Here is a 144,179-nt window from a genome sequence, read left to right as displayed (position 1 = left end):
CGCGTAGAGAGGGTGCAGGGCGCTGATATGCCGATATGTGGCGATGATGAACGGCTCAACGCAAGCATGAGTTCTCAGCCTGCAAAAATTATTGCAATCATTGAATATTGGAGTGAGATACAACAGGAAAGCCACGTAATAGTTGGAACGTGCATGATGTATCTCCCCACGAAACATTACCAATGGCTGACGAGCTCGTGGTATCCCGAATCATTGATGATGGCGTGAGTCTTGGCGAACTCCCATTCTAGAGTGCCAGGAGTGAACACTCTCCGAATGGTATGATCTCCTTCGGTCGGAGGTGGCAAGCTCAGTTCGATGGCAACTGCTTTTAGAGTGTCGTCTTTGGTGAGGAAGAACAAAGAGCGGGAAGCATATCCCTTGCCTTTTAGAGCGTTGATTCTGTCTAAGTAAGGAAGATAAACGTCGTGATAATCCACAATGAAGAGCCGATTCTGGTCGACGGCCTGAATGATGGAGCAAATAAATCAGGAGAACGTCAAACATTGCAGGTTCAACACCCTTACCAAAGGTCAGCGTTTCTGGAGTCGATTGGGAACTTTGAAAGAAGGATGGGGTGTTTCACCTGCTCAACGGACAAGCCCTCGAGAGAAGCCTCGACGTGCTTATGGGTGAATGCAGATGCTTGAGGCCCGTAGATTTTCTCATCGAGACATCCCACCGGGGGGAAAACCTGCCAAGGCATTGCAAAAAAAATCTAGGAGGCCGCGCTAGCATACAGACGCGATTACGTTTTGAGCAAGTTTAAAGTCCCTCTTGAGTCTTTCCAATAGCTCCAACCATTGTGAACCGAGAATTTGTTTAGTATTTGTCGATTCTCGTAGAAATAAGTGGACAATCTCACAAATTCTGATGAATGGCAGCACACCTTAAGCCTCTCGATGACCATTGGATTTATGCCGGACAGCATTTGCCGAGCGAACTCTTCGTCCGAGGTCCATGCCTGCTTATTCTCTGCAAAATAGCGTATCAGTCATGATCCGCTCGCATGGCAGAATTGGGCAGGGTATGAGATTTGCACCTCGAATCACCGCAGGCATCGGGTACTTGAGCAGGTTCGAGTCAGTGCCGTCCGTGAGCTCGCGGATGAGTTCAAACGGATCGCTGAGCTTCGCTTTTTTTTCTTCATGTGTCCTCTTCTGGCAGTTACTCATATCCAGTCCCTGGGCGTACAGATCGCTGATCTGTTGGAAGGAGGTGAAATTGGGATCGTCGATGAACAAGTTCTCAATTACTGGGACGATGTAGTGAGCCAAGGACTTGATGGCCGAGCCAAGAAAATCAGATCCCTTGAAGTGGTCGAATTGCTCGTCGCGAGGCACATAAACGGTTCCTAAAACAGAAACCGGACTTTCGGATGCGGGGTCTGAACGACGAAACCAGGAATTAGAAGTTTAGAACTTAGAACCTTTGACAATTATCAGTGAACCTTTGACAACAATGAGTGACTGCGGAAGCTTCCGTTACTTCGCTTTATTCCAAACTCTTCGGAGCATGATCAGGATTCAGATAGCATGGCTAGTGGCAAGTGCCTACCAGCTTTGGTCCGCTTGCGCCCTGTTCTACACCTCCTCGGATACGGATACTCCTCGGAGCCACCAAGCACGGGCCTCGCCAAATCGCGGCTTTGGTCAGGATTGCCGAGATCGTTGTAAATATCATAAGCATAGATTCTGTCAGCCTCCTTTCTCTCGCCAATCGGATCGTCCGCCTTGCCCTGCAGGTTCTCGAGCTCTTTAGATCGGAGGGCTAGCAGCCCAGGGGGTGTCTGGCTGGGAAGATAAACCTGATGAAGGGACAGGAACAAGACGGAAGAAGTTTGTCACGACCTGATGCAAAACTGGCAACTTGGCAAGGTATGCAAGCGAATGAGGTATTCTAGATTCTAGACCTACCTTGTTGGCGAAGAAGATTCGGGGACCCTCGTAGTTGCTCACATTGTAGACCCACGAATTGCAAACGAAATGGATTTCCGTCTTGTCTGGCATCGTCAAGGTGACGGACTTGAGGAAGAACTGGTTGGGATGGTGATTCTCCACCAAGAGGGCTCCGGGTGTGCCGAAATCTCTAGGTATACAAAACTCCACCGGGTAACTAGTTCCCACGTCTGAAGCGACAAGTCCCGGCAACTTGCGAATCCAGTTCTCCACTTTTGTGGCGTCGCTTTGCTTGCCTTCTCCCGATTCTGCACAACCGAAAACCAGAAACATCGGGATTCGGCCAGTTACAATCCAGATCGTGTACTGTTCACATGAGCCATTAAGATCCACCTTTGTGAAATTGTGAATCGTTACCAGAATCTTTGTTAACACTCACGAGCGTCATCTTCACGTTCTGGCTTATAATGTCGAAAAACGCATCCTCGACATCCGCCAGGACGTTGTTCAAGTCCAGGAGGTACTCTGTTTGCAAGAGAACATTTCCGCTAATCTTGATCTCCTTCTCAAACGATCCGAGTAAGCCCGATATGGCGCGAGGCAGGGGGAACCCCGCTAATTGCTTGCAGCGGCTCTCGACCTGCTGCAGAGCGATCCTTGCTGTATCCAACAAAGAGGCAGCTACGCGGGAGGCCGGCCGGGCATTGCGTTTCGACTTCAACATAAAGTTTCCGGTTTGCCAAGATCGAAGCGTGCCGCCCCCTACGATTATGGTTGTGGGTAAGGCTTCCATATCAGCCGAAACTGGAGTACAACAGAGATATTGGGGAAGTCGATACAACAATCGCTCTTTCAGAGTGTATGTCTCTCCGATCTATCTCGATTTCTACCGAGTTTCTACCCGCGTCAGGGTGTTGGCGATTATCAGCTCACTGATATATGCTCTACACTCGTGTGCTCTTCAACCGGTTACCTCAATCGATTACTGCGCCTTTACAGATCTAATCAGAGCTGCAATCTGCAGGGAGCATGCTGTTGAACAATGTTGGTGGCATTGAGACTTCGACAGGAAGCCGGACCGATAAGGTTTGATAGGAACGGAGGCTTGTCCGACTCAAAAGAATCTATGTACGTTTTGCAAAGATAAGCTTATTAAGCTCCCATCAACCGTATGAGATTCTCATTATACTTCTTGTTCTTCGTCATGGATGGTCCCGGTGAAACGGAAGCATGCAGCGTGAACATTTATCTGGACAGTGCTTTTTATTTCTTCAGACAGGCCACCTCGTATCAGCCACAGACTCGCCTGCTTCCGTCTCAAACTTTGCTTACTTGCTTTCTCGTGAGTCGACCTCCAGACTTGGACAGTACACTCGCAAGGTCCATCCCATGATGTTAAAGATACAAGCTCCTTGTCGCTCGTGATGTTCTAGAAATATTTAAGCATTTCGTGAGTTGATCGAAACTATTGATTTGGCTCTATCTTGTGGGTTTTACTGGTCTTTACACCTTGTAGATTGTTTAGTAAGATATAATAAAAAAGAAGCTTTGAGGACTCACAAGATCCATTAAGATTTGTCAAGGTTCTATAGTTATTTTCATGCTCTCACATTGACTTCAAAGCCACTGCCTTTATTTTAAAAAACTATAAATTAAAGCTGGAAGATAAATCGGTGTTACTTTTCCTTAAGGCTTTACGAATGATACTTGCAAAGTTTTGATGTCAACTTTCTTGGGCTTTTTTGGCTTTATTTACATAAATAGATTGAGTCGACGTCAATCTCTTGACCGATAAGCATAAAGCTCGTTTGGCTGGCATAAAGCCCTTTAAAAAGAAAAATGGATTTTTTTTAACAGACCAACCTATTTTTTTAGACCAACCTATTTTTTTGGCAAACGGCTTTTTGGATAGCAAATATTTTTTCCAAGCAATGGCTTTAGCAATTAACAGGCGAACCAGCTTTAGTGCCTTGACAAACGAACACCCAAGACCTGGATGAGTGATTGGAAAGCTCGAAGTGACTTAAAGACTTGTAGTTGGAAGAAGCCAAGGCAATCATTCTAGGGAGAGCTCAAGCATGGAGGGAGAGTGGAGCGCCCTAATTGATTTATAGCCATGTTGGAGGGGGTAAAAAGCCCACACAAGCTAATGAAAAGCCAACAGCCACACACAAGCTAAAAGTTGAAAAGCCAACAGCCATCTAAAAGTAAAGGATTAAGAGTTTTAAATTTTATTAATTAAAAATCCTAAAAACTAAGAATAATCACAAAACTCCCATTCAACTCATCCTAAAGCACTGTCTCTAGGAGAGCTAATGCTAATAAAGTAGTTATGTTTTGTCCTAGTAGGTTTTTTGAGCTCTCCTTAACCCAAGTGTAATAAGAGCCTTGATCCTAGCTAGGTTTCTAGAGTTGGATGATTTCTCTCTCTTGAGGTCCACCAAGCTTACATGAAGTACTCTAAGCTAGTGTGCCAAATAGCCACATTGATTTTTGGATGTAGAACTGTAAACAAACTCAAACATTGTTATGTGTCCTAGTGGCTAAATGAGTTGATAGAAACAAAAACATAAAAATTTATGTGAATGTAAATATTACTTACATAAATTTGTGTATGTTTCTCTTACATTCTTGACCACAAGGATGGCTCCAAAGAAATGAGAAAGAAACCCAACAAAGGCTCGGGATTATGTTACGTTTTGCCTAATAAGAAGTGGAAATGTAAATTTTATCATGAAAAGTACTCAGGCTCTGGGACAAGAATGCAAAAGCACTGCTTGGGTGATTCTTACAAATAAATTGTAAAATGCAAGGGTGAGTCTTTGATCTATGTGAAATAACTATATCCTCATAAAATAAGTTGTGTATATTAGAGCAAAGTCTAGTCTCCCAAAGTTTGATATCCATATATGATAGTCTACTTATGCATAGTGAGAAAGTTGGTCATAGCAACAAACCTCAGTTGAGGAATTGGAAAAGAAGTGCGGACATGTATAAGCATGAGACAGCCTATTAAGAACTACAAGGGATGAGATTGGGGTGCGTCAATGTGAAGATAGTGAGAGAGAAGGAAGGAGTCTCACTTGTGGCTTTCTCACATACACAATGGGGGAATACACACAAAGGTGGAGGATGAAAACAATTTTCCTCTTTTTTATTGTTAAAGCCAAAAGAACTCTAGTACAAAGAAATAGAAGAACCCTATATGTGGGTCTCAAACCAAACTCAGCTAACTAAGGCAGCATACTAACTGAGCCACGAACTAGAGTACATAAGGATAGCTGTTATCCAGCTATTATTCATGGGTGATGTACCAATTGTATCTGCAGCTAACAAGTCGGTGACATAAATGCACAACGGTCACCCTGGCATATCACGAGTGGAGCTCGATATCTCGAAACTCCCCCTCGAGATCAATCCCAATTCTTACAGACCAAGCAGGTCTCTGAACTTGCGCAGCTTCTCTATGCCCAATGCCTTCGTGAATATGTCAGCTACCTGATCCTCTGTGCTGACATAAACTAGATCAATATGACCTAGTAAAACCTTTTCCTGCACATAGTGATAATGCACCTCGATGTGCTTTGTTCTAGCATGATAGACTGGGTTATTTGCCAAGTACAATAAATGACAACTGGCCCATCTATAGACTGATGCATATCATAAAGTAGTTTATGCAACCAAGCTACCTCACATGCAGCCATTGCTGCACCCCTGTACTCAGCCTCTGTGCTCGACAAGGCAACTGTAGGCTGTTTCTTGCTACTCCAAGTGACTGCAACACTCCCAAAAGAAAACACATATCAACTGGTAGATCGTCTATCAGAAATACTAGCAGCCCAATCAGCATCAGTGTATCCATGCAACTGTATCTGAACCCCAGTCTCATAAAATAGTCCATACTGCAATGTGGACTTCATATACCTGAGTATGTGTCTAGCCGCATCCAAATGTGGTTTCCTTGGAGCCTACATAAACTGACTTACCAAACCAACAGCATAGCTCAAATCTGGCCTCGTAATAGTCATATAAATCAAACTTCCTACTATGCGTCTATACATAGTAGGGTCTTCTAGAAGCTCACCTACATCTGCGCTCAGCTTCACATTCTACTCCAAAGGAATTGAAATAGGCTTACAGCCTGTCATCCTATATTTGGACAGCATGTTCAATCCATACTGCCTTTGTAAGAGTCGTATCCCACTTGATGATCTAATCACCTTAATGCCCAAGAAATAACACAGCTCTCCCAAATCCTTCATCTCAAACTTTTGCTTCAATAGCATTTTCACATGAAGGATATCTTCATCACTATCACCTGTGATGATCAAATCATCAACATAAATGACAAGCAGCATAATACCTTTCTCTGTTTTTCTTACATAAAGTGAGAAATCTGTCTTGGAAATCTAAAAGCCAATACTGACAAGATACTATCCTATCTTGTCAGACCATGCTCTAGGTGCTTGCTTCAAGCCATACAAGGCTTTCATCAACCTGCAAACAAACTCAGGATGAACAGCATGAACATAACCTGGTGGCTGCTCCATAAACACCTTTTCTTGCAAATCACCATACAAGAAGGCATTCTTTACATCCATCTGATGTAAAGGCCATCCCTTTAATGCAGCCATAGCAATGACTACTCTTACGGTTGCCGTCCTTGCAACCAGACTGAATGTTTCTTCATAATCAATGCCATATGTCTGTGCATACCCCTTGACAACTAATCTTGCCTTGTATCTTATCACAGAACCATCTGCATTGTACTTCACCTTATAAACCCACTTACAGCCAATTGCATTCTTGTCTTTAGGCAAAAGCACCAATTCCCATGTAGCATTTGCTTCCAAGGCATCCATTTCTTCATCCATGGCTTTCTCCCATCTTTCTTTTCCCATGGCTTGCTCAAAAGAAGTGGGTTCTGGTTCCTGTATCACTTTGACCATATAGACATAGTGAATGGCTATAAATCCATCATATTTCAGCCTATCCACAGGATACCTAGCTCTAGTAGACCTGCGCAAAATAGGCTCACTTCTAGGTGCTCTCAAAATATCCCTGGTCTTCCTTACTCCAGGTGTAACAACAGAAGGAATACCCAACTCATCATCAATGCTCTGTTTTGAGCCACTGGATTCACCATCCACATAAGAGTGACCTGCATTCACATCAAACATGGGCTGATCTACCTTCTCTTTTTCTTCTTGTGATACCTGCATACCACTATTTGCATTACTTTGAGGAGATTCTCCTGATCTCAATCTGCCTGTCCATGGTAAAGTATGTGAACCACTACTAGAGGACACTCCAAGTCCACTAATATTTTGTGATTACTAGTGTAGATTCTGTGCAGCATTACCATTTTATGCATCTAGATCATCAATCACATTTACTGGTTTATACCAGCTGCTCATCTCATCAAAAACATCTCTGCTCATTGTAAACTTACGAGTAGAAGGATTATAGCATCTATATCCTTTCTGCTGTAGAGAATAACCAATAAAGATACACTTCTCAGCTTTTGGATCCAACTTGGACCTCAACTCACATCTGGCACATGAACATAGGTAATGCAACCAAAAATTTTCAAATGAGAAATATCTGGTTTCCTACCAGTATACATCTCCTCTGGCATCATGCCATGTATTGCTGCAGTGGGAGTCCTATTCGTTATGTAAACTGTTGTAGTAATTGCTTCAACCCAATAATAATCTGGTAGGTTTTTTTCATTTAGCATGGCCTGACATACCTCTCCAATATGCCTGTTTTTCCTTTCTGCAAGTCCATTTTGCTGTGGGATATGACTGCATGAATATTGTTGCTTTATGCCATGCTCCTACAGGAACCTTGTAAACTCATTTGAGAGGTACTCTCCCCCTCCATCTGGCCTCAGACATTTTATTTGCAGGCCTATTTCTTTTTTAACCATAGCTTTAAAAGCTTTAAAATGCCCAAACACTTCACTTTTCTTTTTCATAAAATACACCCAAACTTTTCTGTTGTAGTCATTAATAAAAGTGACAAAATAATGACAGCCTCCAATAGATGCAGCTTTAGTAGTCGACACATCAGAGTAGATTAATTCCAATGGCTTCTTACTCTCTTGAACATGTCTAAGAAATAGTTTCCTTGCCTGTTTTCCAAATTGATAGGCTTCACATACCTTATGCATTTCCGCAAGCTTGAATTTAGGCAATCCTATAACAATATTTTGGGCCTGCATTGATTTAAGTCGTCGTACATTAACATGACCAATGCATTTATGCTAGCTGTCAATATCTGCAACTACATCGGTCCCATGTGCAAACATTACTGCACTCAATTCAAGCATGTCCATATCCAACGTAAACATCATGCCCTTCTTCTTTCCTTTTACTATCAAGCGACTGTTATTTTTCATATTCTCAATAAAGCATCCATGAGGATTAAATCTAAATTGCAAGCCTTGCTCAACCATTTGACCAACAGAAACCAAGTTCTTGGTGATATTCGAGACATGAAATACATCAGACAGGTATTTCTTTTTCCCATCCTGCATAGACAAAGGAATTTTGTCAATCTGCACAATAGGATGTGCAGTATCATCACCAGTCTCCACAAATCCTGGTCTTTTCATTTTCCTTGCATCCTACATTCATTTTGCATGACTTGTCATGTGGTTTGATGCACCTAAGTCAACATACCACACATCATTGCTTTCTTCTACACATGTCATAGAATTGATCATGTGCTACACCATAAACACAACAACACAAAGCAACTATAGACGCACTTGGTAGACGCGCAAAATAGCGGGCATGTCTATAGGCGTTGCTTTAGTAGAGGAAATACGGGCGTGTCTAAATGCGCGTCTAAAAGCTCGTCTATTTGCACGTAAATTACCGTGTCTACGTGCGCGTCTAACCTGAGAAAATGCGGGCTAACATCCTGTTTATCAGCGCGTCTATTTGCACGTGTATTAGCACGTTTATTTGCGCGTTTACACTGAGAATCAGACGCGCATTTAGACGCGTAAATAGACACAAACCAGAGAATACAGAAAGTGAGATTTTGGTGTACATCATTGCTTTCCAAACATTGCCCATGATTACCAAAGCACATAATTTTTTGCAAGCCCACATATACAAGAATTAAGTGAGATGAGGAGAATGAGACAATATGTAAAATAGTTTTGCCAATATCAATTATGGGGCTACGGTTCAATCTCATCCTCAATGAGATCAACCCTTGCCAACCTATCTACTTCAAAATCCAAACAAGTGTTTAGATCTACAAATACATTCAACCCACTACTACTTGTGCCACTCATGTGCTCATCGAAATCAGCATCTCGAATGGTAGGCTCGTCCTCATGGGTAATGGCCTCAATATCTGTATCTCCTATCTCATGATCATCCTCCTCTCTTGTATCACGGTCATCATCACGTCCATGGCCATGATCATCCTCCATACTTTCCATATTAGTAAATGTACTATACATCACTTTGGAACGTGGCATAATAGGTATGACATGCCACCATCTATTATTATCCACCATTGGTTGATAGACAACCTAATTCAAACACAAATACAATCATGTTACTTTTCTTGCATCAAATATTTAAAAGCGAGTATTTTTATATGTGTGCACAGTACCTGTTCACATTGTTGCGGTAGTACTAGTGTGTCCTTCCTACTTTGCCAAAACTTTGTGGAGTCAATAGTTACAAAGCCACTTGCATGGTGTTTGATTGTTGCATTAGGGCCTCTTTCCACCATGTCCTTAAACCACTTTACATCCAAAACATACACAAAGAAGCATCGAAAGTCAAGCATAATAATATCTTGGATTATGCCACAATAATCATCCATGGCTCCATTGGCTCCCTCAAAGCTAGCAATGACGCCGCAATCTTGTGTGTTTCTCTTATCATCAATCCGTTGTATTCGAAAATGCTTGCCCTCACACCATATAGCATTGAACATAGTGCACTACACCAAGAAAAAATCAATTAAATAAGCAATCTAAATTATTGAAAGCTCCTGACTTATGCATAACATTCTATATACCGACCTTGCTCATGCATCCCCTAGCATACTCCCATTCTTCCATTGTGATATGCATCCCCTCGTCTTTCTCTGCTTTCTCCATTTCATCAAGTAGCTAATCCACATGAATATCCTTTGGAAGTGCTCTTAGATGCTGAGGGTATGGCACACGAGATCCGTGGTGTGTATGAAAGAGGCCCCCTTCTTCTTGTCTTCTTGCCTTTGCATCCTCGTATCTTGTCACCCATCTTTTCATCACATCACTATTAAGCACGCAAAAGAGGTTGATACTATTATGCAATATTACTTTGTTGTGTCCTTTCCCTTGAGGCACAATAGAGGTCATCCTTAGGTCTTCATCATCTCTCCATAGTTGTGGGAGAGAGCTATCCACATCAACAAGAAACTCAGAAATATATACAAGTGACTCTTGTACCAACCAACCCTCGGCCATGCTACCTTCGGGTCTTGCATTTTGTCTCACGAAGCCCTTTAAGGTCTTCATGAAGCGCTCCAGGAAGAACAACCATCGTGCATGTATAGTACTGCATATAGCAATCTCATCCACCAAATGCACTATGAGATGTAGTTGGCTTGTGAGAATAGAACGTGGAAATGTCTCCTCCACTAAACAAACCGCCTCCACTAACATAACTCGAGCATTCTCAAGCGTGGTGGGATCTATTTCCTTTAAGCTCACATACCTCACAAGGTCGCCCATCTTGTAAATACAATCTTTCACATCCTTCGATGCACTACGTGAAATGCTAGTAGGTAGTATGAACTGAACCCGCGAAAAGGTGGTTGATTAGTTGCTTATAGCTATTCACTCACAAATTTGAAAGGAAAAAGATATTATGCACATAAAACACTTACTTGGAGCATCGTGTGCCAATCATGAGATTTCAAGCCATATAATTGCTCTACACCTCTTTTCTTGCTCTTTGTAAAGGCTCCCTTCAAACACCTCATGCATCCCAGTGGGAGTACGAATTCTCTACGAATTGTAGTAATAGCGCGCTTCACCGTTGCCATCTCTAGCTTTTGATAACATCCACGGTGCACGAGGTAAAAAAACACGCCCATTTGGTCTCTCTTGAGGCCAAGCTTCACGCATCCTCCCTGTGGTACGTAGATCCTCCCTTATGCCTGACGAATCTCGTGTCCCATTCAAATGCTCCCAAATGGTAGATGCCACATTCTTAAAGATATGCATGGGATCAAGCAGGTGATTGATCTTGAGGTGGGACCAATATGGTAAACGATAAAAGATGGAGTATCTAAACAAAATAAAGTGTAAGCGTGCAATCTTTACTTTCAGCCAATATAGCCAATCTTTACTTCCAGCCAATAGTTACAAACCCTTACCAACTCATGCTAAGTGGTGGAGGAGTCGTGGAACCATCTCAAATTATCATCCAATCTCCCGCGGTGAGTGATTGTGGGAGGACTTCATTCCAAGGGGCAACATATCTAGGATGATCAGGTGGAAGAAATCGATGGTGATTCTCATAGATGACCTTATTCAATGCGTCTGCCCATGAGGCAACTAGCGAAGGACCACAAACAGGACATGCATGGTAACCCGATGTAGTGAGACCTGAACAATAGATGCAATTAAGAGTGGAAGGTGGGTTTAGGGTGCCACATCCTTTGCCTATTCATAATTAAAAATGCAATGCTTACCTGAACACTCGCCATAGCCTGGGAAGTCATGCATCATCCACATCAACAAGACTGCTTTGCAGTTGAAGTCTCGTGATGAGGGAGGTCTGCTCACATCATGCACCTCGATACCTCTCCAAAGTATCTCTAGCTCGTCAATCAAAGCCTCCAAATAAACATCAGGGTTTTTGAGTTTATGTTTCCCTGGAATTAGAAGGGACAGCATGACATGTCCTTTGTAATTCACCAATACCACTGGCCATACACTGTAAGACGTGCTTTTGAGACCAAATGGGTTCACACTGTCCATACCCAATCCAAGTCTCAAGCTCCTAGGTTCTTCCTTGAAGCTTGGCCATGTGTCTTCAATATTCTTCCACGCAGGAGAGTCTGCGGGAGTTCTCCACTTGCCATCGGTTGATCGATGGGAGGAATGCCATGACATGAGCTCTGCAATAGATTTGCACTTGAACATATGTTGGATGCGAGGGATTATGGAAAAATGTCGCAATACCTTACGAGGCACATCCATGGTTTTGAGATCTGCTCTATATCTTGCCTCTCCACAAGTAGGACACTCTCTTGCATCCTTATGTAGTCCACGAAACAAAACGCAATCGTTGACACATGCATGGATGTGCTTGTAATCTAATCCTCCAAGAGAGGTCACATGTTGCCTTGCCATATCTCTTGAGGTCGGTAGTTTATTCTCCCTTGGAAGCATTTTACACAATAGCCTACACGTGAAGACCATAAATGAGGAAAAGCATTCGAGTAATTGACCCACTAGCATAATTCACCATGTTTGTAAAATCGACTTTAAAGCTTACTTGAGTAATGCATTCAAACTTGCATTGCTCCATCCATAGATGGTTTGCAAGTTTAGTAACTCAAGGGAGGCACGTAGAACAGAGAATGTGCACCCCTCAAACAGTGGAGTTGATGCTGCAGTAAAAAGATCATCCTGCTCCATGCTATTATCCCTCCGTTCATGGACATATAAATCCCGCACCATATCATCAAACACCTCCTCCTCCACAGCTTCATGAGGTAATGGCGGAGGGCTACTATCACCATCACTCCATGCATCCTGGTCCCTCCTGAAGATCCCACCTCATATCGCCGATGCTTCGCCTCCTCATGACGAGCATAGGGTAACATATGCAGGTGTGGCACTACATCCTGTATCAAATCATAACTCAAACATATGAACACCCATAGGTATCTCAATCAACCTTAACTTACAAACCCTTACCTTGTTTACGGTCACATCCCATTCTCCATACTTTGAGATATGATTAAGTGTAATCCTGCATGCACAATACATGTTTCCTCGACATCGATCACACAGACATTTGATTTTTTGCTCCAACCACATTTTGCGATGGTGGATACGGAGGGATTCATTCTCACTGGAGCTACTTGTTGAAGATGAAGACATCCTACAAACAAACAACCCAGCAAATTTGCTCTTCTTCAAATGTTTAATTTAAACTCTGTGGCGCGTCTATAGTCGCGTCTAGAATCGCATCTAATGGCGCGTCTAAACGCGCATCTACTCTGTGTATTTAGACGCGCTTATAGACGCGCTATTAGACGCGACTATAGATGTGGCTTTTAAACCTGCTTTTTAGCGTGCCGCTCGCTTTGCTTTTCTTCACATTACTTATACTTCGCGCGGTTTGCTTCCTTCCTTATTAGCAGATCCATAGTTTCAACGCTTAAGAGGGAGGCTCCCATACTTACTTCCAAGCTTACACTCAAGAGAAAGGCACCCACACTTACTTCTAAGCTTAAAGGAGAGGAGGACGAACAAGGAGAAGCAACTTTGAAAAAGAAAGAAGAACCTTCCATACCTCTATCCAAGTAAGTCTTTTTGCAGTTGATCTTGTTTGGAAGTTTGCTCTCTCCAGATTTATACTTTCTCGTATCCAAGAAGCGCATGATCTAGGTATTAGTGTCATGTTTTTGTGTCGGGTGCAATGTCCTTTTCTACTTTTTAGAAATCCTGTCTGTCGGAGCGCATCTATAGGCGCGTCTCAGAGCGCGTCTAAAAGCATGTCTACAGGCACGTCTAAACGCACGTCTAGCCTATTAATGCAGACACAGACAGACGCATCGATAGACGCTCTGTTAGACGCTCTGTTAAATGCTCTGTTAGACGCTCTATTAAACGAGCTGTTAGACGCTCTGTTAGACGTGTCTATAGATGCGCAAATCAGACGCGTCTATAGACACGCTCTGACAGTAAGCCTCATCAGTAATAGATTTTTTTCCTTTTTTCCGGTTCAACATGTGGCCAGGAAGCGCTTCCAGCTCACTTGATCCTCGGGAATCTATTTGGAAGGACTTATATAACCTTTTAGGGCACCCTCCTACTCCTGCGGAGTTATACGGGTATATGACGGGTACTCTAAACACTCCCCAGGAGTCGGCACTATAGACTCCAAGCCACCCCACACCGCTTGAGATCACCCCAGTGGAGTCAGCACAGCCGTCTTATGCCCCTTCCCCCGTATCGTCTTATGCCCCTTCCCCTATGCCGTCTTATGTTCCTTCTGCCATCCCGTCTTATGCCCCTTCCACCATGCCATCAGGAGGTCCTTCTGTCTCGGTGAGCCGTCGACGTACTCCTGTGCCGTCGAGACTCGGTTCTCTAGCTACGAGTGGTCAGCGTAGTCCCCTGTAGTCCCCAGCTACGAGTGGCCAGCATACGAGCTCGACACGATAGGATAGCAGGCGTAGTAGCAGGGAGAGCGGTGGGGGATGCATGGCACAGTGCTTTGGGCCATGTGACAGTGGGGAGGATGATGATTCAGATGATTTAGACGTGCCTCTAGGTGATGGTATGCTTTATTATGACATCACTCAAACAGGAGAAATCTTGATGGATGCGCGAGGGAAGGACATCATGGCCTTCATGCGCTCTGTAATTGCTAACAATTACAGAGATTGCTTTATCCACTACAAAGACCACCCAAAGAGGTTGGCTGATGAGACCCTCGCTACTATTCGCTCTAGGTATCCTAACCCCCCCAATTGCCAGTTCACAGATAAATGGGGGAAGTCAAAGATTGTTACGATACTTAGCAATAAAAGATCTTCGCTTAAGAGGTAGGCACTAGCGGAGCTTGCCAGGCTTGAGGCACGTCAATCACCAAGGATAAATGAAATCCATTCTGTCCCAATTCCATTTGAATCCATCATCAAGCACAAAGACTTCCAAATGGCTAACTAGGTGAACAAAAGGTATATCTAGGTATATATAAGTTTTTCAAAAAGTTGTCTCCTATTGGCTTTTCCTATGGATTACTTAGTTACTCCACATATCTATGGGTCTGATCCATCTAACCCATATGAAGTCTTGTGTCAAAAAACCCAGTACCATCCATACGTTGACTACTAAACAACAACTGAAAATATAACAAAGGTGAATGCATTTCTCCAATCCGCGAGTAGTGATAAGCATGCCAGTGCAATATTCAACTTCATACTTCTGCAAATCTATTTGAGAAGCGTGTCAACTCACCTGCATCCATCCACATAAGAGGTAAGTTAGAACTAGGACCTTTTGGATGTGGGATTGCATGCATCCATGCTAACACACAGTTGTTATTCATGTCCCTCAAACCGATCTACAACAAATCCAATCTTGGCACATATATCTTCCAACAATATTAAACCATATGTAACTGCTGACTATTAGAATTCAAAAATAGTGATGGAAGTCAACATGATAACTCAATACTTCTCTTGCTTCTTAGAGGTTCCATAGTGAGGCTCTAGTCAATCTGTTTAACATACAGCCTTTATTCAAAACAATAACTTAAAAAATAATACTAGTGCCTCCATCACTGAGGGAACTTCAACCAAACCAACCCATTAGTGGTCGTTTATTCTCTTTGAGTTCTCAGTTTTGTACATCCTCTTCTATCTCTGCCTCTTATGTCTACGTCTTTTCTTAGCAATAGCCATCGGGTGGCTTGGCAGATCTACCCATTCCATGTAGTGTCGCTATACATCTTAGAATCTGTCTTTTTGGACCCAGCAGAGAATAAATCGTTTATGGTCCCTATTGCAAGCTAGCTAGAAACCTTTCTATATGCAACAAGCGTTAATGTATCGCCAGATATCGTTTCCCAACTATGATTATCATCGTTGTGCATAGAAGTATTTATGCAGAACCCAACTTCCTCTTGTAAACATCGTTCGTCTATAGAAATACATACATCTTTTTGTGTCTTCCAACTCAGCACATTATACAAACAAGCAACGATATATAACTCTAGATATCTCATGCACGGGTTTTTTTCCCCAAAGACATTCAATATTACGTGTCGCCACTTCCTAAAGTCTGAATGTTCATGCCAACAAGTCCATTACGATATCAACGTATCCTCCATCTGCATTGTGATGGGTTATCCTTCTTATCTACTCCCGAAGTTCCCTTCTGGTCGATCTAGGGGACGTCAACTTCAAACCTTGCCCATATTGATATTTCACGTGTTCAAGGATCATATCCTAATAGCTACATGGATAGAGGATCGTAATGTATCATGGTAAATGTGGATGCTATCCTACACCTTTTATGTATACTGTCTAATCATGGGGGCGCTTCATTTTCATGCCAGAGCTTATGAACCGGGTGGCAACACTACCAGTTGGTAGTCCAAGTATCCATGCCTCCCCTCCTATTCTTCACGGGGATCATAGCTCATGGAAAACCATAGTGATAAACAACATCATGTGCTTCTAACATATACACAATGCTAAACGTAGAGGTGCATCCATCATACTATCAAGTTCCACAAAATACTTAGTTGCATTATTAGTGGGAGAACCCACTATTTTTGTTTACTATCTCCAGCCCGTCGAGAGTGCTCTAGGTTATCTTGGAGCGGGTATTTCGCTCTCAACCTTCATAAAGACGAAATACGGTTGCCATCTTGGGATATCGTTCAAACAAAAGGTAATATTCACGTAAATAAACTATGCATTTAGTAAACGTTTTAAAGTCGCCATGACCACATACTACTTCGCCAATGACTACTCTCTCAAACACTGAACTGCGCCACCATCAATCCTTTCACTTCTATCAAAGCAGAAGGAAACTTTTGGTCATAGTGTTCGCTCAGACTCGCGACAAAGTCCTAAGGGATCGTCTCCCATCTCCTGCCACCAAGGCAAGTTACTAAGCTCTGAGGCGCTGGGAGTGGGTTCCATTTTATGGACACTGGCTTCCCTCTTCGATTTGAATCATGTAGTATTTCACCTGTGGGAGCTCCATATCTTGGATACTATGTCGCCTATGTTTCCTTCAAGTTTCTCAGTCTGCATGCTCAAGACTCCATTGCAGCATACTGGTTCAGGGGATCCTTGTTCTGAGACCTTCCCGTCTTTCACCTCTTCGTAGCTGTTTTGGGGGGTAGAGTCTTCGATAGTATGAGTATTGGATACCAAAGCCCTTGGGCTTAGTGGAAGTCTAATGTCCCTCTAGTGCGCATGTCAGTATTGTGTCAGTACTGCATCTCAGTAACTCTCTGCCAATCTAGGGCCACCCTACACTGAGGTCAGTAGCAAATCCTTGTAGTCTTTTCATCATTAACTTCTTTCTCAAAGGCTCATATATACGTTAGTTTGAACATTGGTTCTATCCAAGATGCCGATCTAACCCTTTTACCCATATGCAACTCTTGGATCCACGAGATAAACCCAGTCAACTGTAGTTAACCTCCGGGTATATTAATGCGATTACTCTGATTCATCACTCTACAGTAAATTCAAAATTTTTAAGAATGTGATAAATTTCAATGTTATCTCTTATTGATTTAAAATATCCACTATCCACGGTCCCATTGATCCATGATCCGTGTTAAGTAAATGAATATTCTATGTGAGGGTTATTTTATAAGAGAAGATTCATGTATCTTGCCTTAACGTCCATATATGATTATCTATTGGGGTCGACTTTTATGACTCTTGTCATGTATGGATTATCCTTTGCGTAGTACACTAGCAGCCCACTAGAAGATTGGCCAGATGGATTCTATTACTATAGGACTTTGACTACATTATTGTCCATATGCCAGGCTACTAGCACCTTGTGGTGGACTATTTAAGTCGCCGAGATTTTGGTGAAGAACCAATCGAAGGGATTCCCGATGGCCTACTAGATGCTAACTTGTTTGAGATAGAATCCATTCAGGGGACATATGGATGATGACCGAATGTTACCATTTCTACTTGATGGCAACTTTCCTGAAGAGATGTCTTTGGATCAACAAAAGCGGATGGCGTTGAAAAGATAGCATTTTATAGTGATCATATGGATGCTCCATAGGAGGGGGCTGACCAGGTCCTCACGCAGTGTGTTCCAGAATATGAGCAAAATGTTGTATTAGCGAAGGTGCATCATGGAGCTTCCGAGGGTCACTTTGTGGGGGAAATTATGGCTGAAAAGTTATTCTAGGTTGGTTTGTGGTGGCCCACCATAATCAAGGATGCCCATGAGTTTGCCAAGAGCTATGTTTTTTGTCAATGGGATGGTCATCCAGTGAATGCCGATCGTATGCCTCTCAACTCGATTTTGTCCTTGGAGCCATTCCAAAAGTGGGGTTAGATTTTATGGGTTCCTTCAAACTGTGGCTTAGTTCACAAGTAATAAGCATGTGGTGATGGCAATGGACTACTCAACTAAGTGGGTGGAAGCTCAAGCGTTACGAGATAATACGGCGGCTAGTATGGCAAAGTTCATTTACCATAACATCATTACACGGTTTGGCTGCCGATCGAGTTAGTCTCGGATTAGGGGGTTCACTTAACGATATGATAAAGCAACTGACGGAAGTGTACATGGTAATTGACAAGATGGCCACCATGTATCATCCGCAAGGGAATGGAGAGGAAGAGAGTAGCAATAAGACCATGAAAAGGATCCTCAAGATGATTGTTTTAGAATACTGACGAGACTGGGATACCAAACTGGACTAGACACTTTGGGCATACCATACTACTTTTAAGGTCACTACGGGCATGACACCTTTCCAGCTAGTTTATGGCATAGAAGCAGTGCTGCCTATGGAGTTTATCTCTTCTAGTTTGAGCATTATGGCAGAAAAGATGAGCCCGAAAGAGTCTGTTCAATTCCGATATAGAAGCAATTAATAAGGTTGAAGGAAGATTGGCTTCAGAGGCAGTATACGGTGTAGGTCATTCACGAGCAGCGTAGAGCCTGGGTTAACCATAACATTAAATTCAAAATTTTTTGGAAAGGTGATTTGGTGTTGGTGTATAATTCCCACTTGGAGAAATTTTCGGGCAAGCTGAAATTACAATAGGAGGGCCCATACCATATTGTGGAGGATTTGAAATAGGGCACATTCATTGCTGACTTGCATGGAAATGTTTTACTTATGTAGGTCAACGGATTTCAGATGAAGCCTTTCATCGGTTTTTGTCAGACCAAGACCCAGTCCTCTGAGGATCCACCAATGTTGGAGGTCCTAGTTGGGGCAGTATTTGCTATAATAAGGTAGGAGGTACCTAGTTCTGAGATGTGTGTTCCTTCGCATGAGCCAATTGCACCTGTCCAAGTAGAAGACATAAGGTGGGATGATTTGCCAGATGATTCATTTCTCATCAGTTTTTTGACTTCCCTTAGAGTTTTAGTGCGACTAGTTCTGTCTTTCTATCAAGTGCATGACATGCATGGTGCTCTTCAACCTTTCTTTCAAGATATGGCCAGTGAAGTTTTAGTAGTCCCAAGAGGTGCAACTATGCAAACTCTTTCAGATTCTAGCACCCAATCAGAGTTGATGGGAAAGAGAAAGGAGCTATCAGAAAAATATCATAATCTGAGGTCAAAAGTCCAACAAGTTTTGCACAGGTTCATAACCTAGAGGAGCTACTGTTGGAGTGAGCGAAAGGGATCGTATCATATGCGTAGGCTCCCAGTTCTCTCTTCATTGATTTTAAATTTCATATGGATGGAAATCTTCTTGAGAATGCATTATGGTTGTGGAAGCTCGATCAAGAGCAATATAATGATTTGCAGTGGTGGGCCTGGAGGATGAATCTGATGGCAGATGCACAGTTTGAATTGTTGCAATCTACAGGAGGTAAGATCACTCCCAATTTATAGTTTAGTCCCACTTTGGATTCGGAAGTGTTCAAGTTACCATTGTTACCTAAGGCTCTGGAGAATCTGGAGTATCGATGTTCTATTCAAGAAATGGTCAACAAATTTGGTATGCCACAAATAACCAGAGCATATTTCATGCTAAAAAAGTGCAAGGATTTGGTGCGACAACGTCACTTTTTGTGGTTCATGGAGCGCATCTTGTTTCTAATGAAACATGATTATATGTCAGAGTCTAATTATTTGATGATGCTTTCGGCTAAGAGAGGTACAAAGTTCAACTAGGCTCAAATTGTTTTTTATCACATCAATGGGGAAATCACTCAGACAGACAAATGTAGGGGCATCACGTAATCTGAATTGTGGCCAATGTTGGCAGCCCTATTTAAGTATGCCGACCAAATGTGGTAAATCACCCAAGAATTTGATTGGAGATGGATATGAATAGAACCTAGAAGTTTGCAACAAAATGCGAGGAGAGTGCTTTATCCATCTCTAGATAGCCCATATCGCATTTTGCTGCAAATTCCTATTGTTGACACATTCCTCATGAAAAGCTTCACTCAGCTCCAGCCTTTCTCTTGCATATCACCTCATATTGTCCAGGAATCAATGAGATGAACCTAGTGTTTGGTTTGACATGGATATCAACAGAACTGGAGAATTTGCAACAAAATGCGAGGAGAGTGCTTTATATTTTCCAAATGGTCCTACATCGCGTTTTCCTGCAAATTCCTGTGTCTCTTTTGGTTCTCACTTCTACCTCATTGTTTTGCTATCTTTGGCCCTGTGGAATTCCTCCTTGATGATGAGAAATGTTTTTGCTTTGGAATAGTTGACTCCCAAGCCCCTCCTTTCAAGAGGAAGCTGGACTTTTTTGCTGCTATTATTAGACCACAGCAATCACCAGGTGAGTCATGAAGGAATTATCTAGTGATATCCTATGCACTCCCTGATTGCATATGTTAGCATATAGAATTCAATGTATATAAATTTTGGAACAGGCAAAAGGAAGAGACTAGAGTAGAATGCTGATTCTTCCATCTCAAAACAAAAGGAACCAGAAGAGGACAAGTCTCCAGATTTGCTCCTATTTGAGTTTCTTCACAAATGCAAGGCTCAAAGGACCTTCCACATATACCACAGTATTTTCAACATGGAGTTCACAATGAGCTCTGTACTGGAGCATCACAAATATTTTCTTTTAGACCATTGGGATACCTTCAAACAACTGACAGAGGCAGGAGGAATTGTGGAAGATGAAAAGGTTTTTGTGCATATAAATCATATTGTCCTTCTTGACAGGCTGAGGTACCATGTGAATAGAAGATTTGATAGCTTGCCTGATCAATATAAATTCAACTGTAACTTGCACACCAGAAAGTGCAGAGTGCTTGAGGAAACCATGGCATTCCTTATGTACATTGTCTTCAGTCAGGACTCTCTAGATGAACAAGGGCAGGAGGCTGAAGAAGAAGACACATCTGAAGCAGAGGAAAAAGAGGATGTTCCTTTGGTAATAGAAATGGTAGAGCAAGAAGAAGATATCAACCTCCAGGATGAGGGGCTGCAAGTGGCTGCTCTTGACCTTGTTCAACTAAGGACAAAAACTCTTAGGGGAGCACAGCCAGTTGAAGATTTTGATGTTTAGAGCAGCAACTATGCAGTGCCCATGCTTCCAGGTGTCTTGATTGGTGGAAAATATTATGTTTTCCTCCATGATATAGAGTGTATGTTCAATTTGAGGGAGGACTATGCCATTTCCCTTATTGCCTAGGCTTCAAGGCTTGACAAGGAGGTTGACATAGAGGATGACCATTCACTACTGGCTTTGGAAACAAATTTTGATCCTGCAGAGGCTCTTACTTTTTGTTTCAAAGAGGCTGAAAAGTTCCAAGAGCCAAGTGAAGCTGCCTTCCAGCTCACACAAGAAGCTATGAATCTCTCAGCACTATACACGGAAAAGCTTAAAGAAGAGGCTGGATTGGAGGGGAGAGGAATAAATCTTTGGAAAGATGAACTGCTTGTTGCTGATGAAAATGAGAAGGTACGATCTTGTTACTTCAAATCAAATACTTTGTCTTCTGCATAAATGTTTTATAGGTTGTGTATTGTCTCACTCCAATCTTTTGATATGTGGCAGCTACAAATTGAGGATGACACATTCCTCCAAAGATCAAGTGGAAGCAGGCCGGTTGGGTTTCACAAACTGTCAAGCCTAGCTCATTATATTCATGATCTAGGCAGTGCTAAGATCTTGATTTACCATAGGCAGTTGAGCAACAATGGAGAAGCCATTGTTTACTTCTTAAAATATTTGTCTAGGGTTTTAGGTGGACATGATCTTTCATGGCAAAAGGAAAAGATCATTTTGATAGAGAGGTTGTCTGCCATAGATATATTTGGAGATTATGTGAATAAGCAAGCCTCTAGGGCCTCTTACTTTTTGTCTTACACTTCTTATGCATTAGCATGTGGTGTTAAGGAGCCCAAATGTCTGGAGGGCTATGGAAAACACAAGCTCATAAGGTTTCGAGAGCCACCCATGATTGGATCAGGCGACACAATCCAAGAAGAAGAACATGTGGAGACAGCTGAAGAAAAGGATACCTCTCCCAGACAAGCAACAGAGGCAAGCATTGATAAAAAGACAGTTGACATCAAGCCAATAAGGAAGAAAAAGACTCTAATCAAGATCAAAAAGAGAGTTCCGATTGGCAGGCCCTGGGAGAAATAGGATTTAGTCATCAAATATAGCACAAACATTATATTGAAGTTGAACTGATTTGTACAAAGTCTTTGATGTCTGGTATGATCTTGTATAAATGAACAATAAGTTGAAAATGAAATGATTTGTACATTTAGATAGAGTGGTGTCATTAAATATTAAACAAACAATATATTAAAATTGTGAACAAATTGTATTACGTTTAGATCACATGTTTCACAAAAGAAATACTGTTAATGGAGTCTCAAATCATATAGGCATAACACCAAGAGTCACTTGTTCCACACAAAAAAATTCTATTGATTGAGTTTGAAAACATGTGGATGACAAAGTGAGGATCCTACTCTCCTAGTCACTAAGACAACATCCTAATACAACACTAATCTACGGAGGATGCAACCTAAGTGCAAGCATGATGAAGAGAGTGCTCATGACATGTATCTCAAGTCAATTAGGTTCCAAGATAGATTAACTTGGACTCATAAAGAGAATCTTGAGACAGTGCAAAGTGCTTGATTGATATTACTTCAAATGAACCTCCCTTTTATAGGTGAGGGTACTTACATCCATTTGCTTGCTCACATGTGGGATATCTCTTCCATGCCATGTGGCAGCTTACCCTTTGCTCATACCTTTGCTCTACAAGTGCTCATGGCACCACAACTCTCAACACCTCCCCTTGGTGCCATGATCCTTTGGCTACTGCAAGGTGGTCAGATGTGAGTTACAAATCCATCACCTCCCCTTAGTGCATGCATTGCTACTTAAGGTGGTCAAGTGTGGCTTTTACATGTCAATACCTCCCCTGGGTGCTTTCATAGCTACTCTCAAGTGGTCAGGTTTGATTTACAAAACATAATAGGCAAGGTTGGCAAGGTTTTTGCTTTTCAATACATTCCATTGATGTCACCTTTTGGCTCATGGCTTGATGATGACTCCACGTAGTTGACTTGTTGATTCTTCAATCTGCAATCTTCTTCCTTGTGTCCGAGCTTCTTGCAATGGTGACACTTTGGTTTGTTCTTCAATCTGCAGTCACTTTGATAGTGACCCATCCTTCCGCAATGGTAGCATTTCACTGATGTTTTACTGAATAGTGCTTGTTCTTCATTATAGCTGTTGTGTGTTGATGTCGATGTTGATGTCGATGCCTTCAACTCTCTTTCTTTTTCGAGAAGAGAGGATACACATTCTTCAAACTTTGGATCTGGCAAATTCTTCAAAGTGGTTGTCAATGCACTATACTCTGCAGGCATGCTTTTAAGGAGAATTGCAAGTGCATCTTTCTCTCCTACTTTTGCATTTATGCCCTCTAGTTGAGTCATAATGCTTTTGATTTTGTTGACAAATTGTGCCATGGATTCATTGAAGCCCATGTGCATACCATAGAATTCTATCTTAAGATGGATTTCTTGGTTTTTGGCTTTTGCACCAAACACTGTGTTCAACTCATCCCATGCATCCTTGGCATGATCCTTAGAGTCTATATGATGAATTATGTTTGGACCCAAGTGCAATCCAATGAGTGATAATGCTGCTTCATCTTTTTCCTTCCAAGCATCATTTTGTGCAGTGGGTATATCTTCTTTTACAATCTTCCAAAGCTTTTGGTGCATCAGAAGATATCTCATTTGTGTAGACCATGTGTGAAATCCATCCCCGGTGAACTTCTCAACAGTTGGAGTGCGGATTGCCATTGCAAAGGTCTTACCAGTTTGATGATACTTTCAAATCTGGCAGTGTCTAATTGCATACAGAAAGTCTGAGTTGACAGGTGCGTAGAGCTTGAAAAGACGATCACTTTTTCTTTTTGGAGCGTGTGCAAATTCTTCCTGGATTGCAAGTTATGGCTTGTTGAAGCTTTTGTGAAGAAGAGGGCCTTTGATGATGTGGCACAGGGATTCACATGCTGAATTCCATACTGTGCTTAGCAAGAGGCTGTGTGCTTAGAAGGCACTGCTGACTGTGCATGCTGATGTGGCTTAACTAGCCCTAACTTTAACCATAGTTACCCATTTGACCAAGGGTGAGCTAACCCTAGTATGACTGGAAACTCAACCAAGGTTCACTGTAATTAGATTAACTTAACCAAGGTTAGTTATTATCCTGCCACGTGTCAATCAAGGGAACCTTGGAGAAAGAGAAGATTTGCAGCTTCTTTGCAGAGGCGCGACGACGATGGCTTCGCTGGAGTCGCTGTAGTTCGTGCAGGGTCCGGCGCTGATGCTGAGAGCTCTTGCAGGGCTCGATGGAGATCGCGGCTGGTGGGTTGAGGCGTAGCTTGGAGAGAACTCGTCCGTTGTTGCAGAGTCAAGAAGCTAGCGGGAAGCTCGTATGGCTGGTGAGCTTGGAGACGCCCGTGCTTGAGGAGGTTATTGAAGCTGCTAGTTGCTGGAGGCCCGTTTGGCCCTTTAAGCACGAACGAGGCAGAAGGAGAAGTCGGCTTTGGACATGGCGACGGGCTGGCAGGGGCTGGCAGCTGCTTTGCTTATAGCAGGAGGTTGTTGATGAAGATCCTCCGTTGGTGAGTCGTTCATGCACAGAAGGAGTCTGTGTTGTGGCTGCTGGAGCTTACTTTTGCTTTTGTTGTGTGGTCGGATGCTAAAGAGGCCGCCATTCGTGAGTTGTAGAGTCGCTAATCAAGGTCGTTGTTAAAGGCGGCATAGAGTTGAGGCTAGAGAGGCTTGTTTGGAGCATTGAAGGCATTTGCTGGCTATCCGCTCATCGTTTGAAGACTTGGGAGCAGAGGAGGTTGTTTCTATCGGTTGATGGAGGGATCCGTGAGCTCCTTGTCCTTAGCTACAGTCTCGTATGGCAAGAGGCTGAAGCTGCCTTGCTTGAGTGGAAGGAGCGCTATCATTCAGACTGAAATCTCTTACCTCTCTTTAACAAAAGAAACACTCTCAAACTCTCTTGGAACACCTCTCTATCTCTCACTCTTAGCACAAAGAGTGGACTCACAAGAGCTCTCTCTTTTTCACAATGGAACTCTCACAAAACAATTGAACAAAAATCTTCAACTCTCATGGACGGAATTCTTTCAACGGGAGAATGAAAGAATGAACACTAAAAGAGAACACTCAACTCAATCTACAACTAATCTAGGAGAACTAGACCTAAGCTCTGATACCATGACAAAGTGAGGATCCTACTCTCCTAGTCACTAAGACAACATCCTAATACAACACTAATCTACGGAGGATGCAACCTAAGTGCAAGCATGATGAAGAGAGTGCTCATGACATGTATCTCAAGTCAATTAGGTTCCAAGATAGATTAACTTGGACTCATAAAGAGAATCTTGAGATAGTGCAAAGTGCTTGATTGATATTACTTCAAATGAACCTCCCTTTTATAGGTGAGGGTACTTACATCCATTTGCTTGCTCACATGTGGGATATCTCTTCCATGCCATGTGGCAGCTTACCCTTTGCTCATACCTTTGCTCTACAAGTGCTCATGGCACCACAACTCTCAACAGTGGACATAACACCAATAAGTTACAAATGAGTCCTATTCATCTTTACTTGTCCATTTATAGTTTCTAAATATCTTCGATTCCCTCCATTGTCTATGTCTCTCTGCTGCCATTGAATTGTCTAGAGTTTGTCTTCATCTTTGCTTTTGGGCTAGAAGAAAAGCAAGCTTGATTTTGGAGCTAGCAAATTTTCTTTTAGCATGCAGCCTCTGTAGTATGCCTCGATAAAACCATTGGAAGACTTCCTTCAAACTATTTACCTTTTGACTCCCTCCATAGTGTTGTGTCTAAAAAATGCATTACGTGCCATGTAGTGAGACTTCTCCATGCCTTGGGTAGACCAAATTGCTGGGCATCCATACTTTTTGACAAAATAGGAAGGTGGTTGTAGATGATATGCTGTAAGACATAAGAATGCATAGTAAGTAATAAAAAAAAGAGGATCACACTTAAGTAAAAGAAGAAGACAGAACCTTACGATGTAGTGAGTTATATTGCAGGATAACCACGCGTCTTTCATTGACTTCCCAAAATGTTTAATTGCCTCCTCAAAGTTCTTGTAATCACTCTTTGTCCATGTTACTTTGTCACAGAACATGAAGAGTTGATCAAGAGACCTCCACACCTCTGCCTTCACATTTCGTGCTTCCCCATCTGCCTCATGATCTTTCACAGCATTATGGACTTGCTTCCACAATCCATAATTAATCTTTGAAACTGTTCTACCTTGCCTTACTTGCTTACTGTGTTTGGGTTGAGACAAGAATCTTCTTGCCTTAACACCACCAATAGAGGGCTTGATTGGTACCTCCTTGCCATTGGTAGACTTTTTAAAATCCTTTGTGATTTGAACATCTCCTCCATGCAAACCTATATCGGATAACACTTTTTCCAATGCTTGAAGAGCATCCTTTCTATTTTTTTCGGGACGGAGTTTCCAAGCAAATCCAATATACAAAAATACCAATTTCTCAATAATTCGACATAGACCATGCAATGTGCAGATGTGAACATTACATAGTGGAATGTCCAGAATGGCCTTGAAGCCAGGGTCAACTTTATCTCTATTAGGTGCTCTCTTCCACCATTTGGAATCCATAACTTGAGCTGATTCTTTGTAGTAAAGACAAGGAGACTTTGAGTTGCCTCCTTTACTAACGTTATACATGCACTTAAGTGTTTTAAGATCCCCAGCCATGTGCCACTCTACTTGAAAATCATCTTTTCCTGCAACATGGAGATTCTCACCTTGCACTTGTCTTTTGATTATTCTTGGTATTTTCGTGTGGTGAAACACCCAATCTAGTGTTTCATGGTCTTCTGTCTTCACCTGGCAGATTATAAAAAACAAAAGTTTTACTATAACAGATTTGAAAACAATGACCAAAATCAAGTACAAAACAAAAAATGATCATACCTGGAACGAGCCTAACCACCATATGTGTTTCTCCGACTACACACTAAAATACTTCGAACTCGCTTCAGTCAATGATGTATCAAGTGCTCCATTCATCAATGTAATAGTAACTCTTTCCATTTTCTTTTCCTTTACAACCTCACACTCATCTAGTTTGATAACAAATTTCAAAATGCCTTTGCACTCCTCAAATGTTATTCCATAAAGCTCGACCATTCTTCTTTGAAGTTATTGTAGATCTACAAATATATTGTTCCAAGGATCATACACAGTGGTTCCTTTACCACCATGAAATATTTCTTCAATATGGATATATTGCCTAATAAATTCATCTATACTTTCATTTAAATGACCTCTTATCCTCCACACGGTTGCTAGATTTGGTAGTAAAACTCGTTTAATCCTTTAATCTTTCAAAGTTGAGGATATCGCATGGAAAATTGAACTATATCCCTTCCTACTAACTCCACTAACATCAAGAGCCTCTTGGATTGTAGTGCCATCAACTTGATTATTGGATACAAAGTCCTCTACAACATTGCGTTTGACTGTTTTGTATTTTTTTTCCTCAATCAAACCTTTTGCTACACCACAAGAAAGCAATCCTTTCATTTGTTTAACAGGAAGAAGGTTCGGATCCATATTTTTTTTTGCAGGCTCCAATAATTTCCTATAGTAACAACACAATATGCCTATATCATTCAGCACCTCCATTCTTGTTTTGTGGTAATGGACGAAATAGATATAGTCATTTGAGAGCCTTTTTGAGTATACAAACTGATAAATTTCAATCTAACCTTGCTTCTTGAATTCTTCGCTTGCATCCACCAATCCCAGCCTTCAAATTTGCAATGTTTTTAATCTTCCTGCTACGTAGTCTATCTCCAAGCATGGTTCTCTTCTTTCTTGCTCTTGTCAACTCTTTTTTACTCTTTGAATGCTCCTCAATTTCATTCTCCAACTGCTGCTCCAATTTTGCACGAATGGCTATCTCCTACATCTTGGCCCCCTTTTCTTATAGGTACATCATTTTATACGTTTTTGCAAATGTAGACTATGCTGAAATATAACCAAGAAGTCCATTTTGTCCATCGCTGGCAAACCTCAGTAATGTGGTGGGATTGACAAATGGAGGTGTAGAGTTTTTACTTGACATCTTGGATATATGCTTCCATTGCACCATAAGTCAATATGTTGAAGCCCTTCTCTTCTCATACTTTCCCATTATTGAGCATTCAGCACCGTATCCTTTCGTCTTTTTTGTGTTGGAGCATATTGTTCTTCTAAGTCGATGTGAAGATGTTGTAATCACTTCTTTTAAGATAGTGACTCACTAGTATCGGCCATTTTTTGTGCTTCTGAGGTTACGAAGTTTGCTTGTCAATCTCATAGTCGTTTTGTAACATGAATCGTGGAAGTATGGTGGTATCCATGTAAATATTTTGAAAACTTGCAATCACCAAGTTCAGTGATGGATTCTTTATGAAAGGCCTGTACACGTCGGCAAAAGAGATGCAGAATCTTTGGTAAACAAAAAAAAATCTAAGGAGATATTTAATGCAAAATCGTGTTAGTCAGACAAAAGATTATCTTATTTCTTTTTGAATTGACAGTTCTGTAGTCCTTACTAACAGTTCTGAGCCACGTTTTCGTATTTTACTATTTTTGAGGTCTTTTAGAAGAGAAATAAATCAAAAAATAGTGAATTTCTTACAGGGCCCCAAAATGAGCTCCCTTTTTCCCTAATGTGTCCCATTCAAATGCTCCCAAGTGGTAGATTCCACATTCTTGAATATATGCATGGGATCAAGCAGGTGATTGATCTTGAGGTGGGACCAATATGGTAAACGATAAAAGATGGAGTATCTAAACAAAATAAAGTGTTAGTGGGTAATCTCTATTTCCAGCCAATATAGCATACAATAGTTACAAACCCTTACCAGCTCATGCCAAGTGGTGGAGGAGTCATGGAACCATCCCAAATTCTCATCCAATCTCCCGCGGTGAGTGATTGTGGGAGGACTTCATTCCAAGGGGCAACATATCTAGGATGATCAGGTGGGAGAAATCGATGGTGATTCTCATAGATGACCTTATTCAATGCATCTGCCCATGAGGCAACTAGCGACGAAGGACCACAAACAGGACATGCATGATAACTTGATGTAGTGAGACCTGAACAATAGATGCAATTAAGAGTTGAAGGTGGGTTTAGGATGCCACATCCTTTGCCTATTCATAATTAGAAGTGCAATGCTTACCTGAACACTCGCCATAGCCTGGGAAGTCATGCATCATCCACATCAAGACTGCTTTGCAATTGAAGTCTCGTGACGAGGGAGGCCTGCTCACATCATGCACCTCAATACCTCTCCAAAGTATCTCTAGCTCGTCAATCAAAGGCTCCAAATAAACATCAGGGTTTTTGACTTTATATTTCCCTGGAATTAGAAGGGACAGCATAACATGTCCTTTCTTAATAGCCATAGAGGGTGGAAGATTATAATTCACCAATATCACTGGCCATACGCTGTAAGACGTGCTTTTGAGACCAAATGGGTTTACACCGTCCATACCCAATCCAAGTCTCAAGCTCCTAGGTTCTTCCTTGAAGCTTGGCCATGTGTCTTCAATATGCTTCCACGCAGGAGAGTCCGCGGGAGTTCTCCACTTGCCATCGGTTGATCGATGGGAGGAATGCCATGACATGAGCTCTGCAATAGATTTGCACTTGAACATATGTTGGATGCGAGGGATTATGGGAAAATGTCGCAGAACCTTACGAGGCACTTCCAAAGTTTTGAGATCTGCTCTATATCTTGCCTCTCCACAAGTAGGACACTCTCTTGCATCCTTATGTAGTCCACGAAACAAAACGCAATCGTTGACACATGCATGAATGTGCTTGTAATCTAATCCTCCAAGAGAGGTCACATGTTGCCTTGCCATATCTCTTGAGGTTAGTAATTTATTCTCCCTTGGAAGCATTTTACACAATAGCCTGCACGTGAAGACCATAAATGAGGAAATTTAGCATTCGAGTAATTGACCCACTAGCATAATTCACCATGTTTGCAAAATAGACTTTAAAACTTACTTGAGTAATGCATCCAAACTTGCATTGCTCCATCCATAGATAGTTTGCAAGTTTAGTAACTCAAGGGAGGCACGTAGAATACAGAATGTGCACCCCTCAAATAGTGGAGTCGATGCTATAGTAAAAAGATCATCCTGCTCCATGCTATCATCCCTCCCTTGATGGACATATAAATCCTGCACCATATCATCAAACACCTCCTCCTCCATGGCTTCATGAGATAATGGGGGAGGGCTACTATCACCATCACTCCATGCATCTGTAATGGTCCCTCCTAAAGATTCCACCTCATATCGCCGATGCTTCGCCTCCTCACGGCGAGCATAGGGCAACATATGCGGGTGTGGCACTGCATCCTGTATCAAATTAAAATACAATAGTGTCACGGGGATAATTGGCAAGGCACATCCTGAACTGCTTATCTTGCCAACTTGCCATGAAATTTTGAAGCACATATTTTGGAATGGATTGAATCACGTGACCTACAAGCTCCCTTGGTTGGGTGCTCTTATATGACAGTAGCCATCTCTTTTTATCAGATCCTTCAACATTGACATTTTCAAATCTCCTCCATTTTAGAGCAACGTGGTTGTATTCGCTCATTTCATTTTGGACAGACATTGAGTGTCTTCTTTTTCAACTTTAAACTGTAATGCTTGCATGTGCCGCAAATGCATTCAATCCTGTGCCACTCACGGTCTCCCTTTGGACAAACCACTGGCTCCCACAGAGACCTTAGGTTATAAAACCTGCAGTCCCTTGCAACACATGATGAGGATCCAAGTGGCCTACAAACTGTGCATTCATTGGGGAGGCATGTGCATCGATCCCCATGGAGGAATGCTCCAACACAACCAGATCTCAAGTCATTCATAGCTTGTCGAAGTCTATGTGTGTTTTGCAACAACAAACATTCATGTCTTTGAGTTTCCTAATGTACCAAGTCAAAGTCTATGTGTGTTTTGCAACAACAAACATTCATGTCTTTGAGTTTCCTAATGTACCAGGGGTTACAATGCTCAAGGCTCCTCTGCCCAATTGAAATGTCTAAATTTTGATCCACAAACTTGAGATACAACTCCGTCTACTGACCCAACATGCAGGAACAACATAACAATGAGCCCCCTTTTTGCTACTACCAAAAGAATACAAAACACAGTCTGATTAAAGTATATAATGAAGCAAAACAATTTTCAACCACCGCTCTAGTTCTTGCCATAGTATATTGACAATGCTCTTCTGCTAGAAAAAAACCCAAACATCACAAGGAAATCAGCAACCTAATAGTTTGCTTGAAAACACGATATGGTGTAAAAGGATAGAGAAAAGCCTCAAATCACGTTTTTTAGCAAATATCTTTGGACATACCCTAGGAACATCTAGCATGCTAAAAGTTTTCTAGAAAATGCGATATGGGGGAGAAAAACAAAGAACAAGCTCAAATCGCATTTTTGAGCAAATATACTAAAGCCTACTCTAATCAATTAGTTTGGACTCTACCATCCTTCTAAACCCTACAATGCAGATGAGATGTGCTCAAAAAAAGAACTCATAGAATGCCTTTGAGAGAAAGCTATGGAATGGGCCAAAGCAAATCTATCCTGATGGAGATCAGGAAGACTCAGAAAGCCATAGGATATGCAGTACCCATGGCACCATTCCAAAGGCTAGTCAGGGTAGTATGCATGAACTAGCATGTGGATTTTAGATGGCAAAGGACTGCACTACTTGCTCTCCAAGAAGCTGTTGAAGAGTGGCTCATAGAGTTTTTCATTGACACCATGATGGTAGCAGCACATGCACACTGGGCCACCATCATGAAGAAAGACATCCAAACACTTGTCAGGGTCAGATATAGATATGACAAGATCCTTAATGTAGAGGATTGGGATGCTCTCAAAATGAGGGATATCTTGTTGATACCTCCCAGCCAGGAAACCTAAAGATGATGGATTCAAGGTTGTAGAGGTGTTTCACCAACTTCATACTAGAGGCAAGGTTGCCTATGAAGAATTCCTCAGGGAAAGAGTCAAAGAAACAATATATGTCTTGCAATCCCAAACATTAGTGAGGATGGTGCAAATTCAGCAAAAGCTCCTACAACTTGGACCAAGGATCAGAGTAGCCATCCAGACTATGAATGATGACCTGACCTAGGACTTGACAGAAGACTGCATCATGGCTTTAGCACAGAAAGAAAAACATGTGACTTTGACAATCATGCTTGTAGCTCTATAGTAAGTTTATCTTTCTATGTCAATTGTGTTTATGTCTTTGTAGCATTCACTTTTTCATAAGCTAAGTGAAGTGATTTTTTGCAGTTTTTTGAAGAGTCAGATCCACCAAAGCCTTCAGCACTCTGTGTATATAGTTGATCCAGCTATATTTTTCAAGCTGAAAGATAACAAGACATCAACCAAAAGCATTTTCAAGTGGTTTTGTTATTGTAATTTTGATGTGGTTGATATGATTCTCCTCCCATATTGCTCAAAGTATGTTCCCTGACCTTTTCCACTACTACCCTCTATTGTCAAAATTCTGATTGTATAAATTAAATTTACACCCTCTTGGTCTAGTCCCCTCATGTTATTTGTTTCTCTTGCAGCAATCATTGGAGTTTGGTACATTAGATATACAACAAAAGCTATGCTATACATTCAACTCCTTAAAGGGTACCCACCTTGGAATTATAAGTTGGTCATTGCCTATACTTTTTCTCTAAAATGTGATTTTCAAGTTTTCTCTTGAAAATTCAGCCATATCTCATTTAGTTGCCGAAGTGTGACTTTTATAATTTGTTGCCCTTCATTCCCATTCCAATTGTCTCAAAAGACTAATGGATGCACTGGACCTCCATGATCCAAAATTAAAGATGTTAGATTTAGCTCACCCAATGTCATTGCAGGTACAGTAGTCATTGTCACTTATCTTTATCTCCCTCTTATTTTTGCACTCTTCATAGTCCAATATATATCTTAGCTTTCTATTTTGATAAAACAGACACCACAATAGGAGAATCCTTTTTCCTATGGATGGAGGACTCTCATCAGTGCCATATATATATGATTGACACATACTTTTCAGAGAAACAGCTTGAATTTGTGAGTGCTTGCATTGCATACTATTTGAGAAGTTCTAAATTCAATGCATTGATACAAAAATATTGAAAATATCCTTTCTTTTTATTATAGATGAAAGAGGATAGTTTTGGCATTGAATATGTACATAGCTTCAGAGCAAAGACAATTGTGAAGCTACTAGAGCACACTTCCCCTTGTCCAGCACTAGGCCAACCAGTCCATATAGGAGAGGGCTCAAAAGGCACTGAGGATCTCTGAGTTGAATAAGAGGCTCAGAATGTCCCAGGCACTAGCAATCTAGAAGACATTCTAGAAGGTGTCGGTGTTGATGAGCTGCTTGATCTTTTCCAAAAGCCCGAGCCTATGCACGAGGAGGCAGGGACATTAAAGTAGCACGAGGCCAAGCTTGAGCCCATGGACAAGGAGGCAAGGACACCAAAGCAACAAGAGGAGTGGATGCAGGAGGAGGTAGTACTGACAGAGGATGTGCAGCTGCAGGATCCACATTGATTTCAATTATTGGACCTAATGACCTCTCATCTTGGTCCATTGCCACAAGTTTTGTGCCTATAATCTTGATGCATTTATAGTAAAAGGAGAAAATAAAGTTTTGCAAGGCAATCATGTACTTAATGTTGATGGAGTTATGAGCAACCTCACAATACACATTATTGGCCACCATTCTATCCCAACCATTATCCAAAAATTCTGGAATTGGAACTTCATCATACCCTTTTGCTCTAAAAGTCAACGTGGTTTTACAAACTTTAACTGGATAATCCTGAAAAAGTTTTACAAAAATTGTAAGTGGCATGAAAACGTTGATTTTAACTATCCTGGTAGCAATATTTGGTTTCAAGGAATATACTCCTTTGCTTTGGACAATAGATGCTTCATAAGAAATACCTTGTTAGAAGCTAATGGTTTTTTGTATAGTGTACCTAGTGTGCTCATCAAGTCCTTTGTTGTCTTCTATTCAAGAACGTTGAAGACACTGATGCTCCCAAACATAGTCATATTGTTCCCAGTGCCTTTCTATCAAGAAACTCCCAATCTTTGGTTGACATACTCGTAGGCTTCTTTACGATCCCACTTAATGGTAAGAAAAGGTCCTTCTAGAATGAATAAACCTCAATCTACATCTTCTAAAATTGGTAGTTCTTGCCGTTGAACTTCTTTATTTTATCTTGCCATTGAACTTCTTGATTTTTAGCTTGCCTTCTTCCGTCTTTTCTCCCACTCAACCAGGAACCTCCTTTCAAATGATTCAATGGATGTTGCTCAAACAAACGCTTTGATACTAGTTGTTAGGAGCAATGTAATAATGAACAAACAATGCAAGATGCGAAATGCTTAAAATAAATAATACAAAAAGCACGTGGAATGGAAAAGCCAAAGAGACATCGATATATGTGGTTCACCTAGTGTGGGCTACGTCTATGAAGAAATAGCTAGCCCACGTCTTTCTTATCTAGCAAACAAGAAGATACAAAATACAAATAGTATATCCACTGATTTTCTACTATGTGAGCCACACCCTTATCTTACCATTTTTAACACACAACTCATAAGCAGCTCATGCACCAATTTTCATGTATTCTTGGCCTTGAGGGTGCTGCCCCTGAACCCCTGCCAAGGGAGGCCTAATGCATGTCGCCAAACCCCTTGGAACTCGCTGGCGATGTCCTAGGGGGGGCATTCCCCACCTACCCCCTTCATAGACTAGGTATAAGCACACGTGGGTCCAAAGCACAACCAAAAAAAAATCTCTGGAAAAAAAAAAGATCTGACTCCAGATACAATAGCCCCTCCCCCTCCCCCCTTTATTTAATTCAATCTCTCCCTCTCCCTACTTGTGAGAGTAATTATTCCACCTTCCCCTCTCCCCTTTATTTAATTCAAGCCTTTCCCCCTTTATCCCTAAATATTTATCCATCATATACCACTCCCCCCTCCCCCCACGCCAACTAATTAATTAATAGGGTTTTTTTCCTCACTGGGGGGCCTTATTCAAGGCTCATCAATTTACAACTTTGCATATGGGATTATCGTCCCCCAAGTCCATGTGTCAGAAGCATATATAGACCCTTTACCCTCTTTAATTACAATGCCACATGAGAGAATTAGCCCACAATACACATATTCCACCCCCCTCCCCCCCCCCCCATGCGCCAAGCACCAAGTGCAGTATTTGATCACCCACACAAGGCCAAGCCAAGCATTAATCTTGACCACCCACAGAAGGAGACCTACTAGTAAATGAAAACACACACACATAGGGCCAATCCAAAGGGCAGATGCAACCACCCACATAATGCTAGGCCAAATAGCAAATACATGAACTAACACAAGCCAAGACCATCAACCTGCAATGTCCATCAATTGTCATAGCCAACACTTCCAACATGCATACTCAAAAAAATGGGTAAGAGCAATCAACCAAGCCCAAATTTTTTTGAAGCCATAAGGAAAAGAGCAACAATTAATACAAAGAAAATGAGATTGTATATAAATAAAGTACTACAATTGCTAGAGAAGGTTGGATTAATAGAGGGATATAACAAACTTGAAAATAGTAAAAGCCAAGTTGAGAAAGGAAGAGTTTAACACATGCATGCAACAGACCCAAGTAGGCCATTTTTGGGTGTGAGAAGGCTTGCATGGCCATGGGGTAGAGATATGGGACCCTTCACACCTAGTGTTCCCTATGTTGACATGTGGCCCACACTCTGGGTTATCTTATATGGTATATAAGTAAGGAAATCTTGCAGACTATGGTATACTTCTCCACGATGATGGTGGCTGCTGAGAGGAGGGGATATAATCAACTTCCTACATTCAACATTCATGAATTTACAACTTTACATATAGAACTCTTGTTCCCAAAGTCCATCTATCACAACCACATATAAGGGGTTGGTTGTGCACTATGATATTTCACCTCTGACAACACACACTTGTGAGTATCCCTTAGGACTCTGATCCCCATGTAGAACTGCTTTCCATAGCCAATTCCCTAGATCAAAAGACTTGTCCTAATTCCAACAAATCACACTCCCTATCCCATGCACACAAGTGTATGAGAGATTTAACATAGACAAAATTTAACAGGCTTTACTTGGAGAGGATTTACTTAAAAGGAAGTTGACAACTTGCAAGAACATGACCTAGTTTCAAGTAAGTGGGCCTTTGTCAAGTAGGGATTACATGGTGTTTTATTAGTTCCACATGTTGTACTTTCATTTCCAAGATATTCATTTCAATGGCTCCATGGTTGTCTATCATGGTTTTTAGAGATGGAGGAAAGATGGAGCAAAGTAAGTACCCAATCTAGAAGGTGAAGATACGAATCCACATGGTGATAACAAGGACGGTGTAGGATGTGACATGAGATGGAGATAAAACTCCTCCCCCTCAATCAATTGCTCACCATGATTACAAAGAAGGGAGATGTTGTGCACGAATACCTCACAAAAGTGAAGGTGATCAGGGATAAGCTATCAATAGGTGGTCACAAGGTGGATTCATGGAGGATTTGCTCTAATTGCCAATGCTTCTATTGACTAAGGAGCTTTAGAAGCTTTGTGACTAGCATTATGGCTTCAAAAAGGTTGGAATTTCTCACTTTTTAAAAGGCTATATTGGTGTCAAATGTAGCTAGGGCAAGATCTACAATGGAGAGGAGGGCAATGATGGGGCCTTTACTGCTCTTACAAAAGATGTCTAACAAAAACAAGGGTGATGACAAGTCTAAAGATGAGCAAGAAAAATAACAAATCCTTCTCCTATGAATAGCATAGTTACAAAGTGAGAAAGTGCAGGAAGAAGAACAAATATCAAAAGGAGTCTTCCAAGCAAGAGCCAGAAGAGTCCAAACGAATAGTGAATGTCATAACAATTATGGAAACAAAAGAATTGCTGAGATCAAGTATGTAGGCAGCCTAGGAAAGTGTCTTGATGTCTGACAACCAAAAATGGTTGGATGAAGTCAACGGACTAGAAGCGTTTGTGAAGGTAAAGGAAGAATTGGCTTCTTAGACTATTGTGCTAAGGTTGTGGTAAATTCCATGTGAAACATGGCAGTTTGAATACCTTGAATGCTCTAATATGCATTGCAAGTGTTTGAATGTCTATTGACATTGGATGTACCTGAATTTGTCATAAGCTTATCAAGGAGCTAACTATGAATAACCTTAATTTCAAAGGATAATGCATGAGCTATCCTAGAAGAATGCGGATTGCCAAATATTAATGTTGAAATGTACTCATGTTGAGGATCGTCGATTTGGTGATCACAAATGGTGGCATAAATTAAATCCAACAACGATGCACTACAGGAGAAATCTTTGATAAATCTTTAGAATTTGTTGGGGATGGAAGAGTCTGATGCTAAGGACTTATTTGGAAATCATCATGATCAACATGTGTAGCCTAATCAATACCATTAGGAAAAAAGGGAGCTCATTTTGGGGCCTTTTAGGGTTTTGGAAAAATGTCTCTCAACCAATGAGGAGAAGGCCAACATAACATAGAAATTTCACAAAAATAGGCAAAAATATAAAAAAGAAAATAGTTCTTTATGTTGTTATAAGCGTGTGGCATTAATGAGAAGATTTGTTTTTTATTCTTTTACGATTCGCATGTCGTATCAAGAGATGTGGACCCAAAATCTAAACAGAGGTCCATTTTGAGACCTTCCCACATGGTGACCCAAAACAACCATCCACTTTCTCTTGTTCTCCGGTGCCATTCCTCTACTTTCACCACGACGAGCCATTCCATTCTCTCTTTGACAAGCATTCCTCATTGTATCGCTGTTATTGTGATGCTCTTAAACTTTCAAGACAATAAGCTCCTTTCACTGTTTATTCGCTTGTTCTCAGTTTCGTTCATTTTTGTTAATGTCTTACTACCTCTTCATCTCTCTCTCCAACCATCATGCTCTAGTCAAACCCATCTTTCATATTAATGTAACTTTTTAATGTGTTACCCAAATTTCAAGGTGTAAAGACATATTTGAAGCTCTTTTAGTGAAGAACACAACCATGTGAATTTGAATATGTGCTTAAGAGATACACTCATGAGTCTCCCATGGAGGAAATTCGGTCCAATCCAATAATTGATAGTGCAACCAATACACATTTAGGTGCGGCCCATCACATGACTTCCAAGAAGATTAGGAAACCTAGAATGAGTGGTACACTACCACTTACTTGTACTACTACCTTAGCCTTTGCAAATCTCTAGTCCTTTCCTACACTCCTTACAAAACGATCAAATGCTGCAATGGAGGAAGTTACACTTGGAAAAGCTTCAAATGCATGCAAAATTTTCTTTATCAAACCCTCAACAAAAGATTAGAGATAGAAGTGACAAAACAAGATACGAACTAGAAGATTCGCCAACGATAGATGAAAAATTGAATGACTCCAACAATAGACCAAATTGCTAAAAACAATTCTAGCACATCAGGTAGAATAGCACAACAGACAGGTGAATGAAATGGCAACAAAATGTACAGAAAAATCCAAGTCATTTACCTTAATCAAATCATGGTTAAAGGAAATATGGGGTGATTTTTTTGATAATCTGGACAGCACTACTCAAAAGGACACAACACTATAGATTGAAAAAATGTTAACAACAAAATAATTAGATGCCCTATCAAAGGTAAGAAACAAATGATGAGCATGGTAGATGCTTGCAAAATCAATGCCAATAGCATTTTTATTATAGAAAATGAACTTCAAAAAAATTAATAGAACCTTGTCTAGCATGAACAAAAGATTTGGAACAACATCAAGAACATGTATAGTGGCCAGCTAACCTTTTGAGATTTATGCCACGCGTGTCACTGACATAGAAAAGTATGGTCTCATTGTCAAAATCCAATAACTTGAGGATGAAACTAGTTAGATTAAAAAGTCACTTTCATAATACTTATCAAAGTTAACAACAAGCTACCCACCAACAAAACAATAGTGTCATCATCATTGAAGAGACTTTATAGGCCCTTCAACATGATAATGACAATATGTCAACAAATGATCCTATGAGTTTGATAGATCATACTACACCCATGGCTAGAATTGACAATCAGCCAAATGAATTTGCAGATCAACCTCATCATGAGCTACAAGAATAGAACCATCCAAATGTTTCTATAGAAACATTTGTTTCTATTACCAAGAAATTTATGTTACCATAAGTTCTTTCTTCACAGCTCTAATTTTGCATACAAACTTTATTTTGTCCTAGGGGGTTCAAGTGCATATTTTTAAAAGCTTACTACCAAGTGTGCTAGCTATTAAGGGTGAGCCCACCTAAATTTGGAATATGAACTATTTAGAGTTAGTAACAATAAAAGTTTGAATAGTCCAAAGAACCCCCCCTGAGTAGCAATTCAAGATCACATTCGAAGAACTAACTTTTCAACTATGTGTGGGCTTGTCCCATTTTGGAGGGATATTAATATAAATGGGTATTCTTCACCTAAATGCTTTACTAGAGAGCTGTTGTTGAGATTCCTATAGTCTGAATTCTGAATTGTCTTTTATTACCATAGCTCTATAGTTATGTAGTTTTGAATATTGTTTTAGCATTATTCTAGCATTTCCATTTAAGTATGTTGGTTTTATTGAACACCCTTGTACCACTTGTAGCCCTCTCCCTTCGTGCATTAGAAGTATTATCATCTCTAGAATGAGACATCATCTTTTTGTAGTATCTTCTTGGCATATCACTAACAAGATTGCCAAAAAAATGTTGGCCACAAACAAATCACTTGATATTCTAGTTGCAGTGGTAAAGAATGGTTAAATGAAAAAAGAAGTCATAAGAAGCAAAGAAAGTATCTTCAATATATTTATAAATTCAAGAAATAAGACATAAGCATGAAAATTCATGAAACTAATGACTTCTCAAAGAAATATTTATTTATCAAAGTACATAGCTCTTTGAAATAGTAGTTGTTCAATACAGGGTTCTAAAAGCACTTGGCATCAAAAATCTCATCGACTCTCCTCCACATACAAGATAAAAATGTGCAAATATACCCTCTTATAAGATTCATAATCACCATGTGTCTTCATGTTTGTACTTGATGTGGGATTGATAAGGCCTCATTCTCTTAGTTGTCACTTGGCATGTGTCTTCATGTCTATATTTGACATGGGTATAAGGCTTGATTCTCTCAAATGTGACTTTTGTGACTCTATCTCTCTCTATCAACAATCGACAACCAATGGTGATATAGAAGTGCAACCCGATGACTCTTGGCATTTGCCTCTTTAGATATCAATGCCAATTGTGTGAGACTGTTGGATTTGTGATGGGGATGTTGGGTGGAGTGAACAACGGAAGCAACAGGAGACGGAGGCAAGAAGCAAAGCGTACTGCTGAAGTTGTATTACCGAAGTTATAAAGAATACAAAAGATACACCTAATATAATGAAACCCTAACTGGGTGTCATACATGTACTAGGTGTCCCAACTGGAACTAATACTAAGTGTACCATAGGTCCTAACTGATAATATCTAGGCCTACAAGGCACATACCAAGGAATGAGTGACACCTATGGATAGCCCATAGAGTGGCCTACAAACCCCCCTCGACGGTATGGGCTGAAGTATCCTGGAAACGTCTCAAGATACCTGAAAGACTAGGTCATGGTTGCACAAATTCATCCAATGTGGATATAGCAACCTATGACTATATAGAGAAGGCAAATCATGTAACAAAAGGGAACAAGTGTAAAGCTTGTCGAAAAGCTTCAAACTTAGGCCGCGGAGGAGCCTTAGTGAATAGATCTGCCAAGTTGTCCTCAGTGGAAACATAAGACAACTTGATGTCACCATCTGACCATCTCTCTCTGACATAATGATAATGAACCTCAATGTGCTTTGTGTGAGCATGAAACACTGGATTTCGTGCTATAGCCAAAGCACTCTGACTGTCACTATGGATGATGGTAGGAGTTGTCTGACCAATCAGAAGATCTGCAAGTAATTTCCGTAGCCAAACACACTCTACTGTAGCTGTGAAAGCTGCTCTGTACTCAGCTTCACAACTAGATGTGGCAACTGTAGCCTGCTTCTTGCTGAACCATGAGATGCATGAAGAACCAAGCATAAAACAATTGCCACCAGTGGGTTTTCTGCGTGTATCCTAGCAACCAGCCCAATCACTATCAGTGAACCCATGCATGATAAGTGAAGTATCAGCCCTGTAGAGAAAGCCCAAGTATTGCGTGCCTTTGCTGTACCTGAAGACACGTTTCACTGCATGCCAATGGTGATGAGTGGAACTGTGCATGTATCTGCTCAACTAAGAAACCACATACTACAAGTCTGGCCGAGTATGACATAGATAAAGCAAACAACCAACTGCCTGCTGATAGGAGGTAGCATCACATGGATCACTGCCATCTTCAGCAGAGAAATGTACTTCGATTGTGACATCACAATTCCCCCCTCAGATCGAGCAAATTGAATGCCCAAATAGTAGTGCAACTAGCCAAGATCAATCATTGAAAAAGACTATTGTAATTCCTGCTTGAAATCTACAATTTTCTCGGGATGTGGCCCAGTGAGAATCATATCATCCACATAGAGGATCAAAATCAGCAAATCTTCAGGGGATGGGTGACTTTCCCTCCGATAAGAGCCCCCATCCCGTAGTAGGATCTCCTCCATGATAGTATTGATCACCTCATCCGTCTTATGTATGAGGAAAGCCCGCTTCTTACGCCGTGTCACTTGGCATGAGATTCGTTGTGCCTCTGGTGAAGTCAAATATCCCAGTGCTCACTCACATGTGAGGTGGGCTCTCATCGCTCTACACTCATTGTCAAACAAAGGGTTTTGGGGCATCTTCCCATCTAAGACACGTGCAGATCAAAGTGTGGGGAAGGATCTGGTAGCAACATCCTATATCACTGAGACAAGGGTACCTGATGCATGTACGAGGTCCATATCCTCTCCAAGTAAGACTGGAAGCTCAGAAGCCAGGTGGCTCATGTACACCAGGTGAAGAGCATGGTCAAAATGGATCTAAACGCGAGTGGGTGGCGGGTTTGATGTGCGAAGATGAATGAAAATTTGTTTTGCACATTGATTGTGTTCATATAAGCATGATTTATGCTCTTATACCACCTTCAAGTTCATCTACTTCTTTTGCAATCGAGATGTTGAAACTAGTTTGTAGTAGTCCTTCACTTCTCACTGTACCTATGTCTTCTAGCTTTTTGATTAGACATTCACAATCTTTTGTATCTGCACATTCTTTGTCCACACTCCACCATGGATAATTGTCATCAGAGGCCTTGTTAACATATGAAATTTGAGAATAAAGGATGGTGACACCCAAAAACCTTAGACTACCTACAAGTCCATCACAATGTTCTTTCTATGATTTGATAGTAACTCATCCATTTTGTCAGCTTGACCCACAAGTCATCCTTGAGCAAATACTGTAAACATAACTTGATTTACTAGTGAGGATAAACATAGTAGCCTTCCGAAATTGTAGTAAAGTGTTTAAATTAATTAGACTTGGGAACAGCAAATAGGAACATACCAAATTAAAATTTGTTTGGGGGTTATTGCTACCTTGGTGACATTGAGGTTGAAAACCTTATCATCCCAATGCCAAACTCCCTGTAGAGGGAAAAACTTTCCATTTAATACTATTGTTCTATCATTGGACTCAATGCGCTCAAAACCCAACCATGCATCACTGATCACTCATCACTCACAGGCACAATTTGACAAAACAATTAGGCACAAGATTGCCAAAATTTTGACAACTGTGCATCACCCCAATATCAAGGGTTGGTGTTGTGTTAAGGGTTATTGTGGTAGTCAAATATTTCCCTTCCAATGCTACTAAAAATAAAGGTACTATTAGAAAAAACATAAAGGTACTAAAGATAAGGCTGCTATTAGAAAAAATGTAAATGTACTACTAGAATCAATGTAAAGATACTACTATTAGAATCAAGGTGACCATTAGGTTGATGGGTATACCTTTAACTTCTTCCACAAGATGGCTTAAGATGTGCCAGGTATACATGCACTGAAGGGAATGGCAAGTACGTACTTTACAATCGACGTGTACCAATAGTCATGCCTCAAAACAATAGGATTGCCACTATTCACAAGCACAAACATTTTGAGTCCAAATATTGCTTAGAGCAAAGGTTATTACAGAAAGCACGCTCAATAACAATCGCAATTTTGGGGTTACTTAAGGGATGCATTTGCTTTAAAGGAGCATCATTATAAAATGACAGAACTTCAAATTACTCAAAGGATTAATCCAAGATTCACATGATGGAATCTGGACAACATAACAATAGATTGAACCATTCCTTGCATTATAGTAGTAAAAATACTTGTAATTTAGGTGGCCTGAGTTGAGCCTAGGGCTCCTTTCACATGTTCACAAGGGAAAGTAAACACAAGTATTCCATCCAATGAAAGCTTACCCCATACAAGAGTTCAATTCTCATCTTACTTATTCTAAATAAAAACGACACACTATATATGCTCAATGCACTATTGCAATAATTTTATTTTAGTATATAATAATGCAACTAGGAAAGTGTTTTTGTATTTCATGATAAAACGATTAGCCATGTTTGTTTTCAAAGCAATGGTTCAAACCTTTACAAGTAGAATCTTGAAATGCTTACATGGTAACGATGAAAGGGAATATCAATCAAAGGAGTTCACACAATTTTCCAAGGAGTTCACACAATTTTCCAAGCACCATGTAACTTTCGTTATCACACTAGTCGGTGGAAAGGGATATTCAACAAGGAACCATGTGCCATAAAGGGTGCCAAACCAAAAATCGAACGTCTCTAAAAAGGTGGAAGGTCTATTAGTTGTTTGAAAGAGAGGGGCACTTGCCATTACGAACACATCTGTGACCCCCACATCAAATCCATACGTGGAATCCATTGCCTCCATGTGAATTCGTACACCCAAAAAATCAATTGTGTTTTGTTAAACAAAAAATAAATGCCCCTCTCCTCAAGGTAAGTGAGGGAATTGAATTAATGGGTCATCAAGGTGAAATGGAGGAATCAACATGGAATTGAATTGGTGTATTGCTATAGAACATGCATTTAGCACAACAGTGCGGAACATTCTTCATAAGGTTACATGTCAAGATTAAGTATCTAAAAAGCTATCACCACATACACTATACACCAATACTCCAAAATATTCTAAGAAACCTAACATTTAAAAAGCATCCTCAGTGACCAATTGATTCTATCCCAACTAACAAAAAAAGGTGGCAAAATCACGATTATCCCCATTAGGATAATATTAAGTAGATAAAAAAAAGACAAAAAAGAAGCATTAATACTTGGTAAAAGGAGAGGAGAAAAGAGAAGGGCCCAATAACTAGGGAGGGCCCCTTGTCACACTTTTAGATACCCCTTTGATATATTCAAATACCCTTGTCATGACAAATGACTTTCACCTAGAAAAGCAAGCCTCATTCCAATAGACCCTCAATCCTTACATTATGCTTTAACAACCCTCTCCGTACATCATGCTTCCTAGCACATTTGATCCCAACCACCACCTTTATATCTTGATCCATATCAGCTAGATTTTATGACCTTTCAAAAATGTGAATTCACCTTAAGGTACATTGGTGCACACTTATCATACTTGCTTAAAAATACTAGTAAGTGTGCACCAATTCACCTAAAGTTCAGGTACATTTGTGCACACTTACTAGTGGCCTTTAAACAAGAGCTTACCCCAAACACACACAAAAACACAACTTAAGGTCTCTCTCTCTCTCTCTCTCTCTCTCTCTCTCTCTCTCTCTCTCTCCCTCCCCCGGGGTTTTCAACAATGCTTGCTCACTCCTTTTCGCACAGACACGTTCTATATCACCCCCCTTCTACCACAAGAGAAACAGGCACCAACAAAACCTAAGGAGAAAAAAAGAGAAAAAATAATACGTTGCAACTTGGTTGAAGAATAAGGTTAGTAAAGATGATGTTACAACGTTTATCTTAATACTTCCATATGTACAACAGCGTGAAGAAGCTCAGGAGAGCAGAGGACCTCATTTCCAATGGCAGAGCGACTCATCTCCAATGGCACAGCTACCAATTTGAAATTATGTGGCTCTGAATCTTCATGCAAACGTAAACAACCTCCGTCTGAGCTCTTGCCTACACTCATACACCACAAAAAAGAAGCAAACCGTGGATCAAGTAATAAATAAATGAAAGAGCAAACCCAGCAGTCGAAACAGCTGAACGGTGGCACATCAGACGAGAGAATAAGCAAACTGTAGCAAGGAAAACACCTCAGCAATTGACAGCAGGGAACGTTGCAGCAGCAAAGATATAACCCTTAATACTAACAATTGATGATGCAAATCCAATTACAGCATGCAAGATTTAATCTTAACAATTGCAATTACAGCATGCAAGATTTAATCTTAACAATTGCCAGCAATTATGGCAGTCTTGCAACCCCCTCTCCCCAAAACACACACACACACACAAAAAATACAAACACAAAAGGTTAAGCTCCATTGCAGGATGAGAGAACTTATAAGCTTTGAGCAGGCAGTAAACAACCTAAGCAGCTAAGGAGAAAACAAGGCGAGATGGTCACAATTGAGCATGGAATAGCAGCACAATCAGAAGAGGAGAGCTTGAGAATCGATCATGAAACAGCAGCAAAATCAGAGACCCCAGCATTTTGCAAGCTCAAGGGTGGTTACTTACTTGATGCGGATTCGATCTGCCAGAGTGTTTCCCAGAGTGCCCCTGTTCTCCTCTGCCCTTCTGATAAGGTAGGGTATGACATGCTCCACAGGCCCAAACGGAATATATTTGCTCACTTGGAACCCAGCATGCACCAACACCAAAGACAAGCCATCAGCCATCCCCTTCAATTGTGCAAACTGCAGCCTCACATTTCCCTTTGCTATGCCCAATTCTTCGGCTTTTCCAGCGGCTGCCCTGCCTGCATGCAAGAGAGACAGTTCATGATTTGTAGCAAAATCGCTTCAAGCCATCACCCAAAAACAGCTCTAATTCAATTCTTCAAGGCTTCCCATTTCTGTGCCGTCACCTAAGAGTCGATAGCAATCTCGTAGCAAATCGGAAGCCATCACTCAAAAACAGCTCTAATTTAAATCTTCAAGGCTTCCCTTTTCTCTGCCGTCAACTAAGAGACGATAGCAATCTGGTAGCAAATCGGAAGCCGTCACTCAAAAACAGCTCTAATTTGCATCTTCACGGCTTCCCATTTCTAAAAGACGGTAGCAAAAGAAAGGCAATCAGGCAAGAAGAAGACGAAGAACTGGAGTTCAATCAGAGGAAGGTAGTCAGGCAAGAAGAAGAACAGTGGTTCAATCAGACGCCATCCAATTCTCTGCCGTAAACACAACTCCATCTATACGCAGGCAAAGATGACACGCTGCATAGGAGAGCGAACTCAAGGAGATGCCATTCCATCAATCGAGATGATAAAATTCTATCCGCTCCTCCTTCAGCACAAATTCTTCAAGCTTCTGAACGATTCTGAATTTCTTACCAGAATCGAAGTTATGAGTTGCAAGGACGACAGCCCCTTCACCAGTCGTCGCACGCTCCATCATGTAGGCCGCGCAAGTATCGTAACATCTGTGCGTATCCTCTATGCAAGGGTGGATTGGCGAAGCAGCACCCTTCGACGCAGCAAGCTCAGACTCTCTGCTGATGTACGCCCCGCGGACAAGCTTCACTCCGAAGCTCACCCCTCTCTTGGAGGCTTCCGTGGCTGCAAGCGTGAGCCGTGGCAGGGCATCCCTGAGGTAAGCTTGGATGGTGCCATACACCAGCGGCTGCCCACTCCTGTTGAATTCGAGAGCAGCAGCATATGTGAGATAATCTATGGCAGGTTGCACCGAGGTGTACTCTGCGTCGACCAGCAACGGTAGACCGGCTGCATCGCAAGCCCGGCAAAGCTTCCATAGTCTCTCCTTCGCCACCAGCAAGTCCCTCTCTTCGTGACTACTCAGCGGCTCGGGCGGACTTTGCACATGATAAGTAGGGCTTTCATCCGCAAGTAGAGGCAGCGCGTCTTCCCTCCAAGGGAGTTTGAACTCGGAATTCTTGTGCTGCCATCGCAAAAGCTCGCTGACGCGTTGAAGCAGAGGAAGCGGGCACAAAGCTGTTATCTTGACGCAAGAGAAGCTTACCTGCAAGCGAATGCGCAGTTTTCACTACGATCAACGCCAAAACCAGAAGAGGATGGATGAAATTCTTGCGCTGGATGAACACGAACGTACCGATTCATTAGGGAGTTGTTGCGTCTGTTGTATGGTGTGCAAGAATTCCTTCGTATTGCGATCGCAGGAGGCGTTGTCCGTCGCATCTTCCAGACTGTAGTCTAGTATGCCTTTCAGGCCGAGTTCCCACGTTCGCTGGAGCGTTTTCGAGGCCTCCGCAACGTCTTCTCCCGCGCAGAAATGCGAATACGCGGTCCTCTTCACTATCCCCAGAATTGGTCGCCGGAATGATGCGTAGTCCATCAACCGTGACTTCAAGATTTTGATGCTCAAATCCACCACCGGCTCGTAAGCAACCAAGTAGAGATTCAGCAAAGTGGACAAGAGCTCCTTCGATGTGATGTCACAGTACAACAATTTCCCGTCCTCAGCGCCGCACAGGACATCTGCAGCTGCGGCTCCGTCGATCCGCCCGTCTTGCAGCTCCTGAATACGCTCCAAGTGATGAGAAGACGATCGGCTCGCGGGGGAAAGGGACGCAGAGCCGACTCGAGTCTGAGAGAAACGCCACGGCTGGCGATTCGAAGCGGAAGGAAGATACTGAATCCGGGATGCAAATTGAGATGATTCAGCGTGAGAGTACAAATTTCTGGAGGAAGAAAGATTGCAGGGGCTACGAGAGAGCAGCTGGGAGATGGATAGTCGAGAGATGCGCCATGCCATGAGGCAAAAGGATGGATCGATGAAGAATTTGGAGATGGAGATGGAGATGGAGAAGAAGAAGAAGAAGAAGCAGCAGCTACAGGGAAACAAACACAAAGGAAATGAAGCAGGAAGACGAACTCTGAGTTCCACAGTCGAGAAAACAAACAGTTAGAATCAAGAGAGAGAAACATTGCACAGGGGCGTTTGCCCCTCTGGCTGCCCCGTGGCTCCCCCTCCACCGCCCGATCTTTTCCTCGCTGGCTGTCTCTCTTCTTTTGCTCGCCACGTGGCACCGTCCCAGCTCACCCCCACGTGTCTACGTGTCTTTTTTGCCAGCTCACGCCCCCCCTCTCATGAGTCAGCATTTTTAGATTCCTCACTCATCCCTCGTGAGTCAGCCTCAGATTCCACACACAATCATGGGAGGATTCCACACGCAACAATCATGGTGGATGTCTGGAATCTACCATTGGGCATATTCCCTTCCCCGTTCCGGAATTCTAGATGAAAACTCTGAAGGCGTCCCGTTATCATCGCAAAAACTAAGTGATGACAGTAAGCGTGAGAGTATGTTTTGCTTGGGTTTCAGGACATTGCAACCAAACCACACACGGAGTTTCACACTCCAATCTTAGCTGCAACACTCACAAGAAATTCGTAGTTTGTTCAGTTCCCATGCTCTCTCCTATCTTCCAGGCTTAAGGCTCTCTGATGTTAAACTCAACATCGCGGGAATGCTGCCCTCTAAGGGTGTTTACAGACTAGAGCCAACAATTCCCGCCCATGGTGCATTGAATGCATGTGGGCTAGACGTGGACCTGTCCATCCATGATCTATTGGACGGTGCCCATGGTGCGCTAGTCTGTAAACACCCTAGATGCTCACTCATGCTGCGGACTACACACTTCATTTTTTTCTCCTTACTCTTTTCAAGCTTTCTCGACAAAGTTTCACAACCATCCGCCCGTGCATGGGTGCACAATGAATCGACCGATGAAAACGCGTATGTTTCAGCCCTCAAGCATCCACAAAAATAGGTGGCAAGATGAGTCATGCCCAAGTAGATTGCCAAAGTCAGCCAGAGGTACACAGCGCCCAAGAGAGTGTCCGCTCTACAACAACTGATCACATTCTACTATCGCTAACATGGATTCCAACTTGGATCCCCTAGGTCGATAATCAAACGCCTTACCAATCTATCTAGTGACATTCGATTGTATTTTTACATTTATAAGCTCGCAAACCATGCTTCAAAAACATTGTGCTTATCATGTGGACAAGCCACAATGGGAATCTTGCATCTGTCAAATGAGTCTGGAATTGGACTCGAGCGTAGTACACACCAACCACCCAACCATGGGCAAAAGGTCATTTCATCCTCAAAAGGGGGGGCGTCCATGCACATGGGTAGCCTCAACTCCCCTCTATACCCTACCCATCCATAATATGTGCTGTGACAAGAGGGTTTGAACCCTACACTCTCACCTGCCAGAGTATACCATGTGGGCCATCCACCTTTGCTTGGTATCAATGCTTCTTTGTTAACCTGTCCACTCAATGAATAACGACACCCTTCTCTCCCATGGGCATGTACCAGCGGCCCTTAAGGGCTTTACGGTGATTGCATTAAAGATAGAGCACTACACTGCCTTTATAACTACTACAACCTCTTCCATATATTCACCCCTACCCCAAACACCAGACACAGGAGACTCAACCCTTGAAGTCTTCATCCCAAACAAGCTTCAAGTAAAACACCATCTAAAAGATCAAGTACATGAATGTACAATTTCCTATTTTTTTGGTATTTATATCCACTCATCAAACTCAACATCAGTACAAAGACTCATCCAGAGAATTTCTTTTGGAAGGTCATCCATTGCTAGTAACACAACACCCTGCCACTCATCATCATTTACATATAACAGTAAATGCCACAACCCTTGTGCTTCAAAGTTGAGGAGTTCTTCAAACTGAAAGTTCCAACTAAAGCTCACTGCTTCATACTGTGATTCTACCTCTAAACAAAAATACATTTGTTATTTTATTTTCCCTAGTAACTCTCCTACTGGTACCAACCACTCTATCTCCTTCCACAAAAATATTTACAGAACCAGACCCACACTCAAATGACTCTAATGTGATATCTACACTCTAGTCTCAGAAAAAACCATGTTTTGGTATCATATCTCTCTCATAAAAAAGATCTCTTGGCCACTGGCTCCTGGGAAACTCCAATCCTGCAACTATCTCATCTGTTATTTGTAGAAGAAGCCATGTTCTGGTATCATATCTCTCTCATAAAAAAGATCTCTTGGCCACTGGCTCCTGGGAAACTCCAATCCTACAACTATCTCATCTGTTATTTGTAGAAGGAGAGTCCACCGCTCCTCTATGACTTCATTGTATATCACTTCATATTACACATGACGTGATACAATTATTGCCTCCACCCTGCGGTTCATTTTGAACACTAGAAACATCTTCTTAGTTACACCAAGGTCATCAGTCTCTTAGCTCTTCCCTAGCTTGGAAGACTCTCTAGTTAGAAAATAATTGCAACCACCAGCTCCTGCTGTCCAGCTCTCCTTCTGTAGCCCTCCTATTCTCGAATAACTTTTCCTACAAAGCACACACGACGCTCACGGCCCTTCCACCAGCCTGTCTCTACCTTCATGCTATAATAGCCACCTCGTAGCTACTCTCCTACTCACTTGTACCCATTTCCTATGGTAACGACACTATTCTGATCTGCCTCTTCAACAAGAACCATGACCCAAAAGCTGCCAAGTCTGCACCTTCTCCACCACCTCTCCTACTGCTCACAACACTCCTGTCACCCACAACAAGAGCAGCAGCACATCCTTCCAACTAGCTCACAGTTGCGCTCCTTCAGTTGCCCTCTCCTTCTGTAGCCCCCGCCTATTCCCGAATAACTTTTCCTACAAAGCACACAAGCTCACGGCCCTTCCACCAGCCTGTCTCTACCTTCAAGCTATAATAGCCACCTCGTAGCTACTCTCCTACTCACTTGTACCCATTTCCTATGGTAACGACGCTATTCTGATCTGCCTCTTCAACAAGAACCACGACCTAAAAGCTGCCAAGTCTGTAGCTTCTCCACCACCTCTCCTACTGCTCACAATACACTCCTGTCACCCACAACAAGAGCAGCAGCACATCCTTCCAACTAGCTCACAGTTGTGCTCCTTCAGCTGCCCTCTCCTTCACAGAATGATCACGAACATGATAGAACTTCACGTGATGACATCGTGCACGTATTTATTGCAAGCACCACCCTGTATCACATGGAGGGAGGTTGAGCATTCAAAGATTGCACAAGCCTGCTGCCTAAATCATAGGCGATGATTGAGAGATCAAGCTCTATAAGAGCATGTATACATTCTACGTAATTTTTACGAAAAGAACTCTGAACTCTATCTTTCGTATTCTGGTTTATGTTGTGAATTGTTTCATTGGTATCAGAGCCATGTCGTCCTCTACGTCCAGCTCCCTCCATCGCCTAGTTCCTATCTTCGATGGAACAAGCTTTCATGCTTGGAAACGCATGATGATGTTATACCTCAAGGGTGAAGGATACTTCGCCATTGTGAGTGGAACTGAGTTGAAGCCTAACGCTGACGGAGAAGCCAAGTTGTGGCAGGCCAGAGAAGATAAAGCTTTAGCTGCAATTGGGCTAAGCTTGAAAAAGGAGATCATTCTGGAGGCTTCATGCGACACAAGCAAGATCCTCTGGGATTGGCTCATTCAGAGGTATGAGAAACACTCTGAGGTTGAAATATTGCATATATTTCATAAGCTTGATAATCTGCATTATGAAGATGGCAAGGATTTGCGTACCCACATACGCATGATGAAAGAACTCTTTAATCAGCTAGCTTGTTCAGGAGATGATTACAAAGTACCCCTTGAGCAACAGAAGCTCAAGTTGTATCAGTCGCTTCCTAGTTCGTGGCATAATTTCAGAAGTTCCTTGATGACTAACAAGAATCTCAGCTGGGAGCAAACGGCAGATGCTCTCTATGAGGAAGAGACTATGAGGATCGATTTGGGTATTATAAAGACAGCCAATTCAAGCAACGATCATGCATTGATCTCTAACACAGTACCGAGAAGCAACGATCATGCAATGATCTCCCATACAGCACCGAGAACATCTATGAATCCCAGGCCCATGAGACGCAAGGGTAAGTGTCATTATTGCAACATAGATGGCCATTTTGAATTTGAATGCAGAAAGAAACTGGCAGATCTAGAGAAGGAGGTTAAAGAACTCAAATCTGGAGGTTTCAGTCAATCTCATGAAAAGGCACGTATGCACAATGTACATACAAAGGAAGATCATCATTGTGATATTCATCTTGTCGACAATCTCATTCTTGACTCCGGTGCTAATCAACATATGACTTTCCATTATGATTGGTTTGTTTCCTATAAACCATGCATGTTTCAACGCACAGTACAAATGGGAGATGACTCTGAACATGTGATCGCTGGAGTAGGTGATATACAGTTCCGACTTTCTACTGGTGATACATTTCGACTATCAGGAGTATTATACGTTCCCAACCTCAAGCGAGATCTGATCTCAATAGCACGGTTGACAGATATGGGCATGACAGTGGAGTTTACTGCAAATTCTTGCCTCATTCGCCAAGAAGAAACTGGCAGCATCATTGCCAAAGGTATGAGAAGACAATCACTCTATTATCTTACAGAAGCAATTGAAATCAAGCATGTAGTTCTTATTGCCACTAGCAACAGCAATGCGGATCTCTGGCATAAACGCCTTGGGCATGCCAATTTCAGACTAATCAAGCAAGTCCATTCTGAAGGGTTAGTTGATGGTCTCAGCTTGGATAACAGTCCCACCATGAGCACTTGTGAAGCTTGCATCTTTGGCAAGCATCAGAGACGTTCTTTTCACCGCAGTGTACCTCGATCTAAGGAATTATTGGCATTAGTACACTCAGATCTCTGTGGGCCGATACCAGTAATGTCCAAGGGAGGAAGCCACTATTATATGACTTTCATTGATGATGCCAGTAGATGGACAGAGATATACTTCCTCAAGAAAAAGTCTGAAGCATTCCAATGTTTTCTTCAATACAAGAGCATGGCAGAATTACATACTGGAAACAAAATGAAAGTTTTTCGCTCTGATAATGGTGGAGAATATTTGAGCTCTGAATTTCAAAGTTTTTGCAAGCAATCTGGAATCAAACGTGAGTTGACGATACCTTATACGCCACAACTCAATGGACTGGCAGAGAGAAAGAATCAAACCACAAATAATTCAGCACGAACAATGCTTACTGAGAGTAGTCTTGATGCAAGCTTCTGGGCAGAAGCTGTCCATACTGCAGTTTACATACAAAATCGTCTTCCTTCAACATCTATGCCTCACTCTACTCCATATGAGTTATGGATGGGACATCGACCAAATGTATCATCTCTTAAAGTGTTTGGATGTCAGGCCTTTGCTAAGGTAATATCTCCACAAGTGTCCAAGTTTGATCCACGAAGTCGAAGGTGTATTTTTGTTGGATATCTTGTTGATAGATGTGGGTACAAGCTATGGGATCCAATACAATCATGCATGATTCTCAGCACTGATGTGATTTTTTCAGAAGAAATTTTTCCTGGCACACTTAATGATCCTCATTCGACTTCCAGTTATGATTTTTTGGATGATACAACAGATCGACTTCTTCCTTCATCAGAAGATCTTGTTGATATACATGCTGTAATGAATTCTGAGGACTCCGCTACAATGGGAGATATGAGCACTTCGTCATCTTCTCAATTGTCATCTTCTACTCAGTCATCCGAAAACTCATTGCCATCAGCTTCTTCATCGCTTCCTCTCTCGGATTCCTCAAATGATGATGCGAATGCAGAATTTAATGATGTTTATCGTGAGCTGGAAGAGTCAGCATCAGAATCTGACCGACGAACTCTGCCACCTCGATCTCGAAGGCCCTCTGCAAAGATCATTGACAATGCAAGCAATTACTATGCAGCTGAATGTCCTTGGTTTCAAGCTCAAGTACATTACAGCATTGATAACATTGACAATGCACCCGATCCTGTCAATCATCAGGAAGCTCTTAATGGACCAGAATCTCATTGCTGGAAGCAAGCTATGGACGAGGAGTATGCATCTCTCATTCGAAATTCCACATGGGTCTTGACTGAATTACCTCATGATCGGAATGCCATTCCATGCAAATGGATATTCAAGAAAAAGTTTCATGCAGATGGATCTTTGTCCAAGTACAAAGCTCGGTTGGTTGCAAAGGGATATTCACAAGTGGCTGGTCTTGATTACTTTGAGACATTCTCCCCTGTAGTGAAGCTTACAACTATACGGATTCTGCTTGCATATGCTGCTCAGACAAATCTCGACATCCATCAAATGGATGTGAAGACTGCATTCCTCCATGGAGAGCTACGTGAAGAAGTGTATATGCTCCAACCTCCAGCATATGAAAGTTCTACATCCCCACATCAAGTCTGTCGACTTCAGAAATCCATTTATGGACTCAAACAAGCATCCCGGTCTTGGTTTGAAAAGATTGATTCTTTCTTGCATGGTCTAGGTTTTGTGTCTTCATCTGCAGATTCCAACCTCTACCTATTCAGACAGTCATCACACATGCTCTTCCTAGCTTTATATGTTGATGATATCATCTTGTTTAGCAATCATACCTTTACCATGTCACGAGTTAAGCAGCAGCTTCATTCTCACTTTGATATGGTTGACCTAGGAGAACTAGGATATTGCCTAGGAATGCAGATAAGTCGAGATCGTTCTAATGGTCGCATTCACTTGTCTCAAGGTAAATACATTCAAGATCTATTATCTAAGTACCGAATGCTTGATTGCAATCCAGCTGTTATTCCCATGGATCCTAGTGCTCTTTCGCATTTGCACTCATCTTCACCTACATTGAGTCCTTCAGTACCATTTCCTTATCGAAGTTTGGTCGGTAGTCTTCTTTATACTATGGTGTGCTGTAGGCCAGATATTGCCTTTGCTGTCATCACTCTCTCTCAATTCAATTCATCTCCTACCACTATTCACTGGCAACTCCTTAAACGTATCATCAGATATCTTCATGGCACACGCAGTTTTGGGCTTCTGTTTCAACGTCAGAGTTCATTTGATTTTGCTGCCTATTCCGATGCTAATTGGGGAACTGATAAGAGCACAGGTAGATCCATTACAGGATGTTGTTTTCTGATTAATGGTACTGCTGTCAGCTGGATCAGCAAAGCTCAGAAGGTTGTGGCACTCTCCTCTACTGAAGCTGAGTATATTTCAGCTTCTACTGCTTCTCGTGAGATCGTGTGGATTAGACGACTGCTGGAAGACATCCTTGGCTCTCTATCTACTCCCACAATTTTGTGGTGTGATAATCAGAGCACTATTGCCCTTACCAAGAATCCAATTCTTCATTCAAGAACCAAGCATTTTGCTCTCTATTTTCATTATATTAGGGATCTTGTGAAGGACAATCTTCTTCAAGTTCAACATCTTCCCACAGCTGATATGCCAGCAGATGTATTAACCAAACCACTCCCTCGTCCACGATTTCAGATGTTGAGATCTCTTCTTGGATTGCATCCATCCTCTTCTGAAGGCATCACATAAACGAATCACATATAAGATGGTGGTGCTTGAGGGGGGGATGATAGAACTTCACGTGATGACATCGTGCACGTATTTATTGCAAGCACCACCCTGTATCACATGGAGGGAGGTTGAGCATTCAAAGATTGCACAAGCCTGCTGCCTAAATCATAGGCGATGATTGAGAGATCAAGCTCTATAAGAGCATGTATACATTCTACGTAATTTTTACGAAAAGAACTCTGAACTCTATCTTTCGTATTCTGGTTTATGTTGTGAATTGTTTCAGAACATTGCTACTTCTCACAGAGTTCCTTTCTTCCACCCTCCAAAAGCTTCCTGCTCACGGAATATGCGTGTCGCCCTTCTTGCTGTCAATTCACGTATTTGCCAACTCGTACTTTTGCTTCACCACCTTCATCGCCTGATTAAGGCCTTCACATTGCATTAGCCTCCTGTTCACCGAATTCTCGGTCCTATCTCCGATCTCCCTCTCCTTACGTACCAAGAGCCCCCCAGCTCACGTAGTTCCTCGCCTCCCTTCTCTTGAAGCATGCAGCCTCTTGTGTGTGCAACCTTGATGAGCGAGAGTTCTCCTCCAAAAAACTGGCCTGTGAGTGACTTTTCGTCTCTCTCCGTGTGCCCACCCGAATGAAATTCACCTACTTAGTAGCTCACAATATCGTGAAGCATGGCTTCAACCCCTGGCAAAAAATCGTCGCACAAAATACTTGCTTCTGCCCAATGTTCATCATGCAATGATTATTGCCTACTACGATGAATGCCTTCCATCTTCCAAAGTATTCAAGCCTGCACAGTAGCAATCCATCCAAGTCCCCAAGCTCCCACGAGGCAACGACTAGTAACTTGGCTCATGATTGAAATTTTACTGCAGCTTATCTTGCTCTAACGCCCAAGCTCCACTGTCTACTCCTCACCTCTTCATCGTCATCAATTGCTCACAGAGCTTCATATGTCGCAATCGTTCCTTCCTCCTGGAAGATGCTCGTCACCTCTTTTTTCCTCTTAGAAGCTCACCTGCTCCCTTTTCTTCGTCCACGGGCCTTTCTCTTGCTCATGGCCATGCCTTTTTGTCACCCAGCTCTCCCCGTTCGGAGCTTTCAGACCACCGCCACCTCTTCTTTCCTTCTCTGGTAACGCCTGATTCTCCCTCGAGCTCATGATCACCTCTTCCCTCATCCACCAGAAGCCTCCAGCTCCTTTTTCACGTAGACACCTCATGCATGCCCTTTTGATCACAGCCACATCATCACGTGGAATTTACCACTCTCCATAAAAATGCAAATACCTCCCAAGGCACATTTTGGACCTTTTGGTCACACAATTCTCACACACATTAGCATGCACATGAAGACTTGCATGCACCCCCGTACACGCTCACAAAAAGCCCCTTGAGATGGACACCAGAACATATCAAATTCCTGAAACATGCAAGACCATGTTGACTCAGGAAAATGTAAAAAAACCCTTCATGACTTGACTTTATATGACCCCAAAAGCATTTCACTTGACCACACACTGGACATTCTTGCTCTGGAAGTCTGGTACAACCACATTGCTTTTCATCATCTCCCAGAAGTCCCTGTAGAAGTTTTTGCCATGCATACATCAGTGTAGAGTTTTTATGGGAGTGTCCAGAACTCAAAACCACCTCCAACTAGCTATATACAAAGCTATGCACCTACCCATCAGCATGCAGCAAATAAAAAACATATTTACACTTTTGTCCACACATCTCTAGCAACCCCTTTCTTCTGTTGTGACATTCATGTCTAGCAGTGAGCCAAAAAGAGATGACAGATCCAAATTTTATTCTTCTTCACTTTGCACTAACTTCCACCGGTTCTGCCATAGCTCATTATCTTCATGATCCTCCTCTTTCAGTGCTACCATCAACCGTGCAAAGTATTTCTTCAACCGGACACCATTGACTCTCTTCTTATGTTTCTTACCATCTAAATTAGTCAATTGATAAGTTCCATTTTCAAATTTCTTCTCCACTCTGTATGGATCTTCCCATTTGGTTTGAAAAGCGGTACGAAAAGTACTATCCAGTTTACTATTGTATCTGAAACCCAAGTCTCCATCTTCAATTTCTTTTTTCTTGATTTTTGCATTTTCCAATTCTTGCCTCAGCATTTGTACTCTGGTATAATGCTCAAAAGCCAAATCCCTGTCTAACTGCATCACCTGCAGTGCGAGTAATCTCTCCCTGTGATTGTCTACAGGCTCATATCCTTCTTCAACCAAAAATTTCAAAGCTGGTATTTCCACATCTAATGGCAGAATTGCTTCTTTCCCATATACCAAATGAAATGGAGAGAATTGAGTGCTATGCTTCACTGCTACCCTGTATGCCCACAAAACTTGATTCATTTCCAAATCCCAGTTCTTTGTGTGGTTTCCCGTCATCTTAGTCATCATCAATTTAAAATTTCCATTAAAATTCTCATTCAACCCATTGCACTGAGGATAATATGGGGTGATGTACTTATGATTTATATTCACCTTGCTGCATAAGTAATCTGTCACTTCTCCTCTGAATCCAAGACCACTATCTGAAAGTAACTCTAGGGGATCCCAAATCTGCAGCATATGTGTTCATATATAAAATCAGCATTCCCTTTGCTATTTACTCTCTTTACTGCCTTCACCTCTGGCCATTTTGATAAATACTCCACTGCAATCAGCATCTGCAATCAGCATATAACATTTCCCTCTGGCAGTTCTGGGTAGAGGACCAATTGCATCTATCCCCCATCTTTCAAAAATATCATAAACCAGCATAATATTTCTCGGCTCCATTTTAAGGATTCTTTTTCCCATCCTCTGACATTCATGGCAAGATCTACACCAGTGCTACACATCTTTCTGTTTTGAAGGCCACACGTAACCCTCCAGAAGTATTTTCTGAAGTGTAATCTTAAAAGCATAGTGTCCTCCACAAGCTCCTTCATGACTGGACAACAGTATATAATATATCTCTTCTCTCCAGGGCACTCTCCTCAAATCTGATCAGCCCCTCTCATGTATAGCTCATCATCAATCATCATATACCGTCTGATCTTCCGTATGAAGTGATATTTTTGGCTCTTCTTAAGCTCCTGAGGTAGATGTCCAGTAAGTAAGAAATCCACTATTTGAGCCAAGAATTCTCTCCCTCTGTACAATGGATCTTCAAGCCTTGCTATCACTGGATCTTGATCACTCATCTCCTGAGCCAATTCATGTGCCATTTGATTATCCTCCCTTCGCACATGCTGGATATTCCATGCTGTAAATTGTTGAAGCAGCCTTTTTACTTTGGCTAGATACCCTCTCAACCTCGGATTTCTTGCTTGCCAACTTCCCATGACCTGCTTTACAACAAGTAGAGAATCTCCCTTGATCATTATCTTTTGAATCTTCAGCTTAAGTGCAGTCAACAACCCCTCATATAATGATGCATACTCTGCCTCATTATTGCTTCTAGCTTCCAAATGAACTCGCTCCTTCTAAATCAACTTGCTCTCTGAATCAGTTATCACATAGCCTCCATTAGCTTGATGTAAACTCTTCCTGTATGAGCCATCAAAATGCAAGATAGATGCTCCTGGAATGATAGCATGCTCTTCCTTATCTATCTTCTTCTCCACTTCCTTCACCAAAATAGGACCCTTTTTGTATGTTAACAGATCTGCCTGTGTGGCTTTGGAAGTGCTCTCCACCAGAAATGAGAAAGTGTATTCTTGCAGCTCAACCAACCACTTCATCACACTTTGAGAAAGTGTTGAAGTATTGACAAGCTGAGGCAATAAAGAGTAGCAAGTCAAAATCACAAATGGTTTTGAGATAAGATATGCCCTAAACTTCTTGCAAGCATACACCAAGCTTGACAGATTCAGCCCTACCTCTATATATCTCCTTTCTGCTTCTGTCTTAACTCTGCTAGCATAATACACAGGTCACATATAACGGGACTCTTCCCCTTTCTGCAATAAGATGGTTCCCACAGCATCTGGTCCAAATGAAGGGTTTACATAAAAGGTCTGAGAGAAATCTAGAGCTTTCACACAAGCAATCTCTCCCAACACCTCCTTCACTCTATTGAACACTGCTTCACAATCCTCACTCCATTGCAGAGGTTCTTCTTTCATAGCTTGTTGCAAAGGATACAACAGCTAAGAGACTAAATGTATAAATCTTGTCATATATCTCACTTTTTGTACAAAAGTCTGCAATTGTTTGGATGTAGAGGGAGCTGGAAGTAAAATAAGGGCTTTCACCTTCTCTGGATCAGGCTCAATGCCATTTTGAGATACTATATGTCCCAATAACTTCACTTTGGAGCGTCCCAAATGACACTTCCGTGGATTGAATTGTCCTCCTGCTTCATCCATTCTGTGGAACACTTGATCCAGCCTCCATGCATGCTCTCTTTTGAACTGTACACAGATATATCATCCAGAAATGCTCTCACAAATTTATCAATAAAAGGGGCTAACATTTCATCAGTATTCTCCTGATACCAGGCCGATGCATTCTTCAATCCAAAAGGCACTACTCTGTAACAAAAGCAACCCCAGGGTGTGATGAATGTAGTTTTGATTTGATCTTCCTCTGCAATTGAAATCTGAAAGTATCCAGAATATCCATCACACACACTGTATTTCTCATACCCTGCAACTCTATCCAATATATCATCAATAAAAGGAAGAGGATAATGATTGCTTTTTGTCACCGCATTGAGAGGTTTGTAATCAATGCATACTCTCCATCCTCCTGTGTATTTAGGAATCATTACCACTGGACTGCCCCAATCTGAATGCTCCACTGGATATATCAACCCAACCTTGAGCAACTTATTTAACTCTTCTCTCAGCACAGGCAAAAGCTCTCTATGTGTCCTCAATTTCTGAAAAACAGGTCGGCTACCTTCTTTTAGCTCAATGTGCATTGGCTCACATCTGAAACCCCTGATCTCTTCATGTGAGGTAATAAATAGCTTTGGATACTAATGAATGACCTTCATATACTCTTCCTTCTCCACTTCTTCCCAATTGGAATTCTGCATGGACAGTAATATCTCTTCTCTCTCTGTGTGGGAAGGTGGGGGTTGCATCAAGTTATCCATATCTTCAAGCTTACTTACCTCCTTAGCTTCTTGTATCTCTGTTGCCTGCAATTCATATGCATCAGACTCCTTCAACAGAAATGATACCTGTCCCTCCTCCTCCGATGTGGTACTTTCTTCTTCTATCTCACTGTCGGACTCCTCTTCCATGCTTGTTTCTTTTGGTTCTTCTTCTATTTCTTGTCTACTGCTCATATCAAATTTCTTGGCCTTTCCCTTCTTATTATGCACTGTAATTGTACCCATCTTCCAATTTTGTATTGCTCCTACCTATGTGAGCCAAGGTCTACCCAAAATCAGTGGGTATGCTCCCAAACTAGTAGGCATAATGTGGTAATTAATGCAACAGGATACTCCAAAAGCATCCACTACTACTCCTGTACATATACCCAGACACTTCACCTTCGCATGGTTTGCTAATCGGAGCCTAAAATGTGAATGTGCATTCAATTTTAGCCCCAACCTCTCCATACATGCCTGATTCATGACACTTATCTGTGCATCGCCATCAACATATGCCTCTCCAACATTCATACCTCCACACCATGAATCCACCATAGGGCATAAATCTGGAAGATCTTCTACAAACATCATCTCCATCTCTCCTCTTGTAGGTTCTTGCTCATTAATTTTCCTAGGATTGGCCAACTTCTTCCATTCTCTCTTGAGCTTCAAGCACAAGCCAAGCAACTGTGCAAAAGCTATATTGGTTGTTCTTCCTTTCAGATCATTCATCAGTGTGTATTCCTCCTGTCCTTGACCAATATGTAAATCTGAAGTTTTATAATGTTTCCTGGGCCTCCGATTCTTCTTTTTAGGAGACTGAGGACTGAGATCAAACTCTACATGCTTCCCTTTTTTTGCAGAAGGTTCATTTTCTCCTATTGCACTCCTTGTTCTCTTTGCTACTGGCATGATCTCCAGAATAGTCTCCACCCTAATCAAGCTGACTGCCTTCCCTTTTCCTTTATCTTCCCATTTGACTCCATTGGTAGAGGGCTGATTTAAATCCTTCACTTCCACATTAAAGTCTCTTGACCTGTCATTTGTCTTCTGCATTACAGGATAAACTTCTCCACCTACTCTTGCTGGCTTATCATAGTGAGGGCTGATATGTCCCCACTCTCCACAGTTCTAGCACTTCACATTACTCATGTATCCTCGACCTCTACCTGTTCCAGATGAATTTCCTTCACTCCCAGCCTGCAACTCTCTCCTGTTATTTTGCACACCTCGACCTCTTCCTCTTCATGCAATCTCCATCCAGTTCAGGCTAAGTGACTTCATAAGCTCTACAACATCATGCAAGTCCTTCTTCAAGGAGTCATCTTGCATAGGAACAGACACTAGCTCTCTTTCTACATAAGTTTTTATTACTTTTGGACTTCCAATCAGATTCTTAGGTTCTTCTTACATGCCAAGCTGCCTCAGCAGTCTCTGGACTTTCCATTCCCTCTCCCTGTCCACTTTGACAGCATCTTCAAAACTATCCAGATTCTTCAGCTCCACTTTCAATCTGAGTGTAGGCTTCAAGCCAGCTATGAAACGATCACGCTTGATCATTTGAGGTGGTACTTTTGGAAAAAGAGCTTCATACCATAAACTCCATAATCTCCCAAACTGGATTAGATACTAATTCACATCTTGCTCTTCCTCCTACCTCACTTTGCACAGCTCTTTCCAGACTTCATTAGGGCTCTGCAAGGAAAGCTACTCTCAACACTGTATACTCTGGATTTTCTTGCTGATGATGAGCAGTCCTGTAGGTAGCAACTTGAGTCTGCAGCCATGCTTTTGCATCTCCCTGCAAGCAATAATTTAATATCTAAAACAAAATCTCAGGGGTTGCCCTATCCTTCATACGTGCTGTAAATTCCATCTTTTCTAGGAATCTTACTGCATTCTCATATGGCATCCCCCAGTACTCTGGGAAGTCCTGTGTCATCTTCACAATCTTTCAACTGCCACACCTTGGTCTATCTCAACCACAACAAAACTGGAAAGCAACAAAACAAGCACACTATTGAAGAAGCTCACTCTGCATCCGAAGAACATTATTTTTCCTGCGGGCAAGCACTTTCAGAGCTCTTTGCACTCTGGCTTGGAGTCGGATCACACGTAGTTGGACTTCAATGCATCTGTCCTTCCTATAAACACATTCTCCACACCACTCACACTGTATTACTCTCATATGTGGATTTCTTCCCATTGCTTGCAACACAGCTCAGATCATTTGCTCTTCGAACTTTGTAATCCGGAGTGAACTCCTCTGTGGAGGCACCAAAAAGATGATTGCATAAAAGATAGAGCACTACACTGCCTTTATAACTATTGCAACCTCTTCCATATATTCACACCTACCCCAAACACCAAACACCGTAGACTCCCTCATCAACCTTAGAAGTCTTCATCCCAGACAAGCTTCAAGCAAAACACATCATCTAAAAGATCAAGTACATGAATGTACAATTTCCTATTTTTTGGGTATTTATATCCACTCATCAAACTCAACATCAGTACAAAGACTCATCCAAAGAATTTCTTCTGGGAGGTCATCCATTGCTGGTAACACAACACCTTGCCACTCATCATCATTTACATATAACAGTAAATGCCACACCCCTTGTGCTTCAAAGTTGAGGAGTTCTTCAAACTGAAAGTTTCAGCTGAAGCTCACTGCTTCATACTGTGATTCTACCTCTAAACAAAAATACATTTGTTATTTTATTTTCCCCAGTAACTCTCCTACTGGTACCACTCTATCTCCTTCCACAAAAGTATTTATAGAACTAGACCCACACTCAAATGACTCTAATGTGATATCTACACTCTAGTCTCAGAAAAAAACATGTTCTTGTATATATCTCTCATAAAATAGATCTCTTGGCCACTGGCTCCTGGGAAACTCCAATCCTGTAGCTATCTCATTTGTTATTTGTAGAAGCAGCGTCCACCGCTCCTCTATGACTTCATTGTACATCACTTCATATTGCACATGACGTGATACAATTATTGCCTCCACCCTGCGGTTCATTTCGAACACCAGAAACATCTTCTTAGTTACACCAAGGTCATCAATCTCTTAGCTCTTCCCTAGCATGGAAGACTCTCTAGTTAGAAAATAATCGCAACCACCAGCTCCTGCTGCCTAGCTCTCCTTCTGTAGCCCTCCTATTCCCAAACAACTTTTCCTACAAAGCACACAAGCTCACGGCCCTTCCACCAGCCTGTCTCTACCTTCATGCTATAATAGCCACCTCGTAGCTACTCTCCTACTCACTTGTACCCATTTCCTATGGTAATGGCACTATTCTGATCTGCCTCTTCAACAAGAACCAGGACCCTAAAGCTGCCAAGTCTGCAGCTTCTCCATCACCTCTCCTACTGCTCACAATACACTCCCATCACCCACAACAAGAGCAGTTGCACATCCTTCCAACTAGCTCACAGTTGCGCTCCTTCAGCTGCCCTCTCCTTCATGGAATGATCACGAACATTGCTACTTCTCTCTTGCTCACAGAGTGCCTTTCTTCCACCCTGCAAAAGCTTCCTACTCACGGAACATGCGCATCGCCCTTCTTGCTATCAATTCATGTATGTGCTAGCTCATACTTTTGCTTCACCACATTCATCACTCGATTAAGGCCTTCACATTGCATTAGCCTCCTGTTCACTGAATTCTCGGTCCTATCTCCGATCTCCCTCTCCTTACGTACCGAGACGCCCAATCCCCCAGCTCACGTAGTTCCTGGCCTCCCTTCTCTTGAAGCATGCAGCCTCCTGTGTGTGCGACCCCAATGAGCGAGAGTTCTCCTCCAAAAAAACTAGCCTGTGAGCGGCTTTTCGTCTCTCTCCATGTGCCCACCTGAATGAAATTCACCTAATTAGTAGCTCACAATAGCCTGAAGCATGGCTTCAACCCCTGGCAAAAAATCGTCGCACAAAATACTTGCCTCTGTCCATCGTTCATCATGCAATGATTACTGCCTACTACGGTGAATGCCTTACATCTTCCAAAGTATTCAAGCCCGCACAGTAGCGATCCATCCAAGTCCCCAAGCTCCCACGAGGCAACGACTAGTAACTTGGCTCATGATCAAAATTTTACTACAACTTATCTTGCTCTGACGCCCAAGCTTATCTTGCTCTGACGCCCAAGCTCCATTGTCTGCTCCTCACCTCTTCATCGTCATCAACTGCTCACAGAGCTTCATATGTCACAATCGTTCCTTCCTCCTGAAAGATGCTCGTCACCTCTTTTTTCCTCTTAGAAGCTCACCTGCTCCGTTTACTTCGCCCACGAGTCTCCTGCTCATGGCCATGCCTTTTTGTCACCCAGCTCTCCCCGTTCGGAGCTCACGATCACCTCTGGTAATGCCCGATTCTCCCTCGAGCTCACGATCACCTCTTCCCTCATCCACCAAAAGCCTCCAGCTCCTTTTTCACGTCATGCATGCCCTTTTGATTACAGCCACATCATCACATGGAATTTATCACTCTCCGTAAAAATGCAAATACCTCCCAAGGCACATTTTGGACCTTTTGGTCACACAATTCTCACACACATTAGCATGCACATTAAGACTTGCATGCACCCAGGGTACACGCTCATGAAAAGCCCCTTGAGATGGACACCAGAACATGTCAAATTCCTGAAGCATGCAAGACCATGTTGACTCAGGAAAATGTAAAAAAACCCTTCATGACTTCACTTTATATGACCCCAAAAGCATTTCACTTGACCACACACTAGACACTCTTGCTCTGGAAGTCAATTCAAACAAGGTGGCAAAACCACTAAGTCCCCTATTTAAAAATTCAAGTGACATGTAAAAGGGCAAGGCCACATCATGAGTAAATTGGGAAGGAAAAAAGCAATTGAAAGTAAAATACATATGGGTATGAATGAAAAGGAGAAGAGAGGTGAAAGAGGGGGAAGGGCCAAATAAATGTAGGGGGACCCTGGAATGGAACCCACTGTCATACATTAAGAAAACCTTGGCCTCTCATGCAAAAGGCAACATTAAATATGAAATGAATCTTAAGTACAATTAAGGTAGTCTAGACCAATTTTAATAGGGTCAGCTTGACCCAATTCTTTGAAAAAAGAGCCATAGGCCCTGATTTACAAAAAAGCCAGCATGAATCCATAGTCCCTTACGAGGACAAAAATTCATCCACATTTTGTACATCACTGAAAAATTCTATGATGCACTAAAATTAGCCCCTCTACCCTAACTAGAACACAACAAAGTTACAACTAAAATGTTCCTAAAGACTCGATAAAAATAAAATAGAAGGAGCAATTGTCACTGGGCACACATATGAGGTTACTATTGATGCTCCATCAGAATCCATCAAATCAACATTTTTAATCTTTAGGTGTATTTCCAAAGGAGGTATATTTTCAAAGGGAGGTTGCCTATGTATAAAGATCTAGAAAGATGTATAGCGATTGAGATGGGGAATGGAGGCATACACTTTATTTAGTAAAGGGTTTTATCCCAAGTAGTATACAGATCAAGACATTGGCAAATTTCTCATCCATCCAAAGCTCCATGATATTCGCAGTTTCATGGCCTATGTTCTCCATTGAGGGTTTCTTAGTGTTGATTGATTGCCTATGGTTACAGCAATCATGAAAAAAGGTGATCATGTAGATTGTTCTTGTACACAAATACTCTAGAACAAGAAGGAAATATGGCCATATAACACTAATGTCAAGTGGTTCTTCTTTGGAAATAGGAGGTGCAATTTATCCATGTCGACAAATGCTATGAGGAAGGTCACTTAAAAATGAATTGTCATACAAAGGAAAATAAAAAAGTTGAGGAAAAGAAGCAGATGGAATGGAAAGTAGAGCAATGGAGTAAAGGATGTAGATAGAAAGCCAAGAACACTTGGGACGACATTTCATACAATGCCAATAGTACCAAAGCCATTGGCAAATGGTGCAAAAAAGTCAATGCTACAAGCACTTTGAAGGTGTAAATCCAAATGCAAGAAACTATGGAAGACATAATCATAGAGAGAAGGACTTGTCAAAGACTTTAAAAGAAACAAGGTTCCCTCTAATCGATTCAATCATTCTTGCATCATACAAAAAATTTCAAATGCAACATCAAGTGAATGAAGGATATTGTGGGGTGGAATGTTGTTTTGCAAAGGAGAATCACAATATGTTTGCCTCTCTTTCTTATGAATCTCTAAGCTAGATTGCTACATCAAAGGAAGGATGGGAGTGGGAGGGACCTATAAGGAGATACACTAAGTGCATTGGATCTAATAGAATTATCTGGTGCAAATAAAAAGAAGGCTTGTTTGAGATTACTTAATAGGCTATGACCAAATGCAATGGCTCAAGAAATTAAAAAGAAGTGGAGAGTAGTGTATTCAAGAAAGACAAAGATTACTAAATGCATTGTTGTAAAATTTGCAAGGAATTCTACGGCTTAACATTTTCATAGTGTATATTCTTACAATGCTAAAAGAGATGGGATGAACCAATACAAGAATTTATATGAATGTTGAAATGAGCAATAATGGATATTGTTGGGAGATTGGAACATTGTGGAAAATTGCAAGGGGATTGTAACGCTTAACATATTTGTAGTGTATTCTTACAATGACAAAAGAGAGAATGGATCAATTCAAGAGTTTCTATGATTGTTTAAATGAGAAATAATAGTACGTGCTAGGAGATTGGAACCTCGTGGAATAAAACCCACCACAAGCATGACATGTGCATAGGTGAATGGGGCTCTCTCAAGGATGATTATAAGCTAGTAAACTGTGTTGGCATTCTAGATGGTAATGGTATGCATACAATTTCATGGACAAATCGGCAAAAGTGAAACAAGTTAAGAGAAGGGAGACTAGATAGGATATATGACACTCAATAGGGTTATTGCCTGGAAGGAGTCTATCCCAAGTCATCAATATTAGATAATTACCCATTAATCTTTAAGTTTTTGGTTACCAATGTTAGTGCAAAAGCCGCAGCAATGATGGCCTATAAGTTTCATGCAACTTTTCTAGAAGATTGCAAGGTCACCACATAGATGGAGAAGATTTGGAGAATTAATCTATAGGAGAGGAGCTAGTGACAGTAAAGTGAGCTAGAGCTATGAGAAACATGCAAGGGTTTGTCATTGAGTATGAGAAAAAGAGGGCACAAAGGCAAAGAGAGGTGCACACAATTCTTGGGTCTGCTAAAAATGTAATATATTTTTCCCCTGAAAATGCGGGTTTATATTATAAAGTCAAGATAAACTTGTAGATCATAATAAGTTCTCTACCCCCGGAGAGCAAAAAAGGGGAGAAGAAGCTTTCAAGAACAGAAGTATAAATCATCACTATGCATCTTGTATCTCCTCTTTTGGGACCACATGGGTGATAACCTTAAGAACAACCGAGCTCGACGCCCTCTGTAGAGATTCAAAGAAGCTTTCTTTTGATAAATTCTCATTTCATACCTTGAAGGACACACTTGCAGGGTCGATACCGTACATCGGCCTCTTGAATCTTGAAAACAAGTAATGACTGAGGGGGAGGGAGTTGCTAACATTGGTGCGACAAGAGAAACAAAACCAGTGCGAGGGGGTTGAAGGAGGGAGCCCATCTAAGCAAGAAGTGAAACTGAGAGGGGAGCATCATCGCAAAGGGGCAGAAGAGTACCAACAAGAGAACTGATGGGCATGGAGGAGAGGTTGGTATTAAGTAGGACTGTGTGTGTCTAAAGGGAATCCAATCAGTTACTGTGTGCAGACTTTGAGCTCGTATGCAGGGCTCTCCACAAGTTATTGAATTTGGGCCAGCAACAAGCTTTCTTCTTTGGCTAGCTTATCTTCTTCTTTGCAGCAATCTTGAATCTATAACTAAAGTTGGCTAACCTTTGAAAACTATCTCTGCCTTCCTATGATCATCCATAAGTTTAAAAGTAGCCATTAGCATCAATTTGAGCATCATTGAACACCTTAGTACACCTTTGATACCAAATGGTCCATATTACAGAGCTATGAATAACATTCAAATTTGAGGGCACTTTGCTGGGGGTATCTCCTAACAAGATGTAAGCATAGCTAAAAGAAACAAAAGCTATGTGTCTATGCACTGTGTACAAATAATTCCTTTTCTTTTGTTATTTTTAAGTGATGGGTCAAATGCGTCGATGTAGAAGCAAATGTGCATGAAGTGGTTTTGTCGGTGAGGCTAAAATGTGAGTGTAACTTGCACTAAAATGTACGCATGATGTGATGAGCGCGTAGAGCATGAAAAAGCAAGCGACTTTCCTTTTTGAAGCACCCTCAAATTCTTCCTAGATCAAGAGATATGACTTGATCAAGGTGGAGGGGCAAAAGGAGTGCAAATGGTGCTAATGATGATGTGTCACTGTGGGTCACATGCAATGATGATGTGGCTCTGTGCCTAGCAAGAGGTGCCAGTGGAGCCGGTGCTAAGGTGGCAGATATGGTCACATGTAGTGACTGTGAAGCACTGTGTGTGCCTGCAGAGGTCAATGCTGACTGGACAGCTGAGGTGGCACAAATGATGATGTCAACAAGGTGACATGGCAATGATGACATGGCTTATGACATGGGTTGATGATGTGGCATAGGTGATGTGGTTGCTGATGTAGCCAGATGACGTGGCAAATGATGTGTTTATGCTGATGTGGCACAGGTGATGTGGCTGATGACGTAGCCAGATGATGTGTCTGTGCTGACATGGCATAGATGACATGGCTAATGATGTGGCTTGCTGAGCTAGCAGGGTGACGTGCCTACTTACGTGGTTACCACCATGGCAAATGACATGGCAGGTAAGATAAGGGTTGCTGATGTGGCAATTGGAGATAAGGTTGCCATGTGGCAAAGATCTAACCAATCGACTTAACTGCGGTTTATCTAACTTAACCACAGTTACCTAACCAAAGTTAGGGGACCCAACATTATCTGCCATGTGGCAGATGGTGGGTTAGAGAGAGACTTTTAGAGAGAGATAGAGCTCTCTCTATGTGGGGAGATGGCCGACTGAAGAAGGTGCTGGAGAGCGTCGCTGAGTCCGGTTGGAGCTTGCAAGCGTGGGAGCTACATGTGAGCTCGAGTCGACCGTGGCTAGAGTAGATGATGGCAACTATGGAGCTGCTTACAAAGAAGGCAGGAGCATTCTGGAGCAGTAGGTCAGGTTAGAGCTGCGATGGTCCGCGCTGTTGTTGGTTGTGGGAGACTCGAGGCTAGGAGCGCTTTGAAGCTGTTCGTAGATGGTCGTTGTAGATCATGCATGAAGAGCTAATGAAGGGCATTGTGGGAGTCAATCATTTGAAGCAGGTGATGCCCGCAGTGTTCGTGTTGATGGTCGTAAGAGCCACTGGAGATCCCAAGGATGTAGGGAGAGCTGCTATCGATGGGCATAGGCAGCTCTGTGTGTTGGCTGTAGATTATGTTGGCTACGAAGAGGCTATTGAATGAGAAGCTTGTTGCTTCAATAGTCTGCTGCAAACCCTTGGAGAGCCTTAGGTAAAGCTCGCTGTGGTGAGTGACAGAGAATAAAATCTCTTACAAACACTCAAGAAGAAACACCGAATGAATATATCTATCTCATAACAGAAATCTCTCATGAAATCTCTCTCTCTCACAATAAGAATGTCTCACAAAATTAATTGAAATCCTCACAAGGAAATCTCAAGAAATGAATGGAAATCTCTTAAGGAATGACAGAAATTTTCTCTCAAATGGACGGATGAAGATCTCTCACTGGAAGTGGACTCTCACGGAGAACACTCAAGAGAACTCTCAATCTCATAATCTCTCTCACACTCTCAAGAATCGCAATGCCTCAGCAGAAGGCAAGGGAGCTCTGATACCATGACAAAATATGAAGAGGGGAGAGGAGAAGAGTGGAGATGAGAAGAGAGGGCACAGCTAGAGAGCACACCACAAATGACTAATTGTACACTAGATTTAGTTGAATAAATAGAATATATACAAACCCTTTTAGGGTTAGGGTTAGGGGATCTAACCCTTTCCTTTATAGCACTCTATAAGGTTAGTGCTATGCACATATGATCACGTGATGGTGCTATGCACACATGATCACATGATGTTGAGCGTGAACTCTCAACAGGGCCCTGCCTACTGCTTGAGCTAGATGCAACGAAACACCCTGAGCTGCTCCACCTCTTCCCTCTTCGTGATCTATGTGATACCAGACTCTCTTATTATCAATCTGATTTATTTGCCACCTCAATTCTGCTCCTCCTACTTTAACTTCTTGGAGGGCTACGAAATTTGGAATAATTCCTCTTGCTCTCAACCATCTTTTGAAAACCATGGGTCTGAGATCATTAGTCAATCCTTGAACATTGACACTAAGAAAATAAAACTCTTATTGGGAATGATTTCTACATCATTGGGTAGTACTTTTATTTATTTTCTCTTAAAATTCACCAGACTGTGCTAAGGGGAAAGGCCAAATCCTCTCAACATTCTCCTCTTTTCTCTCTCAATGGGGTTTGGGTCTTTGGATTTGCTCCCTGACACACTAACCAACTGACTTCTTTTCTTTGTCTATAGAGTTTTTTCCCCTTCACTAATATAAAAGGATGGTCTTCCAAAGATTCATGCTCTACTTATTCCAGCTAGGCTTTGACATCTTGCATGTTAGCTACAAATTCCTCTTCCTCTTCTTAACTCTCGACCATCTTCTCGTCTATCACCAGTGGGATTTCCTCTATTCTTTTTGCTTGTATCTTTGTGCTTTTCAGGTACTTTGTCTATTGTTGGTTCTTGAGGCTCTGCTGAGGGAGCCTCTTTATCTAATTTTTCAAGCCGTGGAGTTTGAATAGCTCTTCAGCTTTTTCCTTCCTACGGTTGGTGGTCCTGGCTAGGCAATCCTTAATGAAATGGCATCCTAGACCACACAAGAAACACGGGTTTGGTAAATTCTTGTAAAAAAACTTTTGGATAAGTTTTGAGCCATCGCCATCCAAAACATGGATGGTGTTTGGAGGTTCACCTACTAAGTTCATCAGGACACAAGCTTGAGGGTTTCCCCTCAGGCTAATGAACCTTTTAGCTTCAAGACCCAAAAAATGGCCTAGAGGTGCACAGAGGGACTCTAATTGAGGGAACAAGGACAACGACAAATTAGGAAACTCCACCTAGATTGGGGCTTTGAAAGGAGGAGGCGAGTCCATATTAAAAGAGGGCTCCCACAATTGGACAAGAAGAGGTTGACTCCTAATCATCCTAGTACCTTTTTGAACTACCTCCGTTGCCATTTCTAGTTTCTCAAATAGAAACATTGTATACCCATTGCTAATGAAGCGAATACTAGTGACAATTGAGACCTTTACGGGACCACAAATTCTAAACCCAACCTTCTAGAAGCATGGCAGGAGGATGAGGTCCATGGATATATCTGACAACCGCACAAGAACAGAGCCACTCTATCATCTAATGTCTTTATGCACTTTAATTGTCAGTAGCTTACCTTTGAAAGTGCCACCACCGAACAAGATTCTTTTTCAGTAACTCCAGGACTTCTTGCTTCTCTTGAGCTACCTTGGGCGGGCTCGTTGAAGACTTTTTTACCCGTGAGGTGAGCCATCTACTTCGAAACTGAGGGAGACTTAATCAAGCTTCGGTTACCTCCTTGGAGAGCTCTTGTAAAGGACCCTCGAGGCACCTCCTATATGGTTTTCCTAGTTGTGGCTGGTGCATATTGGGGGCTCCATTAGACAAGTGATTCAGGTTAGGAGCTGCGAATGAGACAACTTTCACATTTTGTATTCTGCTTGCCTCCTGGTTGAACACAAGAAAACTGTTTGGAGTAGCTCTGAACTCCGCCAACAACTTTCTTAGTGCTTCTGAGTCCGCCGTACGTTTTTGCAAACTTCGCATGTCTCTTTCCTCCAAGTGGAGGGTGAAGCTAGGTCAAGGGATGTTGGAGATGATGCAGCCATCTTATCTCGTATGAAATCCTGCATGTCAACATCCTAAGTGCTGTTAGAGTTTGTTTCATGATTGGGTCTGAGTCCAGTGGTCTCTAGAACTTGAATACTAAGGACACTGCCGTTGGCTTGCTATAGAGCCAGAAGCTACCCTATCTTCTCCATCATCGCTAGAGAAAGCCATCTAGTTGCAATATTTGTCTCACATCCACTTCAATAAAAATGTTTTGACAAAGGTTGCAAGGTGGTCTAAAAGATGAGATAAGGGGTCAACCCTAAATAGAAGCATTGAGAATGCAAGAATTGGAGAAACATAGAGTGGCACAGATAGCACACATGGCCAAATCACTATTGGAGTTTGAGATGCCTTCACAATGTTCAACATCAAGAATTTAAGCAAAGGTATCACTCTAAATAATTCCTTAAATAAGTTTAGATATGAACACAAACCCTGGCCATTCACATGGAAATCCTCAGGTTAAGTCATTTTTGACTTGATAATTTGTGAAAATATCAAGAGTATTTTTCATAAGTACAACTTTTAAAAATGTTCTAAATCTCTAGTTGGTAGCTGCACCTTAATGTTGCTAATTTCTTAAATTTCCCACTCCTTGCCAAGACACTCAATTCTAAGTATATTTGGGTTAACAAATTACAATAAAAAATTTAGCTCCTTGCTAATGTTAAATGATGATGATGTGCTTCCCCATGTCCATTCCTTATCACATCCTACATCCATGGAATTTAATTACCGCATACACACAAGCAAGAGGGAACTAAGATAAGTTGAGGCGTCCCTAGACCAAATCATTTTTTAAGCCTTGTATGGTGCTAGAGACTTAAACAATAGCAGTCCATACTTTCAATCTTGTAAGAGTTGCATTCTAGTTTCTAGCTATTGGTGTGACAATCGTCTGCACCATTCTTCCTTATCTACTTTCTCATTGCTATTATTTGTGTATCATAAAGCAAACCTCCTTGAGAGAACCCCACTCCTACATTCTTGCAAACTCTTGGTTTTTCGTTTTGTTGTCATATTACTTTCATCATATCATCGCATGCCCCCCCCCCCCCCCCCCACACACACACATATAAATATGTATGTGTCATTCACAAACCCTGGCCATTCACATGGAAATCCTCAGGTTAAGTCATTTTTGACTTGATAATTTGTGAAAATATCAAGAGTATTTTTCATAAGTACAACTTTTAAAAATGTTCTAAATCTCTAGTTGGTAGCTGCACCTTAATGTTGCTAATTTCTTAAATTTCCCACTCCTTGCCAAGACACTCAATTCTAAGTATATTTGGGTTAACAAATTACAATAAAAAATTTAGCTCCTTGCTAATGTTAAATGATGATGATGTGCTTCCCCATGTCCATTCCTTATCACATCCTACATCCATGGAATTTAATTACCGCATACACACAAGCAAGAGGGAACTAAGATAAGTTGAGGCGTCCCTAGACCAAATCATTTTTTAAGCCTTGTATGGTGCTAGAGACTTAAACAATAGCAGTCCATACTTTCAATCTTGTAAGAGTTGCATTCTAGTTTCTAGCTATTGGTGTGACAATCGTCTGCACCATTCTTCCTTATCTACTTTCTCATTGCTATTATTTGTGTATCATAAAGCAAACCTCCTTGAGAGAACCCCACTCCTACATTCTTGCAAACTCTTGGTTTTTCGTTTTGTTGTCAATTTAATAGAAGGCCACCACTGAGGTTTTGATCTTGTGAAGGTTAAAACAACCTTTTTGTCTAGAGTTACAACATAAAACAAAGCAATGATATACCTATCAATGATATTCCGGATTAACAAAAACCCTGATGCTCTAGCTAAAAGTGCAACAAATTGAAGGTTTACCATGCTTATCAATCTTTGACAATATGCAATCTTAGCATAAGTAGCAATTATCTTTAACTAATGTATTTCAGACATTAAGAGAGCTCAAAGCCTCCCCGTGATATCCACATTATTCAAACTTTCGATCAATATATTGATTGCAATTTAATATCAAGGTCTGTAATTCGGTTTAGGTTACTTAAATGTTAACTCACAAGGGTGGCCATGATATTGAAACTACTGCAAATATTTCAAATTTGCAAGACTCATCAACCCATCTCAAGTGGTGCCGATGGTGGCTACAGATTTCTTATAAAGCAATCTTCAAGGACTCTTGCCTTATAGTGCAGCAGAGGCTGAAGTCACATGCTCAATGTAATGGAGGCCAAGATTGCACCAATTTTAGCGAAGGTTAGGGCTAATTTAGCTAAGGAATGTTAATGTGTAAAGAGGTTGCAAAAAGGAAATAGTGCAAGCCCACCTCCACACACTTTGTTCTCACTTTGATGGGACATCTAATCCTATAGTACTCTCCTCCTATGTAACTTCACACTCTCTCATAGAGTCCACCCTTTGTACTCACTTTTCAAGTGACATCTAATCTTATCCTATTCTCCTCCTTCCTCCTCCCACATGCTCTCTCTCTCTCTCTCTCTCTCTCTCTCTCTCTCTCCTTTCCCCCCCTAATTCATTCCTTCAACTCTCCCTCTTCCTCTCTCTCTCTCTCCCCCCCTCTCTCTCTCTCCCTCTCTCTCTCCCCCCCCCCCCCTACCCCATTCCTTCAACTCTCCCCCTTCCTCTCTCCCTCCCCATTGATTCTTCCACTTTCTGTAATTTTGCCCCTACCTATTTTCTTCCTCAGTATCAAAGCCATGCTCCTAACACTATTCCTCATAAACCTATTAAGCTACACACTATGATGATTACATGTGGCTTTGCTTCCCTTGCCACCACCGTCGCTGCCCAATTCAACCGCGTCGTTGCTCTATTCTGCCATGCCGTCGAGCACTTGCAAAGAACCTTTAACTTTTCATAGGGTTAGTCTAGCTATAGGCTAGTGTGGGTTAGTTATAATTAGGTCAAGATTAGTTTAATCAAATTATGTTAGCTGGTTTAGTTTTGTTTGAGTTAGTTGAACCTTTGGATCAAGTTAGGTGCCAAAATAAACTTACACACAATGAAGAGTAGTAGTAGCTTGTGCAACAAGAACAAGATATGCATGACAGTTTTAATCATGAAGCTGCATCACAACAAATTCAAGAGCATGACAGTGTGGATTATGGCCACACCTTAGCATAACTAATGCCCTTCACTTCTGCTCACTAGATGAGTATACTTGTGAGTTTTGCCTTCTACACTTAGTAGCCATAAGGAGAACAATGGCATTCCATAAGGGAGTGTTGGCATTCCATAAGGGAGTGTTGTAAATGCAAGAGTAGAACTTCAGAAGCGTGTCCTCGTGCCGCATACAACATGTGATAAATATTGTTACCATGTATTGACACTTGCAAAAGCAAATCCACGTGCACATGATGAGGTTGAACAAAACTCTAAGGTTGATATCAATACAACCTATGATCAAAAAATTTAGAAATATGTACAAAAGTTCTATCCAGCATGTTGCAAACATAAGCCAACAAGACAAGCCTTGAGATTCAACTGTTATGATCGCGGTCCTAATGCAATGCGATGTAGAGGTTTTTGGGACACATTTTTGCATGTTTATCAAGGCATTACGCTTGTTTATATTACATGCAATTATTGCATCTTGTCAACAATGAAGGTGCATGGATGTTGGTACCGTAGGGAGACCACTGATATGTTTACTAGTTTCTTCATGGCGACATGCAATATGTAATCATAGACTAGAATGATGTTAAAATCACTGACTGCTTGATAAACAAGCTTTCAAGCCCTGATAGAAATGGGTCCATTGTACTTTCATATTTGAGCACTGTGGCTATGGAACTGAAATTTTTTATGCGATCATTTTTAAGGGGTAATGCATTACACAGTTTCATGTGAATGCCACTTTTTCAAAACGAAAATTTATGGAAACTTATATACCAATTGACTTGACTGAAAATCCTACAATGAAATCAATTTTGGAAATTGTGCCTTGTATGGAAAGCTTACACAAGGGTTGTATGGAAAGCTTATACAAAGGCAACTTTGCGAAAGAGCTAAGTGAGCTTGAAGAAGCCACTTGGAAAGGAATGGCTACAAGAGAATGTATAACTAGGCCTTGTTCCAATTTTAATGTTCATGTTATTTGCAACCTACTCACGTTGTGTGGCAAAAGGACCAAAAGTATGCAACCAATGAATGGTAATTTTTTGCAACATATCTTGAATATCAACATATGCAAGTTCATGCCTCACCTTCAAGAAAGAAGAGTACTCATAGAGTGCTTGATTGGATCTTGGTTATTGGTACTTGAGGATTATGGCAAACATGCTTGCTCAATTGTGTACTCAATTGCAACCAACAAGCAAGGTATGCGTACTCAAAGACTATGGGTCAACACATGCACTTTGCTTTTGGGGGATGTGCATGTTTGTGCTATCTCCTTACTACAAGAGTAACATGTACACCTCACCCCTTTCAACTTGAAGCAAGTGGAGGTCAAAAAGGATTTGTCATTTGCTGAATCCAATGCCCCCTTCTTATTTTGATTACTTTATCACCAGGGGGTTGCAATTCTGTGTACCCATCGACAAAGGAGAGGATCTCTAGTGCTTTGCCATTTTCTTCATCTTGATGCAATTGGGCCGATTCCTACGAGTGGGACCATGCTTATATGACTCTTGGCATGTCTGATTCATCTCCCACATTATTTGGTTGTTCAAAGGCTAGATGCACATGTTTCAACAAAGACTATCTTTGGAAAGCATTCGAAAGACATGTATGCTAGCATCCAAGTATTCGAGGCCTATGTTGTCTCATATGTGAGAACTCTAAATCCATGGAATGTCAGGGGATTAGAAAGTTATGGAGGTTGTTTAAGTCTAGATACAATAGCTGTAATGAAGATGATTTTTACTTCTTCCATTTGGTAAGGACAGCATAACCAGAGATGCAATGAAAAGATAGCTCGTTGAAGTGGGGTATATGGCAAAGCAATCAATGCTTCCCACATGGAGAAAAGTGGACATAAAGCACAATGGGATGTGCAGAACAAAAACCATGGAGACAAAAAACTTATGTGATTATGGAGCTTTGTGATGATGAGTGTGCCACAATGGATTACCAACCATATGACCCTTATGTGATTATGGAGCTTTGTGATGAAGAGTGCCACAATGGATTACCAACCATATGACCCCAAAGGGTACCACACATCCAAGGCAAAGGAATATATCACATTTCCTTTTGCCCTTGGTGGCATGCATGATGGAGTATGTCCTTTTTACAATAGGGAGCCTTGGTGGCTAACCAACACCTACAATTTTGAGGACATTTATTTTGAGGGATGGATTGTAATGAAGGCTAAGATTGGGCCAATTAGGGCTAATTTGGCTAGGTGATCTTAAGGCCTAGAGAGGGGCAAAAAGAAGATATAGTGGAGGGTACATTAAGTCCTCCTACTTGCCTACACTCTCATATAATTCACCTACCCTTTGTACTCACTTTTCATGTGACATCTAATCCTAGTGACATCTAATCCTATCCTTCTCTCCTCCTCCCTCCTCCGTGCCTACTCTCTCTCTCTCTCTCTCTCTTCCCCACCTCTTCCTCTCTCCCCTACCACATTCCTTCAGCATTCCCCCTTCCATTCTCTCCCTTTTTCTAACTATGCACCTTTATCTAATTCTGCCCCTACCACTTTTCTACATTCAATTTGACTTCATTGCATCTAGCACCATCACCTCGTCACACTACACTCTAGAGCTGCATACTACCATCATCTCCTGTCCCTTTGGGGTTACAATTTCCTGTAAAAGGCATTAGAGACATTCGACCAAACTATACGTTCAGGAAGACTCTTGCAGAATTACACTAGCCCTTCTCCAGGACACCCCCATTGAAGCCATGCTGGAATATCGTCACAACAAACAGCTTCTTCATCAATATGTTCACTGAGATTACTCACACTCCATGTGACATGCGCACCGAGGAAAGGAATGTGTTTAGTCCCCACCACAAGGCCAATGTTAGGCAGTAGCTTTTGTAGAACTTTTTGAATTGAATTCGGCCCTGCACAAACTTTTACAAGATGCAGAGCCTGAACCCTTTTTTTCCTATTGGTTAGTCCTTGCAGCAGAGCTTTACAGCACTTAAGGGATGTATATAATATATATGATTACAGTAAATACAAATAAGAACCAGGCCAGCCTTGTGGAAATTAAGCTGCCCCAGTCCACAGTTTTAATTTGCAACTCCTTGTTCCACATAAACATTTGATAGCTGTCAGGTCTCTTAAAAAGTCAGTTTTATCCATGCCCCTGCAGTTGGAATAATTGTAATCATAGGATAACTCTTCCCCGATCTCTAAATCACGGGCTGCATACATCCCAATGCGATAGAACCTGAGATCCATTGTTTCACTATACACCCTGTATATTCGTAAGTTCCCTTCACAACTGCAGACAGATCACCAACTAAGATGTTAATTTCAGGAAGAGGGGAAACACCATGTGCCACATAGAAAAAGCTACCAATTTGTCTTGAAAGTTGCTTCATGTCTTTCACAAGCACAACTTAGTAGGATACATATCAGTTGGTGTGTATATTTGCTACATATTCATCGAACCTGTGATTTATGAAGCGTGCCACATTTGACATCTCAAAACTGTCAACCACGAGAAGATCCTCAGGAGACATTCCAGGGTGATCCATACTAAGGAGACAACTGGTGAAAAATACACAATTCTTTCATTAGAGACTGTTATTAATGATGATTTCCTTGTAAGGACTGTCTAAATCAGCAAATGGATCATGCAGACTCAAGAATAGGTAGCTCAATAGAGTCAGATGATTGCCATAATAGCATTTTACAGAGTGCACCCACCTCAGATTCGACTTATCCTTAATCATCCCATGCTCATGGGCTTCTCCATGCGTCAAAATTTCTCCCACATACTCCACCACAAATTTTCCCCTGCGGATTTAGACCAAGCCGTTCAGCAGAAAAGCATGCTATTAGTCCAGTAAATCCCTACTTTCTGCTAACAAAGAGGACCAGAGCCCAAACAAGAATGGGCATAAATATACTACTCTAAACTTCAAAGAACGCAAAGGCGGCCATCAACAATCACCCTTAACTTCAGCTATTTGAAAGATACAAGGAAATCGAGACAGTATGGAATTATCATGCCATGAACGTAACATTGTGAAGAGTACATAACTTCAATGTGTGTTTCACAAGTGATATTTTCACTCAATTAAAGAGCATCACAATACATCACCAATTAAAATATAATGCAAAGCCGCCGGTGCATGAATCCACCAACAGCATGATTTTCTTAAAAACACCTCCTCCAAACTCCCATACAGGTTTGACTGTAAGGCATTCATTACTTCAAACCATTTGATCCGGTGTCTCAGTGGGCCTACATAGGAGTGGAGAGAATGTATCTTTGTTGAAGTAGGATATCAGTCTTTTGTTCACAGACTGTATCCCTACTTCCTTACGGCATTACAAACGCTAATAGAGGCCAAAAAGGCTAATTGAATTGCCAATAAATGAGCACCTCTAGGAATCCTCTTCCTTTCCTTTGGAGAACTTCAACCCCCCAAAAAAAAGTGTCTTAAAAAGATCACAAAGACAATGTCTTTGGGAACGCTCTTCACCCAACTCTTCAAAGAAAGAGGCAGTAAGTTGTATGTTCAACTTTCAAATGAACGGTGGTTAAGCTAGCCAAGCTAGCATAGATCGGAAGGCATAGAAGACTTTCCAGAAAGGAAACAGTAAAAAAGAAATATTCGGTCTGAAAGTGCATACATAAGTTAGCAAACTTTTACAACACACTTGGCTTAAAACTGATCCCAGCTCCAGTCCTTGAGGGTGTGTGCTGTCAGCTACTGTATGTGAGTTCGACCAAAATATCCTCGGCAGGTCTAAAATTGGTGGCTAACCAGGTGATACTGGCAATAGCCTGGTACACTGCCTCTTGCTGGTGGTTTCTATAAGGATGCATGGGATAACTAAGACCACTATTTATGGTAAGGGTCACTTGGTACACAAGACACCGGAGCCAAGGTGGTTTGGCAGATGGTTGTACTTCTGCACCCCAAGGGTGGTTTAGCTATCATTGATATGGAGGTGCAAAGTTGTGCCATTCTAGGAAAAATATTGTATATGGACTCACTCTAGGAACAGACTACTATGGAATGGACACCTCGAGGAAGACATTTCAACGCATAAAAGGCATCTAATTTGCAAAATCAGAACTATTTCACATGACCTCAAGGTGGAGAGGGGTATATGGGGAAGACCCAGGATCCCAGAGAGGAAAGAAGCTGCAAAATCTGCCCCACAGGGAAGATAGAAAATGGACAGCATGTACTCCTGAGATGTAGAGCCTACTCACATATCAGAGAAGGCTATGGGGCAGAAGAGATCTAAAAAATCTGTTGGAGCTGCCAGACAAAAGCTAGAAAGCTACTTGAAAGAGAGTCTGGAACATCGCAACAAAGTACTGGGTCTAGCACACAGCTAGCTCAACAGTACTCAACACATGACACGTTTGTAATACTTTCTCACTGGATATAAGGGAGGAAAGAAGCAGAGAGGGGATGAAGTGGATGGAATCATGGGGTGTAACAGTTGCTGAGATACCAGAAGACGCATGTGAAATCAGGGAGATATTGGAACAGAAAATGCTACAGAAACTATGGCAAAACCCAGGGACAAAAATGCAGTTCTACAAACAGGAAATTAACTCAATGGACAGCTATGGAATGCAGAAATACCTTGGGGAAGATATCAATATTCAAAAGGCATCTAATCTGCAAAATCAGAACTACTTCACATGATCTCGAGGTAGACAGAGATAGGTGGGAAAAACATGGATCCCCAGAGCAGAAGGGACCTGCAAAATCTGCCCCACACGGGAGGTAGAAAATGAGCAGCATGTACTCCTAAGATGCAGAGCCTACGCACATAGTAAGCAGAGCTAATCTGAAAAATCTGCTGGAGCAGCCAGCCAAAAAGCTAGGAAGCTACTTGAAAGAGAGTTGGAAACACCGCAACAAGGTATTGGGACTAGCACACAAGCTGGCCCAACAAGTAACTCACCACTTAACAAATCTGTAACATTTTCTCTCATTGGATGTAAGGGAGCACTATTAGTTGATAGTGATCACCAGTCCCATAGATCTTGAAGGGTCTCAGGAAGACTTTGATGCAATCATATCATATCATCTCTCTCTCACGGACATAGGGAGGGGACCAAGAATTCCCCACCAAGATCCGATTCTATCACGACCATTTTCTGAGAGTGTCATAGGATGGAGTGACCATCAGGCCCCAGTATCTAGAGGACAGGCGAGTCTCACATGCCCTTAGGATGGCCATTGGGCAGATACGAGTCTCATCCCATCAGCTGAGCACTGAGGCAAGGAGAGCCACCACACCTAGGGAGCACCTAATCTGTAGATTGTGCACCTTGGATGAGTTAGAGATGAAGGAGCACTTCTTATATACCTTCCCAATTTATTATGAGATCAGAGGACTTATCACTACCTCTTCTAGGAGGGCCTTGGATTTGGGCCTCTCTCTAGATTGATTCCCTTCCAAGACCAAGTCTGCGTCGGTCTCTATCTGATGGAGATGAGACATCATAGAGAGACCCTTCTACGTTAGATCACAGAGCAGGACAAGACTGCTCAGCAGGAGATACTAGTGGATCAAGCTCAGCAACACATCATAGACTTCTACACGTTCGAGTCTGCTATTGGGCATGTCAAGATAGAGGAGGATGAGATTGACAACATGAGGGCAGCATGGACCAGCGAGATGAGACGACAATGACGAGGGACATAGCTAGAGACGCAAGAGCCTCCCACGATGCAACAATGGACCAGAGCATGCACAATAGTGGTCTAGCCCATTACAGCTCTATTTAGAGGACATCGCCCAACCAGAGGCGTCAGTATTGATATGGCCCACCGGATATAGAGAGCTCAGAGCCCACGCCCCCCACCATAGCGTGAGACGGCTAGACAGACACAAATACGAGACATTTTTGTAGCTCACAAGAGAGCCACCATGGCACCTGGATATGTCTTCTGACTCCTACTCTAGACTCAATCTAGCTATTAGTCTTTTAGCTTCGGACTTGGAGTTTATGTTTTATACTTCTGATTTTAGTCTAGTATAGTACCCAGCAAACTGTCTTAGCGAGCCCTTTGTGGCTTGTATGAGCATGTGTCACTTTGATACTGTACTTTGTCTCATAGGCCCGCGAGGCCTCTCGAAGACGTTAATACACCTGTCTCTCCCCACCAGCCCCCTCCCTCTCCCTCTCCCTCTCCCTCTCTGCCAGCCCCATCCCTCCCTTTCCGCCAGCCCTCTCCCTCCCTCCCCATGAGCCCCCTCCCTCCCTCTTCGCCAGCTCCCTCCCTCTCTGCCCACCTACCTACCTGCTCGTGGCACCTCACTCCTGTCACGGGCGCATTAGCCTCCTATCGCGGTGCCTCAGCCCCTGTCGCGGGCGCCTTAGCCTCTCATATCGCAGGCCCTCCAACCTCTGCTGTGTCTCCACCTCTCGTGCCATGGTAGCAGCTGCTGTCGTGAAGCAGCTGCATGCCCTTGTCACCCCCACACACACACTTCCTGGGGCATATATCTGCACCCGCTGCTCTAGGGGGGCTGCTTCTAGCTCCCGCACTCCCTCAAGGCCTGCAAGGCCTGCAAGACCTGCCAGCAAAGGCCCCCGTCACACCTCTGTCTAGCCCACAGGGCTGTTGGGCTTCTCAGCCCTCCACGGTCTCCAGCCCACAGCTCCCACAAGCTCTAAACCTGCAAGAACAGCAAGAAAATCAAGAACATCAGCATCAACCTCAAGAAAGTGCAAAGAGGAAAGCTCCACCAGCAAATGCAATAGTGGAAAGTCAAAGAAAGGGCAGAGAAAGATTACGAGCACATTCTAAGGCCCCCAGGGCAGCAAACCTTGGCTTTCATTTCTGGAATATGCAATAAACAGTGAACAGCTTCATACATTGGAATAATGACGACACAAGGCTATGTAAAATCCCTTGAAAGTGCTATGACAGCTTACATGGCACGATTACCACCTAAAAATACCTCTGAGGTTCTAACTGACCTTAGTAAAATTTGTATGGCCTTGATTGAGACAGTAGATAGCCTCCAGACCAACAACATGGCATTGATGGCAGAGAAAGCACATATTGATAAGACACTCAATGAAATCAAGAAACAAGGAAGGCGTATCCAAGATGAATGGGAAAAGGAGATAAATAAGAAGAAGGAGTGGAAGGAGGAGGAGGCAGCGTGGGAAACAGCCTCAATGACAAAATACAAGCTATGGGGACAGAATTACAGCAACTAAGAGACATGCAAGGAACTCCGGAAGGGGCACACAAGGCAATGGAAGAACTGAAATTTTAGAATGAGAAACTCAAGAAGGAGATGGCAGCCTTGCAGACAACCATACCAGGAAAGCATGCTGAGTTTACAGAGCAAATCACCGAAGGGAATGCAGATATGTTAGAATGGAAGAACGTGGTTAAGAAAGGTGCAGCAGTTCCCAAGAAAGAGATCATCTCTGAGGCTTTGGAGGAAGAAAAGAGAAGGAGCAGCAAGGCTTTGAATGTCTTGGTTAGAGGCTTAACAGTTGGAGCTACCCCTATGTCAAATGCCAAAACCTTGTTCACCAAGATGGGAGACAATTGGAGAGTTGGCAAAGCTGAGACTCCAAAAAGACCCCTTGTAATGAAACTCCGAACAGCAATGGACAAGTCTACCCTCACGAGCATGAGGGCAACCTTGGAAGGGACAAGAATATACTTGGACGATGACCTCACATTGCTACAGCAGGAGCATCGGAGAGAGGGAATGGTGCGTGTTATGGCAGCAAGAGATGCAGGTAAATGGGCTGTCTATAGAGATGGAAAAGTGATTCTCAGAGAGAGCAGAAAGGGATGAAAGGGAAGAAAGAGAAGAGGGGGAGATGGACAGCACATGACGGTGTCAGACCCAAGAGATGAGGACACACAGGGGACTAAGAATAGCAGTGTGGAATTGCAATGGTATCCACACTACAATGGTACCCTTTGGTCCAATCCTGGGGGTTTCTTGGAAACATACACCGACAGAAACATGATCTTCTACACCAAGACCCATGAAAGCCCGAAAAGAGGGCTGCCAACAGTGATGGGATATATCTGGGAATCAGCCCATAGGAAGGAGATGAGGGGAGACAGCGGGATACGGGGGTCGGGAGGAGTGGTCCTTTTCAGAGCACACCTGAGACCACTTATATTTGTCATCTAGAGAGAGGAGCATGCACGACATATGTGGGTTCAGCTACCAGTTACATGTCCAATTTTTATTGCAGTGTGTTCAAACACATCATCCTATGCAAAAGAAGTCACCACTGATGGGCACAACCCAATTCATGATAACATCACAGAGCTCTCTAGACAGGAGGACACTCTCCTCCTTGGTGACTTCAATGCACGTACTGAAAATACACAGGTTGGCCTGCTAGATTTCTATGATAATTCCCTTATAGTACCGGAGATGGATGCAGCAGAGTTGGGGATCGTGAGGCAGTCGGCAGATGTAGACGCACCAGTGACAACATACGGGAGGCACCTACTCGAGTTGGGAGCTATCAATGAATGGATCATATATAACAGTCTCCGGAGATGGCCATCATTTGGTGGGCTCAATTCTTTCCCACATGGCGGGGGGAGGAGCACAGTGGACTACCTGTTGGATCCACTAGCATTTGCCTCACGGATACACGATTTTACTGTGCCTCCTCCTCCACTCGGTGCCAACCACTCATACCTTGCCTTCTATATCTCGGCCACCATGCCAATCGTGAGGAGGGCCCCCCCCGCCATTTAGATCCATTTTGATTATGCTCTTGACCTTGTGTACGAGAGCCACCTAGCCTCGGCACTTCCAATCTTACTTGGAGATGGTATGGACCTAGCCCATGACTCAGATACCCTTGTCTCAGTGATACAAGATGCTGCCACCAGATCCTTTCCGACGACTCGATATGCACGTGTCCCAAACGGGAAGATGCCCTAAAACCCCTGGTTTGACGATGAGTGCAGAGAGATGAGATCCCACCTCACACGGGAGCGAGCACTGGGACATTTGACTCCACCAGAAGCACAGCGGATCTCACGCCTAGTGACGCGGCATAAGAACACGAGCTTTCCTCATACACAAGATGGATGAGGTGATCGTATCCTTTCGCAGAGGAGATCCTACTACAGGTTGGGGGCTCCTGTTGGAGGAGAAGCTGCCCATCCCCATCACAGATCCAGCAGTTTGGCATACATATGCATGCTCCCTCTATGATGTCCCGAGTCAGGCACAACCTGATATGTCCTCTACGCCTAGACCCACAACGTCACCTGTTTATTGCACAAAATGTACGGGCTGCCCTCTTCTAGCTTCATAACCGGAGATCACCGATTATGAGGGACTACACACTGAGCACTTCGCACATGGGCAAGAGGTCTTGACCCCGGTTCTAGCATAGTTGGTCAACCATGCCTTATGCCATGGCTTCCCACCTACCTAGAGCACTACCATCATAGTACCAATGCACAAGGCAGGTGATCCCATGGACACTGGGAAGTACCGCACTCTTATGATTGGCCACACCTTGGCTAAGATATAAAGGTTGGTACTAGAGAGGGAGATCAACAGCCACAAAGAGGGTCACGAAAAGCAAGCTCTAGGGCCCCCAGCACATCGCTGCCCCACCCCTGTGCATTGTCCCCCTTGCTCCACACCGAATCCCCCACTCCCTGCTTCAAACTACCCCTACCCCCTGCTGTGAAAACTCCTGCTATGTCCATGCTTTTCCGCAACCTCAAACATCACAGCGACATCACATTATACGTAGCCAATAAAATCTAGAAACATGATTACGTAAGTCACCTCCAGGAGACCAAGGTTTGTAGCCTTCTCATAATGGTGAGAACTGATGACTACACTAATCTTCTCTGGAAACACAGCAGAGAAATGCAACTAACTAGGTGGAGGGAAGAGATTTATACCTGGGGATCCGTTGCATAGTCCGTACGCCCCAACCTCGGTCCTTTGTTTTGAAAACTTCTAATGGAATTTTGAGCCCCTTCTGAAGTTCCCTGTTCTTACACTCTAAGCCACAAGGGCACCGACTATTGCACTCTATTATATCATTCGTTTCTGGTCCAAGCTGGTATTACATCTCAAATATCAGCAATCTCCCCAGTGGGTATACTATTGTTGACTGAACTAGTGCTAAGAACCACTATGATGAAGACAACACTACCTGAAGGCGGCCATATTGATCATAAGGAAGACGACCAAACATTGGCTGACCTTGCCAATCGATTCGAATGTCACTGTCTCGTTGACTGCTCTTCAAAGTAACATGTAGTGAAACTTCTTCATGTGGATTATCCATATCAATGTTATTGCATCCTCCACAAGATTTTGAAAGATTTCTCCCATCCAAAATAAGAGAATCTAGGATTGCTTTTGCAGAAGGACAATATCTGCAAGTTAAGAAGCATCAGTTTCTCAATCATAAACTCATACCAACATATTGTTCACATACAGACTACATTATCAGGATATAGACCTGCTCTCAGTGATGTAGTTGACAGCAGGTGCAGAATCCTCATCTACATCATTTGTACAGGGGATTGCTACTGCTTCATACCCCCCAGAAATGTCTGAGCATAGAAGTCTGTTCCCCATATAATACAACTGACAGTTCACGTTTTCATGCCTACAACATTTTCATTTCAAAAGTATCAAACTTAAAACCTGCAGCTTTACAAGAACAGATCTAAGTTCAAACCATTCAAATAATCATAATTAGAGAAAGGCCTGTACGATGAAGCATACCCATATAGTTAGCATATGCTAATGATTTTTTGTAAAACCATGAATACTTTGGAGGAAGGTACAAATAAGTAATGCAACAAGCTTCATTTCCAAAGCACCTTGGCAAATTTCACTTGTTGCGTATCATTTGCCATTAATCATAATGCATTTTTACAAACTGGCAAACATTCTTGAAGCACTCCATATCACAATAGAGGACATCTAGACAGAAGATAGCTCTTACAAGGAAACAAGATATATACACAATAGGAGCAGCTATTTTAATAAAATAGTCAAATCATTAGGCAAAGTTCTGACCAGATATTAGGATGAAGAACTGAGGACGTATCAGTACAATGTTTCATATTTTTTCTACAATTCCCAACCCACATGATTTTCATTAAGTTATGGTGAAAATAGACGGTTTTTTTCTGATTTCTCAAAACTATACACATCAAATACCACATGTATGGAAAAGAACGCCACTGCAAGACTCTCTGCCAGCCAACCTCTGCCAGTTCTTCCAGTTCACCCGCTTTCTCTCCCATACCTTTGCATGTAGCATCCCTTGTCTCTACAAGAAATGAAGCGGACCCCGGTTGACACTGCCACTCAGTTGTGCAAATCTGCCTCCCCTTTTCCACGATGCCAATTCAGTTCTGTCCCGCTGTTTTAGATCTGTCCCTTCTTGCCTATCAGCAGCCTCTCCCCCCCCCCCCCGCCCCCCCTCCTTTTCAAATGTCTCCCCTTCCCTCCCAGATTTATGCTACTTCTACCTTTCTCCTGTTATCCCTTAAACCCCTCACCCAGCCCTCTCTTACGACCTCCCTTCCCACTCTAGGACTCCCCTCCTCTCACATTCAGCCCTCTGCTCCCCTCCTCTACACCTACCAACCAGCAGCCCCCCAATCCCCTACAGATAGGAGCAGATAGCCACCATACAGTCGGCTATCGAGGAGACCACTGGGTGGGTGGAGGTGGCAAAAAGGGAGCTTGTGAAGGCCACTATCTCAGCCACCATTCTTGGTGTCAGCAGAGAGACAACAAGGCTCTCAACATCAGAGTCCAGGTAATTCCATGCACCTCTACCACGGCCGTTGAGGATGGCACCAATTTCGTGACCTTCACCCCAAGGATCTAGGAGCATGGTCTTGAGGGAGCATGGCACAGAAGCCGTGATCGTACCCCAAATCAACCTCTAGTCATCTGCTCTAGGGACACCCATGCCCTCCTTGTAGCACTACGCAGATGTTCAGCACTCTGTGGACATCCCCAAATCCACATAGATGAGGACCTCACACCCCTACAGGTAGAGGAGTGGCATATCCTCCTAGAGCAGCAAATGTCGCCAGCAAGGAGGGAAAGTCAACAGTAGTTCGCATGGGTGTCTCCTAACAAGAACCCAATGGACATCCAATGGTCCCCCAACATAGGGGGACAAGGTCTATGAGACTTGGATTACCAAGACGTTGACTTGCATTGTTTGAAACTGTAATGGTACCTTATGATCAGACCCAGGGAATTTCTTGGAGTCATGCATAGGACGAGCTATCGCTTTCTACACAGAGACCATCATAGCCCGAAGCGCCCTTTGCCCTCAGTTTGCGGATACACACGGGAGTTAGCATGACGTGATGAGACTACAGAGACTAGTCGAGTTCGTGGATCGGGAGTCGTAGCAGTTCCATACTGGCCATCTCTCACTAGGATGATCTCCATTGAGAGACTGGACACACATCCCAGGTACCTTTGGGTTCGGATCCATGGGTTCGGATCCAACGCATTCCCGATAGTACCTTTTTATTGCAATGTGTTACTTCCCTCGTGAGGCCTCAGATTTTGCTAGGGACCTACAAAAGGATACTGAGACCTCACCATACACCGCCCTGCACCTAGACATCATGGATTTTTTAGCCGTCAGGAAGTCCTTGTCAAGGACTACAACATGAAGACAGTTGTGCGTTAGGTACCACTAATTGATTATTTTATTTCGCTATCTGATGTTGACATGGATGACACAACACGAGTATCTATAGCCAAACAAGCTCCTATCACTTCATACAAGCACTCTTCCTAAACATGGGCAAGATACATGACCTCATATATAATGATTTGGATCGATGGCCCTCCTCAGGTGGATTTACTTGCTTTCCACATGGAGGAGGCTCTAGAGTAGTTGATTACCTCTTGTGATACCATCTCTTTCCTCACACATCACTGACTTCGCTAGTTCCTCGCCACCCTTGGAGGTCATAATTTTTAGCATATCTATCCCCCACCATGCAACACACCACGACGCCTTCCACAACACCACATTCCACACATTCACTTTGACCATACGTTGTCCTTTGAGTAGGCTGCATGCCTTTCTACCCTCCTCATAGAGACTTGAAACCAAGCACCATCTTTTGAGCATGATGGACATGCATCTCTAAAGCTACATAAAAGCCTGCCCAAAGATCAGGAGGGGCTATGTACACAATTCATTGCATATGGACTAAGTACCCTAGCCCTGATCTTGGCACATCTTTTTAATGAAGGTTCTACACTGGTTTTTCCCACACTTGGACCGTTAACTCCATCGCCCCTATTCACAAGGCAAGGGATCCCATGAGCCCGAAAAACTACAGGACCATTATGATTGGGCATGTCATGTCCAAGATTTATGCCTCCGTACTCGACACAAACATTAGCCAATTTGTAGAATGTGAGGGGCTCAGAGCTGCTAGACAGTCATTGAGGAGGCCACAACATCACTGCTTTGTGGATAACCACAAGGCTTTTGACACACTGCCACCAGCCCGTCTCATCAAATGCCTATAGGATTTGGGATACAATAAGGAGGTTCTCTCCACAACCACACTTTATGAGAGGGTTTCGAGTATAGTGTTGTTGGCTACAAGATGGATGGAGGAGGTTAGGAGTAGGACCGGTGTCTAGCAAGATTGTCCATTGTTACCAACTTTGTTTGGCCTCTACATCAATGAGCTTGAGACTTCATCGAGACAGTAGGATGGGGGAATACACGACCTATCTAGCACCTAGCAAGCTTATTGTGAAGCTCATCTTCTACAAAGACCATTGTCCACAGAGATCAAAGAAGGGCTTCAACGACCCGTCATGCTACACAAAGATCAACCTCCCCCATTCCTTGAGGATCTCGATCAGGCAACTTTGTGTTTATTCTCATCGATTATGCATTGAGACCATGACAGTTCAAGGCATACCTAGGGAGATCTACATTTGCACTCTATGCAACTTACAAAAGGTTGAGTTAGAGGAGCACTTTGCTGTCAGGTGTCATGTGTACTATGAGATCAAAGGCTGCCACCACTATCTTTTTAGAGATGGATTCAGAACTCTCATTAATCCATCTAGATCAAAGACAAGTAGCGATCTTCCTTCAAAGGCCAAATGACAAAGAGACTAGCTCCTCAAGACACAAAGATGAGATTGTGAGGCCCAGGCAGCATAGATGACAATTTTTTTTCATTGAGATAGCATGGACTAGCAATCCCCAACGAGATGACGCAACCGAGACTTGGAGGAAGAGACTCGACAAACTTGCCAATGCAATGACACATAAATGAGGCTTGGAAATCTCCCTCCATGTTTGCTGGACGAGGGGCACAACCAACTAGGGTGATAGTAAAACTTGTCTAACAGAGACAACTATAAGGAGACCACGACAGACCACGCGGGTTGATCGACATGAATGCTCTATCACAAGTGTAAACTTTCTGCGCTCTATCATAGGTTTTCTTTCACACTAACTTGACAAGATGATCCTTTCCTATGATCGGGCCCCAACGAGGTTGAGACTCCCCTCTGAGGAAAAGCCTTCTAGACCCATCACTCTAGCACAGATATGCCATGTCATTTTATGATGCCCCAAGCCAGCCACGACCCAAATATGTCCTCAATATGTCCTCCTTACCCATGCCCACCACGTCCACCCTATTTACCACATGGAATGTGCGAGCTATATTACACAGCTTCATAATGGAAGAGCCCAAAACCACAAGGATCTAGGGATAGAGCACTTCGCTCATGGGTAGGAGGTCCTCGCCCCAATCCTAGCTCAAATTTTCAGTGAAGTCGCATGCCATGGCTATCCTTCCACTTGGAGCACCGCCACCATTGTACTGATATACAAAGCTCAAGATCCTATGGATACAAGGAACTACCGCACCATTATGATTGGCCACACATTCTGCAGGGTCTACGAGAGGGAGATTAGTACATTTGCAGGGATTCAAGGGGAGAGGATATTTGGGCAGGTAGGGTTTCAGAGGCGGCATTTGACTCTAGACCACATTCTCACTCTGAGAGCCGTTGTTGAGGAGGCGCAATTGAGATCTCACGAAGTCTATGTTTGCTTTACAAAATTTCAAGAGGCCTTTTTACAATCCCACGGGCATGCATGAGTAGGAGGGTCCAACAATTTGATGACCCTAAAAATCATAATATGAGTCAATCAGAGAGATGGAACAAGCCCTAGGTGTATATCAAACTAGATATAGAGCACAACCAGTTTGAAACGAGGATGCCCTCTATCACTCACACTTTTGGCTTCACATCGATGAGATCATGACCTTTATTGACAGGCTTGGAGGCGAGGGTCACTGTTCGCATGATATCAATACTTTTATATGCAAATGATATTATCCTCTCATCCCCCTCAGCAACAGGCTTACATGCACACCTAGGGACCCTAGAGATGTTTTGCAAGGAGATATATCTGACTATCAATCTTAAGAAGACCTAGGCTATGATCTTTAACAATAGTATCACACACCAAGGAGAACAAGTGGAGATTGTATGTGCATAGAATGTAGAATCCCATTAACAATAAACTCATCATTAGCAGAGACATTGCATTCAATGACAATAAGAGCATAATGCCTTTCATACTTGGGATGCCACTTGATGATGATACTCCTCTGAATGTGATTTAGTTTGAGCCTAATGAGTCGCCACACAGGAGATAGAACCTCCTACCTCACATGTGTCTGCAGAACCGCCTCCTACCTCAAATGCTTCTAATGAGCTGCCACACAAGGAGGTAGGTCCTCCTACCTCACATGTTTCAGATATGCAGCCAGCTACTAGGGATGGACAGCCCATTGTGTATGAACATCGTGGGATACAAAGAGAAAGTGGTAGCACCATTAAACCACTTCCAAGATGGGCTACGTTGACCATTCGTGATGCACAAGGTCAACCTAGACAAGGGCAAGCACATGGCAATCTTGTGCAACTCAAATATACCTTGATGAGCATAGTTGTGGATGCAGAAATTGAGCCTCGGCATTTCATATGTTCCTTGGGCATTCCCCCCTTTCTAGGAAGGGGAAAACTATTCCCTGGTAACTATGATTTGCATCAAAGCAAGGCAGCAACCTTAAATTTAGTCGGCTGTTTGAAAAAGTAATGTGTCTCTATTTGCTGAGTTTTTTAAACAGCAAGTTTCCAAGTTTTTGTTTCTTTTAGCAAGCAAAGGTGCAAGAATGTCTTCAACCAAGTACCTTCATATCCCAAGCTTCGTGGAGGGTAAACTGGATGGACCTTCCTAACCCTTGTAGAAGATATGAAGGTGACAAATGGATCCTTTCCAAAACCCCGGCCAATAGGGACAAGTGCTAGAGTACTACCTCCAGATCCAACATTGTTGTAGGCATGGGAAGAGTAAGATGCTAATGCACTTGCACTACTCACTTAAACCACAAAGGACAACATCATTCCAATGATCCATATGGCAAAGAGTGCCCATGTTGTGTGGGATATTCTAAAGAATTGGTACAAGGCCAATAACTAAAGATTTACTTGCAAACCAAATTATGCACGAAAAGTGGAAGAAGGCGAAGAGGTCAAGGAGTTCCTCAACAAATCAAGGTGAATCGGGACCAGCTAGCCTAGATTAGTGAGATCATGGATACCAAGAACCTCGCAAGGCTTGAACTTAGCAAGCTACCTCGGAGCTACTAAGGTTTTGTCATGACATTGACAACAGGTCAAAGGAGCATCCCGATTACCTTTCAAAAGCTCAAGGATATGATCCTTGAAGAAGACCTTCAAATAAAGATGTATCATGGCATAGACACTAACAAAGCTCTCAATGCCCAGGCAAAGGGTGAGGGCAAAGGAAAGCAAGAATCTCCCAAAAAAGGATAGGCAAGAAGATGGATCTTTGAATTCCAAAAAGAAAAATAAGGTCACGTTCTACTCCCACAAGATGAGACACTATGCCAAGGAATGCAGGTAAAAGCAATCAGCATGAAGGATAGCAATGAGAGCCTAAGGAGGAGACCAAGAGCAACAAGTCATCGACGAATTATTCCTCATCATTGAGGAGATACGCTTCGTAGCAACGCAGTATTAGAACCAAAAGACGTCTATATGTGATAGTGGTGCCACCCAGCACTTGACCAAAAAGAGAGAATAGTACAATTCACTCAAACCAATGGATCCTACATCTTCGTTTACAATGAGTAACACTTGAAAGTGTCTAGTCGAGGATACCCCAATTAGGGGGTCATTTTGGTTTCAGTAGGATTCGGAGAGGTGTCTCTGTCAGATCTTTGGGCTGCCAAGTTGGTGTGGGCACCTCTCCATCACACCACTTTGCTCATGTGTTGTCAAGAAAGAAAATCTTTTTTCAAGTTCAACTACGCTTGACCTTGCATCCAGAGTGGTAGCTGTTAGCCAAGTATTGCTAGCGACACCCTGATTTATCTTGTTCTTGTTGGTGCCGCTCTAGGGGAATGCATCACTCAGCTCAAAAGCTGATAAGGAATTTTTTGTGGGGTGGACTTCACGGTTGTGCAAATCCCAGAGCCAAAGTGGCTTGGGAGACCTTGATTCGCCCCACACAAGAAGGAGGCCTCAATATCATTAATCGAGATTTGCAGCGTGGGCCTTGCTTTGCAAGGTTTTGGTTAGGAGGTTAGGAGGCTTTTTCCAAGCCGAGGGCCTTGGAAATATTTCTTTGTGTGTTGCATAGAGTCTTGCTCCCCTCCTTCGTTGGTGTTACTCGGTGGATCTTGACCACCTTTGGATTCCTTCTTTCCCTCTTATGGCTCCCATCCTAAAATATTGGAGCAACTTCAGGATTAATCTTCACAAAATCCCACCCTCTTCACAAGAAGAGATTGATAGGCAATGCAGTGTATCATGTGGAATGACTTCATATTTGTTGTTCATGGCAGACCTGAAAGGGCCAACAAATCTATTGTCTCGGCGTGTTCTCATGCACACATGTTCCTTTAGAGGTGATCTACACTACTTGGAGCCAAGGAGGAGACACTATCATATACGAGGCTACACAAGATTGGAAGACTTGTCAAACTAACAGAGTGACGCCAATTGAGGATGATATACTTCATATGATCAAAGTGATCGATTGAGGATTCTATACTTCAGGTTTCAATGATGGCAGATGGTGCATAGACCCTCTCTCTTCATGTGTTATCCATGGCATCTCTAGCTTCACAATGAATGCACCCTCCAGCAATTTCCACAGGGCCCACAAGACTGGAGGTGGACTGATTAGACATCTCCCTACAAGGACTCCCTTTCTTCGACTACATAGTCAGGAATACCAAGCAAGGCCACATCCAAAGATTACAATGTATACCCTCCCAAAGAGCACACATACTAGGAGTTTCGTGTCATTTTGCTCCTTGACTCCCCTGATTTTGGAGATCCTACTGGAAGATGAAGATTTCCATGTTCTTCAAGCTCTTCTAGCATGGTGGACTCTCTTTCAACACCTAGAGACAAACCTAGATGACCAAGATGCCTTTCAGACTTATGTACAACAAATGTATTTGGAATGTAGAAAGGACCAAAGGATTTGGCCGGTGGGATGATAAGTCCCACCCTCTACATCACTTGAGGATCCATAGATTGGTTTACATAGTGTGGCCCATGAGCCCTTTCATGAGGGAGCAGGTTTCGATGAGCCCTTTCTCATACCTAGGGGAGGGGGCACCTTATCAACATAGATGCAAGGCCACCCTCCTTACATAGCATCATTACCCTTGCATAGACTCAACTTCAGAAATTATTGTCAGCCTCACCGCATGGCCGATTTGGAGATCTAGATGCATTGAGGCCTAGATGGGACTCAAACCTTTGCCTCCAATTGCTAATAAACTTTCATTTTCTTGTCAAAAAAAATATCAGAGCTTCATTAATAATTGTACAAGATTATAAACTGAAGTGTATGATAGATAAGAGTCGAAGTGACAATGCTAGTCATTTTCATTTTGTAAGAGGGCACATCCATAACAAGTGTTTTGCCATCATATGTGCATATTGACTGATGCATACTATGTGGCATTCCTAACCCAATCCCATAGCCCAAAACATCAAAAATATTAAGACTTTGTACAATTGCTTACAGAAATGAGTGCCTACTTAATACGTAGGAAAGCAAGCATCCTCTCAGTATTTTCCCTTCCCTTCTTCCCTTTCTCTCTCTTTCTCTCTTCTTTCTTAAATATTTGTTATTTCTATTTAACCTAAGAGTTGTTATAGGTTGACAAATTTTGGCATTCAACTTATTGCCAAATAGAGACCAAATAGCAACTATTGAATGAGAAAATTGCATACCTAGAATCATCACGCCCTTGATTAACTCCCTTGAATATGGTAGCAATGGAGTCACTTACAATGAACTCCTTCTCATGTGCACGCTTGCCAAAGCTTATTCTATCTAGGTTGCGCTTTGTATATGAATCTAGGTTTTCCTTTCACACAAGAAAATATTGACCACATAAGTAGAATCAACATGGACGTGCAAGCACTTTGGTTCATAAAACTAACCCTACCTTCATTCAAATAATCATAACACCAACCTCAGCTTTAAATGTTTCATCTTCGCCATCGCTTGAAATACTAATAACCATGTCCACTTGTTTTGATTTGGAAAAGCAGAGAGCACTTTCATGTGCACTTTCTCCTCTCTTACAATATGGCTGACTACTTATATTACCTGCAATGAAGGGATGGATCAGATACACAAGCTTTGAGCCAAAGCCTTGCCCAACCACAAAGTCCAATTAGATCCTCTCTCTCTCTCTCTCTCTCTCTCTCTCTCTCTCTCTCTCTCTCTCTCTCTCCGTGACCAGGTCTACACTGGGCTCTACTTGCTTGAGATGCACTGACATAGGGAGACTCTGCTACGACAGATTAGAGAGCAGCAAGAGGCGACCAAACTACAAGATACCGAGGCTGACCAGACACAACGGTGAGTCATAGATTTCTATGCATTTGAGTCAGCTCCAAGACAAAGTTGGGTGGAGGAGGAGGAGCTAGCTAATATGCAGGCAGTATGGATTACCGATAGAGGGGGGTTGCAGAGGCGACCCGCGACACGAAGAGCGACCAGAGCACACTCTATTGAGTGTCCGACCTATCACAGCTTTCCTTAGAAGAGACCACCCGAGACAAGGGGTCACTCTGGACATAGCTCAAGTGGTGTACAGATTGAGTAGACCACATCCCCCTCCGCCACCATAGCATGAGACAGCCCGACAGATGCAAATCTGAGACATTTTCACCGCTCATAGACGAGTCACCGCAGTGCCAGGTTTCAAATTCTAAGTTCCAACTCCAGCTCTCAGCCTACCTCAAATAGCACATGATATGTTTTGTACTTGATTTTGCTTGAGCTATCAAGCTCTTTATTTCAGCATAGTACTCAACAAGGATCTTAGCACGCCCTACCCCTTGTGGCTTGTATAAGTTTTTTTTTTCCTTTTGGTGTACTTTGCACTTTGTCCCATAGGCCCACGAGGCCTCCCGCAGATTTAATATATCTTTCTTTCTCTCAGTCTCAGCCCCCTCCCTCCCTTCCACCAGCCCCCCCTGCCTATCGTGAATCCTCTCTCCCTGCAGCGCAAGTTGCAGCCTACATTGCTGGGGGCTGCTCCTGCATTGCAGGGCCATCTAGCCCCCCCCAACCTTCATCCCGTCCTTGCACCATGGCTGCCCCTTGCAGCGTGGGGGCTGTCCAGCCCCCCCCGACCTGGTACCAAGCCCATTTGTGCATGCCACTGCACCACGAGGGCTGCCCCAGCCTCCCCCGCTGCACTGTGTGCTACACGGGCTGCTCCAAGCCCCCATACCCCTCCATGCAACCTGCAGGACTCCAAGAAACCACTCCATCCACTCTTGTACCTGCACAGCAGCAAGAAAAACTCTCTCTCTCTCTCTCTCTCTCTCTCTCTCTCTCTCTCACACACACACACACGCCCCCTCTCTCTCTGTCGCTGATCGTCCATCGGCCCTCTCTCTCTGTCGTTTGTCGTCCGTCGTACGCCATCATCCGTCGTAGCCTTCCCCATCTGCTGCTCTCCATCTAATCTCTCCTCGTCTGCTGCTCCCCCCGTCACCCGTCATTCGTCGTACACTGTTGTAACTTTGTCGCTCGTTATCGTAGCCCTCCGTTGTATCCTCGCAGAAGCCCCGCTCAAGTAACTTGTCGCTAAGCAGGTCCAGGTCGTTGACCAGTTAGGAATCACGCCACTTCAGTTCAGCCCAAACTAGTCCGAACCAGTTAGGGTTTGTTAGCTCGTCAACTACAATTTCAAGTCACCCCAGGCTGGGCTGATCTCCAGGCCTAGTCTGGGGGTTAGCTTTAGCTTTGGGGGTACTCAGATATGGCCAGTATGGAGTAGCAGGAGATCAACGAACATGAAGCCAGATGGGATAATGCATTTAAAATCAGAATTGGAGGACTCTCATAAGGATGGTACAAGGAGGAAGACTCATTCATTGATACCTTAGCCAACGTCAAAGCAGCCCTGCCTGACAACATTGATTGGACAGCTCATGAAGATGACAAGCCCGATGATTCTGATGATGATGGTGAAGCAAGAACAATCTCTATCTCCCAAAGTAAAGGTCATGCTGTCCTTACATTTAATTCACGAGATCTATGACTCAAGTTTTTACAACAGTCTTACAAGCTGAAAGGCACTAAACTATGGATAGCCGAGGAACTCACAAGGGCTCAGCTGAAAAATAAAGCAACGGAATTAGCCAAAGTTAAGGCTGCCAGGAAGTATGGTAAATGGGCAGTGTACCGTGTCGGAATAGCACTCATTAAGGAGTTTAAATCAAAACCAACAGACTCTCAGCCTTAAAATGATGTATGGCCGACTATATGTTTTTCTAGTGCATAATCTAGGTACTCTAAATTAATGGAGTTGCTTCATGCACTCTCAGGGAGCTGCCATGTGCCCTCCCTAAGCTGATGTATTGGATGGCTTTTCTATTGTCTCATGGACCTTTGGTCTCCCATAGACTCTCTCTCTCTCTCTCTCTCTCTCTCTCTCTCTCTCTCTCTCCACTTTGGCAAGAGAGTGTCCTAGAACAGCAGTGTTGGCTAAAAGACGAACGAACAAGCTCCTAATATTCTCACGATCTCCAACAGCACTAGACTCCAGCCCTTGCGATCTCCAACAACATCCAGGGGCTCCCCTCTACCATCACGACCTGCAACAAGCCCCCCCCCCCCACCCGGGGCCTTCTCCGTCCCTCAGCAGCCCTACCGGGCCTTCTCCTACCCCAACTCCTGCACTCAGACCCCACGGGCTCTCCTCCACTGCCGCGACCTTGACAAGCCCCCCCCCAGAGGGCCTTTCACGTCTCTCAACCACCCTCACAGGGCCTCCATTTCCATTGGATCTGTCACAGCCCCCCCTCTCAGGCGCCTCCAGCCTTCAACGACCCCCAAGAAACCCCATTGGTGCCAAGAAGCTACCCTAGGGTGTCACAACCACTCTAGGTGCTGTCCAAGCCACGGAGGCCTGCAAATACGTGCGAGAAATCACCACCACAGCACTCAGTACAGCTCGATCCGTCTCGAGGGAGCCCTCTTACGTCCACAGATAATGTAAAGTTTGGAGGGTTATAGACGCTCTCCCTCTCCATGAATTTCAGCAAAAACTTCAGCAAGACATTCAGCGTCATTTCAAAAAGCAGAGAATAGAAAAAGACAATGGCCAAAAGGGAAAAGGGCGATCCAAGGGATACCCAAGAAGGAGGAGAAACCACAGAAACAGCTCACTATGGATGATGTGAACAAGCGTAGCAAACCAAAGCAGCCTATAGGTGGGCAGCACTGCCATCCAAAAGGCAGCCAACAAACCCCCTTCCCAAACAGTTTCTAACTCCACTTCAGCCTCTATATCAGCCTCCACATCATCATCATCATCTTCAAGATCACCTTCATCATCCTCTGCACCATCTCTGATGGTGACTGCACCGATATTGACAGTATTTGGGGCAACGCCAGAGTTTACAGCATCTTCGTCGTCATCAGTGTTTGGATTAGGAGGAGCCCCTTCGCAACCGGACCCACTATCCTCCCACCGCCCTCTCTCTCTCTCTCTCTCTCTCTCTCTCTCTCTCACACAAAAGTGTCAAGACACAGGTGACAACTTGTACCAGGGCGTTTCGCTTGTTTCGACAAAATGCTTCGTCTAGAAACGTTTCTAAGCATTTCGCCTTCTCGAAACGCGTTTTTTGGTAACACTGATCCGGTGGCCCTACCACATAGGGGGCGGGTTCTAGGAGATTCAGAGCACCGAGTCCCTGACCTGCAGTGTTCGGAACTGCAACAGTACTTTATTGTTAGATCCACGAATTTCTCGAAATCATAAGCAGGTCTAGACATAGAGACACACTAGAGCCCAAAGTGCCCTTTGCCTATAGTCAGTGGATATACATGGCAGAAAACATATCAAGATGAGACTTCGGAGATGAGAGGAGTCCAAGATCAGAAATGGGAGTCCTATATCGATCATCTCTGCGGAGATAGCAGGAGTCCAAGATCAGGATGAGTGCCAGGGTTCAAATCCGACAACCTCCTCGGGAGGATCTCTTAATCGCAGTCTGTTATTCCCCCTGCGAGACCTCACATTTCGTCAAGGATCTACACAAGGAGGCTGAGACCTCGCCATACACAGCCCTTTACCCGAACATACAGACTTTTCGAGCTGCAGGGAACTCCTCCTTGTTGGAGACTTCAATGCAAGGACAAGTACACGCCAAGTATCACTTTTGGATGATTCTATTCTATTACCATGGATGAGGTAGGGATGTCTCGAGTCTCCACAAACAAACGGGCCCCTGTCACAGCTTATCGACATGCACTACTAGACATGGGCAGGATACATGATCTTATCATACACAATGGCCTGAGTCGTTGGCCCTCCTTGCATGGGTTCACTAGTTTTCCCCACAAAGGGGTCCCATCGTAGTTGACTACCTCACAGGATCTCCTACCTTCACTTCACACATTACTGATTTCTTGGTCTTACCACCACCTTCAGAAGCAGATCACACTTATCTGTTTTTTAATATTTCCACACCACTGCCTAGATCATACACTACGCCATCATTTATACACTTTTTTTTGTGTGAAAATTTTGTTACTTTATATTACAGAATCCCTATCCCAAAACGGGATGTGGGAAAATACATCACGAGAAGATCTCAGTTTAAGATAGATACACATCAGGATCTATGTCCGCTATCATTTACACACACTACCTACAATGACATACACTTTGGCCACACACTCAAGCTCATGTACATAGACCACGTATTGCTCTTAGAGGATCAAGCCGCCTTGACCACATGATCTCTCCATGAGGCTGCCCTACACACTTTCCCACACACCACTCGATCCACGTGCTCACAACCTCTTGGTTCAATACCTTGCAATACCTGGTACAACAACGAGTGTAAGGCTTTATGCTGGCAACTCCGACTCGAAACCAAGCATGATCTTCCAAGAGAGGCAGAGACAATACATGGGTACTGCTGCCTGGTTTGCCGAAAGAAGCAGGCTTGTCTACCGAAACAAAGAGGGTTTACTAAAGATTCTATTCAATAACAACTCGAAAGAATTCTAGCAGAGATTCCTCAAATGGAGAGACCAATCCCCTCTCACAAACACCAAAACCTGGCACTCCTATGCATGCACATTGTACGACGTTACCACGCCCCACTTCATGCACGCTTTTCACAACGGGTGGTGTCAAGCACGCAGCCCGAAAGCTTCACAATGGCCCAACAAAAGATCATGAGGGCCTACGCACTGAATCCGTTGCATATGGGATAGATACCTTGGCCCCGATCTTAGCAAAGCTCTTCAATGAAGTAATTTTCATAGGCTTCCCACACACCTGGACCCTTAACACCATTACACCCATACACAAAGCAGGAGATCCCATGAATCCTGAAAACTACAAGACCATTATGATTGGACATGTTATGTCCAAGATCTATGCATCAATAATCGACGCAAAGGTTAGTTTGGTTGCAGAGCTTCGGGGATTCAGAGCCATGGGGCAGCCATGGAGTCATGTTCTCTGGCTCGCGATCTTTACGATGCGACCAGTACTACAGGCTCGACTAGGCAAGGGGTACGCTGCACTGGCCAAACTCGAGCAACATGTTTCACTCTCACTTCTAGGATCCTCAGACCAAGTCCCTCCTCTTCGACACTCTGATTCAACCCGCAAGTATGCATGGCAGCTCTTGTTGGGAGCCTAATCTATTAGAGACGGAGTGGGATCCAGTTGAGAGGCTTCAGTTTCTCATGCTTTCACGGATGGTCCGCAGTAGGCCTTTTGTTCCACATTAGATAGTCCTGGCTAAGTTTGGGCCATCCCCACCACAGCTCGATGCAGCATTCCAAGTCATTACATATCTCTTCCACATTCGACAATATGAATCTTGCACTAGAGGGCAATGCAGGCTTCCTTGGTTGGCTTTATGCCTCTCCATGACACTGGCAGTAGAGGGGACCAGAGGTGTTGGTATGTAGATGGTTTGAGAGCCTTGGGCTCAATATAGACAAGCTACCTCTCTTCCAATATAGCGTTGAGGCCTCCTCTATCCCGCTCACATATCACGAGGTGAACCACGTCCTCCGACAGGAGTTCATACAATTGCAATCATTCAAGACTTGGTTGGCACCCCGTAGCCCTGTAAAGCTTAGTTTCTACAAAGACCACTACCTATGGATTTCAGAGGAGGGCTTCATCGACTCACCAAGATACACGCAGATCCACCTCCCCCACTCCATGAGGATTTTGATCGTGCAATTCCGAGTTTCATCACACCGCCTCCATATAGAGAGTGGTCGAGCGGAGGGCATACCTGAAGAGGGCCACATCTGTGCCCTATGCGATTCTCGAGAGATTGAGTTAGACCAGCATTTCGCTCCAAAGTGCCCAGTGTTCGGTCGAAAACTCCAGCAGTGAAGGGCAAACTCAACAATGATGGAAGAAGAGATAATGGAGCTGCTCGGTGAGCTCCCCCCCTCTGCCCACGGCGGCCTATAGGCTACCCGCGGCGGCCTGTTTGCTCTCCCGCTGCCCGCCCTACCTCCTCACCTTACCCTTGCCCTTGTTCTCGCTCCGCCTCACCCCTCCTCCCTCTCCGCTCCGCCCTGCCTTCCTCGCTCCACCTCCACCCCAAATCCTACATTCTCCCCCGCCTCCCCTTGCTGCCATCCCCACCATTCCACCTCCGCCCCCCGCCCTGCTTTCTCCCTTGCTCCACCTCCGCCCCCCTGCCCGCTGCCTTCCCCGCTCCGCCCCCGCTCCCCCCTCCTTCTGCCTCCTCGCCTCCCTTCCTTACCACCTCGCACCTCCCCCCGCCCTTCTACCCTCCCGCCAGCGCGCCCTCCCGCCATTCTGCCTCCTCCCACCTTTTTCTTCTCCTCTTCTCCCACCTCTCCCGCCTCCTTCCATTTCTTCATTCCTTCCTCCTCCTCCCCTTGCTCCCTCCTTCCTCCCCTGCCCTCTCCTTCTCTCTCCTCCACTTCTCCACTTCGTCTCTTTTTCATTTGCCTCCCTGCAATGGGAGCATTCGTGTTTGTTATGGTGAAAGAAAATCTTGGTGGTGACCTTTGGTCTAGCCAGAGGGGCTCCATGGTAGCACCCTCGACTCCCACAGCCGTTGAGGTTCTTCTTTCCCCAGCTGACAAGCAACAGGTACAACAGGCAGTCCAGTCCCTCCAAGACAAGGCACTTGTGGGTAGACTTGTGGGCCTCACGCCTACAGGGAGACAGGTGCGAGAGTGAATCCAGGCGAGCTTGACATTAGAGGGCGACCAAATCCAGGAGGTCACCATCTATGGACGAGGTGTTTTCCTCATCCAATTAAGCTCCCCTGACACCGCCTCGACACTTGTGGAGCAGAGCCCCATTCTCCTTGGCCTGCACCTTGTCTACCTCTTTCCTTGGTATCATAGGCTCACAGTGGAGGACATGGATACGACACACCATGTTCCACGATTTTCGATTACACTCCGCTTCCCAGGGCTCCCCAAGGAGTATCAAGCCATCCTCCCTTCCATTAGTAGGGCATTTGGCACAGTGCTCGAATCCCCGCCAGAGATGGCCGCCTCCATTCTAGCAGATGATGGAGTCCCCACGATCAGACTAGTGGTGGAGAGCCCGGAGTCCCTCCTAGAGCTGATCCTTCTTGAGACCTTGGAAGGGGGCACACTTCGCCAGAGGGTGGAGATCTCCGGGTTACCAGGCCAGTTTCTTCGATGCAGACAGATGGGTCACCTTGCTAGAGATTGCCCCCATGGCCTCCCTCGTGCGCCTCCCCCCCCCCCCTCCTCAAAGTAGGCAGAGTCAGCAGGCCCGAGTTCAACGCCCTCTCAAGCAGGAGCAGCAAGAGTCTTAGACCCCATGGGTTACCCCCTCAGAAGGGAACTAAACACATGTTAAAAAGAAAAAGAAACCAAGCAAGCAGGTGCGCAAACGCCGCAGACAAAGGGCCAACCGCACGGAGAGGGACAGGGTTGACCGAGAGGCCTCGAAAGAGGAACAGCAGGAGTCACCTCCCCTAGCAACAAAGGCCACCAGTCGATCCTCTAACTTCGGAAGTCCAGCCTCCGCACCCACCCTTGCAAAAGCATAGAGCCCCAAGAGCTCTAGATGCGGCAATGGCGGAAGCCACAGATGCTAGCCCGACGAGGGCCGTGGAGGAGCTGATCCAGAGCCCTGACGAGCCTGATCAACAGAGGGGCCTGTGGTCATCCTTTTCCCTCCTCCTCCCCCTCCCCCAAACCCCTCCCCCTCCTCTTCACTTCCCCCTCCCCCCCCAGGGTTCCCCCCACCCCCTCCCCCCCCCCCTCAGCTCCCCCTTCTATGGTCACCCTCATTACCCGCCCCCTGCCCTCTGTCCCCCGCGCCCCTACCTCTCACTCTCCCGCCGCCGCCCTCTCTGCTTCAGTATCAGCTTCTTTCGCTTCGACACCCCTGCCATCAAGCAAGGGAACGACGATGCCCCGTTTTGCTTCCTCATCGCAACAGTAGGTCCACTCAGAGAGGGATCCTGAGGGACGAGGCTCGTCTTCCCGGCTAGCAGCTCCCAGCTTCCAGCCTGAACGTCCCTTACCGTGGGACTTCTGAAGGTTATGACCCTGGAACTATCTGGAGATTCCAGACTCATACCCTCTACCATTGGAGGTCACGCTCACGGTCCTTCAGCCCCAAAAGGGGGGTTTGATTAGTGCAGTGGGATCTCAAACACACCCCATTTGGAGATTTTCGTTTGCCTCCACAGGGTTGGAGAAGTGGTCCCCGAAGGTGTTTGATGCTATTTTGGGTAATCAGATTATGTTCATGATGGACGAGTGGATGGGACCACAGGGACTAGATCTTTGGTACGCCCATGGTGTGGAGGTGAACTTTCAGCTGAGCTTCACGTGCGGGGAGCCGGTGTGTGGTTTGGCGACAGGAGTTATCAGATTGCCAATGGAGGCAAAGGTGCAGCAGGCACACTTTTGGCCTCTCCAAGCGTGCATGGAGTTGTTCGGGGTGGAATCCTCCTTCATGATAAAGTGGGCACGAAAGATCGGTATTAAGCCGGTATCCACCCTAGTACGACACCACACAGACACTAACTACTCGCCCTTCAAACCCCTAGCAAAATCACACAAGGCAGTCTTTCTAGGACGGGCACCCACTCACAAGAGAGCCTTGTTCCTAACTCCCCCGTCCTCATGAGCTAGACCATAGTGAGCTGGAATGTACACGGGCTCCACGATTGTGTTCGTAGTCAACCGCACTACCTGATGCTCCGACAGGAGTTACAGAGGGTAGTGGTAGGGCGGGCAGTGGACATCCTTATGATTCAGGAGCACATGTTTTCAGCAGCAGATATTAGACGACGCCATCACCTTCTCCCAGGGAGAGGTCCAGAGGAGTGGTCTCCCGCAGTAGGACGGAGCATAGGGGTCTACATCTCAGTCTCACAGACTTTGGCTTCAGAGGTCTACGATCAGGGCGAGCTCATTCCAGGACGGGCAGTTTGGATGGGAGTTCGAACGAGAGAGTCCAAGATTTGAATCCTAAACGTGTATGCCCCAACGTGTAGACAGCACCGCCCGACCTTTTGGAGGAGGCTATCAAAGTGTCTTCCGGATGTTGACTCCTGGATTGTTGGAGGGGACTTCAACAACCTGGAGTTTGGGGAAGACAAGCAGGGCGGCGCCTCATTCTCACAGATGCTAGCAGCAAAGCGTAGTACCTGGGAGCAGTTCATCTTCATGATCAATGGCAGAGACCCGTGGAGAGAGCCAGAGTTCAGCAGGACTCTTGGCAGCCTTCTCCTCCTTTGGACAGAGGAGACACGATGGATTGCTCGAGAGATTAGACCGCTTCTATGTTGGGGACTTGGCATTACACTGAGGTGGTTCTACTCGGATTCTGGCAGGCACCACGATGTTCGACCACTCTCCAATGGTACTTCACTTGGATCAGCCCCGCCGAGGTCTCTCCTAGAAGGAGCTCTGCATTCCATAGGACCTCTTGCAGGACGTGGAGATTCAGCAGGTTATGGCAGAGATCTGGGAGCACCCAGAGATGGCACCGAGTGAGGGCTCGGCTGCGTGGGTGGCCGATGCGATTCAGAGGAGCAGTGTGGAGCTGCACGCTCACGTCCTTAGGCGGAGGACCCTCCAAGAGTGCGAGCGGGCTTTGAGGAGAGACCTCGCCTCCATCGAGAGGCTTAGGGTGCAAGACTCAGTTTCTCAGTGGCTTAGTGACAGATTGGAGAGCGCTCGTCTCGAGCTTCAAGACACAGAGCTATGATGGGCTGAGTTCTCCTACCATTCCTCCCAGGCCCAATGGGTACAACAGGGGGACAGGATGACAAAGCAGTTCTTTCATACCACTGGGCCCCGATCGATCGGCACACAGCTACAATGTCTTCGGGACTCGCAGGGCATCATGCACACTGACCCGCAGGAGATTCTTGACATGACCACTGAATTTTATGGCCAGCTCTTTCAGACAGAGAGGATGACCCCAACTGGTCTTGTGGCCCGAGACCTAGTTTGGGATCATGTTCCAACAGTAGTCTCACAGGACTTATGCAACAGACTTGAGGAGCCTTTCACAGATGAGGAGCTCTGGGAAGCCCTCAAGGCTCTCCCAACCTAGAAGAGCCCGAGGGACGATGGCTTGACTCCGGCCTTCTTGTGGAACTTCTGGGAGATTATCTCCACCCCTTTCCGTTTAGCTTGCCAGGAGATTTTCGACACAGGCCTTCTCCCTTAATCCTTGTGCAGGGGGTGGATCTGTTTGATCCCGAAAGGGGGAGATAGGTCAGATATCCGACACTGGAGGCCGATCACTCTGCTTGATATTGCATACAAGATCCTCGCCAAGGCCTTGAGTTTGCGGTTACGGCCTCATCTTACCGACATCATCCATGACACACAAACTGGGTTTGTCCAAGAGCGCGACATCCTGGACAACATCTTCACGTTCTGGGAGGCAATGGATTGGTCCAGGGAGGAGTCATAACCACTGGCCATCCTTTTCTTGGACTTTGAGAAGGCCTACGACAGGGTGGAGTGGTCTTTCCTAGAGGGCACTATGAGGAGATTGGGTTTCTCAAACATATGGGTCAGAGGAGTTTCAGCGCTATATGCAAGGAACTCTAGTCAAATGATTATCGGAGGACAAACAGGCGAGGCCTTCCATCTCTCTCGCTCGGTTCGCCAAGGTTGCCCACTAGCTTCCTTTCTCTTCTTGTTTGTAGCAGAGGCTCTGGGCTACTATTTGAGATCACAGATGGCGGGTCTCACAGGGTTGAGGCTCCCAATCAAGCAAGAGGAGGAGCTCCTTGACTCGGAGTTTGTAGATGGCACGGCCTTGGATGTTGAGGGCACCACAGCGAGTCTAGAGAGAGTCAGAGGCACCTTGGCTATCTATTGTGAGGCCTCGGGGGCACGGATCAACTAGACGAAATCCATAGGCTTCTTCACGGGCTTTGAGGAAACACACGAGATTCGTGAGTGGGGGAGTGACTTTGGTTTCAGATGGATACCGCGGGGCCAAACAGCGAGATACCTCAGATGCCAGGTGGATATTGACATTACAGCAGAGCAACAGATTGCCCCGGTCCTTGAGAGTGCTCGGCGCAAGCTTCTCTATTAGAGCTCGACCAAACTCTCCCTCGCAGGTCGTGCCTTAGTGGCAAACCAGATCCTTCTTGCCACTGCTTGGTATATTGCCTCTTGTTGGTGCTTTCACAGAGGATGCATTGGGCAGCTCCAACGGTTGGTACATAACTTCCTCTGGGCAGGTTCAGATGGCACGAGGAACACTAGGGCCCGAGTAGCTTGGTAGACAGTGATCATGCCGCAGGCACTGGGAGGCTTGGGTATCATTGATCCGGAGATGCAAAGCAAGGCCCTTCTGGGCAAGCTGGTGGTTTGTGGCCTCACCCCAGGTGCCGAGCCTTGGAAGCTCCTCTTACAAAGAGGGCTTCTGAGAAACACCCCACGAACTCGGGGATAGTGGCAGCCTTCACATAGATGGATCTTCTCAAAGGCCCCCCTTACGGGGAAGGGCTCCCCCCTAATGAGGAGTCTTCACAAGGTTTGGCAGAGACTAGCAGGGGGTCTCATCCGTGCTCCACCCAGATGCAGAGAGGAGTTCGAGCGTCAACGCCTTATGTGGCACCCAGAGGTCAGAGATCAGGAGGGACGTATGCTTGGGCAACGGACTCACATTGGTTGGGCACAGTGAGACAGTGGTCCAACAGGGTCTTTTGGTCGCTGGGGCAAACTACCTATGGAGGCAGAGACGAGGCTTGACGCCCTAGCGCATTCGAGAGGGGCACGGTAGCGAATGGGCGAGATCAACTTAGCCATTCTTGAGTCCTGGTGGGAAGGACTTCACATTTGGAGAGACAGCAACTAGTTGGGGTAGTTTTCCCGTACTGGTGTTCCCTTGAGGATTTTGATGCAACGCGACAGCATGCACCCCGGCTTCTTCCGTGTAGGACCTGGAGGCCTACTTCAGCCCCTCACTAGGAGTGACCTTGAGATGAATGGGAGTCTTGATGGGATACACTGGCAGATGATCAGAGTGGTAGGACGCTTGGGGAAGGAGTCGCACATTGATCCTCCCAGTATCTCAAAGTAGGACGCCTCTAGATAGCGCCTCTGGCTATGGGGGGGTAGACCCCTAAGGAAGGTCGAGTGGGACCCGAGGGAGTGGTTCTGACCCTCCAAGGGCGGCCTAGCTGAGACGATAGATGAGGTGCCTTTCTTTTCCTACACCACACGGGTTGACAGGAGACTTCAGATGGACTCGTTGAGATGGACTCCCTCGAGGGAGAGACACTGGGTGACCCAGAGAGTGCCTCGGGATGTTCACTCCAGGTTTTGGAAGCAGTTGTGGTCCAGCTTGCGGCCGAGGAAGATTTCATACTTCTTCTGGCTGGCAGCCCACGGAGGCTTGTCCATCGGCCCGTGGTTGGAGCAGATGCGAGTGGAGGGGCAGTGCCATTGCTGCTCAGATGGTGTCCTAGAGACTATCCCACACTGCCTAAGGAGCTGTCATAGCACAGCGAGGATCTGGATGAGAGCCCTCAGGATCATGACACGCATGCAGAGTCTTCACAGAGACTACACCTAGGGGATGGTGGCTTGGTTGATAGAGGGAGGACATGCGTTTCAGATTGATGAGATCTCCCCAGCCTACTGGATACAAGGTCAAAGCATTCAGAGGATTGCACTCCACGAGGCAGCCCCCCCTGACACCGTAGCTCCTCCTCCTAGGGAAGACAGTGTTTGGGAGGTGGTAGCCAGCATCACGGCTTGGAACATTTGGGTGGCTCGCTGCAATCTTCTGATGGGAGAGCACCCGGTTCCACCCTCGGCTACCTTGGTTGCCATCTGGCAGGATATCATTTAGACTCTACGGTCCACCTAAGAGCGTGGGACTCCAAGCTCCAGGGCGACTATTGAGAGGCGTGCTCGTTTCTGCAAGGCTTGGCCTATAGGTGTTTTCTACATCTTCACTCCGCGAGGGATTCGCTGGCTGTATAGTCCCCCCACTTGGCTGTTAGCCCCAGTTCCCGAGATCCCCTAAGCAGTGAGCTAGGCTTCTCTGGAACAGGCCGGTTTTTCTTTCAGCCTTTTTCGGTTTTTTCATACTCAGCACCTTCGGGGCTGTTGTCTTGTAGGAAATCTTTCAAGCATTAATAGAAGGTTCCTTTCTTTGGGGAGGGGGGGAAGGGCCCCATGTTCTACGAGATCAGACGTCAATACCACTGCCTTTTCAAAGATGGCTTTGGCTCCCTACCCAGACCAGATATACTTGGCAGCCTTCATTCGTGAGGCTGTACGACACGGGGAGCGGTTGCTCGGGGAGATCTCGACATGTGTTGGAAATAAAGGATAGAATCACTCACACCTCACTCCCGATCTAGCTCATACAACACTCAGGGAAACGGAGAAACAGATAGCCAAAACTCAGATATATTTTTCCACAATCATGGGCAGACAAAAGCTCAACCGGTGAGCATGTACAAACAGCCAAAGGATGCTGTCAAATGCTGAGCCACTTCTCTCCCTCTGCACGCTTTCCTGTGCAAGGCTGTACGTGCAGATGATGAGAAATGAGGGGAGGAGAGGGAGCTTTTTATAGGCCTTGCTTGGGGCCAGAAAAAACCGACCAGCAGGGGGTCGGCCCCCTGCTTGCAGCACCGACCTGTAGGCTGGCCTCCACCGACCTGGTTAGCTGGCTTGGGCCAGCCCTATAAAAGGGCCCATGTGCCCAGCACATGGGCTGCTGATGCAGACCCTAGGCGCCGCCATTTCCAGCTCCATATGCTGTGTAGAAGGGCCACGCCCCTCTCCTTTGCTGCGCGGGTTTCCAGCCTGGTAGGTACTATGTCCCCTACCCCCCTACAGTCCCCTGTCCCCTTGTCCCCTCTAAACGGGGGTTAACAGGGGGGGCAGTGACTTTTCTAACACCCCCTCTCAATGACACAACTGTGGGCAGATCCCCATGCATTGAATGAGGTGTTCCATCTGCTCTCTGGGAAGCGCCTTCGTGAAGACATCTGAGATGTCGTCGTTGGTTGGGCAGTATATCAACTCTATGACTTCTTCGTCGATGAGTTCTCGAACAAAGTGGTAGTGGACCTCGATGTGCTTCGTCCGTGCGTGAAACACCGGATTGTTGGCGATCGCTATGCAACTCTGGTTGTCGCACATAACCACAGTCGCATCTTCTTGGGCCACATTCATGTCCTCCAAGATCCACCTGAGCCACAATGCTTCACATGCCGCTGTATAGGCAGCCCTGTACTCCATCTCTGTAGATGAAAGGGCGACAGTAGGTTGTTTCTTACTCAGCCATGACACAGCTCCTTATGAGAGTAAGAAACAATATCCAAAGGTCAATCTCTAGGTATCAATGTCACCTACCCAATCACTATCACAAAAACCTCCCAGCTCAATGCTTCTGGTATAAGTGATGCCGTAGGTGCAGGTACCCTTTAAGTACCTTAGCACCCTCATACTTACATCCCAATGAGCCTACTTGGGTGTGGCGGAGAACTGACAGAGCAATCCAACTACGTAGGATATATATGGTTGGATATTGGTGAGGTAAAGCAAACTCCCCACCAAGCGTCTATGTAGTGATGAATCAACCGGCTGAGATGGATCACGCACACTCAACTTCAAACCAGTTTCCATGGGAGTCACTGCTGCTTTACAATTTTCCATCTCAAAGCATTTGAGCAGTTCCCTGTAATATTTCTGCTATGAAATAAAGATACTACTCTTTCCCTGCTTCACCTCAATCCCAAGAAAGTAGTGAAGTATGCTTAAGTCAATCATTTCGAACTCCTCCATAAGAAGTCTCTTGATCTGAGCAATCTTCTTCGTATGATCCCCAGCAATGATGAGGTCATCCACATATAAAATCAATACCAGCCGCAAATCCCCCTCTGTGTTGAGATAACGATTTGCCTTTGATGGACTCCACTGAAGCCCGATCTTCTAAAAGAAAACATCTATCCGCTGGTACCAAGCTTTGGGGGCCTGTTTCAACTCGTATAAGGCCTTCTTCAGTTTGCGGACTATTGATGGGGATCTTGGAATCTGAAATCCTGGTGGTTGTGCCACATATATCTCCTCCTCCAAGTTATCATTCAAAAATGCAGACTTGACGTCCATCTGAAAAATAGGCCAACTGTGATGACCAATGATTGTCCAAATAGTCACCATCCTAGCTGTGGGGGTGAAGGTCTCGTCGAAGTCAAGTCCTTCTAACTGTGCATAGCCTTTCATCACCAATCTTGCTTTGTACTTGTCCAAGCTCGCATCTGACTTGAACTTAAGCTTGTACACCCATTTAGCCCCAATGACCTTACGCTTTGTTGGTTTGGGCACTAAATCCCAAGTGTCATTTTTCAAAATGGCATCCATCTCTGCCTGCATGGCTTCCTGTCATTCTGGAATATCCTTGGCCTTCTGGAAGGAACGGGGCTCCGCAAGCTGAGCTACCAAAGCATAGTTCACGGAGGAAGTCTTCATGTTTCGTTGAGACCGCTGCGCTCCGAAACTGCTCTCGGGAATATCTGTGACCCGTGACTCTGCTAACGTCTTCAATACCATTGAGGTAGCTTCTTCTCTCATGGAGGTGCTTTTGATGGAGTTGACTTGGAGCTGGCTCTAGAATGGCATGCTCCTCCTCCTCCTCCTCCTCCTTGGGGTCTTCACTCGGCTCCACCTCTCAGATGGTGACCTTGGGGCGGGGTAATGTCGAAAGTTCTAGAACCTCTTCTGTAGGCTGTGGCTTAGTCTCCTCAAAGATCACATCCCTACTGATAAGGATCTTCTTCTTTTCCGAGTCGAATAGGCAATAGGCCTTGGACTCTTCACTGTATCCCACAAAGATACAGCTTTGGCTATGGGGATCCAGCTTTGTCCGCTCATCTTTATGTACATGCACAAATGCTTTAGAACCAAAAAACCTTAAATAAGATATGGTGGGCTTCTTACCATAATAAGCTTCATATTGAGTCTTGTCATCAACAGCCTTGGTCTTGGTTCTATTAAGGATGTAAAAGGCAGTGTTCACGACATCACCCCAATAGGCTTTCAAGAGATTCCTCCCTCGCAACATGGTCAACCCTGTCTCTGTGATGGTCTTGTGCTTCCTCTCAGCAACTCCATTCTGTTGAGATGTGCGAGCTGTAATGAGCTGTCTCTTAATCTCGTGCTTCTTGCAGAATCCATTGAACTCGGTAGAAGTAAACTCTCCCCCTCTGTCGGTGCGGAAGGCTTTGATTACCTCCCCGCTCTCCTTCTCTGGGCTTCCAATCTTTGAATTTCTCAAAAGCCTGAGATTTCTTTGTCAGGCAGAATACCCACGTCATGCGACTGAAATCATCCACTAGTAGAAGAGAATACTGTGAACTCTTAGGAAATGAAGTCAATTTGAGTGACTTTTAGTGTGTTCTAGAGTAGTACTATACTACTTTATATCCTAGAGTGCCATGTGTCACTATGGGACTTATCCCATATACATTTAACACTTAGAGTGTGTGTGCCTATCCTATAAAGACATTGTACTTTCATTGTCATTTTCATCAAGCCTCATGCCTTTCTTAATCATGTAAGTACTTTGCTTAGTTGTATATTTCTTTCTCGCATTATTTCATTTCCATTATGCTTTCCTAGTCTTGTTTTTCCTTTCCATTCCATTCCATGTCCTAGTCTTGCATCTTCATATGGTATCAGAGCTAGACTATCTTCCAAGAGGTCGAGGACATTAAAGCCTCTCTCCCTCATTCCCCTTGAAGGAATGGCTTCTCCAATTCCATCTAGAGCTCTCTTCTCCACGCCATGATCGGCCACCTCTCTTCTCCTTCCTTCAGCTACATCTTTCTATGACCTGCGGACGATGTGACGCTTCTATCCGGATCTAGAAGAAAAATCACGGCTTTGTGTCTTCAGCAAAGTTGTAGAGGACCTTGAGTACTACAAATTTCGTTTTTACATCATTGCAATCTGAGTTTTCTATGAAAAGTTACAGCCCTTGCATGAAGTGACGAAATTTGTTTCTGCACGCAAATTTTGTTCTGGAGCTCAATGATTTGACAGCCCAAGCACATGCGGCTAGCTCAACATGGAGCTGTCCATCCTCTTCATCATTGGCCTCTGCTCCAACCGCCATTTGCTCCTTCTGCCTGACATTCTCTTGGAGCTGCTGCCCGCAAGTTGATGCCCGTATTCTGCCCGTCATTTCTTCCTCTCCTACATCTTCATTGTGCCCATCATTTTTTTTCCTTTTGCCCGCCATTTCTTCCTCAACCCTCCATTTCTCCCTTAGCTCGCTTGTGCCCTTGATTCTATCCATCACTCTTCTCTCTGCTAGCTACCAGCTTTATGGGTTCGCTTTCCACCAACTCTCTCCTTGTGGACAAATTCAAGGGGGACAGATTTCCCACATGGCAAACAAAAGTCCAACTCCTTCTCATGAAAGAGAATGTGTGGGATGCCATCGACGATGATGAAACACTTGAGGCATCAACGGAGCTTCAAACACGAAAGATTTGGAAGCAACACAATTCGAGGGCCATCGCAATCATCGGGCTTTGCCTAGATGATTAATTGATTCATCACATCCACTTCAAGTCCAAGGCAAAGGAGATTTGGGCACGCCTTGAGAATATATTTGGTAACAAGATCACCAACTCCAAGGTATTTCTGAAAATGCAATTTTATAAGCTGAAAATGGAAGAGTCTAATACTTTGAGTGCACATATAGCAAAAATTCAATCTTTAGTTCAACAACTCTCCAATTTGAAGTGTTGCCCAGATGATGAGGACAAAATGGCTGTCCTGATGACAAGTATGGAAGGGATTTCTCGCTTTGAGATTGCCCTTGAAGTACTTCGCATCGACTACATTCGAAGATATGGTATCTCTTTTGCTTGAAAAGGATCGCCGCAACAAAGAATCTCCATCCTATTCAGCGGATACTACACAGGCACTTGCCTCCACCAGCAAATGGAGACCTAGGCCATCGACTCCACCAGCACGAGGAAAGACATTCAAGCCATTCAAGTGCACTTATTGAAACAAGCTCGGTCATATGGAGAACAAATGTTACCAGAAGCTTGCTCAACAACAATCAAAGGATCATGCCAATTAGGTGGCATCCACCACTAGTGATGATGCAGAGGAAGATGACCCGCCGACACAGGATCATGCTCTTACAGTCTGTCTCCCGCATCTAGAGGATGATAGAGATCATGATTTTGCTTTCTAAAGCATAATATATCTGGGTACTCTGCCCTAGGGGTGTTTCCAAAAAAGGAATGCAATAAATCATGTGTGTTGAGTCAATAAAGGTCCTTTGCCTTGAATAGTCCTCCTAAAATGATGTATTTCTTTTATATTTTTGGTGTGTGGCTCCATGTTCCTCATTAGTCTTTGGAGCCAGGTGGGGATGTACTGTGGGACCCATGTGTTTTTGGCTTTGATAGGTCTATTTGTTGGTGCATTGGTCTCCTAGACCTCTAAGTTGATCATGCATCCATGCATGATGAGTCTTTGAGCCATGCTAGATGAGATTTCTATGTTATGCTCACTAGCCTCTAAGCCATGCTCACTTGCCTCTGAGATTGTGTGGGAGCCATGTCTAGTTCTAGACCAGCATGCACAGTTTTGATGACCATCATTGTCATGTTCTATTCTTGGTTCCATTCCAGTAGTCCCTCACCTTTCCTCCATGGGGGGGTCTTAGGAAATGGAGTCAATTTGAGTGACTTTTAGTGTGTTCTAGAGTAGTATTGTACTACTTTATATCCTAGAGTACCATGTGTCACTATGGGACTCATCCCATATACATTTGACACTTAGAGTGTGTATGCCTATCCTATAAAGGCATTGTACTTTCATTGTCATTTTCATCAAGCCTCATGCCTTTCTTTATCATGTAAGTACTTTGCTTAGTTGTATATTTCTTCTCGCATTGTTTCATTTCCATTATGCTTTCGTAGTCTTGATTTTCCTTTCCATTCCATTTCATGTCGTAGTCTTCCATCTTCACGAACCTACAAATGAATTGGTCAACATTGGGCCGCAGATGTCGGCGTGAACCAACTCGAGCGGCTTCTTGGCGCATGATGAGGCCTCCCGTGGGAACTGTCCCTGTGTTGCTTGCCTTCTATGCAAGCCTTGCATACACGATCATTGCCTGCAATCGGTGAAAGTCCATCCACCATCTTTGTCTTCTGCATCTCGGAGAGAGTGCCATAGTTGACGTGACCTAACCGCTCATGCCATAATCTGGATCTGCCATGGTCCCCGTGCACCAACTGAGTGTTGAGCCGATATAGCCCATGCTCCTCGACACCTTGAGCCACCACCTGTTCGTTTGCCTTGGATGTGAAGGTGACCTTGCCGTTGTCGAATAAGACCGCTATATTGTGCTTGTCCATCTTACTGACTGACAGCAGGTTCTTGCACAAATTCGGTACATACAGTACACCGAAAATCAACTCCTTGTTTCCTGCAGTCGTGATGAATGGAATACTACAAACACCCTTCACAGGACATGACCGGTTATTCCCAACAGTGAGCTTGGAATCGGGATGCGTATCTTCCATGGTTTTGAACCTTCTTCTTGTTGGACATGTGCTTTGAAGCTCCACTGTCCACATACCAACCTTCCTCTCCTTCACTGACTGAATAAGCGGAGCAATACTCAATGATGATGAAGAGAGCGTCGGTCGTGACGTTTGCCGATTCGATCTTTGGCTCCTCCTTGGACTTGGACTCCTTCTTGAGATCCGCCTTCTTCTTGCGGCACTCTTTAGCAGAATGACCAAGCTTCTCACAGTAGAAGCACTTCATCTGCCTCTTTTTCTCTGCATCCTCGGTCTTGCTTTTGTTCTTGGAGTCTTTGAACTTACCCTTGTCGGGCTTGTCCCTTGCCACGAGAGCCTTTTCGTCCGATTAAGTAAATAATTTTTCCCAAGGCTCTTCCTGCAATAGTAAAGACCCAAGCTCCTTGAAGGTGAGAGGCTTGGTCCTCTGTCCTGCAGTGACCGTAGTCACGAAACTCTTAAAACTTCGAGGCAACTTGTGTAAAGTCAACAATGCAAGATGACTTCAATCTACCTTTTGACCAACTAACACGAGCTGGTTCCTTACCACCTTGACTTTTGTCAGATGGTCATGCACATTGTCTGCCTCAGTCATGTCCAGATTGTACAATTGATATTGGAGCGTCAGAATTCGAGATGTATTGTCAGTTTCATACAAATCCTTCAGGATAGCCCATGCCTCTACAAATGTCTCGGCCATCTGGATGTGCAGAAGAACAAAGTCCACCGTGATCCCAATAATTAATGCTAGGGAGTGGGCATCTCTCTCTTCCCAATTCTCAAGCTCTTCACCATCCACTAGAATGACCATCTTCCCCTTGCTATCCAGCAAGTCTTCTGGTTTTACCTCCACCCCCGTTGTTAGCTTCCACAACTTCCGGGCCACTAGATGGCTCCGGATTTTCATCTTCCAAATCGGGTAGTTCGACCCATCTAGCTTCCCTGACTCTCCGAAGTTCCGGATGGTGAATGAGAGGAATCTAGAGGACGAGGAAGGAAGAGAAGGGGCTAAAGAGGCAACAGCAGAATCGTTGTCATCAATCCTTGCTGTAATAAAGAACAGTAAACTGAAACTGAATTTGCAGCGGAGAACTTGACCACGCAGCAAACCTGAGTGTAGATTGGAGTCGCCTACTTGCTGAGGTACTCCGATCTAGAGCTGTGAACTTGGCTCTGATACCATGTTGGAAATAGAGGATAGAATCACTCACACCTCACTCCCGATCTAGCTCATACAACACTCAGAGAGACGGAGAAACAGATAGCCAAAACTCAGATATATTCTTCCACAATCGTGGGCAGACAAAAGCTCAACAGGTGAGCATGTACAAACAGCCAAAGGATGCTGTCAAATGCTGAGCCACTTCTCTCCCTCTGTGCGCTTGCCTGTGCAAGGCTGTAAGTGCAGGTGATGAGAAATGAGGGGGGGGAGAGGGGGCTTTTTATAGGCCCTGCTTGGGGCCGGAAAAAACCGACCAGCAAGGGGTCGGCCCCCTGCTTGCGACCAACCTGTAGGCTGGCCTCCACCGATCTGGTTGGCTAGCTTGGGCCAGCCCTATAAAAGGGCCCATGTGCCCAGCACATGGGCTGCTGATGCAGACCCTAGGCGCCACCATTTCCAGCTCCATATGCTGCGTAGAAGGGCCACGCCCCTCTCCTTTGCTGCACGGGTTTCCAGCCTGGTAGGTACTCTGTCCCCTACCCCCCTACAGTCCCATGTCCCCCTTGTCCCCTCTAAATGGAGGCTCACAGGTGGGGCAGTGACTTTTCTTACAACATGTGCACACCCAGACTCCACTCAAAGCATGATCACTGAGGTTTTCCAGCCAGACAATACTGACCAACAAGACTCACGGGGGCAGTGGCCGTGGGGACATGAGCCAAAGACGGAGACACACCAGACTCACCAATGCACTGAGGCACAGATCACGATAGGGGACCTTACTTCCATACTTAATAGACCAGATGCACGACCCATAGGAGTGACTGTGGCACTTGTTCGCCGCAGAGTTACAGCCAGGAGACTTCAGCGGGCTATACCCTATCACAGGGTTTCTGCCACCACAGCCGCCTCACACACCACTGCCCCCCTCCCAAGGGGGGACACTCTCGCTGGCTTCCACTCAAAGAGTTTTCCCTTTTATGTACCAACGCCATTATGGGCAGGATTATGGATTATGGATTTTGTATTTGTCTTCGATGTTGATGCCCATTTAGTGGCTCTACCCATCAGTTCATTGGATCAGCTTCTTTAGTCTCATATACACTTTTTGGTCTTCTGAAGGCTTTTAATAGACTTTCTTTCTCTCTCCTTGGTTATCAATTAAACCCCTGCCCTCCCTCCCACCCTGGCACTCCCCCTTCCCTCAGTCAGGTCAGTGCTGCTGCCTCCATGTCCCTTGGGCTTGCTGGCCTTCCCCTGTGCACCCACCACCCTCTCTATATGCCTGCAGCCCATTACTGTGTTTCTTCCCTGAGCTGTCCTGTTGTGCACTCATTCATGCCAGCTTATGCTGCTTGCCACGGAGCTGTGCACTGGGATTGCATGACTTTCCAGTGCCCAGCTCTGCATGCAATTGTTGCCATGCATTTTGTTAGGGGTGGCACAACAGCCTAGAGGCTTGCCATGCAGCTGTCTGCAAGCCCACAGACCAACAAGAGGCAGTCAAACAGCTGATGAAGACCTACACACAACACCTTCAACCTGTGGGCAGCATCTATAATGAAAGAGCCAACAGCCATGCAGAACGCTGCAGACAATTAATCAGGATTTTGCAGCAAAATCAACCTTCGACATCACCATCACACAAAGTGGGCTGTCCATCAACATCAACAGTACAGAGAGGATTCAGAAAAGACAGCATGCTGTCACACCAACATCGTAACTATGATCAACATCAACATCCCAACAAAAGGGCAGTCCATCAACATCAACCACAAACATGGAAAGTCAGAGATTCAGGAGGAAAGCTTATGGTGCCATATCCCCATGGCTGTGCAAGAATCAGAGAAGAATCTGGTGCACCAGAAAAGGCATTTTAATGAAGGCAATTCAGTACACACATAAAAGCATACCTTGTGATGTGTATTTAGAATGTAGACGCCAGGACACATGGGCATAAAATACTTCAGGAGGAATTGATAACTAGAACAAACACACACTTACAACCTAGATGCACTAAAGACTTGCTAGTCAGGAATGCATGCTTAACAAGAAAAATGTTTTAAAATTATGCAGCAAGACAGGTATGACCACAAGCTTGGAAATCCAAAACTGTAAGAGGCAACGAAAACCAAAATGCAACAGTCTCATTGGTCATGGAAAAACCATGCTAAATCATCTCAATTCACCAGAAAGAGTACACGAAAGAGGACAGCTCTCAAGGCAGAATATGGGAACAGTTGGTAACCAAAGTGGCCTCACTAAAGCTGAATCACAAACAGCAGCAAAAAAGTATCATCTCTGAAATGAAGATGGTTGCAGGGATGGGAAAATTTGTACTTAACCTGATCTGGATGATGCATAATTATGTGCCATATCGGGTATTCATATGACAATACCATTTACCAAATAACAAATTAAGTAGTCCATCTACGAGAGAGGATCCAAACATTGATGCAGAAAATTTATATTTCAATGGACTTTAAGTTCTGATGAACTGTTGGATAATACCTACTACCTAGAGAGCAAGTGGTTATCATCATTAATGTGTACACTAATTTAAGGGGAGGAGATTCCTCTGTTCATACTTTGTCCTGTAGCAGAGAGTCTTTCAGCTGTCAAGTTGGGTTTTGTCCTCTGTATCCAACCTCTTTTTCTCCAGTTCTTCAAGTCAGGTGCCTTCTCTTTAGCATTTTGGCATGATTGTGCCACATGACGGTGGCCATGACAGGCTATAGGAACCTGAACCCCATCCCACATACGACAACGAAACTCACTGGCAAGCCTATCTGCACATGGATAGTGAAAACTGCGACGGCAGGTCTTGACACGGCACCCTAATGTGGCTCCAAACTCTCGACATCCAGTGCATGTCTGCATGGAACACATGCACATGCAATATCTCAAAACACTATAAACCTTTTAATAATATACACTGAATATCATCCAAAATATTAATTCTATACCCCACCAAAGATTTCCCACGTCGTACAGCATCCAAAAGCCCTTCAAGCCGGCCACCTTGCTCTTCGAAAACCTACGTGAAGATGAGAAAGCAGCTGAAAGATCTGGTATGTAAAGTCAAAAACCCATGTCAAACTTTCTATTCCACAAAGATAAAACATTTCCCTGAAGGTTCTACTTAATACTATCTTTTGGATAGATGACTCAATTCTCTGCATTGGAACGTAGATGCTTCCAATAGTCATTCACTTTTTGAAATACAGTGCCATATGCCACCTTGTACGGACCATTCCACTTGCTTTTGGCAGCTTGACAGATGAGTAACACAATATGACGCTGACTGACTATGTCTTCAATCCTAAAATAGAGAAGTGGTACTTTGTACAATCAGTTACCTCACAGGACCATAAAGCACACAGTTTGTGAACCATGCCACTGCGGGGAGCTTCTTCGTTCTTCTTGAATTTGTTGCCCTTTTTGGTTCGCAGCCCTGATTTCAATTTCCTTCCACGCAATGTCACCACTCAGGTTATATATGATATTTATATTCAACATGCATTGGCCTTGATACAGGCAAAATTCCTGTGCTACATTGCTAGTCACACCTTATGATCAAAAAGCCAGTCATGACACAACTTTATAGAGCATTAAAGGTAAGGACATACATTTGTGATTCAGGAGAACAACTACACTTATAAAGGCGTGCCCCACAGCACCATGCATACCATTCGCCCAAGAACAAGGATGGACCTTTATGGCATAGGTCACATAAAATATCAACGTCCCACATCCGTGGCCCAGCTATCACCAGTTTATTTAGAAAAGCTTTCTGGACAATCACTTTACCACCACCAACATCAACGGGATCTCCAATTTTATTCCCAACCTTCATGGAGTCTTGCAGATGTGAAGGAGTCCTGTGGACCATTCTCTTTTTCCTTGCTTTGAATCCTTTGAAAAATTTTCCTCGATTTTCATCTGGACATAATACATTTTGGCCTCCTATTTCGATTGCCGAATTGCCCACCAGTAAAGGTAAATTCACACACTCATTTTGAGTAGCGCCCATATCTTGTACAATGCCAACCCCCATATCTTCTACAATGCCGATTGATCTGTCACCTTTTGATGACTTTCCTTCACAATAATTGAGACTTTTGGCCACACCGTCTACAAGATTCAAATCAGGGCCTTCATATTTCAACTGCAACCCCTGATCCTCTGAAAAATTAATCATTTCTGGCTTTTCATTTTCTTCGTCCTTGGTATATTCATCTTCAGTATCATCCAAAATTACAATCTCTGATCCTAATTGGCAGCTGACAGCAACACGTGAAGATTCTTTTGCAGATTGTTTTATGAGGGCTCCATCTTTTACCTCTTTAGAACAAAAGGTAGAACCGACGACTGCAAAAGATGAAATATTTTAGATCCTTGTAAAAACATAATTCCCTGATGTGAACCCCAAGGAAGTCTATACTACTTTTATTTTCTATTTTTACTAACACTGAGAAATAATAAACACGTGTAACTAAGCAAAAAAAGTTTTCTGCCTCTCAAACTTTCTCTGTGTAATCTTATATGAAGTATCTCTCCGAAGCAACATTGAGACCAAAGGAACAACAGTTCTATATGGAATGATCCATATACACATGATAAGAAAAGATGCCTTGAAAAATACAATGAGAGACCTTACAACTCGCTTCACAAAACCTTTATGGAAAACATCCCAAAGGAATTCATATAAACATAAATGTAAGATGAAGAGAGAAAGCAGGAATAAAGATATAAACCTTATGTACTAGAAGTCCCTTTTGATAGATAAACAGAGACCAATAAAGCAAATCAAGGTATTCTCTCAATACAAGGAAATGTACTCAGAAAAACGATCACAAAACACTTATATATACGTAATTCTTACTCTATTAAGACCTCCCATAGGCATGTGGACAGGAGATGGCATGACCCATGCCCTAGGAGAGGTGGTGTTCGGGAAGGACGGCAGGGGTGTTTGGAAGGAAGGGTGGCCCCACAGGAGCAGGAGGGCAGGAGTAAAAGATAATGCCACACTGGTAAACCTATAATCTCAAACAGAGCATTCTGAGTTCAGCACTTAATATGACAGGACATGGCATGACCCGTGCCCTAGGAGAGGTGGGGTTTGGGAAGGTGGCGTGGGCAAGACAGGCAGGGGCGCTTGGAAGGAAGGGTGGGGTCAGGGAGCAGGAGGACGGGTAAAAGACAATGCCACAATGGTAAACCTATAAACTCAAACAGAGCATTCTGAGTTTGGCACTTAATATGCAGAGGAAATACAGGGTAGATTTTTAAAATAGAACGAGTATTTTAAAAACTGGAAAATCAAACCACTGGGGAAGAATTTCCTCCCCTTCACGAATTGCTCCTTTCCCACATGGATCCCCACTATAAACCCCAAGTACTCCCACCCAAGCCTCCCTTGCTGCATCTCATTATTTAGTCACTCCATCTCTGTCTCCCTTCCTTGGATATGTGCCCCCTCCCTCCCCTTGATGTCATCCTCTTTCTGTTTTTCTGCCTCGCACTTCATTCCTTTCTTTACTCTCACAGATATACCCCTCTCAACTAAGTGTGATGAAAATCGTGATAGTGAGGGATTGGCACATGGATAAGATTTATTCGAGCCCTCTCCTCAGCTGTTCCTTCCCCCTCCTCAAATTCTCCTGTCCTTCCGCTCTCCCTGGCCCTTGCCAATCCTCTTTGCTGTCCCACCCTTTTCCACTTGGGCCCTCGTATGAGAGACTTACAGGCAGAGGAAGGAGGTGAGCAGCACCATTGAGTCCTGGGATGAAGCAGGAATGCCCCTTCTAGCCCACTGTGTTTGGCCTTTACATCAATGAGTTAGCCTCTTTCCTGGACACACTAGGTGGTCGAGGTTCGAACCTGGCACAGACTGCCATACCTATCTTTATCTTGGTGATGTGGTGCTAATCTCAGACACAGATGCACTTGACAGCTTTGCAAGTCTTCTGTGAGAGCAAAGACATATGAAGGTCAACCTGAGTAAAACCAACCTGACAGCTTTGCAAGCCTTCTGTGAGAGCAAAGAAGGTCAACCTGAGCAAAGACACATGAAGGTCCACCTGATTAAAACTGGTTATGATCTTCAACACTAACGAAGCTGAGCTTAAACACGAGGCTTTCACACTTGCAGGGGAGCTGGTTGAGATAGTCAAAGCATATGTATACTTGGGCATTTTCACAGGCCCCAAGTGTACCATTAAACCGCAGCACAGGCACATTTGACTAGAGGGCATGCCTCACTGTCAAGATTGGAGAGATAGTGTCTCCAGGCACATTTCTATCACATACACAAGATAAGGCAGTGCCTGCTTGTGAGCCCCATCAGGGGACAACAGGCCTGCCTAGGGAATTTTTTGCTTGTCGTGATATTATGCCCTATTTTAGGGCAGGCACCTAGGGATAGAGAGGATCCTTCTAAGGTTGTTAATCAGGGCTGTGAGGCCCTATTTAGGAACAGAAATAGCTGTAGGTGGCTGCACTACAGCAGCCCACACTGTATGGGAGACTGACCCTACAGTGGCCATTTATAGGCCAGTAGTAGGTCGGCCAGCAAGCAGGCTGGTAGGCAGAAAAAGGTCGCCAGAGCAGGTCAGCCACCGCTAATCTGGGTTGGCCAACAGGCTCAGTCAGCCAGCCAGTTTCAGGACTCTTCCAGCCCCTTATATGAACTTCTCCATCCCAGCCTCTCTAGACTCTTCTCCCCCCACTTTCAGTGCCTCTCCTCTATCATTCCTGACTAGCCTTGCCTACCAAAACCTCTCCCTGAGGTGCATGAAGCAGGAGTTCTGGTGCCAGTGGTTCCTCCAAATTGTTGGAACCCAACAGTGGATGCTTGCTTTCAGGTTCACGATTTTGTTGCTGCAATATATATACAGTCAGTCTACTGTGTACTCTGAGGCGATTGCTGAGTTGAACTAGTGTAGTAAAGTCGCGTGAACTTTCTATCTCGGGCAAGTCTTTCTCTCTGTCCTTTTACATGGTATCAGAGCCCCAGATGTTCAGATAGCACTCGGTTCAGCAAGTTTCTCAGAGCCAGCTCCTTTCTTCTCTTTTCTACTATTACTGGTGTAGAGTGTAGGGTATTTCTGTGGCAGGTAAGGCATCATCGCTTAGATTCACAGAAGCAAGCATGCTTGACAGAGCGAACTACCCATTTGGAAGTTCAAGGTAAAGACTCAGCTCATAGCCAGGAAGCTATGGAAGGTGCTGATCACTTTATTTCACTTTTTCTCGCTCCTCACCAAGTACTGCGAAACGAGCTGCAAGGCATTCATTGCTGCTTGAGTAAAAATAGAACGATGAATCAATGAAAGTTGACCACGCTTCCTTAGAGCATTCTCAAAGTCTCTAATCCTTGTCTAATATTGATTCATTGGCAATCAAGAATGATTGCCAATGAATCAATGAAAGTTCACCACGCTTCCTTAGAGCATTCTCAAAGTCTCTAATCTGCTAAGTCTATATTGTTTATAAAAACAAAAAATAAAACAACTCAATTTCAATGCATAAAACATCCCAAACATCAGATTGGAGAACGCACCTTAATCTAGATAACACACATACCATCATAGATAAAAAGTCATTCTTCATACCCCTCAAAGACCTAAAGGAAAGATAGAGAATGAGATACACATAGACTAAAGATCATTGGTCTCTGGCAAAAGACCTTACTGAAATACAAAACATCTGCTTGAGAGATGGTTCAAGTATAAGTATCCAACAGTATAATTAACTCGACTCTGCCCATATTCATATTCAAATAAACCTCAACAGTATAATTAACTCGACTCTGCCCATATTCATATTCAAATAAACCTAAACAAAGCCAAACATGTGCTCGAAACAATACATTGCCTTCATAAGGACAAACAAAGCCAAACATGTGCTGGAAACAATACATTGCCTTCATAAGGACTCATGGAAGACTCGTGCCCTGTCATCATGTGGTTTGGATATTATTACTATTTTTACACTTACACTATATTGGGGCTCACTTAAAGCCCATTGATATAAATATTAAGCCAAAACGAAGAGAAAGACAGGAACAACTGCAGATGAGAGGAAAAGGGAGAATGAGTGAACATTTCCCCGGGGGGCGGGGGGGATGAGTGAGCAAGGTCAACTTCTCGGACATGCTCCCAAAGTTGCTGCTGTATATAAGCCTTGGTGGGGGTCCCACAATGAGGTCTGCTGAGCCCAAACAAAAAGTGATCACCGGAGGGGTGGCATGCAACTCATGCTTCTCTTTATGTACTGCCCACAAAAGTACTTCCTTGGACTATACAGCTTTCTGGAGTAGGTAGCGAATACCACTGAGCTAAGATAATAGGGCAGCATGGCAGGAATTTGCAGATTTGTTGTCATGATAATATGATTTAAGATGAGTGTGGAATCAGAAGAGCAAGGTTTTTTTTTTTTTCAAAGAAAGGAACCTTCTATTAATGCTTGAAAGATTTCATACAAGACAACAGCCCCGAAGGTGCTGAGTATGAAAAAAACCGGAAAAGGCTGAAAGAAAAAACCGGCCTGTTCCAGAGAAGTCCAGCTCACTGCCTAGGGGATCTCTGGAACTGGAGCTAACAGCCAAGTGGGGGGACTATACAGCCAGCGAATCCCTCGCGGAGTGAAGATGTAGAAAACACCTGTAGGCCAAGCCTTGCAAAAACGAGCATGCCTCTCAACAGTCGCCCTGGAGCCTAGAGTCCCACATTCCCAGGTGGACCGTAGAGTGTAAATGATATCCTGCCAGATGGCAACCAAGGTAGCCGAGGGTGGAACCGGGTGCTCTCCCATCACAAGACTGCACCGAGCCACCCAAGTGTTCCAAGCCGTGATGCTGGCTACCACCTCCAAACAGTCCTCCCTAGGAGAAGGAGGAGCTAGGGTGTCAGGGGGGACTGCCTCGTGGAGTGCAATCCTCTGAGTGCTCTGACCCTGTATCCGGTAGGCTGGGGAGATCTAGAAGAGCAAGGTTTAAAAATGCCAGCTGACTTTTCATTGCGACATGATCCTGCTCCAGTGTCTCCCCTCCTGTTGTCCTCACCACCTCGTCTCTCTGCTCCTATTTCTCCTGGCCCTCCTTCCCCTCCCTTTGCTGCCTCTCCTCTCGAGCTGTCCCCCCTTTGCTGCCTCTCCTCTTGGGCTATCCCCCCCTCCTCCCTTGCAGCCTCCCTCACAAGCTGCTATTCACAGCTGCTGCTTTCCCACTGACTTTCCTCATTTTGCCTTCAGCCCCAGGCTTGCCCCACCCATAGTTACCAGGGAACAGGAATGTTCCAGGAAGGGGGGAACCGGAATGCCATATCATATGATGCATCATTAGATGACATAAAAATATACCAAAATACTTTTAAAACACACAAAAACCCATAGAAAACTGAAATGTATATTCATGAAGATCTTTAAGAAGATGTGGGCTGAGAGAAGTTAGAAGGGGGAGCAAGGGCTGAGTGGAGGCTTGGAAGGCTAGAGTGCAGCTTGAGAGCAGTAAAGAAAGGCAAAATGGCAAATAGTCAGCAGTTTTGACAGTCCTGCGCAGTGCCACCAGCCAAAACACCGTCGACACGGCGTGAACGCTTTCGCAACACATTCCAGGAACAAGGGAACGCATTGCCCCGGCGTTCCATCTATGCAGCCCGTTTTGCCCATGTTCCAGCCATTCTGGCTCCCGCCGGCTTCACTGATTTGCATTCTGCCCATTCCGGAAGGGGGAAAGGCATTCCCTGGTAACTATGACCCCACCTCCCATTGCCCCCCCCCCCCCCCCCTCCTCTTTACTGTAGCCACCTTATGGATTACTCCTCTTTCCCTTCACCCACAACTCTTTCACTCCACATCTTGCCTCCCTTGTGCTAAGAAAGATAATAAATTTCCCTATACATATGGGGATCAAAGGGGTAGAAATTTCAAATAGAACGCCACAAAGAGCCCTGTACTGTGGACTTTGTCCTTAGCAAAATCCAAGACGGGCAAGTGAGGATGATCACATGCCATCATCTGTGAGGAGACAGAGGATACCACACTCTCGTGCTAATGACTCTGAGAAAACTCTCACTGCAGTCTCATGCAGTATGCTGCAGACGTCAAATTTACAATAATCATGGTCCACCTTACATTCCAACAGTATCTTGAGCCTGTTACTGGAGTTCCCTCTCCTATGTTTAGGTGTGCTGAAGTTTACATGTATTGAAAGCTAACACTGAATGTGTCAAGGATCCAAAGGATTCGCATGCTCATCGCTTGCCTCCCAGTCACTTCCCTTTTCTAGGGATGCATGCTTCAAAACCTGGTTAGACTACTGATGGCATCCAGAAAATCAGTAAATGTGTTCATATTATCAACCATCCCACCAAGTCCTTCAACGGGTCTCATTTGACATACTGTGTCAATGCTCTATGAATGCAAGATACAGTGTAAGAGGACATGAAGAAGCACGTCCCAAAGGATGACTCATGATGTACTACATGTTAACCTTCGAGCTGTTATACATGATGTCAGATTCTTCAGGACCAAAAGGCCATACAAAATATGAGTTCCATTGCAACTCTAACCCCCTACTTTTGAAGAGCATAACAGCATGAAATTCATCAAGAATCACAAAGCAACTGAAGATGCCGACAAGAAAGGAAAACAAACTAAATTTCATAACTAATTTACAAGATTGACAAACCTTCATGCTGAGGATGCTCTTCCACGTGAGATTGGGACTGACGACACAGAGCAGGCCCTTCCAACAAACTGCAACATGAAGGGATTGGAAGCTCAATTGCATCCTCTGCTTCCTTCACTGCAATGTTCAGGTCAATGTCTTGTGTCACCTTAGACATTGCGGACATTGAGCACACAGGGAGACTGAGCTTGAAATCATCACAACTACAATCCTGGACTCTTGGCTTGGGTGCCTTTGCAACATTTAATGATAGATCCAGCCAATCCCTTTCTTGTCCTTCCAGCTTTGAGTCCTTGACAACAAGCTCTGATCCCACTATGCCACCTGTAGGTACACACGGTTTCCTTCTCTCACTGGGTTTGGCATCAAGATAAGGATCTGCAATGGTAGAGCAAAATTTAGTCTTGGGAAAAAACTCTTTTGCGAACTGCAAAAGCCTTATAATTTAGAGTTTGTACATTAGCATACAACAGAGCCATTTGACCAGACAATTTTTGCACCTACCCTGGATCAGAACATCTCCTCACCTTTGCAATCCTGATCAACTTACTAGTAAGCTAGAGGTTTCTCGCCTGGAAAAAATAATTTCAGAATTTACAGTGGTCGGAAAAACGTGTCTTTCTAAAAACTAACCATCATCATGACAATTATGGTGATGTTTGTGATAATTCCTCGTTGAATCTTCGACTTCATGTTTGGCCTCCAGGACACTATCATTAAACGAACCGTGCCTGCTATCAGCATGAGACGTTTTGCAACAACATCCGGATGAGTTACTCTGTACATGCTTGTATTTTCTCTTCCTATCTTGGAGTTTGAGCTTGTCGTCTACGTTCCTCTTTCTTTTAAATCTACCATGCTTCTCATACTCCCTGCTTTCACTCTTTTCTCTTCTATGAGATCGTTCCCTGCTTTTGTGTCTGTGCTTGCCTCTCCCATTGCTTCTGCCTGGATGTCGTGATTTAGACCTCTTTATTCGTTCCTTCAAGACTGCATTTCTGCTTCTGGAGGAGTGCCTGCTGTATCGACCACTGTGTCCCGTGAGTTTCTTGAGCTTCTTGAGTCTCTTGAGTTTCTTTTCTATTCGTTTTATTCTAATTAGATGCCTGCTGCTTCTGCTGCCACTGCTACTACTCCTGCAACTGCTACCCCGGCTGCAACTGCTGCCACTACTGCCGCTGCTACTCCGGCGGCTGCTTCTCGAGGATCTTGGCATTGTTGGCCTCTATCAAACTCTAAATTCGCCAGAATTATACGGGACAAGTATCAGGCCAAAGACGTCAATAACCCAGAGGATACATGCACTTACGACGCGTGGTATATTCCCCGAGAACCACACGTCCGTCAAGGCCTGAGCATATGTTACATTTCCGCCCGAGTTACCTTCCGACTGGGCACTATTTCAGTGTTTCCTACCGTAATAGCGATGTGCGCGGAGTACGCTTGAGCGCTCTAATGGGTGAGTAGAAGAATAGCTTGGGTGAAGAGAGTTGAGCACAGGTCGGAGATGGTACAAGATACTGTGGCAAGCCTTCTTGTCGACCAGGAAAAGTACGTGCTGCAACAGTGGCAACTGGTGGGAAAATGGGTGTTTGAGCTTGAGACAACCGATTACTATGGCCGTATTCACGCTATATCGAGTGAAACTAGATTGGCAAGCACCAGCTGTGGCTCCATTGCGATCAACCCACATACCCAAATCAACATCTTGGTAGATCTGGGGGATGGAAACTCATTAGCGAGTGAATATATATCACTGAATGTACAGTGTACTGATTACCCGAGAGGCACCTTCACGATCGATCATCCCACCATTATTAGATTATTTAATGAGCTTCATTGAGACAATCTTCAGATTCGATGATAAATCAAGCTCTTCACAACAAGAACATCTCGGATTCTGGCTGGGGTGGCGCATCATCATCACAACTGGGCTGGCGCATTTAAGAAAGGAATCAATCCTCATTGCGCAATTTATTGCAGCCTGTCCTCCTCATTCAATCATCAATGATCATCATACGTAATAAACGACAGAAAATCTTGCAATCTCGTCCGAATGTTCCAATTTGAATTTTTGTTTTTGGTGCTCACATCTCATCTCATTATTAGAAGAAGTTCATAGTGGGGGCATATATTTTTCTTGGGTGCTCAAATCTCTGTGTTCGCCCGCACGAATTTGCATTTGCCTCTCACTCCTCTTGATATGATCACCGAAAACAATAGCTGAGAGTTGTAACTAAGAAGCACTGTCGTTGCTGAACAAAGTGAGAGATTGCATGAAAATTGCGGTGGCATCAAGCAACCATTGGTGTTTCACGAAGTGGCCGAAAGCATTTTCATATCGTGTGTTTTCTTCTCCCATGGTGTGCAAGGTCCACCTTAAGAGTAGGAGGTTTTGCTTATCTCGGAGGCTTGTGTGGATGTATAATGGAAGGTGCTCAAGGAGGACTGAAGAGTCTTGGGAATCTTAGGAGGGGCCAGAGACAAGAAAGACTTAAAACTCCTTCAAATCTGGTGAGCGGCCGAAGGCCATGAGCTCCGATCACTCGCCAAATTCCCAGGTTCTCTTCCCTCATAATGGACGGCAAAGAGAGGGTTAAACAGTGGACCACGGGTGAGGCTTTTAGTTGCAAAAGTTAACTTGAGGATGGGTTAAACTAATTGTGGGTGGGTTTACATTAGGGAGGTCATATTCCCACTTTGAAAGTTTGCCGATCAGACGGTCCATATTCAATCTGGGCCTATCTCGGCACATGATGTCTTGGTGGGTTGTGTGGGTTTTAACACAGTGCTTTCTTTCTCTAGCTCTCTTATTTGCTCCGATACATTGTGTCAATCGCCAACAGTGAAATTTGTAGTTTGTCTTTGGAATCTATAGAGTGTTGTTCCATGTTTTATGGTTTGATAGGAAAGTAGTCAATTGTGTCAAATTGATTCTAGGCCTATTATGAATGCTAATGCCTGTTTTATGGTTTGATACAAGAGTAGTCTTATAGTGTGGCATCGATTGCAGGTCAACATAGCAAACATAATTGGGCGCTTAGTCCAATGTACCTCTCTCTTTGCTTTGAGAAAGGGTTTGCTAGGAGATAGGCTTTGCGGACACGAAGAAACAAGCTCGAAAGGGTTTACTAAAAGCTAGGCTAAGCGAAACATTGGTCTTTGGCATTCTATGTGGTTTCCTAAGAAATCCTATGGCCTGGGTTAACAAAGAGCAGTGGTTGTGTGATTTTCTTAGCTCTGCTGCCAATGCAATGCTTCTGGCTACGGCACTTAAATCACTGTCTATTCGTTTGGCTTCATTATTTAAATCACTGTGTCTATTCGTTTGGCTTCATTAGTTAAAGTGTTTGTGATCTGCATATGGTTTGTCTTTGATCAGTTCTTTGTTTGCGGGGAAACTCCTTGCTATGTGGTTTTGTTAGCTATTGTTCTGGTAAAGCATGTGTCCGACTGTTTTTAACTATGTTATTCTCATCTAGCTAGGTGTTTTGTGTGGCTTAGCTCTTCTATGGTGCCGCATGTGTAGGCTTGTTGATGATTTAGCATACTCAACACGCCTTCAAACCCATGCTCTTCTTGCAAGAATTTAGTTTTCAAGAAACAATTGCAAAAACTGAATCAAATTAAACTTCGAACTCTTGATGTTGCACTTGATTCTACACAGTGAGACCTTGGTCCTCAAGTTGCTTACATATGCAAGATATGCAATCAATTCTTCAATGTAGGTAGAATACCAAATCTATTTGCAAGCTCGATATCGTGAATACCAAATATATTAGCAAGCTTAATCCAATTTGGCGAACTCATTGTAGTGCTACTTACAAAGAAAACAACGTGATCTTTAATGATGGATGAATTAACCACATTACTTTGCTACCAGAGAACAAACGTCCACATGACACACTTGTTTAGCCTGATAGCAAGCTTACCTATGACGATGACATTTAGACAGACACATTCCTTCATGACTTGTATGCATCACAACAAGTTGTCCACTACAATGACTCAATAATGCATCTTGCACCATTCACAGGGTATTCTTCAATTAGTTGATTCAAAGACGTCTTCTATGAAGAGTTGTCATTTCCAACACAATTCTTCGAACAAAGTAGAGTGTTTCATCACTTTATGTAACCAAAGTGGGAGCTAATAAACCAATATGAATATTTGCAACAAACATTGAGAATCTCTTCTTCAAGACAATGAAAATAATGACATCAAAAGCCTCGTCGGCCAATTGGGTGCATGTACAAAAAGTGCAATTACAAGGAAAGAAATTTAATGCGAAGGATGTTTGACAAGATACAAAAACATTAACCAATTACTCAATTCAAGGATAGGTTATAAAGACTTTGAAGCTCTCCGAATATACAACAAATTACAAAGAGAATTAAGAAGAACATCTTTATATATCTGTCGATAGCAATCAACTACATTCTGCAGTGCTTAGATAGATCACCACCATCACAAGGGTTGCAAAAAATTTAATCTGCCATGTAGATATGTCTTTCCAAAGCCACCCTCATGGAAAACTTGCATTCTACAACCACTTGACAAGACATAGAAGTTCACCATGTAGATGTTGAAGCACTAGCAAGAAAAACCGTTACCTATCTACAGGATCTCCAATACGATGCAACTATTTCCTTTGATAAATGACTACAATTATTGCTGCAGACCACGAAAGTACACTACATCGAAGCACAAAATGTTGATTCTAATGAGAAGAGAGCAAAAATATATCTACACCAATAAGTCCATGCTAAGTTTTCTTCATTATTGGATGCCAACACAGATATACAATTCATCATGGTGCGGCTAAATACTAGTACTTCCTACATGACAAATGTCGATACAACAACAAGCAAAGCCATGAAAGAAGCCTTTGATTATTGTAGTAAAAAAACCTTAACACATTTGAGCACTTGCAAAATCTTGGGAACACAATGACAAACACATGAGAATTGAGCTTACATTAAGCCGCATACATCGCAATATTGCTAGCGCTCACAAGCTCCTCAATAGAATTTGTTTTCATCAATACCAAATTTCAAGAAAAAAGAATGCTATTTTTGGAAAGAAAAGTAGCCTTCCAAACCTTGCTTGATGACAACAACAACATCTTCTCTGAAGACATCATACAAAAGTATTGCAAGTGTTAAAGTGAATCTTACGAATAGCAACCTTCTTGTTTCTCATATCCTATGCCTTCAAAAAATAAAGAACACTGATACAATGCAATCCTTGCTACCGTCATTCAATGCACTATCTTGCTTTGGCAACCATGGCCTCTCGCTTCTCTAGATCCACAAAATGTAATCAAGTAATCTGCCTTGGTTAACATTGTCACATTTTCCACTTTCCTGCATAATGCATAATGCACTCATGGATTTTACTAGGAGTTGCCTTGGATCTGGTGGCCAAGAGGATTGTAAATACTAGGAACAAGAGTGTAGAAAAGATAGGAAGAGATTGAGAACATAAGGTTGGACCTCCCTTCAAAAGCTAGCAGGTATAGAAAGCCAAAAGTTTGAGTTTGGTCTCCATTTGTTGCATGCAAGTTTTGAGGAATAGAAGCTCTCTCTTTTCCCAAGAGTTGTGTATTGTGTTCTTCTTTCTTCTTACCTTTAGTGAATGCCACTCCCCCCCCTTCCCCTTCTCTTGCCTCTTGCTTCCCATCCCCTCTCTCTCTCCCTTCTCCCCCTTCCTCTCTTGTGGATTCACTCTTGCAACAACTCCGAGAGCCATTTGAGTGGCACCTATGGACCTTCATGCTTGCATAGCTCCATAAGGAGTATCTTGGAATAGGAGGCTCCATTAGCACACTTCTAAGATCCCCATGACATGTGAGTCACCACCAAGACTACACATTTTCGGCGCCATTTCCGGGGAGTTAAGGGGTATGCTTTTGCTTGCATGTTCTTTTGCTGTTATTTCCCATTGCCCAACACTAAGTAGCTAGGTAAAAAGTAGTTGGCTTTGGTATTTTGGAAATGTATGAGCTAATAAAAGAGGAAAAGTGGGTGAGGAAAGAGAAAGAGAGAGTCAATTGAGTTGTTTGGATGCTTTTTGAGGTTTCTAGTTGTACAAATCTAGGAAAAGGTAGAGGTGATCATGGCTAAGCATTGTATGCTATCAATCCTCAAAGAAAAGCTGAAAAGTGATGATTGGGTGAGTGTTTCAAGGTTTGTAAATAACAAATCGTCATCTTTTCTAGAAAAACACTATATTTTGCTTCAAACTCCGCCCTAGGACTCCAAACCCTACACAAAAACCCTTGAAACCCAAAAATCCATCGGTGATATAGTCTAGGGAAGACACGCTAGGTTAGCACTATCCCCGCGCATGCGAAATAGTGTTGACCACGTTGAATTAGTTGAATTAACTTTGAGTAGTTTGACACTCCGACATCTAAAAGGATCTTCTAGTTGGCACATTAAATGCACAAAATCTAATCCAAAATAGGAGTCAACTCGTAATTCAATGCACGTTGAATTAATAACTCAATGCACACTAAGTTAGCAACCCAACGCACGCTAAATTAGGGCTGATTTAGTGCATGCTAAATTAGTTGGTCATCAATGTAAGTGTGAAATTTGAACTGAACTTTATCATTGTGATTATTAAGTGGTCAACCATACACTATGCACCAACCACTATTTTGAACTGAACTTTATCATTCCACTAAGTATGCACGAACCACCCGAACCATTGAGCTAAAACTCAAATATTGATAAAAGGGATGAAATTTTTAATTGATTAAACTAAAGGGAAAGATCATAAATTAAGTACTCTTGAAGACTTATGATGATCAAGATAAATGCCAAATAAGTTACAAGCACTGAAAATTATCATTGGGACCTTGAATTTGGAAAAAAAGGACATCTCGCCGAATTAAACTTAACCCAGTGCACGTTGAGTTATTATGCTAGTGCACGATGGGATAGTAATCCAATGCATGGTGAATTACTAGGTAGTTGATTGACACTAGTAGGTTGACCTGCCTGCTAGTGCTTGCCAAGGTATCCATCTGCACCGTTCCACCTACATGCACCTAAGGTCTGGAAGGGTGCTTGCATTTAAGCCTGAACTAGAAGATGGTGCTTCCAACAACATCCTGTCCATCCAAGTGCCTAGCTTAGCAATAGTTCAATCCAAGAATTCTCCACTGAGCTCACATTCTATACATGGACCATCCCAAGTTAGTATCTCTAGCTTAGAAGATTCCATGAGTTTTGATGAAGAAAAGGGTGAAAGCTTAGAAGTTTCCATGACCTACAACCTTTTATACTCCTCCAAAAAAACAACCTACTTATGGGGTAGTGCCTCCCCCACCAGTAAATCCTCTTGCACTATAGACGGTGCTTATTGACAAAGCTATGAGGATCCTAGTGCAAGCACCAAGAAGGGGGGATATGCCACCAACCTTTACTAGAAGGGATACCAACCCTTCAAGGAATAAGCCAGTCATAATCTCTAAACTCATCACGAAATTCTTAAGTGAAGGAGACCCAATGTCCCATGTGGAGAGGTTTGAGTAGATTTGTGAAACTTTTGGGGACATTGGAGACCTAAATAAGTTCAATGGTTTTGGGTTGAGCCTAGGTGGCAAGGCAGGTTAATGATATAGGTCTCTAAACACAAAAGAGAAAATAAATTGGGATACACTATGAAGCTCATTCATAGTGGGGTTTGCCCATAGTAGTGCCAAATGGGGCCCCATTATCCAACTATATAAGGTCAACCAGAAGGAGACCAAGTCTCTTCCTGATTACCAGCTCAAGTGAAGCCAAGGATACAACCGTGCCCACCAAGGGCATGAATATGGAAGAGTTGGCTACTGACCAGTTGGATTAGTTGAGCCAACGATTAAAGGGAGGAATGGCCAAGGAAGGCCCCAATAATCCTCACTTATTTCCAAGGACTGGCTACATTCCTATTCACTGAGGTGAAAATGCAAATTGCGACTCTGTTTATACGGTAACCCAACTCTTTGGAGAGACCTTGCCGATTAGATGAACAAGCATACAGTGACCCAAGGAAATGCGGAACCCTAAGATAGCAAAACTCCCATTGTGGAGCAAACCCTCCTTAAGGTACCAATTAGCAAGTTGGGCTAGTACTTTGCGAGAACAGACTACCATGAGGAGAGCACAAATAAGCACGTACCTGGCAATTGGGGGCCACCATGAAGGATAGATATAGGAAGGCAATGCCTAGAGGCTGTTTGTGACCGGAGAGGATGTGGTTGCACAAAGTTTGCAGGCACAAAAGGCTACAATGAGTCAGCAGGCTATGCGAAAGATCTTGGATCATATCCAAGCCCTCGAAGAGGGATGGATACATGCAAATTCACTGCAGCAAGAAGACACTAGAATTGCAATAGTTTCTGGAGGCCAATAGGTCTTGGAGTAGGTTAGGTTTGGGCTAGACAAGCTTGAGCTAATGGCAACCTCCATTGTGGCTAGGCTAGGCCAGCCAAACCTCGAATTGTGTGCCCCCACCAGGGGTTGATTTATAGACCACTAGGGTCGGCTAGTAGGGCTCACTGGGTTGTCTATCTAGCCCCTACGAGGACGGCGAGGTTAGCCACAGAGAGGAAAGCCTCGCAATGGTTTATGTCATGAAGAAGTTTCACCGTGCATGAGAGGACGCAACACCGATGGATGCTTATATTATTAAAGTTTCATTTCACCGTTGTGATTCGCAAGGAAAGAACTCATTTTATGTTGGACCTTATGTCTTTTTTTCCCAACTGAGAGCCAGCAAAACTGGCATCGACGGTGATCTCCTTGATGCCCCATTATTCCTTGTTGATTTATTATTAGAATGGGCACAAGAGATTGGCCACTTTTTGGCCAATGGGTTTCCACAAGACCATGCCCTTAATGAGGATAGGGTCTAGAAAATCATTAAGGGTGCAATGTTGTATCAATTGTCCATTGACTTTGGCCACTTATACTGGATGGGAAAAGATGACATTATGCACGACTATGTTCGTGAAGTTGGAAGAAGTCCACTCGAGCATAGCAGGAGGACACTTTGCAGGAGAAATCATGTCCTGCAAAGTATTACAAGATGGGTTATGGTGGCCCACATTTTTGCAAAGGGGAAAATTCGCTAAATGTTGTGACCCTTGCCAAAGTGCATCCATCCCTCATAAGAAATACTACATGCCCCTAATGTGATTCCCAAGGGCACTAACTATGTTGTATTCTTATATAGTAAGGGTCAAGCCACTTATGTACCCTTTGTCCCTATGATTGTTTGTAGCGGGGCTTTAGTAATTTACCTGAACCTCCCCCTAGATAGAAATTAACTGGCCCTTAGCTTCAAGTGTCATTCGCTCTGCCTAGTATCCATTACTCATAGTTTATCGTGCAACCTAATTAACTAGGGTTAGCACAAGATGTAACACTTCTCAATTGTTTCAAATGCAGAGAGGCCACACATTGTCAACATAGAATTGTGTTGGTAAAGTATAGGCTACATATGAAGTGCTCTAATTGTCAATAACTATCAGTCCATGAGAAAATGAATTCTTAGTGAACCCATGATTTGGCATCAATAATAGCTAATATGGGTGCTCAATTATTTTTATTTGTATAACCTTTGTGTCATGCACAAAAAAGTGCATTGCATTTGCTCACCCCTATTTGACTAATGATGGTCAACATTTCCCGAAAGCTTGGAGATCTTTTGGTATGTGAAATTGAAAGTCTTGTTTTACTAAATATGTCATTGTGAGGAGCATAACACTTTAGATTTTTAGGTTTTATTGCTTCAAAAAATATCATGATTGCATAGAGCCTATGACATCATGTTGGTGGTCTTAGCATATATTTTTCACTGTGAGAACTCCCTCGGTGGAGGATATCACATGGAGCATCGGGATAGGTCGACAATATGTCAAGATAAATTGGATCTGTCATAGCCATGTGGTTACTATCCACAAAAGCACAGGTGCACATGGGAAATTGTGTCATCAGTGCAATTCACCACCCAAATGCACATGGAGTAGACAGAGAGTGCACATGGAGTAATTAAGTTACCGACTCAGAGGAAATTGGATAGTGGTAGAAGCCATCAAGAGGCAAAGCAACGAAATGGCTAAGGAGATAGGAAGACAACCAAACCAGAATGCATGACCAATTCATGAACGAATTGACACCATCTCACTGCTCAGCATACGTTGCCCTAATATTTGAACAAGATCCAAGGGTCATTGTGGACATAGATGGGGTGCAATTAAAGGATGTCTTCCTGGATGGTGGTGCAGTCGTGAACATCATGCCTAAAGGTACAGGGCAACAACTTGGTTTGAAGTTGACAATTGACATCGATAGAACTAGGGGAAGAAGATTTTGAAGAGGAAGCAACTGTAGAAGAGGATTGTTGGTGGGCTCTTGGGGCTTGGCCCATTGGAGGTGACCAAGATGAAAGAGATGACACACAAGCTGTGGAGGGTGTTGAGAGCTTGACCTACTTGTTGGATCAGGTTCACCTAGATGAAGATAAGGCTGTTATCTTGGACTGAATGAGCCTTGGGCTCCCCTCTCTAATCCCCTCTCTCTCCACCGTTTGTCACCCCCACCCTTTGTCACTCCTTGTCATCCCCTTGTCACTCCCTTGTCCACCCTTTGACACTCCTTTGTCCACCCTATGTCACCTCTTTGACCACCCTTGGTCACCCCTTGTCACCCCTTTGGCCACCCTATGTCACCTCCTTGACTACCTTGTGTCAACCCTTGTTCACCCACCTCTTGTCGTTCCTCTGTCATCCCTTGCTCACCCCTTGTTCACCCCTTTGTTACCCCTTGTTCATCCCTTGGTCCACCCTTCGTCGCCCCTGTTCACCCCTTCTTCATCCTTTTTGCACCCCTCTGTCACCCCTTGTTCCTCCCTTGTTCACCCCTTGGGTCACCTTTGTGTTGAGAGTTCACACTCAACATCATGTGATCACGTGTGCATAGCACCATCATGTGATCATATGTACATAGCACTAACTCAATAGAGTGCTATAAAGGAAAGGGTTAGATCCCCTAACCCTAACCCTAAATGGGTTTGTATATAATATTCTATATTTTCAACTAAATCTAGTGTATAGTTAGTCATTTGTGGTGTGCTCTCTAGGTGTGCCCTCTCTCCTCATCTCCACTCTTCTCCTCTCCCCTCTTCATATTTTGTCATGGTATCAGATCATGGTTTTGCCTTCCGCTGAGGCACCATCCTCCTTGTGAGAGTGAGATAGTGATTGAGAGATTGAGAGATCTAGAGAGATCGAGTGTTTTCTTCCATTGAGAGAGCTTCTTCTTTGATAGAGGAATTCCATCCATTTGAGAGGAATTTCCGTCCATTCATTTTGTGAGAGTTTCATTGAGAGATTCATTCAACTCTCTATTCCGTTCATTCTTCCGTGAGAGTGAGTGGTTCTTCATATTGTGAGAGATCTTTGATTCACTTATTGAGAGATCTTTTGCTTTCTTTTCTGCAGAGAGAGAGAGAGAGAGAGAGAGAGAGAGAGAGAGAGGTGTTTCCATTGAGACAAAGAGAATTCTGAGTTTCGAGAGAGATACAATACAATATGCTCTTCATCAGCGTTTTTCGGTTCTAGTGCACCCGTTTTTCTAGGTTCTGGCTATTTCCACTTGGCTCTACTTGCAACTTGATGTTGGTTGCTTGTGCAAATCGTTCAAAGGTTGAAGGCAATGTAGAGCACACAGTGCTTAATGAAAACTGCAAGGCAAAGCATGCAGCCGGGCGACCTATGAGACAACAGCGCGCCCAACAGCCTGCTTCAAGTGAATGCATAGTCTCCAAGCTATGCAAGAGGCCTTGGAAAACCTACCAAAACTTGGCCGTGCTCATAGATTTGGCCACGGCTCTCATCAACTAGTGGCTAGCATCCTTGATGCACTCCTCTAGCAAGCTTCGAGACATAGAGCTTCTATGCTTCTACGCTACCAATAGCTTCTACACAGTAGTAGCGTCTCCTAGTAGACCGGTCTCGACATGCTAGCAAATATGTAGCCAGCTTCAACTCTTCATCAGCCTTCAACTAACGCATCGACGAGCGCTAGACCTCCAAGAGTCATCGCCTCACAGTTGCCTCCTCTCTGCAATAGATGACTTACCACACAAGGCAGCCCGTATCTACATCCAACAACGAGCCGCTTAGCATTGCATCCGCCAGCTACGTCTCACTCCAAGCACCAAGGCAAAGGCCTTCAGCGGCTCTTGCCCACAACTCTGCGCATCTTTGTCAGTGGGCTCGGTCGATAGCTCTCATGTCCATGAGATGACAATAGTCTCTAGCAAGCTTCTCCATCGACACCCATCTCTGCATGGTTTCAAGCTCCATAGGCAAGGCTCCTTCATGCAACGCAACGACCATGCTAGCAAACCTCTCCACAGTGGCTGAGACAGCCTCCATTCAAAGCATCAGAATCTGAAAAGATTTCATAGCGCTATTCATCCGACATGTGGCGATGGATAAGGGTTCTCACTAACTCGAGCCTTCTCAACCATAGGTCAGAACAAGATTGGGTTAGTTGAGGTCTGAAGTTTGCTAATGGCAAAACCTCATCCATAAGGCCACATCACCCCATATGCCACATAGGCACATCCACTCACAGGTGCCATGTGGCAACCTTATCTCCAATGCCAAGTCATCAGACACGTGGTAGCCGACTGCCACGTCAATAGTCCAATCAGCATAGTCACATCATCATCCACAATGGCAAGCCACGTCAGTGAAATTGCCATATCATCTTTCAAGCTGGTCAATAGCCACATCATCACTTTGACCAATCAATAGTCAACTACCATCTCATAAGTCAAACAGCTGACCAATCAACACTACCACATCAGAATCCTAGTCAGCCTGCCACATCATCAGTACCATGTGGCACACAACCTCCTGCCAGGCACATTGTGCACCTTGCATGTGCACCCAGGTGCCACCTCAGCACACTGCTTCACAGGCACACCTCTTGCTAGGCATAGTGCCACATCATCACTACATGTGACCCATAGTGATACATCATCATTGAGCACATTTGCACTCCTTTTGCCCCTCCACCTAGATCAAGGCATATTTCTTGATCCAGGAAGAATTTGAGGGTGCTCCAAAAAGGAAAGTTGCTCGTTTTTTGTGCTCTACGCGCTTGTCACATCACACATACATTTCAATGCAAGTATCACTCGCATTTTAGCCTCACCGACAAATCCACTTCCTACATGCACATCTGCTTCTACATCGACACATCTGACCCAATACTTAAAAAGAATAAAAGAAAAGGAATTATTTGTTGTTCTTTCATCGATCGATGGTTGGTATAGATCTAGATCAAAGTAGACTAATTCGCAATTGAGGGGACACTTTGAATCTCCCCAAGTTGCCAATCTAAGCCATGCTCGAAATTCCCGACTAGTACCTACTCAGAGTTAGTCCATACGCTCACATATGGTTTCACATCATTACATTACCTGAAACCTGACGTTCATCAATTCAGTGAGCAAACTTTAGAGAGTTCAGAGGCATTGTCGATTGTTTAGTGGGTAGATAGCATTTGATTTCACACACACATGCCACCATTGTAAAGCCTACACGGCTATTTCACGGCATTGTGCACATCATTTCAGCCTTATAAACCTCTTGGCTATTCCCGGCATCATTTGCCACAAGCCTTGTAACACAGATCTGATTTTATATATTGCAGTTCTATCTTCACCCCAACAATTCAGATTTCACTTGGCACGATCAATGTTTTGTAGTTGATTCATACAAAGATTTTCACGACACTTCAAGTACATTTTTTGCACCATGTCTACGACTAGCAACCTCAATTTGGAGGCATCTGCTAAGCTAGACAACTCCAATTACGGTACATGGAAATACCGAATCGAGACCATTCTTGTACTTCAAGACAAATGGGAGTATGTCGATGGATCTACACCTAGACCATTGGATGATCCAACCACCAGAAGCTCTACTCCACCTGTTGTCACAACACCAGCAATAGATCTACAACGGGATCTACAACTACACAAATAGTTTCTGCACCTGTAGTAGATCCTGCCATTGCCCGAGCTCAGGCAGTATGGGATAAGAAAGACAAGTACACCTATCATCTGATCAAGCAAAATGTGCAAGATGTCATGCTAGGACAGCTCAACATAGTCAAGACATCAAAAGAAGCATGGGATATGTTCGTAGCTCTCTATGAGTCCAAGAACACATCCAAGATTCTCACTAAGAAACCAAATCAACCAGAGTTTCTGCAACAGCAGTGAAACCGGTCATGCTTATGTACTCTAGATAAAAGACCACAACAATCAACTCGCAGCAGCAGGAGAGACTATGAACCTTGCAGAAATGGTTCAAGTCATCCTCAATGGACTAGGAGAGGGATATGAGAATCTAGTCTAGAGTATTGCCATTCAACAGTAAATTTTGACACTAGAAGAGCTCCAATCAATCTTACTTGGTGAAGAACTCAGGACACAGGCCAAGCACGAAAAGGTCATTCTAATGATCAAGCATTCACAGCTTTAGATAGAAGCAGAGGCAGAGGCAGAGGTAGATCATTCCAGAGAAGTGGACATCACTAGCAACAGAGTCATCAGCAAAGTCAGAATCAGCATTAGCATCAACATCATCCTCAGCAACATCAGAATCAGCAAATAGGAAATCATTCCAACCAAGGAAGATTCCAAAGACGAGGGAATGCATCCACCAATGTGTTAAACATCCAGTGCAACTACTGTCACAAGTTTGGACACTATGAAAGAGATTGCCGCAAGAAGCAATACGACCAAGGCGTCAATCCAGCAGTAATCAAGGGAATTTCCATGGCAAAGGAAATCATCATGGTGGACATTCTAGTCACAGTCATTTTGCAAATGAACATGGAAATATGTTTCTTGCAAGCAAGGAAATGTAGCAAACTGATACAGTGTACCAAGACACTAACTACAATTCCAAAGAGGATTTTAGCTATCAAGTCGACCAAGTGGAACAAGATCCTTGCTACATCAACAACGGTGCATCATCTCACATGACAAATCATCACGAATGGTTCACATAGATGAAACCATTAGAAGGTCATAAAAATGTCATCTACACAGCAGACAATACATCGAATCCAGTTCAAGGGATAGGTGTTATCCCTATGGACAATTTCACTGGTACGAAAGGATTGGTGAAAGATGTGCTCTATGT

The 144,179-nt window shown here is 43.8% G+C and overlaps 3 protein-coding genes across 3 annotated transcripts in view; all 3 read right to left on the bottom strand.

Moving 5' to 3' along the window:
* Nucleotides 1–2,942, bottom strand: part of LOC147884841 (linoleate 9S-lipoxygenase A-like) — a 3,995-nt gene extending 1,053 nt beyond the window's left edge. Inside the window, exons 1-8 of the mRNA XM_087397563.1 lie at nucleotides 2,316–2,942; nucleotides 1,917–2,206; nucleotides 1,558–1,807; nucleotides 1,043–1,387; nucleotides 890–975; nucleotides 587–694; nucleotides 181–467; nucleotides 1–79 (exon numbers count right to left, since the gene is read on the bottom strand). The exon at nucleotides 1–79 is cut by the window's left edge and continues 206 nt beyond it. Coding sequence (XP_087253689.1) covers nucleotides 1–79; nucleotides 181–467; nucleotides 587–694; nucleotides 890–975; nucleotides 1,043–1,387; nucleotides 1,558–1,807; nucleotides 1,917–2,206; nucleotides 2,316–2,691 — 1,821 coding nt within the window. The 5' untranslated portion in view covers nucleotides 2,692–2,942. The remainder of the gene's footprint in view (nucleotides 80–180; nucleotides 468–586; nucleotides 695–889; nucleotides 976–1,042; nucleotides 1,388–1,557; nucleotides 1,808–1,916; nucleotides 2,207–2,315) is intronic.
* Nucleotides 2,943–45,507: 42,565 nt separating this feature from the next.
* Nucleotides 45,508–48,617, bottom strand: LOC147884840 (proline dehydrogenase 2, mitochondrial-like). Its single transcript, XM_087397865.1, has 4 exons — nucleotides 47,849–48,617; nucleotides 47,113–47,758; nucleotides 46,299–46,539; nucleotides 45,508–45,734 (listed from the first exon to the last, which is right to left on the bottom strand). The coding sequence occupies exons 1-4, from the start codon at nucleotides 48,509–48,511 to the stop codon at nucleotides 45,698–45,700; spliced, it is 1,587 nt and encodes a 528-aa protein (XP_087253991.1). The 5' UTR covers nucleotides 48,512–48,617; the 3' UTR covers nucleotides 45,508–45,697.
* A 30,639-nt stretch (nucleotides 48,618–79,256) lies between these two features.
* LOC147884839 (uncharacterized) lies at nucleotides 79,257–130,548 on the bottom strand. The gene is made up of 14 exons (XM_087397707.1): nucleotides 129,587–130,548; nucleotides 128,954–129,331; nucleotides 121,887–122,628; nucleotides 121,617–121,725; nucleotides 121,229–121,294; nucleotides 120,846–121,131; nucleotides 96,977–97,113; nucleotides 96,732–96,868; nucleotides 87,868–88,017; nucleotides 87,556–87,781; nucleotides 87,299–87,459; nucleotides 80,097–80,186; nucleotides 79,839–79,937; nucleotides 79,257–79,668 (listed from the first exon to the last, which is right to left on the bottom strand). Exons 1-14 carry the CDS (start codon nucleotides 130,167–130,169, stop codon nucleotides 79,431–79,433), a joined length of 3,402 nt encoding a protein of 1,133 aa, XP_087253833.1. The 5' UTR covers nucleotides 130,170–130,548; the 3' UTR covers nucleotides 79,257–79,430.
* Between the last annotated feature and the right edge of the window lie 13,631 nt (nucleotides 130,549–144,179).

This window comes from Dipteris shenzhenensis, chromosome 26, assembly GCF_047967505.1.
Source record: "Dipteris shenzhenensis isolate YYH24624 ecotype China chromosome 26, Dip_SZ_1.0, whole genome shotgun sequence".
Classification (NCBI taxonomy): domain Eukaryota; kingdom Viridiplantae; phylum Streptophyta; class Polypodiopsida; order Gleicheniales; family Dipteridaceae; genus Dipteris; species Dipteris shenzhenensis.
The sequence above is the reverse complement of the archived record's forward strand: the minus strand, read 5'-3'. Positions and strand labels throughout refer to the sequence as shown.

Coding starts and splice junctions, on each gene's coding strand:
- LOC147884840 (XM_087397865.1), bottom strand. CDS start 48,511: ATGGCATGGCGCATCTCTCGACTATCCATCTCCCAGCTGCTCTCTCGT. Junction 47,759..47,848: donor AACAACTCCCTAATGAATCG/GTACGTTCGTGT, acceptor ATTCGCTTGCAG/GTAAGCTTCTCTTGCGTCAA. Junction 45,735..46,298: donor GCAGATCGAATCCGCATCAA/GTAAGTAACCAC, acceptor GTATGAGTGTAG/GCAAGAGCTCAGACGGAGGT.
- LOC147884839 (XM_087397707.1), bottom strand. CDS start 130,169: ATGCCAAGATCCTCGAGAAGCAGCCGCCGGAGTAGCAGCGGCAGTAGT. Junction 87,782..87,867: donor AACTACATCACTGAGAGCAG/GTCTATATCCTG, acceptor CTTAACTTGCAG/ATATTGTCCTTCTGCAAAAG. Junction 80,187..87,298: donor ACTATGCAACGGATCCCCAG/GTATAAATCTCT, acceptor CTAAATCCGCAG/GGGAAAATTTGTGGTGGAGT.